Source organism: Thunnus thynnus, chromosome 8, assembly GCF_963924715.1.
Source record: "Thunnus thynnus chromosome 8, fThuThy2.1, whole genome shotgun sequence".
Classification (NCBI taxonomy): Eukaryota; Metazoa; Chordata; class Actinopteri; order Scombriformes; family Scombridae; genus Thunnus; species Thunnus thynnus.
This window is the reverse complement of record NC_089524.1, coordinates 29,202,120-29,324,015: the sequence shown is the minus strand read 5'-3', so window position 1 is coordinate 29,324,015 and position 121,896 is coordinate 29,202,120. Positions and strand designations below refer to the sequence as shown.

Below are 121,896 nucleotides of genomic sequence, written 5' to 3'. Positions count from 1 at the left end.
TAATTACTCAAGACAATGTGATTGGATAGAGGATGACTACAAGTTTATAGCCAAGTACTTGTTTTTCATTAAGTTGAAGGGACAGAGTTATTTCTGATTGCAGTTGGCAAGCATAACAGAGTAGTTTGAGAATGTGACAGCCTCTGAGATATTAAGGCTGAAGTCTAATTGCATTCCTTGATAATAAAAAAAAAAAAAATCTTGTCACCAGCACAACTCTTTTAGAGGAGAAATGGTTTACTACAACGTCTTTAAGCTTTCTGCTTGTATACTGATGTTGGCCCCTTGTACTCCATCAGATTAAATGATGTCTGCTCTTACTCATTTACTCAAAAGGTTCAGCGTCTGTTTACTACCAGGAGCATGCGGGAGACACAATAACAGATATCATGATTTGCAGATAAAGTCATTGTTGGTCTCCCGTGATGCACGGGGTAGAGAACATGTGAAACCTTCATGTCTGGCTTGTTTCTTTTGACCACAGCAGGGTATGAAATTGAATTGTAATTGAGTAATAGGCCTGTGTGTGCGGGTTGCTGGTGGGATAGGATGCTGCCCTTCCTCTCCATGACCCTGCAGTGTGGGATGGCCGGGGTGTGGGTCTATGTGAGCTGCTAGCAGCTGTGCGTCAGTCTGGACACAAACTGGGCCCATCCAGAAGCCAGGCCTAGATGACAGATGCAGAGGCTAAACCCAATAATGAAATAATACTGGGAGACATCATGTCCGTGGTTTCCATCATTGTTAAAAGATTTTGGTACTGAGTACCCCCACTTAGGTAATTTGTTTCCATGTATAATCCTATTGCTCACTATTAAATTAAACCAACTGGTCATTTCAGTTTGGAGCCTATAAATAAACTGGTTGCTATGTGCATGGGCAGTATGTGGGACATCTCATCTGATTAGAGGGGAAGCACTTAATAATTTGAACAGAAAAAGGTGACCTTCAGTGCCAGGTGACCTCAGTGGTCTACCACACATATGGCCCAGCAATATTACTAATGTCTGTGCCTAATGTATTTTAACAATCCTGATCCAGGACCACTCTCCAAAAATTGTTTTGGACAAATGTTGATGTGTGGTGATATGGCAAAGTGAAGCTGGTAACGGTGGTCAAGAGGAGTAACATTCTGGACAACGGACGCTCTCATAAGTGTGAGGCTGGTTAGTCAACAGTGTGTGTGTGGGCTCAGGTTTTCGGCCAGCGCCAAAGCGGAGGAGCCCCCAGCCTTCTCATAGTTGCACTGTAACCTAGAATGCAATCTGAGAGTGGAATTAGTCACCACGTCGCCACCAGGCATTTGCCCACTTTAGTAATGTTTCTGTCACCACCTGCGTGCTGTAAATGGCCCTGTCTCTCACTGCAGCTGCCCACCTGATCTGATCAAACTGAGTTACTCACCTCACTTCTGGACCTTTGGTTGATGAAAATCCATCAATCCGTCAATCAATAATTTATATTCAAGAATCTTGCTCTACAGTAACTCCCACGTAGTAGATTTTTTAAAGCAGAATGTGAAAGATTTTGTTCAGGAGTTTTGAATAGAAATTGACAAACCTGATCATTTCCAGTGCTTCTACATTAAAGTTACATGAATTGTAATTGTAAACTAAAAACAATTGATCATCATCGATCATAAGCAATGACTCCTACTATTTAGCCTCTTACTTACTCTCAAGTAGATACTTAAGTCACCTTAAGAAGAAATGGTTGCTAATTTTGTGTTTGTCTAAATTAGGCTAAAATGGCAGCATAATATTAGCATCGTTAGCATTCAAGGCCTCTGCCAGCTGGGAAGTTAACCTGCTAGCTTGTGGTTAGTAATATAATGGTGCCTTTTTGTCAGTTGACATGTCAATACAGATCATTTACCTCTTGCACTATGATTTTACTTTCATTGTTAAGCATTTATAACTTTGCTTTTACATAAATTATACTTGAGCTGGTGTGTAGCTGTACGGTTGAATCTAACCTCAGGTGTTGTTGAAGGAAGTTTTTAGTAGCTAGTTCATATATCACTATGGGTTGTGTCATGTTTTGCTTACCAGCTTATTACTGAGTCAGAAATTAAACAACATCCCTACACAGCTTCACAATAAAAAAACAAAAGGCACTGTATGAGCAACTAGGCAGGTATGCCAAATTCTGGAAGCATTCACATATTATCCTAAGGTTACCCTTAGCCACATCATGTAATTAGTGTAAATTTGCAGTTTATTGTGTTAACGAGTGAAGCTAGAAACAAAAAAATGCTATAAAGCTTGTTTTTAATTGGCTTAATGGCTAATGGAAAATTTTATTTCGATGTAACTGCCGCTGATAGCGGCTTTGCTGCTATTTTGCTAATAGTTTGATGACTTCTTTTTGTTAAGTAGGAGGTATAGCAGTTGTCAGAAATTCCTGTTATCTCAGGCCCACACTACGACTAGCAGGCTAATAAATGGTTTTTCCCATTTGACCACTTGTTTAACCATATATAGCACTTGATAGCACTGTGCCTGAAATCACTCATTCACACATTTAGTATTCTCTACATAATAAATAGCTACTGTACATGAATAGCACATAAATAGTTAATTCTAGAAAGCAATAAATTAATATTTTTTGACACTTATGTGTCATCATTTTGGTGTAGTGTCACATAACTTTTCACATCAAAGGCGAGGGAAGTGCACATGCTGTGAATCCAAATTTTTCATTCCTTTGAGGGAATTTTTTAGGGCACTATTTAATTTATACTTGGACACTCAGTTAAAATGGCAAAAATCAAATGCCACATTTATGTCATTTATGTCAGAGTTACTGTAGTTTCCAACTTGTAAATAGCGTTCACGTCAATGTACTAGTTGTAATTATGACTAGGAAACCCAGAGCTCCCATATATCAGACTCGGTACTTAAGCATTATTATTTTTATTATTAAGTGCTTGAAAACAAAACACATGGATGGATGCCTCATGTCAACTAAAGTCTGTTATTCAAGGTAATTAAGTCCAAATTTAATGGATATGATTCTATATTGCCAGTGCACAGTATTTTTAATCCTCACATGACCAATTCAGTTATACTATATATAATGATGTAAGTGTTCAGAAGTCGTAAACATGGGAATCTTTCCCATTTCTACCATCCCCCCTAAATGATGTGATCTTAATCATCAGAATTGTATCACTGTCTGCACACTCAATATGGCAGATCAAAAATTGAACCCAAGACTTTAAAATCTCTTTTAACAGACAGATTAGGTAATTATTTTATTGTTCACCTTTGTTTTCATTTCTGCAACTACAAACATATATTACCAATTTTACCAAAGTGTCATTTTCCCCCCCTTTTTTTTTAGCTTAATTTCTTTGTTCTCACCTAATTGTCTTAGAAAACAGATTGCTGTTTGGCCCTCTGTCTGATAGAAGCCCCAGCACTGGCCAAGCAGAGCTCGGTGAGAAGCAGCTTAATAGATTTAGATGAAAGGAGGGAGTCATGGTAGCCTCAACCAGCAGAGAGTGAGGAGAGCATCTGCTCAAAGGCCACCTCCCCACGCCCGGATCACCATCTCCAGAAGAACTCGGGCATGAAGCCTCCATCTCCACAGCTCCATGCTAATTCCAGTGCTCCCGCCACACGCAGGCTAATTAAGGCCATGCATTTATTTATGACTGAGCTCATTAAACAGGGAAAAAGATGGTCGCCGCTCTGAAAACACATTAGTCCCCGAGGAAACTGCCTGTGAAGTCGCTCTCCTCAGGCTGTTTCAGGTCACAGATTCTGAATCTTTGTGACATATGAAGAAACAGCGAGTTGTAATGCCTGAAAAAAAAAAAAAAAACATCAGTTCTGAGGCGATGAAGTGATGGTGCAGGACATTCTTCAGGGTATATTTGAAGCTGCTTGAACTGGTCCCATAATTATATGTATAGGTCATTGACCGGGGGATGAATAGAAATCTCACTTTCAGGTCTTGTGATTTGCACTTTTGTCTTCGGGTATTTATGAAATCTGTTGTTCTTTACATCCGTGAAGTACTTCCTTTAATATATGATGACAACTGCAGCAAAATGAAATGATACTTTGGGCAAAAAAGCAATGATTAATGGACATAACTCAACTTAGATGAACACAAAATGCCCCCACCCTCAAACCACCCCACCACCCCCACTGTCTTTTTTATATTACTGTGGTATTTAAGTTAATTTAGGACTTAGGCAGTGCACAGCTATGAAATCAAAGACAGAGGATATCCCTCAGGTGTATTTTCTTTCCCTAGAGTGCTTGTCTTTCGCACTCACTCACTGTGTGTGTGTGTGTGTGTGTGTGTGTGTGTGTGTGTGCGCGTAAAGGGCAGAGACAGAGAGATCTTACGCAGATCCTCCTCCCTTCCTTGTAATTGCAAAGATAATGCCAAATCACACAGACCTTTGCTGAGACAACTGGCAACTTGATTTAGTGCTCTTTAATGGCTCCAACTTTGACGACTCTGAGAAATTCCTCGTTCCTGCTCATAGTGTCAAGCAGCTCATCTGGACTGGAACCATAACTGAAAAATAATGTGTTTTATGTTTTCATTTAGAAAAGATTTAGATGCAAGCAGATTTTCCCATCACTTCTTTTTATGGATGCCAGTGATTGATGTGTGACTCCTGTAACAAAAAGCAACACTGTGAATCCTACTGAGTTGGTATCTGGTGGCTGTCTGGTTTACCTAGCTATTCAAAGGCTTATGCTAATGCCAAAATACCAGCTTCAACAGAACCAATCACCTCAGGCCTCTGTGCGTCAGACAGCGGAGAGCACCGCTGCCGTTGCGGTAATTTACAACAATGCCCATGAACTTTTTAAGAAACATTCCCCTTTTGTGGGTGTAAATCCAGTTTACTGGTGGAAGTGAAGTGTTGAAAGGTTCCCCGGTTTGGTGAAGTTGAACAGAAGTATTTGTGCATATGTGGGACATGTGTTCCACCTGAGCAGGTGTTTTCATCAGCTGGACTAGCTACAGTGAACAAACAACGCTCATGTAGCTAAAGTATGTTTGTTTTCTTATATAAAGCCAGTAAGACCAGACCAGTGTAACATATTTTATGTTTACTTGGTAACAGCTATTTGCTGTTGGCCCTTTTTGTTGATACAAGAAAAATTTGGTTAGACTATCTATTACAGCTGTAACTAATTTATACTAATTGTTAAATGATTATTTTCTTTATCAATTAATTTACAGATTATTTTCTTGATTAATCAAATAATCGTTTGGTCTCTAAAATGTCAGAAGACTGAAAAATGCTCAATCTGAGAGCCTAAAGTGACATCATCAAATGTCTTGTTTTGACCCAGTGGGTAGCTCCCGGTCTGAAAAGTGAAGCCAATGTAGAAGTGCCTTAAACCTGCATTCTCTCTAATGGCCAGCAGAGGGTGACTCCACTGGCTCCAAAAAGAAGTCTGATCGTATAGAAGTCTATCAGAAAATTATCCAACTTCTCACTTGATTTATTATCTCAGTAAACAGTTTCCCAATGAGTTCATGGCCTTAATCGCTATTTCAAGTCTTCTTCAACACAGCATTATATTCATTTTGTAAATTATGGTCCCATTTAATTTAAATTTGACCATAAAGCAGGGTATTCTTTTAGGGTGTGGCTACATTGTGATTGACAAGTCACTACGATGGCGACAATGTTGGTTGGGTAACGTAAACATTGGGTAACCCCAGATTCACAGAGTATAGGCGTAGCTGTAGCCGTCGCTCTTTCAGTGTGTTTTCAGTTCATGAAAGTTAATCGTAACATTTTGGTCGCCTAAGAAAGTCTTGTTGTTGTACTAAAAGTCCCTCTAAGGAGTCGGATGTTCAGTTTTTCTGGTAAGCACATTTTGTTTTAAGGGTTTTAAGCCCATTTTCTGTTAGTGAAAATTAGCATTATCACAGTTAAACATAGACTGTAAATGCACCGTGCTAACCAAGCTAGCAGCTAGCGTTAGGGTCAGCTCCACCCTCTCATCCAAGTACGGTCACTTCTCATTCTGGCTCCAACAATCCAAGATGGCGACAGTCAAAATGCCAGACTTGAGGCTTTAAAATGGGAGTTCATAAACCAATGGATGAAATCACGGTGACCGATTAATTTTTACAGTCTGTGGTTTTGACCAGTCAACAAGGAAAGGAAGCAAAAATTCTCACATCTGAAAAGCTGGAACTATCAAATGTTTGATATTTTTGCTTGAAATTTTACTTTAACGGTTTAATGTCAATCATTAAAATAGTTGCTGACTGATTTTCTTTCAATCAATTAATCGACTAATCTCTGCAGTTCTATTTTCATCACTGATTAATCTGCTGATTATTTTTCCATCTCTAAAATGTCATAAAATATTGAAAAACGTCCATCACATTCACACACATATCACATTTTCCTATGGCGTAGGTGATGTCATCAAAAGTCTTGTTTTGTCTGATCAACTGTCCAAAAACCCCCCAAAATATTCAAGTTTATACTGATATAAAACTAGCAAATAAAAGTAGCAAAGCTTTACTTTAGAGGAGCTGGAACCAGAGACAGTTTGACCTTTTTGCTTCAAAAATTATCGATCAAAATAGTTGCTGATTAATTTTCTGTTGACAATCAATTAATTGACTGATTGTTGTAGCTCTATATTAAGTGCCAAATCTGTCCAGCATATCTTATATTTAATATTTTTAACTTTCTGGGCCATTTGTTGAATAGTGACACAAGAGAGTTAGAGCACTTCACTTTTAAGTGAAGGTATTGTTTTGCTATTATAATTTAAAGTATGTTTATTTCATTTATTGCTCAAATACCAAATTTACTTGGATTTCGTGGCAATTATGTACCATGCCAGTAGTTAAAAAGGCTGTTATTATGGAAAAATATTCACGTTATGTTTCAGATTGAAACCAATCAACCAGATTGATTGCTAAGTCCAATAGCCAATTAAAGAATTTCCTTGAAATTTGAACCTGTATTTATTACACAGTATTTGTGTAAAAAGGCATATCGGGAGGATCATTGTGGTTTGTTTAGAAGGCTGCAGGCACAGAGGGGCTATAATCAATCCACAGGATACCTGCTCAGCGCTTCATTTTAGGATGGCTGATAAACAACAGCATTTGGTGACCTTTTGGTGTTCTTACGGGGGATTTAACCCCCTGCTCAGAGCTGCACCATGCTGGTGGCTCCAGCAGACAGGAGCATGATGTGCGCTGGAACTCAGATGGGACTTTTTCTGCAGGAATCACAGGACGCCTGCGCAAATACTCTATTACATGTTGAGGTCCTCTGATTCACCGGACAATGCGAGACCCAGAATCTGACAGCGATTGTGCTTTCGTTTCATCATTCAGAGTCACAGACAGTGTGTAGGAGTTTAGTGTGTGTGTGTGTGTGTGTGAGAGAGAGAGAGAGACAGACAGAAAAAGAGAGGTGGGGGGTGTAGGGGTAAACTCTCCACTCTCTGTAGGACTCTGTGTAAGATGCTTTCAACAGCAGGCAAACTGGTTCTGCACTTACTGTGAGAGGAAGCTCTGAGTGTTTAGAGTACTCAGCCCACTTAATGCATTATTATTGTTACTACATTCTTGAGGAGAATGGGGGAAAATGGAACAAGGAATGCTTTTCAAGAGGCAAACCAGTAAAAGGGGAGAAGTGTGTGTGCGTATGTGTGTGTGTGTGTGTGTGTGTGCAGAGGGTAAACATAACATGAATGTTGACTATCTCATTCCTTTTGTATTTATCCTCATTTTTTTCAATAGCGTCCCATAAAAGCTGTGTGGGCCCAGATGTCATGTTTGTAATAATCTCTCGTGAAATAAACATTTATGTCAATGGAGAACAAGTGGCTCCCATTCCTTTTTTGTATTTATTTTCTCTGTGAAAAAGATGATGCAGTTACTTTTTTGTAAACCGATCAAGTATCCTAATCTTATAATAGTTGTTCCTTGTGTCGTTATGATTTGCAAGTTCTGGTAAAGAAATACAGAGACGGGACATTTTGTTTCACATACTTTTAGGAAATTTGAAAGAAGGTTTTCTATGTGAAATTGATTTATTCTTTTTTTTCAAGAAACAGCGCTGCTTGTAAACACCTCAGTAAACGTGGCCTTAAGAAGATAAAGAGTTCTGGGGCAGGAGGTGCTTTGTTTCTCTAGTTGCATTATGAGTGCATTTCCACTGTGAAGGACATCTGAGTGTAAAGTGAGCCTTTTTTTCGTCAGAAGGTAAGCCTTTTAACAGTAAAAAGCAGAGCTTTAACAGTTCTCCTTGCGCCGGAGTTCACAGCATACATAATGGAGAGGATAGAGTTACTGCATACTGCTACTTTAGGCCAAACATGACTGCTAATAATTGCCTTACCAATATTTGCATGTCCCTCTCTGTGTTATTGAACACCCTGCTAAGTAACTGGGCAGCCTGGCCCAGGCACTATTTTAAGTTGTTTGCTGATTCCACGGTGGGCTGAAACAAGACAATTATGAACCACATTTCACACCATTATGGTGATTTAAAGGGTTTCAAGTTTCACTGGAAGCTCGGATTCTGGCCGACTGAATACTATGTTTATGTACCAACACTGAGGACCTGCCTGATGTTAGTTTTTCAGGAAAGAGGATATTTCTAAAATACCTAAATTATTGTAATATGCGAAGGATTATTAGTATTATTAGTCATCCATTTAACTTACTGAACGAGGCAACAGTGAGGAGAAGGGTTACTCATTAGCCAAATACTCTCCTGGATCTGATCAATCAGGAGTAAATTCCTTGTATTACTGTGTTTTTACCTGTAAGTAGAGAACAAACTGTAGTGATGAGATGCATCACTTGCCCAAGTTTTGTCAAATTCTGATAAATGGTTTATGAGATACAAATGAACAAAGGAACAGACAAAGCCCCTTGGACCTAATCAGTGTAATTACAGAAATGCTGGAACACCATGGTGAGATGCATAATATTCATAGGTTTTGGCAAAATCTGATCAAGACTGGCCAAGAAAACAGATGGATGGCTGAGCTAATGAAGCAACAAATAAAGAAGTGAAAGTTGAATGATGGTATGGGGGAAGATGTATTGAAGAAATACAGGGAATGGCTAATACAGGAGGCTACACATTTATTTTAGATCAATTCTAAGGAAACATGAGATAACATGAAATAAAGCTGTAGCATAGTAATAATTTATGTTTTTGGCATGTCATTACAAGGGAAAGATGGCTGCGTTAGCTTTCTGCTTTAGCCATTCTATAGTTGTTGGCAAACAGTTTCACTGTTTTCTCTGACAATATTTTATTCCAGTTTATTTTTTATGGTTGAAATGACAAGTTGAACTTGAAACTATGTTTGTCACATTGGTTAAAGTTAACTACACGACTCACAAAGACAAACATGTTAACCAAACTCTAGCTGATTAATATTAAAGTGTCTATGCATTAATATTCAAGTTTCCATCTATAAGTCACATTCAGATCAAAGTCAGACTCTTTTTTCTTTCTATCAGCCTGTTTGGTCAGAATTTTTATTTTTGACCAGACAACAAGGATTTTTTAATACTAAAAGAATATTAATGCTTTTAAATCTTGTCTTCAAAACTTATGTGTTTACACAAAATGACATTTTGTCATTTCTTAAAAAACTGCCACGATACATCTTGTTGTTTGCATCGGCCATCATAACAAATTGTGTGCAACAATATTTTTTTCAAATAAAATATTTGGCAGTTGAGTGGATGGTAGAGGTACCTGTGGTGCCAAGCTGTTCCACTTAAAGATTCGCTTCTGGGTGTAAATAGTTTTTTAAATGGACTGAGCTCACGACACAAGGCTGGATGAATATTACTTTTAAATAGAGGTCTTTTAAGTTTAATTCATGAATTCAGAAGCACTGAGGCCTGTGTTACATAACTAAGCAAAGAAGCATTTTAGACAAAAAAAATATCCTTCACATTATACAACAAATAAATCTAAACTTCTACTATTTCTGAGACAGCAAAGTAGTTTGGCAGAAATTGAGATTTCTAAATAGAATTCCTTGCTCAGCGCAGCCGATGGTGCAGAACACAACATGTACTCTGCCATAAAAATCTACCAATCATACTGAGATAAACGATAATCAAAAACATACAGCAGAATGAGGACATAAACTAATTATAAATAAATACAAGGTGACTAATCATAAGTAATCCAGTTGTGGTGCATCAGCAGACTCCCCAGCGAGAGCAGGAAGGAGCTGGAGTTGAAGCAAAGTGATTTCCCTCAGGCAGACATGCCATTTAAGTGTGCTCCATTGTTGTGGGTGAGACCCATTAGCCCTCACTCTGGTTCGCCACATCAAAGTAAATTCTCACATATGGATTATGTGTAAATAGTGTTTTTTTAAAAAAAAAATAATTTCTGTGAGTCTGGAACTGAGCAATTTGACTTGTTCAATAAATTGATTTGGAAAAGGAAGACGTATGAATGTGTGTGTGTGCGCACGTGCATGTGTACAGCTTATGTATATTTATGTGTATATGCGTGTGTGTGTGTGTGTGTGTGAGTAAACAGCTTAATGGAACCAAGCGGATTTCATAATGGAAAAGGCCAACGTGGTGTAGCACGAAATAGTGTTGTTATGATGTGGATTACTGAGGTCACTTCAAATCAAACCCAAAATCAACTTAAAGGATAATTCATTTTTTTAAAACCTGATACTCAGAGGCTTCTTTGGCCTGAGAGGCGTTTAATAAGCAGGTGAAAGTGGAATGCACGCTCACATGACACCCACATGACAACGGTAGCATGTTTCATAATTCATACTCAAATCATCCTAAAAGACCTTAAATCAAATGCAACAGTTAAGCTAAATGAGGATGATGGTTTTGAAACATTTTGCAGTCATCCAAGTATTAATGCTGACTACATTTTGATGATGTTTACATAGCTGTTCCACAAAATTCCAGTTCTAAGTGCTTCATAGAACCTCCAGCCAAAACTACATTTCCATGTCATGTGATTTATCCTTCGAGATTGTTTTATTTTTTGTTAGTCTGACCTTATTGCTTTTGCAGCTCTAAGAGCAGGTTGAAAAGTTCACTTTGATACCTCTAATGTTTCCCCACCACATGTAGGAGTGTGTGTGGGGTTAGATGACAGAACAATACTTTTTTTTACTTGTTAATTATCATTTTTCAACCAAAAACTCTTCTCAAATGTGAGGACTTTGCTGCTTTTCTTTGTTTCTTATACTAGTAACTACATATCTCTAAGTTTTGGGCTGTTAGTAGCACAACACAAAACATTTGAAGAGGCAACTAGGACTTTGGGAAATTATTATAAACATTTTACTCTTTTTTCTGACATTTAAAAGATGAAATGATTGATCAGGACAATAATCAGTAGATGCAGCCCAGATTTTTTTAAGCTTAAAATGTGCATTTATCCTCCAAACTTCTATCTTAAGTCTGCACCATTGTTGTTTTGTTATGTTGGTACCAGTGTTTGCTACTGTAAGGTGCATGTTATCATTGATCTGCTTTACACTCATCAGAGATAAACCGTGATCTACTGTATAAAGGATCATATGTGGATGAAAGATTAAATAGTTGATCTTTTGCCCAGCTATATTTAGCTTTCATGAGCTGTAGACAGATCCACAGTCATTCAAACACAGGCTCAGAATGCTCCATCATCGACAAACTCTACGACAGTGATTTAGCATTGGACTGATGAAGAGAATAGTCATGATGCTTTGGATCAAACTCCAAAAAAACACTGGATCCTATCATTTGTACCACACTTATCACTCATAATGAAACTCAAAGTTCATCTCAAGTCTAAACTGTGTGATAACTGATCATCTGGGTTATTATTTCACAATTCAGAAAGCTCCCATCAGAGCCACAGAGGACATTATTCAACTGTTTTACAGGCTCTTTATGATGAGTAAACTGACCTTCATGTGTAAAATTGGTGGAATTCTCCTTTAAACATGAGGCATCACCTTGTTTAGTATTGTACTTCCTGACATTGGACTGAATACATTTAGAAAAGATTAGTTTATCCAGCTATGCAAGACTTTTGAAGCATTAAAAGTCCATTTTAGAATATAAAACTCTGGGGCGACCTGATAGCAGAGTAGTTAGTGTGTGTGTACCACATGGGTGCAGATGCTCTGAGCTGCAAGTCCCTGGTTTGATTCCCTGCTGGCTGAAACGTTTGCTGAATGTCATTCCCCTACTCTCTTTCCAAACATTTCCTGCCTCTCTGCACTATCACTGTCAAATAAAGGTATAAAATGATCTAAAAAATAAAAGAATATAAAAATCTGTTTACTCTTTCCTCTTCTGCTGGAGCAGATTTTTGCATGAGGTCTTGTATGTATGAGCAGCATTGTTTCAGTGGCAGCGGCGGGCTCATGAGGGGCCCAGACTCCACAGATAAGCACATCTGCCATTACTGGGTTCCTCCTTCAGACCTATTAGGTCTTGCAAGGACTTCAAACACCAATTTGTTCTGCAAATAGCCCATTCAATTTGTGCCTGCCAAAGAGAGACACCTCTCTCCCTCTCTGCAGTAATTGAATCTTCAAAGGGACATTTTCCTCTATTTCTGTCAGGTATTAGAGTGATGAATAGCAAACGGTCATTTGAACAGAAAGAGAGGATACATGTTTATCCATTTTCTGTTAGAGGCTCATCATGCGCCTTGATGATTGCTAGGCTGGAAATTGAATGGCAGCGCTGCAGTATCTTCAATGGACTATTTTCAATGGTGAAGCAGACAAGTCATGCACTGATATCAGACCTTTGCGTGAAAGATAAATTCTTGGACACTTGGCAAATGGGATCTTGTAGTAATTATGTAATTCAGACATAAAGGCGACCCTGAAATGCTTCATTGGTAAAAACAAGTGACATTCTCACAGCGCTGTGCTGTAAAGATGCACTTCTGAGTGTGTTAACTAGACTTCTCATTAGTCATGATTACAGAATCTATAAAGCAAGTTCAGTAACTTTGAGTGAAGATTGTGAAGCTTACAATGAATTTAAGGAGGCTTTTAAATCTTCAATATTTTTATTAATTAAATACACCATACTGGAGCAAATGTCTCGGAAAATATCACAAATAAATTTCTCTTTCATTCAGCATTTATATGTTGGTGATGATCTCTACATTACTGACTATGAGCAAATTTCTTCAGTTTGCCATGGGTTCAGGTTTGAAAGGGGGGGGGGAGGGAGGACTGGAGCTGAGTGCGGAGGGTTGAATGTACTGTAGCCACGCCTGGACAACGACATTTACATGCATACTGTACATACATGGTAGTTTTACAAATACACCAAGAGTGTGTTCATGATTTGTTTTCCACAAAAAGCCACAGATTTTTTTTTTAAAACCCCATTTTTTTAATATATACCACCAAAGAAAGAAAAAAAAAAAAAAAAAAAACACATTCCCCTTTGACAACACCTAAAATATATAAAGTGGAAACACCATGTTGTTGGGAAATGAGGATAGAAAAGGAAGAGAGGAAAAATGAAAAAGGTCCTGGTTTTTCCCCAAAATGTCTTTAAACAAATATGCAGCGTTGAAAAGCCTGCATCTCTTAAACCTCATTAGTCTTTTTTTTTTCTCTCTTTCCCTCACTTCAGTCACAACATCCTCTGTGTGTTATTTAATTTTCTCTTCCTGAAGAGTCCCTTGGATTCTGATCGGTCTCCTTTGTTATTCCAAGGTCATGGAGTCCTCAGCTTCCCGATTCAGGTGCATTAAGTGCAAGTATCCACCCATATTTGGGGAAAAGCCAAGGTTGAAGGCTGAGCGTTGGGTATGGGTTGCAGAAATAAATGTCAGGTTACTGGTAAGATGGGTGGAGGATTCCTTTAGGGCAAAAGGGCCTGGGAGCACAGCTAAAAGGCCGGGGTGCTGCTGATCCACGCTGTCTCGGGTGACAATGAGTAAGGGCTAAAATGAAGGCACACATCCTGCTTCCTGCACGTCGTCCGTCTAACACACCTGAATAGTGGAAAATTCAAACAAAACAAAACAAAAAAAATTAAAAAATGTCATTGAGAGAGCATCGGTTCACAAAATGTTTCATCCTGATAAATCAACCTTCCAGCAGCTCCAGTGTAAGGCCCTCGTTTAATTTATTGATCAGCCAGGCTTTGAAAACCATCTGGTGTCCCATTTACTTTGCATTAACTTAAAAGTGCATTCATGAAGCGATTCTCTTTGGTATAATTATAACCATGCTCCAACATAACTGCGGGAGGTGTTCAGTCCTGTGAAACAGAAAAATGCAGGGGAGTAAAGACAATTATCTGTCTGGGCTCCACCAGCATTCAACTTTTTTTCATCTTTCCTGCTTCTTTTTTCATGATTCTAAGGGGCGATTTACTTTTCCCTTCATCCCTCAAATCACTAGGAGGGCTTCAGTCTATTAGTAATTGCAAACTCCTACTTGGGGGCTAATTAAAGTGACTGACGCTGGGAGGGTCTCACTCCCCTGGGTCAAAGCAGCTCTGTATGAGAGAGGTAATTTGTCTGTTCTGAACAAAGAGATTAGGAAGAAGCTGGGAAGAAAGCTTAATAAATGAGCATCAAATGTCCTGTGCCATGAACGCCGGCAACACCAATTATGTCACGGCAAAATCGCGCATCATCAAAACAATGGTCAGTAGATAACCCTGCCTTTCTATGTGAGCAGTGACTACTTCATTTTCTCCTTCGTTTAACCAGCCTGTGTGCCTCAATTTACGTTGTGCTGCTCAGGATACATGAGGTATATTGATTTTGAGAACCTCTCACCACGAGCTGTTATCCTACTGTAAGTCTGTGTTATTTGAGGTCGTGCAAATTATGTTTTAGCAAAAGAAATGTGAATGTCTGCGTGATAAAGTGCTTCAGCGGCGGGATAATTCTCCTTATTTCACTCAGGGAGATAACAAAAGCATCCTGAGACTGTTCCCACTCAGCGATGTGTCTCTGTTTATTTAATAATTCTCTCTCTGCTATAATTAAAGCACCAGGGCCAATATTCAGATTGCATTTTAGCATCAATAATTCAGCAGTTTTCACTACAATTGATGTTAGCACATAAATAAACAATGAGGCCTCATATTTACTACACCAGCCGTGGTACCAGAGACATGGGGGTGGGAGTAAGGACTTAAACAGACATTTAAAATTAAGCTAGATAATGCAACGGCTTTCAATTTAAATGTGAGGAGCTCTAAGAGCTCTAAGAGCTGATTTGTAAAAGTGACAAGCCCTTAAAAGGCCTGTGACGTGGAGGCAGGGAGGGAGGAGGAGGAGGAGGGGAGGGGGGGGCTTAATGGAGTTCTACCTCTCCTCTACTCACAAAACCACTCAAGGTGAAATGCATGCTCCCAACAATATAATTCCTCTTTCAGTCAGACTCTGACACACTCCAAACACCTCCCATATCTCTCAGTGCTGTGTGTGCAGACAAGGTATCAATAAAGCTCCTTGTTGTGAGGCAAAAATGATTACATCTCCTGCAGGCAGAATGAAGTTATCCTTCCTATATGATTAGGCCTTCTGTTTTGCTTTCACTGGAGGCATCAAGATCAAATCAGGGAAAGCCATGATGACAGCTTTCATGATATACTAGCTGCTGCAGCTTGCTGTCTGTGTTCAACCTCGGGCCCTGGATACATATTTTTGGCCTTGGAGTGATAACTTAGCCCAGGTGATCCCAGTCTTGTTGATAGAGTAGTCAAATGCTGTTTTAAACACTCGGTATTAATGGCAACGTGTCGTTTTTCAGCACAATTTGAAGTCTAGCTCGGGACAGCAAATAAATTCAAGATGAGTCAAATATGTATCTGCTCATAACAAACCGAGTGTGAGGACAGCGGTACAAAAAAATCATTTTCACATGTTTTGTGCTGACGTTTAATACAGATTTTCTGAGTGCATGTCCTCCAACAAGAATGATGGAAAAATCCATTGGCTGCCTGAAAATAAAATTCATCTCTGCTCTGAAAGATTTAATATCTGCTGCATGCCTTGCAGTAAAGTTGAATCAACTACATCAATATAAACAGAGTGAAAAATGTTGGCATGAAAATTACAGATGTTTTTCTCCTCCTGCTAATGACTCCAACTGACTGATGACAAGCTTTTACTGACTGTCCTTTACTTTGAAGTTAGCAGCCGCCCCCTTTTAATACTTTGAAATGACACCACAAAGAACTGTGGAGCGCTCTCCACCACCAGAGAGCCCCCCGACATATTTCACTGGTGCACAGGGAGGAGGGGGGAGTCTTACCTTCTGGTCGGGCAGTAGTGGGTTCGTCTGCAGTGAACTCAAATGGCCGTTGATGAGTGCTGTGGGTCTGTCGTGTTCGCAGAACAGGCTGCCGTTGATGTAGTGGAACCGGTCCCCGGGGACGAGCCGGTTCCGGCAGGTGGAACATGTGAAACACTGCAGGGGGGGACGGAGAGAGAACCCATCACAACCAGGCCCACGGACCACGAGACAACACTAAACTCTATTATGTAATATGTCTACCACACAACTGTATGTGTAGGTGTGGGTTAAAGGTGAAAAACACAGGCACAACAAATTAACAGCAATTAAAATATCTTCCGACTCCGTTTTAGATGCTAATTAGAATGATTTAAAGAACTGCAAAAACAAAAATATTGTTTCCTTCATTTGATCATCCTTTTAATCAAAGTTTTTCATACTTTCGAGTAGAATTTTTATGCCACTTGGAAACATTTTGTCAATCTTCATTTTCCAAGAGAACAAAGATTTTGGCTATTTAACCGGAGCTGAAATAATTAGTCGATTGACAGAAAATGAATCTGGAACTATTTTGAAAATTGATTCATTTTTCCAACAAAAATGCCAAACATTTGCTACTGCCAGCATCTCATTTGTGAAGTTTTGCTATATTTGGATTTTGGACTGTGGATTGGACAAAAAGATGTCACCTTAAGCTACGGAAAACTGTGAGGGACATTTTTCATGATTTTCTGACGTTTTGTAGACAAAAGAATCGATGAATCTAAAAGCTTATTCCATAATGAAAATAATCATTAGTTTCAGCCCTATTTTCAACTTTTACTGGCCTTATAAAAAAAATCATAATCCAAACCCTCACCCTGTCATCTGTGTGTAACATTCTTTAGTTCATCAAACTTGAAGTTTACCTTGAGATGGTACACGTTGCCCTGTGCCCTCATCACCAGTTCACTGGCTGGAATGGACTGACCACAAGCACTGCAAGCTCCGCTGTTTCCAAATAATCTGGAAAAAAAAAAAAAAAAAAAAAAAGAAGGGAGGTGAAGTGTTACTATGGAGCCACTGTATGTGTCTGCATAGATTTAGTCTTGTGAAATGGAGTGTGGCATCCACACTTTAGGCTGCTGAGTATGAGGCTGAATGAAAACTATATTCAGTGCCAAGTTCACTACTATTCCTCGGCTCCATTTCGAACTTTAAGGGAAAACATACGAGAGAGAGAGAGAGAAAAAAAAAAGAAATCCGACTTCATGAAGAAATAGAAAATCATCACAATATCAACTAAAAAATTAATCCTCCAGTACTCTGCTCTCCACCAGCATCTAGCACTGAAACTGCATATTACTTTTGCTGCACATTTTTTGCAACCTAATAATAACCTGGAACATAAGCAATCACGACCTAAGAGGATTTGATTGTACATCCAGGCGGAGACATAGTGCTTTTGCCATTAGGACTCCTGTGAATGCTCTGTCAGTGCCGTGTTTCCATTAGAAACCCGTAGCTACTCGGGTTGATATATAATGTGCATGGGTTAACCTTTTCAATCATGGTGTCAACACTTTAGATTTGCTTCTGCTCATCTCTTTCGTCCCTAACCTTCTCTCTCTCTCCTTCTCTCCCTCTGCCTCTTGATAATGAAATGCTTGCTCCAGCTTCCCTTCTATCTTCCTTCTGAGTTCACAATTTAGATTACTTCATCTCGGTGAGCAGCAAACTGAATGAAATTTCGATTTGAGCAGAAAGTAATTTACTGGGATCTGGACCCATTTGTCATCATATCTCACCGGGTGTTTGCTCTATCACTGCACTTTTCCTAAGCAATCAAATAAGACCACGGCATCTGACATGCTCCGGAGAGAAGGGGGAGAGAGGTAGAGAGGGATGGAAAAAGAAAGGGATAGGGGGGAGTGGTTAACAGTGGTGTGCGTGGATCAGATGAAGTTATTTGGCTAAAAAAAAAAAAAAAAAACAAGAAAAGGAAACAAAGTGTTGTAAGGAGGACAATTTTATGTTAAGTATTTAACAAGTTCATACTGAGACAGAGCGAGGGAATAAACGCTTCTACCATCCCAACCATAACCCAAGCAGTTGTTGGATATATTGACAAACAAACAGGCGAGAGCTCTTTGCAAAGGGACACAGAAATGGCTTTCAATAAGACAGCCTAGGCAGAAGCAAATTTTGTCTTGGCATCATTTGGAAAGGCTCCATCAAAACTCAATTTCGGAAACTAATTAACTGGAGACTCGTCACAACACTGCCAATTCTCAGCTCTCACTGGGACAAACATGATAGTGGAAATGAACATATAGGCCTTTGCTTTAAGACTCTCGTGCTCGTGCGACGCGCGTAGGAAAAGCAAACTACACTTCACCTTGCAAAGACGTTTCCTGATTTCAAAGCTGCCTCCTTCTCTCGTTCGAACTTTTGCTCAAATCGTTGAAATTATTCCTAGAGGAGTTTCCTCTGTGTGAATGCTGTTGAAACTGCGGGACGTTTTCACCACAGCTCTTTCTATTTCATACCAGGTTAATTATTTTACCATGGGATAGCTCTTGATAGTGTTTGATTTAAGGAGCCAAAGCCTTTAGGTGCTCAATTAAGTTGCTATATCGGTTTGAACTTGGGCTCTAATGGCCTCTTCTGCCAGTGAACTACAGCACCGAGGTGAAGTAGACACCGCAGGTCACTATAATTAAGGCCAAGGGACTCTTTAATTGCAATGACACATCTGGTTTCAGCTTTCCCCCCCCCCAAAAAATATCAGTGCTTCTTCCTATATTTCTCATGCTGTACAGACACTGGAGGATGGCTTTATCTTGATTTATCTGTTTTCTTCCCTTCGTGAATCTGACTCGCTACGAACAACATCTTTGATTGAATAAAATAACAAACAAAAAACACATTTGGAGCTGTCCGTTGTCTATATAGGCAATGACTTGGATTTCATTTCAGCACTGACTGCCAGGTGAAATATAGTGAGGCTTGCTGCTAGGCTGTCTGGCAAATGCAGACCTCATTCACCAAGGCCTTTGAGTAGGGTAAAATTACCCCACAACAATGATTTCTGCAACACAGTCCATTAAAAATGCCTCTCTACATCAGCAGCCAAAGCACCTTAAAAGCACTAGGCCATATTGATACTGAAGCGGGGCTTTGCATAATGGCAAGAGCTGCATTAGAGAGAAGGGTGGAGGGGCCGGGTGTGGGGATGGGGACGGGGATGGGTGGGGAGATTGCGGGGATGAGGGAGGGTGCGCGTGGATCTGTGTTGTGTATGTGCATGTGTTTTGGGAGGAGGGGGGATGGGGAGGTGTGTGTGTGTGTGTAGGGTGGGTGGGTGGGTGGTGGTGGTGGTGGTGGCAGCGGTGGGGGGGATCAGCCAAATTACACTTGGTTAATTCAGAGTAACAGATCTGGCCCCAAGTGAATTGAAGGCCTTGAATTAATTCTGTTATGACAAATCAAGATAAACGTTTCCCCTAAATTGCATGCGATTTAATTAATTTCTGAGATCCCAGTTTTTCCTGGCCTAATAGTTCACATTCTCTTGTGCTGTCATAGTGCTCGAGTGGGCAGACTTCAAAGTGATATTAAATAACCAACTATTAGATTTACCTCACACGTTCTATTGGAAAAGTGCCATTTAATTACCTAGGCTTATTCAATTAAGGGGACAGCATTCTCCCTGAATCCAGCAGCCACAAGTAAATTAATTCTCCCTCTACTACAGTAGCAGCCCACAGAAATAATATCACCTCCAGCTAAAAACAACACGATCCCCCACAGCAAATGCAACTTTGCCATTAAGTTTGACATTAAAGCTTTTGATGGCTGCACTGCATGAAAAACACAGACTGGCTGCTTGTCCTGTGATGTCTGTGGCGTGTAAATATTCCTACTTGATTGATGGGAGATGGATATCATCCCGGACCAGGCGTACATCCCATTATAGGCGTGATGTGATGCGTTCCGAATCAATCTGATGAGCATTTTCTATATCAGCTGTATTAATAGAAGTTGGGAGCTACAGCTTAAAATGTATGTGGTATGAGCAGTTTAGCAATCTATTACAAAAGAGAGTCTGGCCCTTTAAGATGAGGGGGGGGAGAAAAACAGCGGCAAATGGCCTTCGCAATAATCCCTCTTCTCTATCTGTCTTTCTCTCTTGCTCTCTCTCAAAAGCCAATTTGCTTAATTAAATGTTTTGTTTGCAGTGTGGCTCTCATTCATTTCGGACACGTCATTGGGAGCGGATACAAGCCAGGGACCAGATCTCATTAGATAAAACCCATCAGGACTAAAGGAAATGGAGGGGGACTATAATTAAAGCATTTAATTGTGTAGACTCACTGTCAGATGTTTTTTTCCCCGCTCCTATCTTTATCTCTACAGAGATCTCATGGTTCCATAATATGCGTTTTAGCTCTTCCACCAAGCATGCTCTCATTACAAGTGGAAAGGTGTATCCACCCCCCCCCCCCCCCCCCCCGCCCCCCCTTCAATTTTAATTACGTTATAGTCCCATTATGAATGAAGTACCCCATTGACTTCCTCATCCTTTTTATGAGGTGGGTGTGAGAGCGCACAGGCACACTTTAGATTTTGAATTATCCCTGCAGATTTAATGGCAGTGTTGCATGTTCATGTTGAGTGTAGTACAGTTCCATATTCTAGATTATTAACGCAAAAGAGATGAAGTCAGATACATGTGTTTATATGTGTTTCAAACAATTATACTCTAAAACATGTCTTGTATAAATATAAAAGTGAAGTGAAGTGTTTAAGAATTAAACGTTTGGTTAAAAGGGTTAAAATCAATACCATTCTCGCACCTCAGAGTGATTCAAGAAAGTGTTTGAACTTTCAGTAAACTGTGACTCGTCCCGACACATCAGACTGCTCCACATTACCAGAATGAGAGTGTCATCAATAAGCTCTGGTTGGGTAGTCTGGCACACCTACTAGAATATTTAAAAAGGCTCTCTTTGCTAATTAAATGGTCCTTTTCTGTTATATACAAAAAAAAAAGACCACAACACAATTAAAAAATAAATAATAATGTGTGCCCAACCCAAACACTGTGCAAATGTTTTGCAGAGCAAACATAAATCCTACAAGACCAATTTTTCTGTCCTTCAGTTGACCATGAACAGCAAACAGGACAGATGCAGAACTCTTTTGCTTTGTGTTCCGTGCCAGCGTGTTTGACCTCTTTCAGGGTAGACCAGGGAGACTTCAACCACAACACTTTAATGAGCACTGATGATGTTAGTACAATTTGAGACACATGTTCCACAGAAATATACCCAACCTTTGCCGATCACTGCGTAACCAGCAAAAATCCATGTTAATTCAGCCCTGTTTTCTTCTGTTTTTAACTTTAATAATTTAATACCATTTCTTCATATATTCCAGGACTTTTTAAAGTAAAGTTATATACTTTCTGAGTAATACAATTCTTATAAAAATAACGCAAGATGTGAGATACATTTTCTAACTTACGCTGAAATATTACATCCGTGGTAATAACAATCAAAGTTAGTACTATTCTAAATAACGCATGCTCGCATTGCAAGTTCTTTTTCTCACCTGATATAGTCATTTCTACAGAGGATCATGCCGCTTTTCGTGTAGCACGACGTGCCGATTTCACCCAGCTGGGCCTGGCAGCAGGAGCACTTGAGACATCGGCTGTGCCAGTAGCTGTCCATGGTGTAAAGGAGGAAACGGTCTGCGATTTTACCCCCACACCCTGCACACCGCTTCCAGGACAGAGAGCCTGTGCCCACCGGTGGTGGCTGGCTGCTTCCTCCGGGATTCACCATTGTCCCTAAAAAAACACACACAGACACAGAAAAGATGATATTGACAGTCTGGCGGTTGTTCATATCACATCCAGAAGGTTGCAGTTTGATACTTTTAGCAGGAAACTATTATTTTATACACAATGGGGTCAGGACCTGAGAAGGATGTGTTGGTTACATATAGAACAGGGTAATATGATCACGTCAACCACAAACAACCACAAGTGAATTTATCAATTATCAGATTAAAATTCCAGCCCCTTGAACATCTTGTTGCACCAGCGTGGTCTTTGAGCGGCTGCAGACTGCAATTCGTACCAAAGCACAATAGCTGATCTCATTAAGGGAACAGTTCCGCGTCCTGTTCTGCTACAAGAGAGCTCCGAGTCATTTAGTGAACTAATCTGCCCTTGATCTCAGTCTCATCCCCGTGCTGTTGCTTCATTGGACCTCTCATGATGAATGTCTGTTAACTGATAACACCGGGGGCCAGAGGAACAATTATGCAGCATGGGCTTTTGTTAAAATTCTAAATAGCACAATACTTCACCACACAATTCTTCACTCGATTGCACTCTGAATAGCTGGGAGTTGATGGTTATTGCAAAACACAAAGGAATACAGTATGAATAGGCTGAGACAGGACTGGCTTCAAACTGACATGTGAAACAGTTTGGCTCTGTGTTTACCAACACTTGACGCCCGGTAGGCCTTTGACCTAAGCGATGGATATGATTCGTCTTGCAACTAGAAACCAATATTTGAACAGCATTAGAAAAGGACAGATATCCCTGATATACCACAGATCTACTGTAATGATGCCAAGTGTTCTAATCTAATGCATCTAATGCAATGCAGGCATTTGTTTCACCCACAAAATGAATGTGGGATCTTTCAAATGTAATCCTCTCCAATTTGGTCAGGCAGACTACATGCCTGGATAAAGCCAAATCTTTGTTGAAAGGCAGGTAGGCTAATTAGAGTTGTGGGGGGGAAGGGGAGGGAGTGCACAGAGAAAAGCATTCAGTAAGCCCATTAGCGATGGCTCTTAGGGACAAACCACAGCGTACCTTAGTGCTGATTAAATCTAAAAGGAGATGAATCAAAAAGCCGACCTGAAAGTGACTCCCTGGATAAACAAGACGGACCATCGTCAAGTTTCATTCAGAGTTTCTTTTTTTTTCCGCTGAGGGATGGAGGGGACAGGAGGGGAAGGGGAGGAGGAGGGGGGTGGCTTTTAACTTAAATGGGCTAACTCAAGTAATTACACGGGCAGGCAATTTGGGCGCAGAGAGTAAGTCATGGAAATAGAAGACAGAGAAAACATATCAGGCAGCCATGTGCTAAAAGGTCCTGTCCACTGGCTGCTGCTTTTTTAATGGAAAAGAAAAGAAATGTAGCATCACATTGGTGTTATTACGGGCTAAATGCGTGAGTAAGTGATAAGGAGGAAGATAATGTCGCAAGAATAACACAGGCTATCAAATATCACGACAAGCATTCTTAAAAGAAAAACACACCGGAAAAAGATACAAGTAGAATATACTGGGCTTGTTTCCTGTGTAAACTAGCTGTAATTAGCTCGAAAAAAACACTTAATTTTTTTTTACCGTGTCACCATGCAGCACAGCTGTAATACCAACAAATACTCACCTCGTTCGCCTCTTTTAAGAGTAATGGCTGTGAAGTTAATGACTTGAAGGTAGGCAGGTAAACAGGTACAACAGTCTCCCCCCAAAAAAGTACAGGTAAAAAAAAAAAAAAAAAAAGCGGACACACTATCGCGCGTGGTCGGCCTCCAGCTCCGCGCGGACAGCCAACCTGAGCGAGGACCTGAGCTCACCGGCCACAAGCGGAGAGAGAGAGCCGAGCAAATGGAGTTATCAGATAGTATTTCCACTGGATGCTTCCCGCTTTGCTGTTGCTGCTTCAGAGCTCTTTTTTTCCCCGCTGGAACAAAAGGAGTCCATTGCGAGACGTAATTACAGGTCTGCGCATGCCGTAATGTCCTCAAACCGTGACAAGTGCGTGTTTTGGCAGACAGAAAGAAAGGAAGGAAGAATATAACGAGGCTGGCAGAGAGGCTGTAATTGACTGTCCTCTGCTCTGGTCTGCGGGTCCCGTTAGCTGGTTGTTCTACATGTGTCGCTGACAGGATGAAACCTCCAGTAAAAACCCCTTTTAGCCGCGTGACGAAGGGGCGGCCGCAGCCAATCGGCGAGCAGCCCATTTAAGAGGAATAACAAATCCAGCCAATCAGAGAGGGATGGAGACGGAGGTGAACGGCAGAGATGGACCGGAGAGGTGCGAAAGAAACGGAGAAGAGACGAGTGTCAAACGTACACACTCAAAAACATTGACAGGGATACTTATGAGAGAAACACACCGACTGACAAGACGCTAAAGAAAACCTTTATAATAAGCCAGTTTGAATGTGAATTATCACGTGTCCAGTTCGATACGTTTGAATTAATAAACTGTAATTTATTATCTTCTTTAATCGTCTACACTATTCATAAAGGGTGTAATTGGCTGTGATAGCAGAATATCATCCCAATAAAACTGATGGATTTGGCTCTCTCTCCTTTTTGACTGGTTTCCTATCAGATCACACAGAGCATTTTTCTAAATACTAGCTGCATGGCAACATCCAGTGAGCTGCATTCGTCTCACGTCTGAGTTTAATTAGTTGACATTCAATAACTACTTAGTTTACCGGGGGTGACTCCAACCTCTGGGAGATATCAAGGCCTAATAGCTGCGTAGTGGCGCCATCGTCTGTCACTGAAAATAATCGCAGCAAGGCCTGCTGTCGTTTACAACCTCATTAAACCTCAGGTCATTGGTTTCAACACCTATTAAGGCTAATCTGCAAGACCTCGATTTGGCTGAGATCCTTAAATTCATTCAGTCTCACAGTTTTGGTTTTTCACCATCATGTGAGACATCAAAGGGAAGACAAATGGGAAGCAATTGCAGCACCTTTTAATAAAACTAATGTGGTGCTGACATGTTTTCTAACATGATGTTGAAAGACAAGTGAATTCCTCCTTTTTTTAATAGGTCTACTTGGCTTTTTAACAAAAGAAGAGCTGAAGAGCTGCAGTGTACCAGCCTAAAATTGTTCTGTAAAAAACAAGTGACGTCAACTAAAAAGAGTTGCTATTGGACAAAAGTTGCTCAAGAGAAAAGTTGTTTGAGATTCACCAGGTTTAGTGGTTTTACATGACAAAACAGCTTTATTATAAAGATGCCCCCGGCTTCATTAGAAAGACATCAGATGTATAAAGATGATCTTTTTCTTGACTTTAATTGTTTAATTATTCCTGCAGCTCCAAGGAGATTGTGTTGCATCAAGCTGATTTCCCTTTGGCAAAGCCAATGCTACTCCACCTTGGTTTGAGCCACATTCTCTTGACATTCTCATCAAGCCTCTCACTCACTAGAACAAAAACCACAGAAGATGGCGAAGAATATCTTTTCCACCAAGGAATGATTAATTGATATAAATGATTAAAACAGAAGGAAATTATGAAATGAATTTGAAAAGGGGCCTCACAGGAAATGCTTTGTTTGTTCCAGGCCTATTTTAATGAGCTTTTCATAACTGGGCAAGAGAAATTACTTTGCGTGTTCTTTTTCTGGAGCTCTTTTGCAAAATAATTATGGCTATTTGAAGTGAGGGGGAGGAGGAGGTGGAGGGTTCAGGGAGCTGTGTGGGGGGGCTTTGGGGGGAGGAGTGGGGTGGGGCGTTCCCTCAGAAATTGATCATCTCCTTTCTCCGTTGAGATCTTTCAGTCCTGTGGCAGTTTCCAAGCAGCTGCATTATGAAGCAGACCAGATAAAAAAAAAAAAAAAAAAATAGCGGCACACAACAATATGGCAGAACACTATTTCAATGTTTAAACAGGGACAAGAGAGTGTCAGATGTGGCTCGCAGTGTTGATACTCCCCACAGGGGTGATCTCACCAAGATGAAAAGGAGACCACGGTGCTTCATAATGAAGCTGCTTGTCCTGTGGGAAAAAGCAAGAGAGCCACATTCAGAATGCCGGTTAACTTCAGATTTGGATTCGCTCAACGTTATATTCTATTAACATGACATTGTGCCACACAGAGGCCTGTTTCAATCTGTACGTTTACACACCACAGGCAATCTTCTATCCAAACAACACACAGGTCACCATAACTTTCTCTCACGCTCATTTTAAATGATCACGTTGGACTGTTTACCACAGCAAAGTGTGGCTTTGTGCGTGATATAGCATCACATTCGCTTTCTCGCATGTGTGCGTTTGTGTGTGTGTGTGTGTGTGGGCTGTCTTTTAGAGAGAATGATATTCAGTTAGCTGAGCCAACTGATGAAGGAAGATTAGAGTTCAGATTATCTACAGATAGAGAGGACCCACTCACTCCATGACCGCACAGAGGATGGCAGACTCCACAGAAAGATCTCCAAATGAAATCTACTGAATGATTAACTGGCTACTTACCTAAAAATGCATTAAAGGACTAGTTGGACATTTGGGGAATTATGCTTATTTGCTTGATTTTGCTGAGAGTTAGATGGGAAGATCTGTACCACTCTCTCCTTGTTCCTACATTTGGATGTTTGAGCTTCACTGTGCAGAATGATGTATGTGCAGAGAATGACACTAGAAGGTTGTTTTCACATTCATTTGCTGAAAGTGGAAAGTTTCTCTGTGCTCATTGAAAATCCAATTTTAGGGGGTGGGTCTACGAGCATGATTTGTGACATCATAACTATTTTGGAAGCCAATTCTGGTCTAAAATTCAATTTACATAAGTGTGATGTGGAAACTTGAAACCTCCAGTGCACAAACACTGAGAACGGACTTTACAGTGAAGTAGGAGACATCTTGTGTCCAGCAGTTAAATGTTTGAAATTAAAAATATTTGCACTTATCTACAATATTTTATAGATTCCAGAATTTTTAATGAGGGAGGAGTAAATGCCATTTTAACAATTTTAATGTCTAATTATACTGCAAAAATGATGTCACACATTATTATATTTTTGTATGTCTTAATACATGTGTGTGGGGGATCTTTAAACATTTAACAACTGTGACAGTTCTCATATGAAAGCCTGGTGAAATGTTTGATACAAAAAAGAAAAAAATAACTCTGGTGCATTTGTGAAAAATAATGAATAAAACCATGTTCAGTTCAACACATTGTAAATCAATACACTTCAGTGAGTTCATGGTTATGGTAGACTACAGTCATGCAATGTGTAGTTGAAATGGCATGAAAATAAGCACATTCAGAATGACTAAATTTGTGTAATCAAACCCTTCAATCTGAGCTCAAGGCTGCGTTGCTTTGTCTTGTGGTATGTTCTCTGTACTCCTTCCACTTTCCCATGTGGTTCCAGCTCGACTTGGGTCACGAAACAATGAAACAGCGAGAAGTGTTTTGCTCGATTTTCTCCGCTCAAAATATGACTCACCTCATTTATTCGGTGTTATTGATCTTGTTCATTTATCGTTTGTAATTAAAAAGAGAACAAGTGAACAACTCAATAAATAGCCCCTGTACAGTATGTCAGTTGATTTTTCTAAAGCCCTCTCTGTCAGAGCCAATACAATATTCTGAAGATCAAGAGATGAAAAAAAACCTTAAGAAATATTGTAGTTAAAGTGATCTGTGAATCTAGCCCAGCTCATTTTGTCCTCTATGTGACACATACTATAAGATTTTATAATCCAAACTGCTATAGTAGCATTATTTCCTAGTGTTAAAGGTATAGTTAAACATTTTAGGAATTGTATCACCCATAATGATGCCCCCACAGATAATTATCACCTGACACAGTCAGTTCTATGGAACATTTATGCGCCTTTCAACTTATTGTTTTGGTTTGGCAGCCTGCAACTTTACAGGTTTGGTTCACTCTCACCAGTCTCATCAGAGCTGTTTACCACAGCAGACGGCAATTTGAAGCAATTTAGCCAAGTTAGCGATAGTGGAATGTTTAGCAGATAAAAACAAACAGATATTTCTCTCCCTATTTGACCCAAACAGGGTGTTTACAGCTTGTTTCCGCTGCCAAAAATCTGTTAATGCAGGTGTAAGAATGCTGCCCACAATAACTACACCTTGCTGTTTATGCTAAGCTAGGCTAAACATGCCTTGACCCCAGCTCTGTACTTCATGCACCAACACAAGATTGATATCCATTCCTGCAATTCACTCTTGTAAAGAAAGAAGAAGAAGAGAATAAATTACCTTTATGTACATCTTTTACCCATATGTCTTTAGTAAGTCATCGTAGTGTGGAACAAGATGTGCTGCTTTTGTTGAATTTTGGAAGTGTCCATTGTTGCAAATGGACTGACCTGAAGGGCTTCAGTCTGACTAGCCAGACATAAGTATCTATAGTGAAGCAAATGACAAGATTTTAGTCAAAAAGCAACACAAAAAAAAGGGTCCAATGGGTGCTTTACACTTTAATCGACAGTAATCCTCATTCTAACCCTTTCATGAGGTGATCAAAGTGTATAAGAATTTCTGCTCTTTTGTTTCATGTTTGTTGTCTGCATATTTGGCTGAATTATTTGCCATTTTTACAGCTTTACAGTATACTGAAAAATGTATCCTCATTCCCACAAAGCTTTTCTCATTTGATACCTTTCTAAACAAGAAGGGACTTTTGTTCCCCAAAATTTGCAGTCTGTACAGGATTTTGTGCCTCAGAATGCAGACTTTTCCTGTGAAGCTACAGTATATAATGAAACCATCAAGTCTGTCATGACATTTTCATATAAATGTAATGGATTTTGTAGGTTTTTGATGGATCAGGGTGCACATTTTCAAACACACCAGAAGCCCTTGACAGTAATGAATGTGCATAACAGAGCCAGAAAACATCTCAGCGATGGGGGGGGGAAAAAGTGGAATGATGGAATTCAGAAACTAAATGACAGAGAACCAAAACAGCCCTTCCTTTAAGTGCTTTAATCATTGGATAATTACTTCTACACACTATTTCAGACTCTCTGCAAGTGCACACGTACAAACACAAACAGAACACCATGTGCTGCCTCTAACAACATTGCTTTAATGAAATGTCGTGAATCCTTAATGAGTCTCAATGTCTTGTGATAAATTTCATAATTATTCAACCCCACACAACTGGGGTGGGAAATTCATCAGTCGAAGCAAATTAGTTGGGATCCATTAGGGTTCAGTGTCTTGTAGGGACATTCACTTTATTAGCTCCTTACAACCATTGCCATAATTGGGAGCATATTTCATTTGGCTCTAACCCCACTTTATTGAATGACTGCTCTTTCCCTTTTTTATTTACAGCGAGGTGCTCTGCACTGCACAGTGTGCATACAGTCTCTGTTATACAATACAACAGTGTGGGAGATGATGTGGTTCTTTTGTTTATTTCAGGAATGGCATTTCTTCAACTTCGCCTCCTCCTCTGAATTTGCTCATTTTTCTTTCAGTGAGGCATTGAGCCAAATCTACCCGGTCCATCTTTATTGATTCATCTAGAACTTCAAATGAAAGAAGTGGTAAGAAGCAGTGATATCTTCTCCCTTTAATGTAGATTAAACAAGCCTATAATGAAAGAGGGTTTTGTCTTTTTGCAAGGAGGCCATGGTCTGAGCACGCAGCTCCTTGTTGATCAGTGGCACACGGCAGAGAGGATAATTTCTTTAGGATGACTGATGATGGCTTCCACTCACAGATGCCTCTCTTGTTTGTCTTGGGGCTGCCTCGGGGTTCGCCTTACCCTCACTCCTCTCCCTCTTGCTCTGACAACCTGCAGACATCTCAGATGAGCAGCATTCTTCCCACAGAGACACCAAGTCTCAGACATGGAAGAATGAACAGGAAAGCCTCTCTGTTTAGTGTTGCTGTTTCTGCGAGGCCATGAGAAACTGATGGTGGAGAGAAGCTCTTGGTGGCGGTTCAGGAGTTGGTTGAGCTACAGGATTTGTGAAGATTATGGGCCTAGAACAAATGCGAGTCAAACTTAAATTTGAAAGACAGCGACTTGCATTCATTTGCAAGAAATTACGTCTGACTTTACTGCATGCGTCAGCATTTCAAACCAATTTCAGCTGTGTGGTGCTCCTATTTGAAAAAAAATGTTTTCGATATCTCTTGAGAAATCTTGGTTTGTGAGCAATAATGGACCCAATTTGGAGAAAAATTACAGCGTTGGTTGTTTGTTCAAATTCCTAAAACAATGCGTACCTAACAAGGACCGTTATGGTTGTGAATAATAACTGTCATGTCTGTCAGGAGTTACGAGATGTCACTAAACCTCTTAGGGAGGAGGATAGGTGGATGTTAGGGTCAATAAAGTGTGTGATTTCAGGATGGGAGAGTCAATTCCTACTGACTGTCAACAAAAGTTTCTCATATCCATGAATGACAACAACCTTCCCCTAACCTGTGTCCAAACCTAACCAAACTTTAAACCTACATTCAGTGTTTTTTGGCCACACAGGGGCAGCAAAAACAAGCTGTAAACATAATATTGACATTTTATCACCTTATAAAGTTGATATAGCAAACCTGTTAGCAAACAGTTGCCTACAAATACAGACATGGAGCAACATTAGCATCCATTTTGAGTCTTGTTTCTGTCCACCAGACAAATGTGAATTCAATATTCACTCTTCTTTTAGCTCTATTTTGTTCTCCAACAATTCCTCAGTGTCTGTCTGCTGTTTGGTGCTGGGCAGGTAGTGTACAATAGGTTTATCAGAGCTTGTTCAGTAAAAACAGTAAAACCAGTCATGTTGCAGGCCATAAAACCAAAACAATGAGCTGAAGGACACTAAAAAGCTCTGTATAGCTTAGGAGAACTACACAGTTAGATGATAATTATCGGAGGGTTTATTAATACAAGCGACACCTTTCACATTACACATAGTCATTGATTAGAAGAACTTTAAAGGGGCACTCCACCCTTTTGACACATCAAGTTCAATGTGCAGTAGTTGTCATGACTAACTCACGAAAGCTAGCGCTAGCGCAAACACAGTAGTCTATGTTTTTACATTTGCGTTTGTTTGGTATTTTCATGGACCTGTTTGTGCCAAGGTGGGCGGAGTATGTTTGATTATAGAAACCAGACCACTTAGTGCCATTGTTGTGCTTTCTTCTACACTGACACCCAGTTTCAATACAGTTTCCTGTGAGTCTTACTTCCTATTATCTCTGTAACATTTAAAGGTTGTACCAAGGACTAACTATGATAAATAAAATATTGTATTGAATAGTCAAATACACATCTTTTCATTAGTTTCATAATGAGATTCAATAGATTCTCATTGACCAAGTATTTTTGGACATTTATTTATTCTGTCTTTGTAGAACAGTAATGTTTACAGGTCCAGACTGACATCACATTGATATATTTTGTATTGTATATTTTTTATTTTATTATAAATGTATTGTAGAATGAGACAGGCGTTCAAGGTTTAAGGGCAAACTCACTTTCATACATAATGCCATTCCTTTCCTCGGAGGACACTGAGTTTTCCACAACAACAGAAGGCCCTTCACTGAGGCCTTGCTGTAGTGTCTTAATCTCATTCTGCCCACATCATGGCCATGTTTGTCCAAAAAGCCTCTGCTGTGGAGCTGACCTGATTGGAAGGTAATAAAAATCTAAGTCGAACAAAGGAAAGAAATAAGCTACATTCAAGCACGCACGCACACACACACGCACACACAGAAAATAGCACCCTTATCATCCCTGTTTCATTTAGAGTTGATTGCTGTCGGATTATAATGCAATCACCACGCTGTGTGAGCCGTAACTATGGGAACTGGTTTTAACTGTTTATCTTGCCAGAGATCTTAATTTAAGTTTGAACACTCTGGATCACTTAGATGTGAGAGACATGGGAAATTGACAAAAAGGGGACAACAAAGAGAAGGGAGGGAATGGGAGCTGTGGAAGAAAATGGAGAAACAGACACTTTCTTGTTCTTTCTGTTGTATTTCATATGCAATTTAATTTGTCTTTCAGAGAGAAAATCAATTTATGATGACAATCCGCAGGGCAGTAATGAAAGCAGCGGAGTTCCTTTGCCATGGGAAAGTTTCTGCCTGAGAATGCCACTAATCTTGGCAAAATGAATCATTCACACTTTATTTGGACATCTGTGTTAAACCCCCCTGCCTCCTCCTCCTCCTCCTCCTCCTCCTCCTCCTCCTCCCGACTTTCATTCATTTGTGACAGTTTTATTACAAGTTGTGCAGGTGGCTGGAGGCTCAGGAGCCAAAAAGAACGCTGTATGGAGATGGTCCAAAATGTTGAGGAGTTGTTGAGTTTATAATTATGTTTCCTCTGTGCAGTATTGCAGTATGACTGTCACTATACTTAGGACACTCTCTGCTGACATACTGTCAAAACTTGAAGAAGCACACTGGACAAAACAAGCAGAAATATTGTCCTTCAGTGTACCTCCCACTATGCTGCAATCTACCCAACTAAGATGTTTGACTTTGACGTGTGAACAAACCCAGATTAAAGGCTCTATGTAAGCCTCCTCCTTTGACACAGTCCTTTAAACTAACTCCATCCTAAATACAGGAAATTGCACACGCTGCTATGGTATCCATGGTGTACTTTGCACAGCAAGCAGGTCTATCACCTTTTTGGCATTCCAGGAATTTCTACAAAACATTGACGGGCCACCCCCTTTCTTTGAAACTAGCTAGAGAAGTGATACTAGCATTTTATTGATTTGTCTTTTTCATTTGAGGTAGATTTGAGACTCAGCTACTCTTAAAGTTATAATCCTTAAAGCTGTATAAACATTTTCATATAAACGGTGGATCAAATATATAATTATAAAGGGGGGAATACAACCGTCTCTGTAGTCTTCCTTAGCGCTATGGAGCTTTTCAGCATTTTTCAGCTGATTGTTTTGGTTTTATGGCCTGCAACGTCACTGTTTGGTTCAGTCTCAGTGCTTTCATCAATCTTATTTCCAGCTGCAGCAGGTAGCTGATTTCAATGAAAAAGCTCTAATAAACCACCTGTACACCTCCTGCTCAGCACCAAACAGCAGACAGATGAAAATAGCAATGAGCCAGTATTTTACTGAAATTGAAACCTTATTGTGAGATTTCTGCATACACTATCCATACAGCATTACATAAAAATCTAGGTATTTCTGCATTTTTTGCTTTACTTGAACTTTACTCTTAAGCGTGAAAAATGAGCTCTGACCATATGTGAAAAGCACAGACAATGTAAGACCCAGAAAGAATTCATAAAACCCTCCAGCCCTGAGAGCCTGCTGTTGGGTGGGTCCTTGACTGTAAGTCTAAAGCCTGCATTTAAATTTCTGAAAAATCCATCATCAACAAGATGAACTTATTGACTGACAAAAGAAAAAATGGAGCTTACATTATTCTGAACATGCTAACATTTAATTCACTTCCACTTGCCCTCATCACTTCCTCTTACTCCTTTGCACTGAATTCTCCCAAAACACAAGTTGACTGAATTGTAAGCTGATGTGTGAAATGGAAATAAGTTGAAGTGGTGAGGTCAGCGATCAATAGGAAGTTAATTAATGAAGAGTATGCAATGCTGTGAAGTATGGATTTCTGAACGCCTATGATCGTGTTCCAATCATTGAAATGTCACCAGTATTACATCTGAAAAATGTACTACCTTTTATACCTTGATGTAATAAAGGACACATCGTATTTAGCTTTGCCTGTGACCAACAACTCACACTGCAATATACATTTTCTGAACTACACCATTGACTTAGTAGGGGCTAAGTGGACTATTTTAAAGGACTGATAACATTAGTGAGTCCAAGAGCATCATTTTCAGCCTGTCAATGTTGACTTCTTTTTTAGGCCTTCAAACATGTTTGTACAAAATTCTACTAAATCAAGTTATGATCCAACTGCTGGCTTTGAATAAAGATGGTATCTACTTTATTTAGCATTCATTTTCATTTCCCGACATTTAAGCAGCTTTGATCCAGATGATGAAGGGGCCAGGCAGAGGTTCAATTCTTTGATAAATGCTTCAGAATGCAAAATGAAGTGAGAATGGGCAGGAACACGTACAGTATATATGGTTAAAGCAATAGGTTTAAACAGCCGAGGAAGCTATTGAATCCATTATGTGCCATGTTTAAGACAGCTTTGCACACACTGAAGATAATGAGTATCCATTCTCATTGACCCATATAGATGCAAAATAAGTCTCAGTGAAAGATCATTTTGAAGAGGGATGACTGCATTTTCATTACTGTATGTAGAACATAGCTGCAGTATTGTTCAAGCTTGAAAAGTTTGCGTGAGAAAAGTTGTGCTGTGAAAGAGAACAAGGATAAAAAATTAAGTTCTGATTACAATTACGGGACGTGACACTTAGCTGATTTCAAATCAGCGAGGCCAAATTTCACAAAGCCTGTCAATGGTGGCAGCAAGCTCGCCAGATCCCTCCCCAATCAAAAGTTTGCTCTATATAATTTTACGCAATCAGATTTCTCCACAGTCATCCAGTGCAATCAGGTAATCAGAGGGGAGCATTAACAAGACAAATGGGGTTTAAAAAGTGGGTGCACTCTGTTTGCAGGAACTTCCTATGGAGAAGCCCCCTCCCCTCCTTGATTACTCCTATCACCCTCATACAGCGCAACATCCCCGCTAAATAGCTCTGTACTACAGTACAGGCAGTATGTGCAGTAGGAACGAATGTGATTGACTTTACATGTAAAATTCGACAGGTAAATTGTTACTCTTAAAGCTATTTATGTCAAGTGATTAACTGCTCCAACAGTTTCACCGAATGAGTCATATTGTGTACAGTAATTGCACAGCAGCCTCTTTCACACCTTTCGTTAAATGTAAAATTCTGTGATCCAGATTGCACAGTCAGGTATTATTTATGCCAGTGTGTATTTTCAGTCCGTATATGCAGAAGTTACATGTACAGTATGTGAAGTGAATTTGTGCTGACTGCTGTTTGTCTTCTAAGTTTGTAGTAATGTCTAGCTAGCTAGATTCAAACTAGTGATTTACTAAATTGAATTGCACCTAAATTGAATTTAGTAATTTAATTACTATTTCTTTTCACTAGCTAAGAAATATCTTAGCTGTTAAAAAAATGTAGTAATGTTTTAAATTCATAGCTAGGAAACATCTGCAGCACTGTCTAATCAAAAGCAATTAACTAAAAACAGGAAGTCACTGTAGCATCACAAAATGTAACATAACTGCTAGAAATAACAGTTTTAGAAGGCCATGCAAGCATTAAACTTGAATGCCAAAGCCTGTATTACTGTTTTATATACATACAATGTGAAATATGTGTTTCAGACTCAGCTATAGAACGAGTGGGAAACATCTGATTATGCTAACCTAACCCACTCTATTTAGTCATTCAGTCTGACGCTATTAGCATAATGTTTTTGTAATTTGGGGTATATAGTGCTAAATGTAATTCAAAATCTTCCCAGTTTCCATTTTTATTAAGCAGGATGTTTTCGTGCCGACTGTATTCCATATTATCTATTTTATTCTAAACGGGTCATACATTAGCTAGCTAATGATACTTTGTCAGTTTTCCGTTAGCTGCATAACACTTACACTGAGCAGTTACTGGGTGTAAATATTAAGTAACAACTAATCTCTACTGTGTGTAACTGTGTGTACTAGTTTGTGTGGTCCAACCTGTTTTAATTTAGTGATGAGGAAATCTCCAGTTCTGTTACAACAAGGCTAAGTTTGAACTTACAAAGAACCAGTGCAACTGGTCTTTGCTATAAAAGGCATTGTGTTTGCACAAAAAATATATTTGTAAGCCTGAATGGTGTAATGATGGCCTGATTCACAAGAATCTTCTATATAATTGGCTATAAACTCTATTGGTTGAATTATGAAGTACATAAGCCAAGCCCTACACATATTGTAGGGCACATTATGCATGCATGATATTTGTCCTATACAGAACCTTATTTGAATTAGTCTCATCTCTCCCAAACTTTAATTCTCTCGCGGTTTTAATGATACATTTCTAGATAATCTAAGAGACTGACCTCTTCAGGCACTTACCCAATCCTTCGAGCAGATTTCTTTGGCTGTGAAATAATTAGGGAAGACGATGTGAGTATGACAAAAGACAACAGGAAAATGAAGTAGGCCCTCTCTCTGGCCCTCGGGGTCTTTGCAGCAATTCTAATTAAGCCCATCCAGAAACAGAGGAGCTGGATTGAGGCAGTTTCTCATCAGGGTCCCTCCATGAGCCTCTTTTGTCATGAACACACAGCCAATTACAAAGCTCAACAATAGAGTGGGGAAGTCTTATACCCTCCACAAAGACAAGAGACTACAGAGAGCTCAAAATATCCATAAGCGTGGAGTGACTTTGCAGAAAAGACTCACCTTCCTGAGAAGTGAAATCAAATATGCATTTTTGTGTGTGTGTGTGTGTGTGTGCATGCGGCCCAAATTGGTGGACACGAGGTTTAAAACAAGCTTGCGGGTTCAATTCCCTGTGGTGTACAAAAGTAATTTTACTGTGTTTCCAAGGAAACACTACAGATCTGGTAATAGAGTGGTTTTCCAAATATGTGTTACAGTAATTAAAATTAAATATATTTCAGTGTAAAATAAATCTGAACAGCCTCTACTCTATATCAAGACAAGCCAAAGATAACCTCACTTGTTTATCATCTTTGCATATTAGTCTCGGCGAATAATATAAGTGGCTGTGTAATCTCTGAGTTTGCCAGACCTTAGATTATGGAGCTGTCTCTCATTTTATTCATTGTGCACATAGGGTAATTACGCAGAGATAAGTGTTCCTCTATCAGGGTCCAGTCACAGCACTCCAAAAGCAATCTCCTCAGACACGGGTCCTGTCCCTGGCTATTTGGGCGACACAGAGTGGGAAGTGGGTGCCGGGGGGCAACGGCCGAGCTTTGTGGTTGCCTGCATTCGGATCAGGCCTCCTGACAGTCACGGCCAGGTGGGCCAATCTTTCAATCAGACACCCTATTTACCATTGCAAAGCTCTACTGCCCTGCCTCATTTACAGCCGCTTAGGTTGCTTGTGATGAAAAGCAGATAACAGTGTACATTCATCCCTCCACCTCTTTCCTCAGATGGAGGGAAGACATCCTCTGGCAACTTTGGACTATTATTTAGCTCTTTTTTTAAATTTTTTGTCACATCAAAAATATCACATCAAAAATGAATGCTTCATTAGACTTGTAGGAAAATCAGACGACGAAAGTGCAATCAGTCACTTAAAAAGTCTTTTATTTTCTGTGTGAATCCTGATGGTGATAACTGAGGGAAGATTAATGCTTCTAAGAAAAATCAATGAGTGGAAGAAAAACATACTGTTTTTGTGTTGTGAATGTGTACCCAAGATGTTTGAGCTGGACACACATACAGTCACAGAGAAACAGATGTAAAGCAAGAAAACAATAACCATCCCTATACATGGAGGAACAGACTTGTATAGATTTGAAGTACCAAAAATAATGTCTGAATTTCAAGTAAGAAGGCAAAAAAAAAACCCTTAAAATACCATTGCTCAACCTTCCCCCAAAATATAAGGACATCAGATATGAATACATTTCTGATAATATCTAAGCATGAAATGATTATGCTTGGCTTAAGGCCCCAGGCAGTAATATTTGTGGTCATGTTGATTACAGGTAATTAACTGGATGATAAGAAATAATTATTTTGTTTGTTTCTCATCTGGTAATAATTGAGAATAGGAGCCTAAAATGTAAACAAACATTTTGCAGCATCAGAAAACATTGTATTAGTTGTCTAGTGTTCAAAGACTGAATTGGATTTTATACTTTCAAAGTGTGCCACACAACTTTGTGTGAAGGCCAGAACATGCACATAAGCAAATGCAGGAGTACCTTAGAGATGTTTGTGTGGCTGTCTCTTTTACACTTGTATGTCTTTTGGGTATAATTTTTCATTACGAGCCATAGACTGTATATAAAGATGTACGTAAGAAGGTGTGACATCACCCACTGGTTTGCACTGGAGCTGGTTTGAAGCCCAGAGTTGCAGATTCTGGTCGGCACCATCTTTTTTGTTTGGAGCCAGGACCTTCCAAATAAGCAGTGTGGGGTGTTGCCTTTCACGCTCTGGAAACACGCCACGCTACCTTGGACAGAACCCTAGCTTACTGGGAACACAGAGCTAATACTTGGGCTAACGTTAGCTGCTGTAGCTAACTGCTAATTGTGCTCACAGGGCAGGCATCATAATCATGTGACATTAAACTTACTGAAAAATTGTGACAGTTGTCCGACTCAAGACAGGGATTAGCAATTGAGACCATGACAAGTTGAAAAAACTGATTGACTAAGTATTTCTAAAGAGATGTTTATGTTTTTTTAATGGAAATCAGTTGGAGCCAGGGCTTTTTTGGAGCGAGCATCTAGTGGATGTTGGAGGCATTCCACTTCTCTCCACGCTTTCGGCCTCAACCTGGTAGTTGCAGCTTATTTCGAACCTGCCTCATTTTAAGGTTCTTGCTGGTCGATGTGGCGCTAACTTTAACTAAATCATATCCTGTTGTTGGGTAGTTTAATTCCAAGTCTGTCTGTGATACATGTACAGGGTTACCCATACCACCTTCCTCTGTGGTGATCCATAGAGATGTTTAGGTTTGTCTTTGCAGAGCTGTAATTCCAGCCTCCTTCTGTACTCATGATTATTTAAAACACAGCCCTGTAAGCCAGTCTGTGGCATGTCTAGTAGTTTTTTCTCTCTAAAGCTTAGTTACCTCACACGATGGGCGCTTATGTCTGCTACGACAGAGTCACAAAAAGACTATGAGACTTTTAATGAATAGCACTGAGTAAAAGCTTTTGCTTATAGGAAACAGACATCTTACCTCCACAGTGATACACATCAGATGGATCTAGCCAACAGGTCAGCCTGCTCCCATAGAACACCTTAAAACATTCAGATTTACATTTTTACTTTTAACTCTCTACAGTGCAGAAATTACTTTGGTGAGTACAGTCTTGTAATCCATAGAACCAATGGCCAGGGCTACATAGTAAAACCCAAGCTGTAACAAGTTGTAGTTTTTCTTTCAAGTATGTTAATTAGCCCTTTTTTGGCAAAAGTCAGTGTGAAAACTGAGTTGCTATTTCTGTGTTTTCCTGTTGAAGCAGCTAAACTTTATTTTTAAATCAGTTGTGTGCATACTATAGGATCTACCTCACTACCACAAAAAACATTGTATTATGATAATGAAAGCAATGACTCTAGAGCTCTGTCAGACAGGTAAAAGTACTCTCAACAGTTAAGTGCCAAAGAAAATCCTCTTAGCAGTGTCAACACATAGATGCTCCCCTACTGTAAGACTACCTCAGTTGTCCCCAAATATGAACTTTATAGCAAATAAGGACATTCCCTTTAGACCAACCATTTCATTTCCTCTACACCCTCAGGCTTTTGCCTCAGATGAGTCCTGTGTCACTCGGGCACTCAGAGCAAACACAGGCGGGGCACCGGTCCCTGTGGCTGTTGATGCTTCACCTTTATTTATCATGGGAGAGATTTTGCTAGGTGTGCATGTTCTTTCCTTGCTCTTGCAACCGCAGACGTCTAGTTTTGGCCTTTGAGCAGCATTAGCGGAACAAATGGGAGCAAAGTGGTTGTTTTTGGAGGCGAAAACATTACTCATTCCTTTTCAGCACCAAGATTTTCCCAGCTGGTGTGGAGAGTCCAACAGATACAAACCTACTTCTCTCACTGTTTGGCTACTGCTGCCTCAGTAAAAGTGGCATTACTCATGCAAAATACACTTTTTGTGTGTTTTAAAATTTTAGTGAATGAGGGCAAAGGGACAATTCTTTTTCTTATTTGTGTAAAATAAGAGCATTTACATTGCATCTTTAGTAAGTTCTCAAAACAGCAGGTTACTTTTCTTCCATGCTGTCCAACCAGTTTCTGAACAGCATCATCACTTCTCCCTTTTGCCAAAAATACACACTCCTCCTCTCAGACAAGAGAGTAACAGCACCAAACCATTTCCTGGTGTCACATGTTTCAACTCTGTGGGGCTGAGACAATTCTTTCTTTCATTATAATGAAACATGAGATGCCAGATAATCTCATAAATATGTGTTGTATTTCTTTTTCTGCACTCACGCTGGTCAGGAGAAAGAGGCAGGCCTTTGTTTGGGGCTTCCTGGCTCACAGGAAGTGATTGCAGTGGGACAGTGAGGGACACTCATCTCTTGGAGAGGGGGAATGCTCGAAGACGTATCCCTTTTTGATCAAGGCTTGCTGACGGATCGCCCGGAGAAAGGCAAATGGGGATCATACCGGGGCCTGATGACAAGAGGCCAATTTTGATGTCCTTTTTCTCTCATTGCGGCGCTTCTCTTTCAAGCCCAAATCTGGTTGAGCAGCCTGGGAAAATAGCCTTTTACCCACCTTCATAGCCACAGAGTTGACAGGACAACTAAGAGCTAAATGGAATTTGTATGAGTGTTAAGACTAAATAAACTGCTGGTGTTTTAATTCTAGTTGCAATGAATAGCCCACTGACTGCTTTACTGATATATTTTTTCATCTTGTTTTGCAAGATAAAACATTCAACAAGAGTCTTTTAGCTGTGGTCATTGTTTTGTCTTTATCACTGGCTTTGATTAATGCTCTATTCATTCACAGAAAGTCAGAACCTGCCACAAAAAGCACAAAGAGAAAGAGTCCATGTTCCGAAATGCCAAGAAAATAGTGGACAAAGTGAGACTAAAGCACTGAAATAAAAGCTGTGTGAGCAAAACAAGGGCACCGCTTTGTTTCATCCCAGATTGTTTAATTCAAAAATGTTGACTCATGTGAGACACATTATATCTGAGCAACATCAAGCTCCATATTCAGTGTAACCATAACCTCAAAGACCACATGTTCTCGCAGTGTTTATAATGCATTAGTGGAACAAACTCTACACTGTACTCTCTTTACAAATCCCACCTGGCCATGTATTAGTTGCAGATGTGGCTCTCTAATTCATAATGAACTAATAATGGTTTTGTTAGTGCAAGATTGTTTTCCTTTCCTCCCTCGCACACACGTAGCCGGAGCTAATCTGTCCTGGAGGTGTGGTGGCGCAGGAGAAGATATTGCACCCTGCACATGAAACATAGACTTTGGAATGTGTTGTTGCAAGATAGCAGGCTTTGAGTTGTCTTAATATGACTCACTCATCATGAATGGATCTGTATCATTAAATAACAGCTTCTTTCTTTGTGGAGTCACCTCTCCGTATCCGCCAAGATTATAATGACTTATTGTAAAGGGGGGGAAAAAATCCAAGTACGAGCTCTCCAACATACACAAGAGAAACCGCATAAGTTCAGCACCTTGTTTTATTGAAAGTCTTTGACTGTATTTGCGGCAAATGAAACCACATGACACGGAACAGCAAATTAATGACTCCATATTTTGATGGTGCACTGATATAAAGGAGAGCTCAAGGACTAGACATATGAGATAAAGAAGAACAAAAGACGGAGATCTAAAGGCATCAATTAACAGCCTGATCCAGCTTTCATGTCAAAGAGACTACAGTGTAAAAAAAAAACTTCTCTGAGGCATTTTTCAGCTGTATTGAGTTCTGTATCTCCCGATATGTGAATTTTATCTCAAAAAATGTGTCTAATGAAAGTTATGAATGCATAGATAATTGCATAACAACATATTAATGAACATGTCCTCTTGCTGTTTAGTATTATCATGTACATTGCAGCTTATTTTCACCAAGTTACACTGGAAACTACAGTATGTTGGACAGTAAAAGTAACAAAAATGAACTCCATCAGTAATTGAGCATTTAGTTTCTGTTGCTATGCCTGTTAAGCTTTACATTCTCATACAGCAATTTTTAAAACAGTGGGTCATTGATTTCAGACAGAGGTAGACAAAAGCAGGTTTCGCAATTCAATCTGAACACCGGCTAATCACGTACATTTTTCTAGCATATATTATCCTAGCTAGTAGGCTAGTTGGCTAACCAGCCATCATTACCTTGATTTGAAATGAAAAACTTGTAAAAGGGGTCTTAAATATCTACTTGCTGGCCACACACACATAATAAAATGCTAAAAGACTGAGGCTAAGGCTGTAAGACCTGGATGTTTCTCCCACACAGCTCTACAAACATGTGCACACACCCGCAAACCTTCACCCGCAAATCACTAAATCGTGCCCCATGCATCCCTCTTGAAATTTGAAACATCATGGTCTTTGGCCTTGTCGACCATGTATTAATTGCTTCGTTGGTCTGTGGTACCTCTGACCCAATCCTTTCCTCTTTGACCTCCTTCAAAAACATATCGGTGGTCAGACAAACAATGTAAAGACGAGGACAAAAAAGCAAGTAGAAAACAACCATAGAGGCCTTACAGTGTCTTACTTGCAGACAGTGCACACCTACCGGGAAAGGAAAGGGCGTGTCAGCCCTAGAATAATAATAATAAAGTGGTTATGAGAGTGGACGAGTGGTTATGAGTTCATATTTTCAAACTGTTTGCTTTACTTTTAACGTTACAGGAAAAATTGCTTGAGGATGACAACTAACAAAATATCTCCTTTCCAGGAGCTGCCATCTTGCTCGTGTGACATCATTTGGAGGCAGAGTCTGTGCAGCTGGATGATGGCCCGTGGGACACACCCCCTCAGCCATCCCGCCACCTGACAGAGGTTTGAAAGTGGCTGTCACAGCTGTCAATCATGATGTCACACACACAAATAACTAATTTAAAAAAAAAACTTATCAGAAAAATGAGCACTCAGAAAAACATCAGCATGATAAGAATGACCTAAAATGACAGAAACCATCTTTGGGAAAAATGTATTTGATGTGTACTTTGATTTTTTAGTTTGGCTCATGACCTATACTGCAACCAGCCACCAGGGATCAATCCAGATGTTTTGACTTCACTGTTGGGGAGCTGTCATGATATCCATCTTTGATAAAGTCAATGGTTAGGATGAAGCCAATCACAACAAAGTTGTTAATGTTATACTGAACTCTGATGTAGCAGCATCCTCAACTGGCTCCACGTTTGGCTTTTTCTAACTTGATCTGTAACCCCCAAAAATAATGTCGTTAGCTAATGCTTTCCGTAGTAAGCTAGCTAGCCAGACATGCTGATGCTGCCGGTTCATGTTAGAGCAGAGAAACACACTTTTTAATTGACTCCATGCACTTTAACTTGTGTTTTTGGTTTTGGAGAGGCAGAAAAAGACACCATCCAACAAACTCTTACAACAGCCCCATGCACATCACTTCAGCATGTGGAGAAACCCTAAGCTTGACAGACCTGCTAGTCACGTATGCAAAGCTATCTAGCAAATGGTCAATTTTATGTCAATTTCAGGTCAGGATGAACTACCAAAATGGAAATCCCTCCTACTGCACACAGCCTAATGTAAGATCAGCCTATAACTCCTTACAAAAAAAAAATCAGCTTATGATTTGTAACACCAATACCATCACCATACTACCATACCCCCCCATATGCATTATGTGTTGAGCAGCTTATTTTTGTGATTTATCTGTATGGATTTGGTCAATCGCCTGTGCTCAAATCAAGCTCTGAGGAAAATGGAGGAAAGGAGACATTTGAAAGCAAAAGGTCGGAGCATGGATCATGTTTTAAATTTATATCTAATGTTTCTACACAGAGTGCTGTGCTAGATTCAGAAATAGAGCCCAACACTCCAAGCACTGGAAATCACATCTACTGTAGTCAAGTCAAGTCAAGTCAATTTTATTTATATAACGCCAAATCGCAACAGAAGTTATCTGCAGGGCACTTTTCACATAGAGCAGGTCTAGACCGTACTCTTTAATTTTTAGAAGTAATACTTAGTGCCAGATCCTCAGAAGCCTCTCAAATTTCCATTATTTTGCTCTGTAGACTGTTCCTGCAAGCATGCGGTTCACAGAGTACATGCACTTCGACAAAGGGAGACCATATTGTACTGGGGAGTGTGTCATCCAGCTTTCAGTTCAGTCATCAAAGGTTGGAAAGCATGTTGATGACGTGCAGAGAACAAAGCCATAACAAGTGCGGTGTGAAGTATTAAATTAAAACGTCTTCCTGTTACTTCCCTCATAGATTTCACCTCGCCACTTTGATGTCTGACCTGTGAGGAAGAAGTGAATGAAACCGTGTTATTGCAGCATGTGTGTGTGTGTGTATATAGTATAGTCTCATTAGGGAATTTCACCCCTGCGAAAGATTTCGCAATAAAGAAAGCAAGGATGATAAAGAAATTGAAAGAGGGACAGAAAGCGGGAGGAAATCCAGAGGAAAGAAGGACTGGGGATATTGTAATTAGTTGCACCTGTTTCCTTTAACCCAGCTCCAGTTTCCCTCTACAAACGCATGCAGATTACCCATCAAAGCCCCTCGTCGCTGCCTCTGCTCAATGGATCCTTTGTTGCCAGTTGTCAGGGAGGCGGCCCACAAAAGTATGTAACACAAGCAGGCCACATTGCTTACAGTACATGCAAGCCTTCACCGGCCACAACAAGAATAATAGAGAGTGTTTGTAGACATGGAGTCTGCATCACTCCAGTCTGCATGTGAGACACTGGTGGCACTTTTTGGGGGGCGGGGATGTGACCACAACAGTTGCATCATCTGTCAACACTCTAAAACGGGCATGCATGAGCTGTTAGAGAAGAGGAACGAGCTCTGTCACACAGGCCTGATATCAACAGTGGAAAGATGATTTCTGCTTGTTTGCATGAGACACATGCATATATGCAAATGCATATCCAAGTCAAGACTGCACTACTACTTGTGATGCTACTACTAATGATAGTAAAACATATTCTCCCACATTTAAACAAAGACATGATTTATCTTAACTAAAACACATTTCCAGACTGTTCGGCTTTAAATCTGATGAAACTGTCATGTTTTATAAATGAACAGTCTCACCATCTCTCCTGGTTCTCTTTCAAGTCTTTCTGGCTCTCACATATTTTGCTTCATGCAGAGATTTTTCATAAATAATTAGAAACTTTTTGTAGATATATTATAGCGAATATAAACATATCTTCAAGGATATGTCTGGTGGAATTCTATATTTGTCATGTTGTAAACAAATCCCATGAAAAGACCAAAACCAACAATGAATCAATCCTACGAACAAATATAGTCTGTGTATCCAAAACCTGATAGATCATGTTCTTCTGCTATACACCATCCTGCTGATGAAAATACTCACTATTACTAAATTTGTATCTATAAATTAGACTAAAAATAGTCCTCAACAAATGCATTATTTACAGATGTTTGAATATCATTTCCTACAAACTACAGTGCCCAGCTCTATCCGGAATAGCCTTTTTTTTTAATTAACCTGTTTTTCAAAAGATTTACGTGAATAGGAACCAATGGCCTTGGGCCTTTGTGCCACAGACAGGGGAAGGAGGGTGAAGTTGGAACTTTCTGAGAATGCATTGTTGATTTGGTCTTTTTGTGGGATTTCTTGAAAATAACAAATATATATATATTGCCAGCCTTATCCTTTAAGGCAAATGTTACCAAAAAAGGTAAGCATTTAATCATTACTACACATTTTAGTTAAAGGATTAAAAATCGAAAACTGCTTAATTCTGTGGACCTCACTGACCCGCTGGTGAGCCAGTAATTAAAAACTAACGCTATGCATCCAAACGTTGTTCAAACCCAAAGAACTTTGTTTTGAAGGTTCCATGCCAAATATGCTTAGGTGGAAATTGAGGGGAAAGTGTCCAAAATGATGCACAAGACATGTAGAATATTTCCATCGGATGGAATGGTGCGGGCATAAAAAACATGGAGTCTATGTCAGTGTAAACATCATAAAGCTTCAATGAGGGGTTGGACTAAACTGATACAGATTATATACTGGTTATGTGATTCTGTACTGTCAGTCAGTGTGGAATAACAACATTAAAGCTGCTTGAGGGGAAATAACTGGATGGTAAGGGGTTAGTTGGAATTAAAGAAAAAATCCAGTTTAGTTATATAGATTAGGGGAAATAAGTACTCATAGAAAACAGTGTATCAGGGCAAGCTGCATGAGTCTCCTATAGCATTTCTAGCTATTCTAGCATTAACTTACTTCTTCCTCTTTGCTGCTGGGACATGAAGTTTATCTTACCTAGAACCTGAAACGGTGAGTAGCATGTTTTGCAGTAGTTGAACTTCTAATGCTGCTGTTGAAACATGAATGCAGTGTATCAAAGTTTTCACTCATATATTGAGCTCCTGGCTGCCTCAATCATCAATATCATGTATGGATTATCCATGTTTCAGTTTGTAGATGATCTGGGTCCTGAATCTGCAATGTGCAACTTACCTATTTCCCACATGTGGTCACCACATAATGGAAAACACTGAGAGTGAGTGGCATTTTGGTTAGTGTCCCTGATCCCAGAGTCTGTGGTCTAATAGCATTTCATTTGAAGAAACTGTCCTTGATTAGGTTATTATCAAGATCATTTAGTGTTTCAATAAGAGAAGTACAGTGGAGGAGTGATGAGGATGTGGTGGTACAGTAGTATTCTCTGTCATTGAATTAGACGCTGATAGGTTCACATGCTCACCTCATGGAATGTATCTGACAATGAGCGCTGCAGCGGAGGCAGGGGGTAAAGGGGGAGAGACCATTCTACATTCAAGCGCTAATTAGAAAAATTAGATCTATGAAAGGCAGCGAGTGATCTAGGCCTTCAACCTACGTCTGTGTACCGCTGTAGCAGCACAAAGAGGAGGCAACAATGAGCACTGAGGAGGAGGGGGGGGGTGGATAAATAATTTAATCCATTATCTACTCTGCAAAGCTCATCAGCACTGCTACACAATGGCCACGATTGAATTGCTGATTGCATTTCTCTCCTACCCTCCAGGAGAAAATGCCCATGCTCCACTATGTGCTCTCAGCACTGCCAGCACAACCAAGAGCAAGAGAAAGATAGAGAGGGAGGGAGAGACAGAGTAGTGTAGAGTGTCTTCCACCAAGGTCAAACTACAATACAGCAATCTAATTAAGAGTATCAGAGAGTTTCCTGTACGGGGGTCAACCTCCCTGTTGTGCTCACAGGCTCATATTGTCCCTTCTGTATTATATCATGTACTCCTACATGTAAATGATGGATGTGACGCTAATTATATCTTTTTTCTTCATCTTTCCTACCATATTCTTTTTAATTGATAAGTGTATCAATAAAAATGGTTGTAGGACTGTGTTAGTTTGATCATCAATGCATGGATTACTGCTGGGGTAATGTGTTGTCTGTGGTCTGTATTTTTAGCGGTGTGGCTCTTCGGATGGCAATGCTGTAAACAACTTTGATCTAGTATGGAATATCTCAACAACTATTGGATGGATTGCCATTAAATTTTGTAAAGACATTCATGGTCCTTAGAGGATGAATCTTACTGACTTAGGCAATCCTTGACTTTTCCTTTTATGCCACCAGCTCACAGTTGTCACCGAAATATCTCAACATCTTCTGGGACAAAATATTGTACAAACATTCATGGTCCCCAGATGACATATCCTAATGATCTTGGAGATCCCCTGAATTTTCCTGTAGTGCCACCATGAGGTTCACATTTCTGGTTTTGAGTGAAATGTCTCAACAAATGTCAGATGAATTGCCATGAAATTTTTGTTGCACACATTCATGTTCCCCCCAGGATAAATTTAAATCACTTAGGTGATCCCTTAGCTCTTCATCTATCACCATCATCAGCTCAAATTTCAATTTATGTGGTACTTTGATTTATGACCAAATACCTGCCAAACTAATGACATGACCCATCAGCCTCAGGTGTACTTTGTGTTTAGGGTTAATTAGCAAATGTTAGCATGCCAGCACGCTAAACTAGGGAACATAGTAATAAATTATACCTGCTAAACAGGTATGTTAGCATTTTCACTGTGGGCATGCTAGCTTACTGACATTAGCATTTAGCTCAGCCTCACAGAATCCTTAGTATGACTATCCTTTAATCCTATAACTATCATTTTCACATCGTCAAATGTCAATGTGTTACAGGCTAGAAGGCAAGGAACCATTAATGGATGAATCTGGCAATGCTTTATGATGGTGATGGCTTCCATCGTTTTCTCCCCCCATCAACTGCAATCTATCATCTGCACCAGGCTCCAGTAAAATAGGAATATCAGGAACACTTGAGGTTTTCTTGGCCCAGTGCCTCTGACATGCTGGCTTAATTTTACCTTCCATTTCAGCGCGGTGCATTTACATAAAACACAGCGAAAAGTAGTACACATAATGGTCCCCTTTGGCCAAGCGCTTGAAGGTCCTGTCCACAGTCCCAGTGAGGGGCAGTCAAGCTGCCTCTGCTCTGCTCTGTTTGTTTTATAGAGCAGTAGTGAAACCACTTTGAGGTCAGCTAACTGCAAAAACTCTGCTGGGTCTCCTATGGTCCACTGAAAAAAAACCCCGTCCAAAACCAATCCAGAGGGCCATTTGGAGTAGTGCAGCCAACTTTCATTGACAAAAAGAGGTCATTACTTTGTGCACAGCTTCAGCAGTAACAGGATCAAATGCTCTGGATGGGTTGTAATGGAGACATGTTAGGGCTTCTGACTCCACTAGTTAACTCCTCTTGCAAAGGTGATGCTGCAGGAAGGGGCACATCATTAAAAAAGCCCAAAATGTCCCCTTTCACAACATGCAGCAGTACGGGTGCTCCATTTGCACACCCTGAATTAATTTGAGTGTTGTCATTATGCAAGTACAGCACAAATTGTCCAAGACCAAGTGAACTATTTATAACTATCACAAGGCCTGAGAGCCAAGTGTGCCTAATGGTGTAATTTGTATTGTTAATGGTAATGCACTATTAGTTTGTTCCATTTGGCTTTGCACAGGTGCATTAATGGGGCTTGGTGAACCGTTTCAGTCAGTCCAAACACCCGTGCTGCTCTGTGGAGGCTTTCAGCAGGACCGCGGCGCCCTCTAGTGGCTCAGAGCAGAATATTGAGACAGCAAACAGTGCCAAACACTTCAAACACAAGGTTGGGAGAGAAGCAGGTTATTTTGCTGAAACAAAAAACAAAACTTTTGTCGAGTAAGTGAAATCAAGTAGACGTATGTGACTGGAAGACCTGCAAAGTCGCAAAACAAAAAAGTCACCAACAAACAGCTCCCACAACTGTCAAACAACAACAAAGCAGGATAGACTTTTGAAATATTGTGTTCCTAATTAACCTTCAAGCTCATCAGCCACAATCAATATAGAGTGTAGCCTTTTTTTTCTAATTGAGATGAAGTAATTATCAGACTGTATTCATCTCGTTAATGAAACAATGTTCCAATATGCCTGCAGCAAAACTGTTAATTGAGTTCTATTTTCTGAGACGGGCAGGCTCTCCTTGTGTCCATGGTCACAAAGCGTCAAATATGGGTTGGGGCCTTTGTGCTGTCTCTGTGTAGACACAAGAACAGGCTGTGGACTGGTGGAGCGTGCTACTGCTCTCTCCCTGCAGACACTGTCCCTCCCTCCTGTCTATTCTCCCATCAGAGAGGAGGCAAGAGATGGTAATAACGCTGACTTCAGCAGATCATCCCGTCCCAGTCTGTTATTTCACGGTTTCAGTGGTTAAGTACTCCCTGTTGAGTAAGATATAGCGAGGCAATTATTCTGTAATTATGGAGCCAAAAGACGAAAAATGAATTCAAGAGTTAGTGGGCTCAAGTAAATCACTGGAAGAGACCTGAAAAGGGTAAAAACAAGCTGGATTGTCCACATATGGGAGTAGCTGTTCCCCTATGTATATTATGTAATGTTAATGGACTGCCATGAAATTTGGCACACACATTCATATCCCCATGTATTATATTTATACCTGCTGCTGCACACTGTCTTGTTAGAGAGACTGCATTACAAACTGGGTGTGTGGAGTTGAAAGATGTGGGGATTTACCAAGCCAATGAAAGATGCTTTTGAGTTGCATTATGGGAGATGTAGGATACAGGGTGACTGGAGCTTATCCCATTAAAAAGTCAGGAAGTTAGTAACTCATTTGCATTGACTTTGATTGTTTTTAGCCACACGTGGCATAGCTAGGGATGGCAATGTCTGTCATTACGCCACTTTGGTCCAGACTGAAATGTCTCAAGAGCTATTGGATTGATTGTCCTGGAATTTGGTACAGACATTCACGGTCCCCTCAGGATAATCTGAAATAACTTTGGTAAACGTTTTATCCCACATTCCCTCTATCACCATCATCAGATTGACATTTTAATTTGTCCAGCACTTTGGTTTATGACCAAATACCTGCAAAAGAAATGGGCAAATGTTAATGTCACCATAGTAACACGATATGGTAAACATGGTTAACATCATACCTTACCGAAATATCAGCATGTTAGCATTGTCATTGTGAGCCTGTTTGCATTCAGCTCACTGCTGTGCTGAACTATAGCCTCACAGAGCTGTTAGCATGGCTGCAGATTCTCAGTCTTGTTATCATAAATTCCGCATTACAAACTGGCAGCTTTGAGTTTTTAAACTCATCAAGGAGATTTTCTATATTAAGTGAACTGAGGAGGTTCTGCCATAATAAAGCCTTTTCACAGGAGACCTTTTGACTTGTCAAAGCAGGGAAAGCACAGGTGTAATTAATTAATTAATTAATAATTGGCATCATTGTTTTTAGTGTTCAAGTAGGCCATGTCAGTCAGAGAGCATGCACCAGAGCAGACAGACCCATGGGCATTTACCCGGGCAGGGAGGGTCTAACTAAAGACACTATGGTCTTGCACTATGGGAAATGTAGTAACCAGCGATTCTGGAGCTTGACCCATATTAAGGACTAAAGGTCAGGATGTCTAGACTTTTGCTGCCTGAATTTTTTTTTCTTTTTTAAAAACTGTCCCTTACAAGTCCATCAACTTTATGGATATGCAATGCTAACTGAGTGGAGGGCTCCTTTAAAAAACAAAACTAAATCAAGATTCAACAGAAGTGTAATTAAAAGTGCCTTATAGTGTTAAGTAATGCAAGACATCAATGTTTCAAGCCACCTCTTGCCTATTAGTGCCATCATGAGCCATATGAGATAAACACAAATTACATACAATCAACAACTCTTAGTTGTGAATACAGTAAGAATAACATGAGTCAAGACATTTGCAATTAAGCACTTATGTTTAGGCTGTTAATGTGTTAAGTATGAAAGAACAGAAACAGGAACTGCAGCTCATAAGAATACACAAAACAACATGATTGTGGGATCACTGGAAATTGAATACAAAAAAAAAAAAGTGGTAATAAAGGCACTACAAGTTCTACCTCTCACATGTTTCTCTTTCTGTTGTAAATTGCCTTGTGCATCTTCTCTGTTTAACCCTGTACTCAGACATTCAGTTAATTTTTGATTAATACCTTTACCCTGCTCCAGTTGTGGTCCTTTCATAAGCTAAAAACAGCACATCACTATCTCTGTGATAAAATACTGATTTGATGTGTTAAACATGTCTACAAATTGAGAACATCTCAGTGGGATAAAAAAGTACTAGTCACGCACCAAAAGGATGCAATGGTCCGTTCCATTTTCTTTTGCTACCATTTGGTCCAAAAACATAGCATGTTCACTGCATGTTAATACAGAATGTACAAATGCAGCATTGATTTTTTTACTTGTTTTTTAACAGTTATATCATCTGTATTTGTAAACGTACTGACACACCTAAAATGTTGTGTGCAAAAAATAATAGTAGAAATAGGAGCTCATCAGTTTTCTGAATCAGATGAGATTCTTTTCTAATCTGTCTGTGGACAGAAAAACTCAGAAAAACTTTAAACTAGTTGAGGTTTGCGGTTTTTATCTCAAGGTTCCACCCAAAAACCAAACACATAACTTGTTATACAAGATAAACGAAAGGCTGCTAATGTTTGGGTTTTGAGATGCTCCACATTCACCAACTATTTCACTCTGCTCTGGGAAGGAATCCTTTCTCACAGTTCAGACTGATGGTTTATCCGTGTTAAGTTTTCTCAACAGCTGCACCAGCAATAAAAAAAACAGACACATTCCCTGTAGAAATACCACTGTACAGTCTGAAAGGGCTTTTCTGTACCATAACAAGGTTGGTTAACATTTAAATCCCAACAATTTATCCAGCATTCACCAGAATGAACATCACTAGGTGTCTCTCTTCCTCTCAGTGTATTTGACTTCTTAGAGTCCTTGCAAAGTCTGTGTGCAGCCCTTGTCACTGTTCTGGCTACACTTTTAGTTCACTTTGGGGTAGATCTTCTCATAGAAGAAGCTCTGGGCCAGGACAAAAAGTTCTCCATCCTTTTCCCTGACAGCGTGGGCACGCACAAACTGAAACTGTTCGAGGGCAAACTCGTAAAACTCGTTTTCGATTTTCCAGATGTCGGACTGCTGCAGTTTGGCTATTGTCTCTTTGGTGGGGGGCTTCTTCTCGGTGGTCTTTCGCAGATGAGATTTCTTTCCTGAAATAACAAAAGTAGGTCTAATTAGTCTGCCAGTCTGGGCAACACAGGGTTACTACTCATTGGTAGAGGAGAACTACAGGACACCACAGTTAGAAACAAAACATTCATCAAACATTTTGGGGTAATAAACTGAAGGCTGTGAGGCGATGTGGCTTTTGTTTGTACCTGTTCTGTAGAGGTCTGTGGCTCCTTTGAAAAAGCGAGGGAGTGCTGCCTCCAGGATCATGACGAAGTCTTCCAGCTCCTCAGTTACTCCAACTAGCAGGTACTCGTTTACCAGGTTGTACTTGGCCTGTTCCAGCGCCCATCTACTGCCAACATTCCTGCACATAAAACAGCACATAAAATATTTTCAATAAATCTAGGATCATTCAATCAGTCAACTGTGTCATGAAGCAAGTTCAACTTAGAGATTGGACTCAGGTTGGTCTTTCACCTTGGTGCGATTCGTTGAGTCAGAACTGAACCCAGCAATCATACTCTGGTGTGGAAACAACCGTACCTAGACCCTTTGAGGATGTGGTCTGGCCCCACAGAATCTCTGAACCTTGCTGTGTTTATGTTCTTACTCCCGCCCCTGACACATCTGACCAATGAGCGGAGTGAACGTTCTCACTTGACTTGTAAAAATTCAACAAGTTTACCAGCTCATCCAGTGATTTGGACCAGGGCAAACCAACTATAGGTTTGAAAAAGCCCTTAGTCTGGCTCTCTTTAGGTAACCTCACCGAGCCTAACACTGGTGATCCTTGATATCTGCTATCATGAAGCTGGTTATCAACTCAGCTCAGTTAACTCTGGGTTTTCAAATCCAGCTCAGAGTGTGTTCAAATGCACATGCAAAATCATTAGAACCAGAGTACTTAATATGACAACACTTGTAGAAAAGTTAGATCACTGAGGCAGTGAAAAGTGATACTGAGTGGGATGAAATATACATGTATAATGTATATTGATGATAATTACATTATATACTGTATAATGTAATCACAAAACTAGAATACGATAAGAAGCTGGTTACTACATTTCCCATTTTTCATATCCCTAATGTTGCAGGTAAGGCTATAAAAAATTGGGAATTATTATAGGCCTTTTAAAATATGGTTGTCATGCTTAACATATTTAGTAATCTAGAGTGAGTATGGAAAATATACTGATTGCTCACGGATTATCAATTTATTTTCAAAAGTGACATTTTGGTGTTTCTTGTCACATGATGAACAAACTATTAAAAAGTAAGATAAGGCTTTTTCTATTGACAAAGCAAAGAGGAAAAACCATAGAAAATAGACTTTTCTGTCTAATAAAAAGGCAACACAGCATATATGTATAACAGAATATGTGTTCTTTGCAATTATGAGCTCACTGAGTCTCAAGACTTAATACTCAAATGTGCCAGTGACTGAACAGATGGTTGTGCAAAAGGTGTTTTTTCTATTTCTGAAATAATTAACATGGCACACACAGTGTTCCCACAGAAATGTCTGTATTATATTTGATTACTAGTCACTTTATCGTAAACTCTGATGGGTCAGTAGGCAGGCTGTTGACACATACGAGGCGGGTGCAGCCCACTCACCAGCACTCTGAATGGTGGCCGCAGAAAAAGGGGATCTGCAGCCAGAGCTTCTCAGGAGCACAGTCAGAGCCTCCGGATGAGACACACTCATCAAAGGTCTGAAAGACAAACAGAAACACTTGATATTATAGATTAATGTGCTGACAAGAAACAGTCCTTGAAACAAAATATGAAATTATAAGTAAGAATAATGAGCTCTGAATGAAGACCTTTTTATCCCCTTGTTTTCTTCGTCGAAGGCCAGGCCTGTAGTCATCTCCAAATCGTAAGAAGTAGTAGTATGACACTAGGCGCTCTATGGGGTCCCGTACCACGTTTATGTACATTGGCTTACCCTTTACTCCGTATCTAAACAAAAAGAAAAGGGTTGTTTAAAAAAAAAAGAAGATTTTATTTGCAGTGAACAGACACCGGTTAAAAGTCCAAATGACATGAGACCATGACACTGCTGCCTTTATGCACCTGGTTCATGGTGTGTTTATTGCACTTAAGTATCAGCTTTTCAATCAGGATAAACAGTGGCAGCATCAAGGAGAGACTGAGACTGCAAGTTAACAGAATCTCCCTCACTGAAGAACACTTACACCATTAGTATAATTACCTGTGATCACTGAAATGATAGTGTCAGGGGAGATAAGGACAACAATGCTATTAATCAACGCTAAAGCACACATTAGCAATCAATACATGACCTCCCTTTATCTGCTTTGCTAACTGTTTGTAACTAATCTGGATATTAATGGTATTACAGGAAATGAAGGGCCTTACTTTGAGAAGTCCAGATAAGCTACATGGCCGTGGTAGAAGCCGGGCTTCATCTCTCTCCAGGAGGTGACGTTTCTGACAAAGCGCACCTGTAGTCAAAGATAATGGAAACTCATTATGGAGCAGCAGGGAAACTCCATTAAATGGAAAAACACAGCAACAACAGAAAACACTGGGATATGGAAGTTAAAGAAGACTGATACAGTTGTCCTTTTGCTCCAAAGACATTGGGGCTCAGGCAAAAACCCTTTGTGCAAACAGTTTTGTTGTTAAGTGGCAAGTACATATAGTTTAAGGGGCCTTCTTGCATTCACCATTTTTTTCATATTTAGAATTTTCTCTTGAGTGCAAATGAAATTCGCAAGTGTTTATGGCCTGTCGTACGAGGTACCTTAACGTTCTGACCACTAGTAGTGCTATAGAGCAATGTTTTTACAAGTGGATCCCAAGTGGGAAAAGAACACTCCAAGTTAGATAACTTGGATGTAAACAACGCCTAATTTCATATTTTCTTTTTTACAAATGGCTTTACTAACATTTTATGGAGAAACATTTAACATGTTTGTTTAGAAGATAATTCCATGAGGTACCTTTAAGAATTATAATGACATCATCTGAATGAGTTTCAATATGTTAACGAAATCGACTACAACTAAACTACAATTCACAGAGGTGTTTAACAACTTCTTTTTGTTTAAGGTTTTAATGGCCTGACAACTTCTACAATTCAGCAGTTAAGAACATTCTCACACTTAAAACAGTTACGTCAATATCTTAATGCGGGTCATTGTCCAGGTGAACGTCCTCCATTACAACACCTGACATGTAACATCACCTGTAACAGAATTCTCTCGTCCATCTCTGACGTCGACTTAACTGCCTTCCATCTAAATCATGGACTGCTCTAAACTACTTCTGGCTTCTCACTTCAAGTCAGTCTATTCCTTCTTTATTTCCGTCATGATACTGTGATGAAATACCATGAAAGTTGTATTAACTTTGTCATTTTTTCATGTCTCCTAATACGACTACTGACACTGCTAAATTTGTTGTGTTTTTGTCTACTGATTTCCGACAGCAGGACTTTAAGATCTGTGGTGTGAAACTATTTTTTACTCTTCGGTAACAAGGAGTGTCAGTTTTAATGATTGCTTCCTCCTCATGAGCAGATGGTATTCATCAGGTTGAAATGTGCAATTTACAAGTTTGTTCAGTCAAGAGAGTTTGAGGAAATCCAACTTGGAACGCCTGTACCAGCAAACCTCACAGAAATAAATGAGAGAAGTTTTGGATTAGAATATGAAAATGTTCCTTGAATGGATTCCATTGACTCTTCCCATTTTCAAGCACATTAAAAAGGCTGCAGTCACTCTCTGCAGATTGGTGGACATGGTAAAATACTTTTAGTGAGAATTCCTTGTACGGAAATTCACATAGGTGTGCAAAAAGAAGCTGTTAGGATTACTATGTAATCTCAAAAATTGACTGAATGGCTCCTAGACTTCATGTGTCATTAGCATAAAACCAGAATCACAACACTTTAATTTACGTCTGTTTTTATGCTACAAGTGTTCGATCCAATGAAGTGTTTCAACAGCTGCATGATGTGTCACATACATGTGCCCAGAAGTACAAATTTCATCAAACAGAACCAATTTCCATCCAATACATTCTGGCTTTGAATAGCCTTTCAACAGGCCAGCACACCACCAACATTTATTACTGTTATCTTTGACACACACTCTGCGCTTTGACAGAGTAAAAACATGACAAATTCAAACATATTCACCAACTTTGGCTAAGCTAGACGCTATTACTGGATACAAATTTGAAATTTACTGTTATAACATGAGCTGGGCTCTGATGTGGCGGCAGACTGACTCTTTCCCCTCGTCTCTGTTTCATCGTGTGCAATGGAAACACTGTTAGTGAGATGGAGGGGGCAGCCTGTTGTGAGATGGCAGACAGGATATTACCTTGGCGGTAGCAGACAAAAATAACACTAGCATAGCTTTGGGGCATTTACACTATGTGTCCTGAGCTGCACTGACAGCAATATAAATGCACCCGGAGTAACAGGCTGATGTCATGAACATTCTCAGGAGCTACACACAGGGTCTATACGCAGAAAAAAGATGCTAACTACTAACTAACAACAACTCAAACTAAATTTTACTGTTATAGTTCCCTAAACCTTCACCAAGAGAGTTGAAATGCTTCAACCCATTCATCAAAAAGCAAAAATGATCGTATTCCACACCCAGCCAACACTGACTCTTGGTAAACATTTCTATAACTATAATATCATCGTTTTCCATTATGTTAATTGTGGCAGCAAATATGCTGAACAGATGAAAACATACTAAGGACACAGACAGTGCCAAAAAACTTTAAACAACTTCATTTTTCTCTGTCTCTCTTCCTATCTATAGTACAGTCATAAAGTATTAAGACAGTGATGTATTTTTCATCATGTTGTCTTTCTACTCAAGCACTCTGAATTGGAAATGAAAAAATACCTATGAGGTTAAAGTCCCCCTCTACTCAAAAATGTCTGTTTCTTCTTGTTACTTCAGTTGGATGCTTCACTGTGCAGAATGATGGATGTGCAGAGTTTGACACTAGAAGGCTGTTTTCTAGATTTGGGTACTGTTGGAGTTTTTAACCATACCTGTGCTAAAACGATACTGAAGCACAAAAATGACGGCTGACGACTTTAAAGAATGGCTGTTTTATTGCAAAGGTAAATTTGGACTTGAAATTGAACAATATATTATAACTGTGTTTAAGGTAGCTACTAGCTAAGTAGGCTACCTACTGCCAACAGAACAAGTATAACGTTAGCTAGCAAAGACATGTGTGCTGATGCTTCTCTTGCGGAGCACTGTAGGGCGAATGTTTCAGCTCAGGCATTCAAGTGGCACTGAAATGAGGCACGGAAATCTGCGTTGCGATTTGGTCTGGTAGGTACCGGTCGTATAGGAACTGGTGCCAACATGGTTTCAGTAACCAACCCCACTGTTTTCACATTCAGCTGCTGAAAGAGGAAAGTTTCTCTGTGCTCACCCTAAATCTGAGTTGAAGACATTTACCTATATGAGCATGATTTATGACATCATAACTAGTTAGGAGCCAATCATGGTCCAATATGCAACTTACACAAGTGTGATGTGGACACTAGACACCAGCGAACATACACTGAGAATGGACTTTTTAGTGAAGTAGGAGTCGTGTTGTGTCCAGCAGTGATAATATTTACATATTCATAGATTCTGGATTTTGGTTCAAATAATCGACTAATCGTTGCAGCTTTACAGAACTCTAATGTCATAGTTATTGTTTAATTTCAAATCCAATGTGCTTCACTACAGAACCAAGAAAATACAACAAAAATGTGTCACTGTCCACCATCCATCTAATGCACTTGAAATCTACAACTGAACCCTGAACATCTAACCTTCAACACATAATAGAATAATAGTCTCCTGGAATTGGGATAAGGGTAAAAAAAAAGTTGGCACTCCAATAGCATCAACAGGAGTCAGCTATGTTGTGACCATTTGTGAAGTCCTCTTATCCCGCATGTTCTTCCACGTAACATTGGCAGATACTATTCCAGATGGTTACAGAAATAGAACAGTCACAGACTCAACTAACAAACCCTGCTGGTGAAGTATTACTTTACACAGATGTGAGGTAAGACAGGGCTCAAAGCTTTTATTTCTTTCCAAGTATTAAAGCCACATTCATGTGAAAACCTTTCATGTAACAACCAGGGCAACTCTGGCCACAACAATGGCCTATTTTTAATTCCAGATCTTCAGTTGTGATGATCAAAGTGCCCACAAGCCTGTCATAAGCTGAGCATTTGTTATACCAACAAAGGACTGTTCTATCTTTGCTTCTTTGTTGTATCAAGCACAGTATTATTAGTATTATGACAGAGATGTGCTCCCATTTTAAAGTTTTTGGTGGAGTCAAGTTTCTGTCTAACTGAAACTTGAAAAACTAACTGTATGAAGAGTAAGGTATTTGCAGTACATAGTAAAATTGTTCAAATGCTGGAATAAAATTGGAACTTTCGTGTTTTGTATGGAATTTTAAACAACTTTATGATCTAGTTGGCATAACTGCATTTACACATAATAATGCTGTGTGGTCTTACCTGGTCCTGTAAAGACATGACGGGGTTGTTTTTGGTTGTATTGATGTGCAGGACATGGAAACGATTCTTCCCACACAGGTCATAGGCGATGTTAGTGAAGGAGGTGCTGGCTGTCTTGGGCACTCTGTTGTAGATGATGACCATGTCATCTTTTTCTGCCAGTGGTGATATTTCCACCGCAGTGTCTTCATTGTGACGATGCTCTACTTCAGCCACCTCGTGTCTGGCTATGGTACGTTCTGAACGGAGAGTGAACATATTTAACATTACTGACCAGACATACATACACCTTTTGACAAATATACCAAACTTTTGGTTGTTTTCTAAGTTTTTCTAAGCTGAATCAATTAAATTGTCCATTTTCTTGCTTATGGTCATCATAAAACTTAGCTTTTTAAATACTTTTGTCTTGTACACTGGCTTGCTTTCTCTGCTGCCTGGATTTATTGAGCCAAAAGTTAGTTGATGCTTATGTTATTCTCATTTGTCGGCACACACACAGACACACAGTAGGTGTGAATCCACCAACACAACAACAAAGAAAGACCAGGATACATCCATTGTATAAATGAACAAGTGGTTTTAAAATGAAGGCCAGCGAGGCTTGTTAACATGCTTTAATTAAGGAAAACAACATAGTCCTTCAAAACACAATAACATTGAAACAAGTAATTAAGCTTTTGATGAGAATATTGACAGGAAGCATAATTAAAAGTGTTTTTCCCACTGCAATGTTAATTAAAGCCAATTACAGAGATGGCCTTGTGAGTGTCATTTCAACAGGCTGTGTGTTGTTCAGCGTGATGCAGGCAGGTGTCTGACATCATGAGGGGAGAGAGGCCACGTGACTGCAGCATGTTTGCTGCTCTGCATCTGAAGGCAGATGGGTGGTCTCTTGGCCCTTATAATTACCCTCATCTTAAAGACATCATGCAGTAAATGTGCATATGGCTCGTTACTGCTCACCATTGCGAGATTAAACACAAATAATCTTCCTCTTTAAGTACAATTTGTATAATGTGAACTCCTTTGTCTTACCAGACAATATATATATATATATATTTTTAGAAGTTCAGCAATGCAAGCAAGCAAAACACTCTTTGTCAATGACCGTCATCTCAGTAGTGACAGGCAGGCAGGACTTGTCAGGTCTTGTACTTATGTTCCCATCAGACTCCCCGTACTTGATTTATTCTTCATTCTTAAGGCATATCTGATGTGTGTGAGTTTTATTAAGTGACATATGCATTGATACACCTTAATTCACTCATCATTCTGCCTCATTCAATTGCTATATGGGAAGAGTTACGATACAAAATTATTGTTTTTTGTACTACTGTACAGGTGGATGTTGAGGCGTCCTGGTGGCCTCGTGACTAAGATGCACACTATATCACTGCAATGTCCCCGGTTTGTTTCCGGCTGGGGATCTTTACTGCTTATCTCTCTCTCTCTCTTTCCCCATGTTTCCTGTCTGTATCAATGCTGAGATGAAACAACAACATTATCATGTGCACATCCACAAAACTTCAGTGGGATAGGTGCTGGATACAGAAAAACAACTGAACTAGATACAAGAATCACAGCTCCCTTTACTTTATTTGCCACATTTCAACCGACTACAGATCTTTCTCAGGCAAATACCCACAAGAAGGAAATGAGGCATATAGTCAAATAACCAGTGACATCACATTCACGTGTCAAGAGACCAAAATACAAAAAAGCTCATACAAATATGATAGAAGGTCTTGTGCAAATTTTCAATCAATAAGTCATAAAAATACAGTGAAAATAGAAATATCAAACACAGAGAAATTTGGGTGGATGCTCTGCTGATGTTTACTATGTTGAATCAGTCAATACAGGGTTCAGGTCCAGTGCTCTTATTTCTAGACTTATCTTGGTTTTAACAGGCATCCGCCACAATCTATAAAACCTGCTTGAGTCACAGAGTTGGAGAAGAATAGCTGGCAGTCTCATAAGTGACATACCAGCCGGTGCACTTACCCACAAGATGAATTTAAATAGAGAAGCCATATTCACTGTAAGTAAATTAAATCATTCCTTGCCAACTAGTCCACTTTAATCTATTTGTGACATTCAGTACTTCTTAAACACTTCAGGTCTGTTCCATCCATTTACAGGTGTTTTGGTTTGGAGTCATGTATCTATATGGACTTGCTGCATTTGAATGTGAAACATTTGAAGTGTGATGTTGAGCTGACAGACAGTTTTTGCATTGATCAATGATAAATATAGAGGAATGTAGTGTACAGCCCAGACAATCAGGTATTCTTCAATCTATACATTTATTTACATGTCTGCTAATATATGCAGAACTCAAACCTGCAGGCAGAAACTCTCAAAGACTTGCTATATGGCTCAGTATGCATTGTGTTAAAATGTGACAGCTCAGCCAAACAAGGATGGAGCAAGTAAATCCAGACTGAGTGGTCTGATTGTAAATCATCAGATGATTAATAAGTGAATGACATTCATTCTTTTGAGTGCTTTCATTTCGTTAAAAGACAGATCTTTATCTGCCTTACAGGACATGTTAAGCTTCAGACTGTTAATGAGGGTGTATTATAAAGAAAACTGATGAGGTTTGACATATATGTAGGGTAGTCATTTTGTACAGAAACTTATAAATGATAAGCAAGCAGGGCTGCAACTAATGTTTATTTTCATTATCGATTAATCTGTCAATTATTTTCCTTAGTTGATTTTTGTCTAAAAAATGTCAGAAAATGGTGAAAAATGTTCCTAATGCCCAAGAGGACGTCCTCAAATGTTTTGTCCACAACCCAAAGCTATTCAGTTTAGTCTGAATATCAGTAGAAGATTAAAGAAACCAGAAGCTGGAATAAGAGAATTTGAACTTTTTTTCTTAAAAAAATGACTCAGTGATTAATCAGTTATCAAAAAAGTTGTTAGTTGGCAACTAATCAATTAATCAAACAATCTTCACAGCTCTATAAACAAGTGTAATAAAAGTAAATCAAACTTTAGGAAGACCCCTCTACAAAAAAAGAAAACTTTATCTGTATTTTCAAGCTATTGGTTAAATTGCCATAAGTCTGTCAGCTGGGCCTATTCTGTAATGTGCTCCATGGCACTATCAAAGCACCAGTGTGTAGGATTTAGTGGCTTCTAGCGGTGAAGTTGCAGATTACAGATGTCAAACAAAATCTCAGAATGTGTGGTATGAAAAGATAAAGTATATCACTTTGTCCCTAAGGTCGCTTGACTTGTAGCAAACCCACAAATGCCTGTATGCATGCATAACCTACATAACAATACATTAAAATAGTCAAATTTACCTCATATCTCATTCCTATGGTTTTAGATGTTATGTGTTCACAGGTGGAAAAGACAAGGCAGCTCATAAGGCTGTGAATGGAAAATCAACACCTTTTCACCAATAAGAGAAATGCTGCCAGGCAGGAAAGGGAGTAAGAAGTTTACCTTTCCTCATTAACTGATGAAGTTGATCTGTCACTTTGTAAACCTTGTTTTTCAAAAATATGAATATATGTATATGAAACAGCATAACAACCATGCATGCACTGTGTCTATCCGTTGCCATGGTGACAGCTGCTTCCTTGTTCTGTTAGAGTGGCATCGCCATGATTTGGCTATCCATTTATCCCTCCCCCGTCATTAGAAGTGCCCTCCACAGCTACGGGGTCTAACTTGATTTGGAGTGACACTTGGTGGTGAAGTGGTAGTGGGTAGGGACTGGTTTGGGATTGGGCCTGGTTCCTAGGTCTAAGCTCCTCCAGGCACCCTACTCTCTCCTGGAGGTGCATCTAAGGGATTGGAAGATCCTCTATGGTGGCGGAGGGAGACTGGTTTCCGGGTCACGGGAGTAAAGAGGACGCGAGGAAGAAAAAATCAGCCTAATGAAAAGCACCCCGCTCCCTATGTTAATATAAGAAAGGGTTAATTCTAAGGTAACGAAAACACAACGATTCTTAGTTTCAGGTGATTATACACGATGTACTTATGGCATGAGTATTATATTCAATTTCTGCTAATAGAGCCCCCTAAATCTTACACACTGGTCCTTTAATTTCACTCTTTTTGCTAACAGTATATTTGTATAGAATATAAAACATTAAACCCCACATTACGATACCAAAATTATCAAGCAATAATCTATGTTTACAACGTCCAGCACCCTTGTTTTGGTCTTACCGAGTCTGGCTCTTGACTCCTCCAGTTTCTGGATCTGGTTCTCAATAAACAGCACGGCCACTCCAAATGCCAACACAGACACAAGCTGAATCTTGGGCGGCATCATGATCCTTAAAAGCCCCATCAAACAGTCAGAAGAGTCATACCGCGGATACCACTCAACAGTGAAGGTCTCAGGTCCACTGCTAATGGCTAACCCAGCAAAGGAGCTTTCTGCTAGCTTTCTGCTTATTTAAGCTGATTCACAAATTCGATTCGCTTTCAGCAAATGAAAATAAACGTCGCTAACGTTAGCTGTTAGCGCCATGAGATGATACGGGGTTAACTTAACGTTATCCAAACATTAGCTTATCTGCTAACTAACATTATAAACCCACGTAAAGCTCATGCTAGCGTCGTCTGGGAAAACCAAGACGCATTTTTAATTATCTATGTAAACGAAACGGGAGACCACAGGGTAGAAGAACCCGTTTAAAGCGAGTCCAAACAGAGTTGAGCTATGTGCAGTAGCTTGTTGCAGCACGTAGCATCATAAAAGTGGTGCTGCAGCTTCTTTGTTTACATATAGGAGGATTACAACCCAATGTTAATGGTGCAGGCCGCCACCTACTGGACTGGAGTGTCTATCATGACAATAAAAAAATGGGGAAACATACAAATAAAAAAGCATATGCCTAAACCTTTTATTCCCTTTTTAATACCTTTTATCCTCTTTAGAGGTACTGACGCCTTTTAGCTCTGTTTTAATCTTTTAATTTCCTCTGATCTATCACCTGCTCTCAGCAGTCGTTTCAAGCTCTGTTCCTGCCCTGCCTCATTAATCTTATCTCACATCTCCATCTTTGTATTTATTAAAATGCAGAACATGTTCTCAGTCTTCCAGTACATTACACCACTGACACAGATTTGAAGGTCTCTTTCCAATTAAATACAGAGGGGAATGAAACACGTCCTACAATTGTGTCATTCAGGTTCAAAGCACAATCTCTGGTGGTCAGAAGGAAATAGAACAAGTTAACCGTGGTTCTTTGACTTCCACACAAATGCTTCTAATATATATATTAATATATGAATTTTTGTGTTAAGATTCTGTGAAGATTTTGTGTGGCTGCAATATTTGTCTGTATTTTTTGAATCTTTGACTAGCTTGAGTCATATCACTTTAATCATACATTTTGACAACGCTGCTTTTCTGAGTATTTTTATGATAACAGAATTTAATAGTAAGTAACATTTGAAGCCAATCATATATTACCAGTTGGTAATTCATGGGAAAACAAGACATACCCATAGTGAGAGTTTACATGCATTTAATTCAGAATCTGTTACATCCCTAATAAATATTGCAGTGTATTAAAATGAATCATCTACCTTGTGTGACCTTTGAAGTACAGGACAGCTGTCAGTTATTTAAACAGTTTTATAGTGTGAAGCTTGTGTAGAAGTACACCATTCATGCTGCTGCTGAATGAACAAACAGTACTTATGGACATTACAACAAGTCTCAACAAAAGTGGTGATGATAAACAAAATCAGACACGGGTAATATGAAAGGAACTTGTAATTATTAAGATCAAGTAATGTGAAAGTAGGTGTAGCAAATATTTTACAGAAATTGTATTGATAATAATGTCAGAGGAACCTGCAGTTATTGACATAACTCTGAATCTCTGGCAACATGGTGAGGTGTTTCATGTTACAATAGAGTCTCAAAGGTCAGAAGCCCTTACTATCTACACCACTGACTGCAGGTATGGAACTCTTAAATATGTTTGCTTCCCCATCCACTGTTTGGATGGAAGTGCATTGAGATAATGAACTATGTTATCAGAGAATTGGGGATGTGTCTGGTAACCATAAGTTCTCCTCTTAATCTTTTTTATGTATCTCAGATCCCAACAGTTTCTGCTTTATGATCACAACTAGGTCATGCAATACAAGAAGTCATTTGATGTGAGTCTCATGTCTGCTGGCCCAGTGGAAGCTCTTTATTTTCACATATACGATGGGGGAATGCCCTGTGTGAGCTTTAGTTGGTCCCATTGGGGTAACATTCATTATAATTAATTCCTATTTCACCAACTGTTTTACATTTAAATGATGACTCACCGGTTGCTCTCATAATACTCTTTTCCACTGAGTATTTATTTCTATGTCTGACAGCTGCTAGGAGAATGTTGTGAGAGGGTCCCCCAACCAAAAGCTGTGGAAGTTTCTTTTCACACAGACAAATGGTGCAAGGACAAGTAAAACTGAAGCCTTGTCCAAGACAACAGAGGATGTCAAGTGGAAATGGGAGGGTGGGATTGGGACAGGAATGTTGGCAGGTTGGAAATGAATTGGATTTTTGGAGGGGCAGATGTATGAAGACATATTGATCATACACCACCTGTAGTAATGTAGTAATGTAGTAAAGTACGCTGAGTCCCCACCGAGTTTCACTGCACAGTCAACAAAGTTTTAATAGCTCTAATGTGGATTGTCTGAGCTTGCTATGTGGCCTTTCAGCAAGTCTGCAAACCTTGTACACTTTTCAAAAGGAAATGTCACTTAGCATCAGTGAAGGAGAAATTAAACATGAACAAAATGTGGTTTTATTTTTTACAGAACATGCGTACGCAGCTTCAGTTTTAATGTTTATTTTCATGTTGCTGGAACTATAATCAAGTGAGTACCTTTAATTTTCCCCCATGAAGAAAAGTGTATCTTTAGCAGCATGTGATGTTGTCAGGCCTGTCTCATTCCCCCCTTTTGAGACTTCTTCAAGGCCTGAAAATCAGAAATCCAAATTTTCCTTAGTCCCAGGATTTGGCTTGACTGAAAAAATGTGGTAGCAGGCCATGCTCTCAAAAACACCTGCAGGTTTAAACCTGGGGTAAAATATACTTAAGCTGTTTAAACAAGCCAAGTCTGATACTACACAGCCCAGATCTCTTATCTGCTGACTTTAAAGTTTGGAGGCGTGATAGTGAAGTATTTCTTTCTCCACCAAAGTGTATATTGTTACTGACAAGATTAATGTGGCTAATGCTTGATGCAGCATGTCCTCCACCCACAGCTGGCCAGCTCCATTGTTTCACTTCTTACCTTCAGGGTATGTGCTGCCTCGGCTAAATCACAGCTGTTGTCTGTGCTGGAGCCATATTCCACCTGATACTGCACAGCTACTGTAAGAAAGCTGCAACAATCTTAGGGCATCTTTCTCCTTTTCCTTGAGAGAATATCTGTTGTGAAGCAATTATGTTTTTGATTTAAAAGTTTTGTGTCTGTTTAAGTTTTGTGTCTGTTTAAGAAAATGTATCTAACTCTGCTGGGATCAGAGATACATACATAATTTTATAGCAATCAACCAGTAATAAAGAAATGACACCATAACTATGTTTTTACTGCTCAAATTTAGAGCTAATTGCCGACCATTCTTTTATGAGCTTACCAATATTTTTCATGTAAAGTTTAAAAACATGAATTTGTCTTAATCTCATAACAGGTTGCCTCAACTCCGTGTTCTATATATGAGCAATTTGCCTCTAATTAATTAGGACTAATGGAGTAAGTGGTGATGATTTTCAGGTTCTCAAGTTTTGGCAAGTAAATTACACAAAAAATTGAACCTCAATGTATTTTATTTAAATAACAAGTGTGTTATTAATGTCCTCAAATCTCAAGGAGGTGGTCTCATCAGGTCTCTGAGAGATAAGTGGGTGGTCTTGAAAAAGGAGGTCAGTGAAAAGATGGATAAGGACCCTGGAGAGCTGCTGCATCTCTTCTTATACGTGTTAAACATAAAATGCTTCACAAACATTGAATCAGTGAGTCACGTTCCACTTCATTAACAGAGCAGTGATGTGTTTCTTAGCCACTAGGTGGTGCCACAGTTCCAAGGATGAGGCTGCACTGATCTGAAATTCAGCAGTAAACTCAGTTGACCTCAAGACTCACCAACAAAAAAACCCATATGCTATCCTCCACGTGCATGTTAATGCATTTTATCTTGAACTGAATCTTAAACTTTGACTGTTATTGTACAACTCACAATTTACACAACCCACGCTGTTGAAAAACAGGTTTTCTCACATTCTTTCTAAAGCATAATTATAAAAACACACTTAATAGAAACTAGGAATATTTTAACTCTTTTAACGGGGGATTGATCAGTACATCCACTTCCTTCTTGAACTAGAAGAAGTGGAAAGCCATGTGACACATATAGAGGCCACTATTTTTCATCAGAAAGAAAACTGCTTATGTTTTTGAAATAAGAACGTCAAATTCAGGGCAACATTTTGTATTTTTGGTTGCACTCTGTCACATAAGATTTTAGGGGTTAAAACCAGAAGAATTGTGTGACATAAGAGACATTGAAATTTCCACAATATAAAGTAATATTATTTACAGTCATATATATATCTTCTACAGAAGTGTTAAAACAATCCTAGTCTGCCCTCTTGAACTTTCAACTGAATGAATCAGGCAGGCGACACTTAAGTATGTTCACTATAAGCTGAGCCTGGTATCCTTCAACATGGAAGAGACTCTGTCACACAATGCAGAGCCCATTACTTTGCTACAATATAATTAAAACAATTAATGGTTCTCTTTCAATGTGATTAAATGTTACTACCCGCTTATTACTTTTATTAATTGTATTATCAGAAAATGTGATTTAATGGAAATCATCTACACCACTTTTCTGTCTGTTCCCTGGGAAATAAAAGACATATCCCAGAGGAGTAACAGAAACAGTGTCGCCATGTTATCAAAGACCAGTCCAGACACATACAGAGCACAGTGAACAAAGCTTACATTAAAGCTGCAGTGTCTGTTTTAGGAGAATCATGTGCTTTAATCAATTACCCAAAAACAAAGTGACAATTATTTTATTTATCATATGGTGCTAGGGGGCTGAAGATAACAGGTAACTACCATGGATAAACTGATGACCACTGCATTTACTATTGATAACAGTAACAGGATAAACAACAACACAATAATTGTTATGGTTGTTTGTTTCAGATGTTTTGATCATCATTTGTGTGTCAGGATATGCACAAATTAAATGAGTTAATTTTGGTGAACAATAGACAAAATTTAATTTTCCCCTACAGTACATTTCAAGTACAAAACTTTACCGCATATTTAAATTGTTTGTTAAATCACATTACATTTTTGGATTACATTTTGAAACAGCCAGTGTTCCTAAAAAAACATAACTACAATGCAATCTATTGCGAATAAAAGCTGTCAATTCGATTAAAAATATAATGTTTTCACATAGCCATATGTACAGTATATATAAAGCAGACAACGAATTGTACATTGGATTGAGTTGCACTAGCTATTCTAAAATCCATTACTATTGTGTGTTAAGTCCTTCCTTAAGTTCCCTGTAACCACTATCGCTAGTTACTGAATCGGGTTGCACCATTAAAACCTCAGTAATGTGCTAGCTAGTAAAGACTAAAGTGTAAATCGGTTGCGCAAAAACATCTGTACTTGAATCAAAAGCAATATAGGAATTTAGCATCACAAACTGTAGCATATTTGGTCATTTAAGCTAATGTTATTGGCATAATGTTTTGTAATTTGGTATATTGTGATATTTTTGTGAATTTTAAAGTCATTAAATGTTACATTATTTAAAAGTATTTTGATCAAGCATCAGGTCAAATATATCAACAATATATTATCTTTTAAGCTTTAGTCTAAATGGGTCATATAAGTGCAACGTTAACTTTGTCTGTTGGTTCAGTTAGCTACACAACAATAACACCGGGCAATTACTTGATAGAAATATTTAGTAACAAATAATCTTTATGTAAGTTGGTGTGGTGCAAGCCGTTTTAATTTAGTGATATGTACATCTCCAAATGTTATAATTGGACAAAGTCTGAACAAAAGAATAGCTGGTGCAAGCGGCTCCATGTTCTCAGTTCTCTGTCATTATCCTTATTTCATGTTAAATGTTGTGGTGGTGAATTTCTTATCAGACAAAATAAGCATTCCATTTTTTTTAATTTGACACAATAAGACAAAATAATACAACGTGAATCATAAAACAGCATTTGATGATTATGATTATATGATGCTACTGAAAAATATATTTGAAAAATACGCCTTAAATGTTTAGCATTTCTGCCAATTTTAAGTACAGAGAAATAAAAAATAACCACACTTCCCATGAATTCAGGAAAAAACAAGAGCAAAACTCATGCACCATCACAGAGCTGTAGAATATAAAAGAGAGGTATTTGTGAGAGTGAAATTATTCTACACATAGTCAAATCTCTGATTCGACTGCCTTCCGTCCATACTCTGAGCCTTGTAGGAATCATTGTAAGCTGGCCGAGGTCTGTTGTCAGTCCTGTAGATGGTGTGTTGAGAGGCGGCTTTATAGGCCATCCCATCATACCTGAGAAATATCAGAAAATAATCAACTATAAATTAAAGACAGAGACGAACAATGATAAAGAGTCTAGTTTAAAAAATATAACATCCATTACGTCATCCAATTGTGACAAGGAGAAGAATAAAAATGTAATATTGTATTGTTTTGAAAGCAGCATCGTAAACTTTTGCAACTCTTCATTACGGAAAGCATACACATACCAAAAAGACATTGCATTTACAGTTTTGCTGAGTATGTGTATTTTAAGTTTTAAAGGGACTAGTCTTCACTAGTATTTTGCATGCTTAGTAGACATTTCTGTTGGATCTCTGCTGTATTTAGCAGCTTTCTTATTTTGTTTCCTTTACGGTACAGGAGGAGGGAAGTTCTGTCAAAGTTGCTGCACTCCAATTGGTCCCATTAATGGTCAGAAAAGATCAAGAATTAGTTATTGCTTCTTTCATTGATGGAACGTACCGTTGATTTTTCTCTGGAGTCATTCCACGGCATGCCAAACACATCATGATGCCTCCAATGAATAGGATAGCTCCACCGATCCAACCCACGAAGAGTGCGGGACCAAACGTGTACCTGAAAGTGGATGATAATGACAGGAATATTATTGAAATTGTTTTAGCATTTAAAACGTCACAGTATGCATTCTTAATTTGAATGTTTACCTTGGAGTCAGACCTCCTGAGAGTCCACCAATGCCCCCTCCTCCAAACGAATTGAATCCGCCTTCGGTAAAAGTCGTGAACCGAAAACTTTGCACGATCAAATTAGCAAAGGCCGATACACCAGCAATGCCACAGACACCTGAAAATTGAAAATACAGATTAAAACGTTGCAAGGTGATTTTGTTGTGAGAGGCACACATTATCAATAAAGCATTACTGCACCTGCAAGAAGAGCCATGATCCCAGCTGTCAGAGTCATTGTGGCTTTGACGTTGTCCTCCATGTTCCCCATTTTCAAGCACTTCAGTGCAAATATGGCGATCAGACAGCCGATGGCTCCAAGAATAATACCAACAATCATCAAGGCCCGGACAGCTTGGAGCAGGGCTGAAAGTCAAAGTTATACAATTTAGATTAAAATTAAAATTTATAATTATATTATCTTCTCATCAAATTGATTTGCAACCTGTCAATGTACAGTGGTAGAAAGTAGCTAAATACATTTACTCAAGCATGGTTATTGTTAAACTGTGTTATACTTCTGTTCTACTACATTTCAGAAGGAAATATTGTACCACTATTTGACAGCTTTAGTAACTAAAGCTGTTACTTTACTAGTTAAGACTTTACATGTAAAATATATGAATATATGATCAACAAATAAAACATGATGCATTTTGCTAACAGGATATAAAGTAGTTGACAGTAGCACCACCTCAACTGGCAGCAACATAAAACGTTGTTTATGCATTAATTCCCTAATAGTGGTAATCCCATAACATAACATAACATAACATTATACATACATATATATATATATATATATATATACATACACACACACACACACACACACACACACACACATATATATATATATATATATATGACAATATAACCCTTTTAAAGGGGTGATTCTGCATCACGGATACTTTTGATATTCAACAATATCATACAGGACTTACTCCTACTTTTACTAAAATAAAGGATCTGAGTACTTCTTTAACCCCTTCCAATGTACTTTAAATCACATGACACTAGAAACAATTTTTAATCACCAATATCTTCATCAACCTAAAGCAACAAAAAGATTTTAGAAGCCACTATCGTCAGACACAACAGCAGCCTAAAAGGAAAAAAGAGACAAGAGATATCCTCATTTCAAAATGTTGAACTTGCTTTTTTAACAGATGATCCTTGATAATGACAGCAAAACTCCTTACTGAGTTCTCAACAATGTGAAGCACTTGGTGCTGGGTCTTTTGCTGTAAAGCATTTTGAGCTGTATTTTTTGTATGAAAGGTGCTATACCAATAAAGTTATCATAATAATTAGTATTGTTATTGTTATCTAAACTTGTGGAAACTGCTGCTGTCAAATCTCCAAAAAGGAGGGTATTTCACCAATAAAAAAAAAACAGTTTAAATGATGCCCACGTATATCAACAATGAACAATATGCTTTTTAAAAGACAAAAACTCAAACACCTGCAGCATTGACTTTCAATTAAATAGGAAAAGGTGAATTAAGACAAAACTGCAGTGGCATTATTTTCCAGCAGTAGCACATACAATAACTCATAAATCAAGTCAGCATGTGGTAAAACATATTGACCTAAATACCATTGGCCTTAGATATTGTACCTGTATTATATTAGACTTAAGCCTTTAAAACCTTTCATACAATATGCTCAACACTACATTCAGCTGTTAAGTAGAGTGTGGAAATGTGCTTTACATTGTGTAACACTCTGGTAAAGCTTATGCTTGCTCAGCTAAGCTTTGGATGTTTCATCAAATTTCCATTTGATTCCAGAGAGACACCATCTTTTCTGCCGTCGACTGCATTTTCATGGAGGGGGAAAAGGAGAAAATCTGCTCTAAAACCTTCCAAATATTCTAAAGTACCTTCCAGGTAATTTGGGAAATGTTCTCCTAATCCAACCTGAGGAGAAATATTTGATATGTCTAACTGTAATTCTCTTACCTGGCAGTCCTAGGATGGTAAAATAAGGCCTGCACTGTGTTGTACCGTATGCTGTCCCTACACACGAGTTCCATAAACCAGAATAGGTGAAAACATTTGTTACGACCGTAAAAGACCGGTCTTGTAAGCTCCACATGTCCATTGCTGTTGCAGCTGATATTAAGAATTGCCCCAATGCGGACAACATGAATCCTATTAGCTGAATCATTGAGGCAGCCATTTTAGATGTCTCGCTCAAAGAAAGCTACCACCAATGTCATGGAGTCATGAAATGGCAGAGTGTGCTGCTGCTTATCATTATGTATGCTTCAACAAGGAACAAGAGCCTTATCAGATGTTTACCTAAAATTTTCATGAGTCTTTGTCCCAGTTTCGGGAAATGGTTGCAATGAGAATTTCCAACCCTTCGTAATAGAGGGTGTGGTCTGACCTTTCATCATTATGTTCCGATCAACAACCGAAATTGTTTGATATCAATGCCAATTTAATGATATGACTGTTTATTTTACTTTTTCCCCAATATTTAACCCACATTCCAGTATAACACAAAAAAGAAACAGCATAAAAATTCGGCCATATTGATCTGCTTGCTTTAGATTCTGTAGATTTGGAAATATTACAATATGGCAATATTGTATTGTTACATTTTGTCACTTTTTGCATTCAACCAATTATACCAATTATATTATTATAAATGACAAAGGAAAACATACTTGGCAGTCCCAGAATGGTGAAATAAGGGCGGCACTCTGTGAAGCCGGAGCTCTGCCGGACACAGGACCTCCACAGGCCTGAATACGAGTACACAGCCGTCACAGGGTTGTCAAAAAGGTCTTCTGTTGCCCACTGGTCCATTCCTGTTGCAGCGATTATTCCCGCCAACCCTAACAAACCCAGGAAGAAGCCCATCACCTGACAGAGAGTGGCTGCCATGATGCTGTCTTTTATCTGTTGGTGGAAAATCTTGTTTCAAAAACTCTGGATTAAAAAGCTAACGGCCTCTCGTCAGCGCTGCCGCTGTGTGTTTGAATATGATACGAGCAGGTGTGAAGTCAAGAAGGACTTCACCAATGACCCTGACTGTTTGCACACAGCTCAGTCATGAACAGAAGAAGTTGGGTGGAGCATATTCTATCAGATAAATATGATTAATGTTGCTTACTGATCCCGTTGAGTAAAGGGTGAACATGATGTGGTACTCTTTTTCAATGCAAATAGTGTTTGTCACAAACCTCAAATGAGAGGAAATGCAGTTGGCCACCACCATAATCATACTTCAGCCATTGGTCTGTCTAACAAAGTCAATGTGGACAGAGTTTTGCTATTATAATTGTACAGCTGCTGCTATGTGTACTGTTGGTAGATTTATTAAAAATTCCCCATATTAGGACTGAAGGTTCAAACTGTTATTGGCTGTTTTGAATTCAATAAAGGCCCTGAAAATGAATCCCTCTCAATCTCAATCAATCAGTTTCCTACTCTGAACAGTTGGGTTCTACATGAACACACCATTTTCTTTAAGTTAGAACAGTTTTGGTTATTTCACAAGAGAGATTTCCTTTTTTTTTCTTGTCGGGGCTATTTTCATTGTTTTGAATCCATTGGAAAAAGGTGTCATATACCTCAGCAATCAGGATTTCACAATATTTGAATTAAAGACTTCATTTACACATCTCAGATGGACTGGATAACCATTCGATTTCAAGATACAGTAAGTGGCATCCAAGAAACAATCAAGATTTTTTGAAATCTTGTTGCATCACATGCTAAGGTGGTTTGAGAAGTATTCTAGCCAGATGTTGAAAAAGTGTAAATGCATCATCTGTTCATATGTAATCTATACTCCTCCCAAGTGTAAATACGTAAATAGCTGCTAGATAGCTAAGCTGTTATTGTGGCAAGTCAATTAAACTGCTAAATTTACAAACTTTTCTTCCAGGTGTTTTAGGCAGTTGTCAAACTGCTTCAGGTGCATTACAGTCCCACCATGCTGTGGACAGGAGTAGGGCCGACACTAATTTACACGCAGCCAGAGAAAACAAGACAGATTACAATCAGATTTGTGATCTGACCAGCGGAGGTGCATATATGTGGCTAAATGTAAACAAAAGTGTATTAACTTGCATCTAGATTTAATCCGGATACAAGACACGTGACTTCAAATGACGACTGTAAATGAGGTCAAAATCTGATGGTGATCGTGAGGTTGTTTGTCCATGCTGCTGTACTGCTGTCAATCAAATCTGATCAAACCACACCCACACAGGTCTGCAGCAGATTAGCCTAGTTTTTGAGTATTAAAACCTTAGTCAATAATACCTGAGGATGTTTGTTTCTCCAGATATAAATAAATAAATACCCAAAGTTTGAATCTTTAGGGGCTTTTAAAAAAGCTGAATAACTTCAGCTGCCATTCATGTTTCTTTAATTCCTGACATTATTATTATTTTGTAATGGTTGACAAAATCATGTAACCTGTTTACAACATCTTGGTTGAGTCATAACCTTATGATGGGAAATCTGAACACAATGGCATCGGGCATTACCAGCCAAGATACAATATGTAAATATGATCTTTGCTAATATTATTTTTGCTGTCTGTCTAAATTGCAAAAGTCCAACTCGCAAAAAAAGTTAACATTAACAGATTGAATACTGTTCTATTTCTCAGCCAGGCTGTGTTAAGCGATACTAGATGACACTGTTGTTTGGGTTTGTGCTCTGTATCGTTAAGGCACCAGCAGCCAGTCAGGCAAAAGTAAATACTGATATGATTGTTGTGAACTGAAACCAATTTGCCTGTGGCTGATACGTCAAGGAGAATATGTGAGACACCAGTGCTGAATCGAAACTGGGTTGGGGCCACACAGACTGTGCTGCTACACTATAATAAACACACATATGCTGTGTCTTTGCTAAACTCAAAGATCAATGTCAAGTGTCTGAAGACATCTATAAAAGTTGTACTGTAGGTTTGGATATTTTCCCCACTTCATTTAGTGCTCTTGCTTTTAAAACATGAACAATAACGATTATTTAAAATGTTCATGCCACACTAATTTCATCAATTAATGCCGATGGTCAAAGACACATTGCAAGACACAAATATTCACTTTTGAACGTTCTCATTGGACCTTAATTTTTACATTATTATTTAGTAATTTGAGATTTAAATGGGAAAGATATGTGTACCTGAAAAGTAACCACAGCTCATTTCTATTAATTTCACAAATTGTTACCATAAAAATAATTGTGTTTAAAGAAGGACTATTCAAGCCACTCTTTGCACAGTAAATCACTGATGAAAGTATTGTGAAAGTTGTTGAAATGACCCACCCAGTAAGGCACATACTCTCTCTCTCTCTCACACACACACACACATACGCTCAGCAACCTGATTAACAGCAACTTGTAACACTGCGCTAATGATTTTTGCTGTCTGCTGTGCAAAGCCATTTGTCCCCCAGGCTGATCCTTCAGCAAACACCTTGTCTAGCATCTGCAGGAGCCGCTGTTTACTTACTGTGAGCTGCCCACGAAAATATACATGAAAAGAGAAACTACCTCACACAAATGTGTTTGCCAAGTAGCTAAAATCATAAGATTTATTCATTGTAAAGATGTTTGTTTTGCCTTGAATAAGACTGCTTCCTTAAGTACTGTAAGAAGCAGTAAATCAATGTTTAACCCGTTAACAAGTGGCTGCCTACCAGAAGGCAAGTCAGTACAAACTCATGCTGTGTAGCCAAACATTATTCAAACCCAGCAAAAATTATTTTAAACTCTAGTGGGGATCTAAATGTTTTCATGGATATCAAATATGTCAGACTGAATTTTGGAGAAATGTATAAAAATGAATAAAATGAAGCACAAGACATCTGCAATATTTCCTCTGATGGACTGGTGAACTGAAATGGAGTCTTAGGTTTGAATATTTCCCTCAGTAACGTTACGTTATAGGTCTAACACAAGCTTTAACACAAGCTGAAAAAGAATATAATATGGTACTCACACAATGTGGAATAAAATCATTTTAATCCTAAATTTAGCATTTTTTGGGCACCACAAGAAGCTGAAAACACACCATCACCTTATAAAATTGATATGGCAAAGTGTCAGCATGTGTTAGCTAACAGTTGCCTATTAACATGTGGAGATGACCAAAAGCAACGTTATCTTTCATTTGGAGTTGTATTTGTGTCCACTTGGTGAATGTACATCCAATATTCACTCACCTTTTAGCGCTGTTTTAGTCTACAGCAACTCCTGAGGAGAATGTCTGGGAAACTCAATGGACAACTATGAACAGCAAGGCGAGGGTCGGGTCGTGGGATAGCCCAGCTAGCATGACTGCTAGCGAGCTAATCTGCTAGCATGTTTACTGCCAACTGTCCAGCTATTACTAGAATGTTACTCTACAGACCACACCGGGTGTGGGTTTGACAATAAAGTATTTATTAAAAAAGGTTCAAATTAATATATTTCAGTAGGAATTCATGACTGAAAATGATTAATAATTACTATCTGAAGAAGCTTTTTGCTGGGCAACAGACCCACACATCTAAGAATTTGAAAGAACATTATGCTATACTAGAAATGTAAAACAGAAACTGTAAAATAACTTATATTGAAGAGATCGTTTAGTTCTTTAGACCCGAAGTCTTTCGTTTGATTCTCTCATAATCATAATTTTTATATTAGAACATTTTAGTATTGTCTAAATCACAAAACTAAATAGAAGTGAAAGCACAAAGAAACACAGCAGGTTGATTATCAAACTGTACTGCGTTTTTTCCTTAAGTGCTGTACTGGTGCTTGTAGTCTGAGTATCTAAATTGCATGCTGCTCTGTGTGTCTGCTTCATTACATCTCAGAGAAAAGTGTTTTTACTTCACTTCATTAATTTGACAATTAAAACTACTAGTTAGATTGCAGATTAAGATTTTGAAAACCTACTGTATAAAAACAATAATAAAATTTAATGCATTGTTATAAAGTACATTTAAGTACCTGAAAATATATTTGTTGAGTTAGCTCCACATCAACCAATCAATAATAGTAATACTATAATATAATATATAATAATATAACACTGATAGTCTGTCTGCATAATGAGTCCTTTTACTTTTGATACCTTAAGTACATTTTGCTGATAATACATATGTACTTGTTGTAATTGAGTCTGTCACTGTTATATTACTTCTTAAGCATCTGCATGTGCTACTTAACATTGATCTGAACACTGACTACCAACATTGCTACATTTTTGCATATGTGTTGACTGAATGACCCCCACTGACTCCATGTTGTGACCTTCACATATTCTCCTTTTCCTCTCAGCTTCCAGCATCTCTGTCACCAGTTGCAGAGGAAATTGGAACACTTTGAGTATGATATATTGTGCAGCAACACAAGTTGCTACCTCATTCTGTGCTTCAACAGCGAAAGATGCTTCAACAGAGTTGCCAAATGTCTGAATTTGACCACAGAGCAAAACATGGCCCTCAAGATTCTTAACCCTGATTGCTAAAACAGAGGTATATCATTGAAGTTTTTTAGACTTTTTGACCTGCTTAGATTTTGTTTCGTTGTTTATTAAATGAATTGCTGTTACCATGCTGTGTCACTTGTATGTAATTTTTTTCCATTTTCTCTACAGATCGACATGCTCGAAGTTGCATGTATTCTTGACCCCATCAAAAAGAATGTGGTGCATTTTTTTTTAAAAAAGTTCGAGCATTGAGGACAAACCTGTCTAGCTTTTGAAATGCTAGACAGGAGTCTTTATCAGCTATTTGTGGACAGATGCTGGAAGCCACTGTCTCTCAGTGAGATATGGCCTATAGCACATCAGGTAAAGATGTGCCTTTCATCAGTCTATTAATAAGTAATGGAAACATGCTCAGCCAGTTGAGTAATGTGTTAAAATATTTAAAACAGAAGCCTGAAGCCAGATAATATAATGCTGATGAACCATCAGGGCAGGCCCTTCAGATTTAAATGAAGAGACTTTGGGGTGTCCCTTACTGCCTCTGGCATGAAAATTCAGCCTCTTTTTCATTCAGGTAGGTTCAATCTGCAAAACTCATCTTTGAACATGTTTGTAGTTTTGTGTTTCAGCTGTAAAGGATCCAGCAGAGTTTGTGTAAATTTTCCATACATGTGCTTAATTTGCGAATGTACATAATAGCTCTTCTAGTTCTTACATACGCTCCAAACAGGGCACCAGAAGTCACATTCTTGTGTCTTGCCAATCAGCTGTTTGCGGTAAACTGCAAGTACCGGATGGTAAGTAACCAAATATATCTAGATTTGATTTCGCAGATTGTGACAAACCGTCTGAGACAGATGTCTGAACCTGTTCAGAGACTTGACCTAGAATGTTGTACATTTTCTCTCCAGATAAGGAGCATCGTTGAGATTCTGGGCCAGCCAGCTGACCACCCTCTCTTTGCTGGAAAGCAGTTCTTCAAGGTGAACCGGCACTGGGACTACCTTAAATAGTGGCAGAAGGTATTTCAACCTTGTTCTACCTTTGCTGAGTGGTTCACATTATTTTATCTCCTCATTGGAAAACAACTCATTAACACATCTTTCAAAAGTCTGAATTACTTGATAACAGTAAGTGGTCCATTTCATGAGTGAAGAATGAATTCATACTGATTTTCTCTGTCTGCTGGGGACAGGAGGAAAATAAACTGAACTGAGATGTATTTTGTTTTAAATCTATCCTCACGTAGGAGCTGACTCAGTTAGAGGATTGGAGAGCATTTGTGGGCTTCCTGAAATGTCTTCTGCACTCTGACCCTGAGCAGAGGATCACTCCTGAGAAGGCTCTCAAGGACCCATTCGTCTCAGTGGCTCATCTGGTTAATGAGATGGACACCAGCTTGTATTGAGTGACTGTGTGTCTGGTATCAGTATGCATGATTGGATGAAAGGACAGATTTGTTTACTGATTCAACTGACTAATTTATTAATTGAGTGGCATGTTTTATTCAGTATGGACAACTCATTTGATAAAATGCTGGTCTGCCCTACGGACAACTTCAAAGAGGAACTGACAGTGAGGCTGAGGAAGAGCCCAAAGTTTAAGGTGCTCCACCCATCCTTTATTAAATGGCACAGGCTCAGCTGCTCTTAACTGATGAAGCAGCACCTGTTGGAGTTTAAGTACAACCCGCCCAGATGAAGAGGAAACCTAGAACTGGTTCAACTGAGGAGACATCAGCCACTGATGGGTCACCTACTGAACCTGTCAAAGTTAGTAGCGCCAACTGAAAAAGATCAGCAAATTCTGTGGCAGGCCAAAGGAACTTGTTTGGGAGGAAAAGAAAATATGAATAAAAGAATGCTAAATGAGGATATTACCTTCATTGTTTTGCCTGGTTACAATCATCACAATACAACCTTTAGTTTTTTGAGCTGTTATCAACAAATGGCTACTTCACTTTAATTCTTCCCTGTGTGTGCTTTAGAGGGAACATCATGATTGTTTCATTATTTCAATAATAATGCACAGATTCTAAAACAGTTAAAAGATAGAACAGTTCCCAATTTCCAAATATAAAACATTGTGCACCTACTTGTGCATACAGTACCTTCCATTTACTCTTGCTGAACTTGTGTTGAACATGTATATGTTCAGCAACACAGAAATATTTGATGTAATCTGCATTGCATTTGTGCCCATGTGAAGCATTTAGACATAAGTATAAAATGTATTTAAAACATTACATTATCAACAACAAATGAGACCCACACTGGAGAAGCTGGAAATAGAGAATAGACATTTTTACAATTAATCACTGATCAAATAGTTAATTAATTTTATGTTGATTGACTGATCATTATATTGATTGTGTCAGGTTAATCTCACCCATGGTCTGATTTGTTTACAGTATTTACAGCAATTTATCACAACTACACAATATTTGGATGTTTTGAGATGGTGTTTAAGCTGGTGTCAGATGTGGTTGTGTGTTTTGTAAGGATAAGATACCTCAAAGATTGTGAAGTCTGTTTATAACCATGTTAGCTGCTGAGTAAGGCTGAGCTAAATATTATCATTGGCATGCTAACAGGATGTGAAGCAAATGTAATGTTTATCCTGTTCATCGTAGTTTAGCATGTTAGCATGCTAACATTTGCTAATTAGCACAAAACACAAAGTACAACTCAGGCTGATGGGAATGTCAATTTTGCAGGTATTTGGTTATAAACAAAATTATTAGACAAACTGAAATCTTACCTGATGATGGCACGAGATGAAAAGTCGGGGGATCGTTAAAGTTATCACTATTCATTTTGAGGGGGACATGAAAGTGAGTAGCTAATTTCATGGCAATCCATCCAACTGTTGTGAAGACATTTCACTAAAAAACATAAATGTTAACCACATGGTGGCACTAGAAGAAAAGTCAGGGGATCACCAAAGTCAGAAGGATAAATCATCTGGGAACCATGAAATATCTGTACAAATTGTGTGCCAATCCATCCAGCAGATGTTGAGATAAGTGAAAATGCTGAACTGCTGGTGGTGCTACATATAGGAAAGAGTCAAAGGATCACCATGGTTATAAGGATTCATTCTCCCACATGAATGTCTACAAATTTTTATGCCAATCCATCAAATAGTTGTAGAGATATTTCAGGCTGCACTAAAGTGGTGGACTGACCAGCCAACATACAGACTGACTGACATTGCCACCCCTGAGAGCCATGCTGCTAACATGGCTAATTGCTAAAAATATTGATTAGAGCAGCTTTAAGGCTTCTTCACTGGAAGCAAAATGAGAAAATATATTATATCAAGGGGTTAAAATTTGAAAGTGAGTCCTCCTTGCTGCAGTCCCACAAACAGTAAATGCTTCATGTAGCATAATCTGCTGTCATTTTCTCTGATTTTGTTAAAAAAGTTTGGGTGACAGACCTTGAAAGAAATTTCCACACCAACTTCTATTTTGAACTCCAGTCAAGAGCTCCATTACCACTCAGGCTACAATAAGAAAACACTAGAAAGAGATGTGCTGAAATGATGAAAGGCTGTCTCTGAAAATGGTAGAAAAATGGGCAATTTACTTTCTTCCACCTTTTGGGTGTCTAAATGGATTTTTATTCAGTAATCAGTGCACTGCTGCCTGACGGACACTAGAGGGCAGAGTGAGTGCAGAGAACACAGACGGCTGTCACGGCAGGGAGCAAACTTGCTGGGAGTGTGATAAGAAGGCCTTTCATGGAACAAGGCCTAGAGTCAATGTGTTATTTCTCTGAGGGCATCAGGAACTTTTGCAAAATATGAGCAGGTCAGGAGGAGGACAATCAGGATTTCAGGACATAGTTATTCTGTGTATCCTGTAAGTAGTGACCTCAAAGGGTGCATGTGACAGAAATCTGTATGAATTAACAGTGTTATAACATTTAGTTGAGAACAAGTTTAATGCAAGCCAGAAAGCAGACCGAGTGGCAAATGAGTCACAGGAGTTCCCACTTTCACCCACTTCAAACATCCAAACAATGAGTACTACCTGGGCAGCCAGGGAGATGAATGCAGCCCCCGCAAATCTGTTACATTTGAAGAATGAGAGAAAACTTCAAAAATCCCTGAGCAATTAACCAATCACAGTCCAGCAGGACAGTGTGACAGAGTGCACACATCATTGGTCGACAGGCTCGCATCCGTTATGCTTTCAGTGGGGCGAGATCTAAATTAGAGAGCCAATTAACTCTGCTAATAGCCCTCTCCTATTTAATCTGGAAGACAATGGGGATTGAAGGAGAAGCTTTTACAATATCCTCTTTCTGCCACGATTCTGAGGGTCTGCGTTTGCCTCCTTGTTTTCACTTCAATTAGCCCAGTGCTTTCTATGATTAAGTACCTATAATTATTTTTCAATTAAGGCTTTGATCTGGTGTGTACTGTATACAGCTCCTTAGCGTGCCTGGAAGAATGAGGATGAAACAGTAAATTTGTTCCCTTCTGTGTTGTGTTGATGAGGGTGCAAGTGAGATTAAGCTTGCAGAGCTGCTGGGAGAGCTGCTGCAGCCACAGAGCTTGATCCAACCATGACGAGATTTTTGCTTTCGCAGTGTTAAACTTTTTTATTTTCGATGATTCGTCCACAATAGTAGAGCTGTTTGTGTTTAATATGTCAGTGATTTTGATGAGAGAATGAAACTCTTGTGACCTGACCTCCTGTTTTTACGGCAGTCTACCAGCATGCTCACCTTTCTCCCAAAATTTGCAGATCCATAAAGCATTTAAAAATCAAATTTAACGGACCAGTCCGTAGTGTCCCAATTTCCGGACTACATACTAACTTTAAGGGGTCCTGCCTGTGTACTGTGAGATAGAGAACTAAGTACACTCAAAAGTCATTATTCATACTAAACACTCAATATTTGAATATGCTGTTGATGGACACTATCATCCCACAATGCAACACACAAAGGAAATGGAAGAGATACTCTCAAAAGCAAAAGAAAGATGCAGATTGTGGTGAGACTGCTCCAAGAAGACATTTTGCTTTTTCTTCATAAGATTTCATAGACAGAGGCATTCTACATATGCACTTTGATCAAAATGAAAGTAAAAAATGTGGATTATTTTTTTAATACTAACTGCAAAAATAGTTTGAAACTTAGTATAAATTAATTTGTATACAATTATTATGAACTATGGAATTGGGACAAAGTATGGTGTTTTATGTGTTTGGCAAATAGGTAAAGTTGCCAGATTGACAGAAAATTTGTCTGCAACTATTTTGATATAATAATTCCATATTCCATATTTTAGGCAAAAAATGCCAAACATATGCTAGTTTCAGCTTCTCAGGTGTGAGGATTTGATGCTTTTCTTTGTCATATATGACAGTAAACTGAAAATCTTCAGGTTTTGGACTGTTGGTTGATAAAACATGAAATTCAAAAACAGCACATAGGGCTCTCGGAACATAAAAATGTCTGACATTTTATTGACAAGACAATTAATCCAGAAAAGAATTAATAAAGAAAATATTGTTATTTTCATACCTAGTTTGTTTCACTTTATTAACACAAGAAACAACTTCTCAATTCAACCTGGTGACCCAAGAAGTTGCTTAAATTCAAAGAAAAGGTGTTAGAGGAGGAGGTGATGATGCCCCCAATAGCTACACATGTATCAAAGAAGCAGACTTTGCCTTTTAGTTTTAAAGCTACACTGACAAAAGTAATAAAACTAACACGTTTGAGCGGGATCATTTTTGGTCAGATATCTGATTTGTGATTATTGTTTATTCTTTTTAGGAATCATGTAGTAATTAGGGCAGCAATGTAGCAATACTATAAATACTCAAATAAATCAATACATTTTAAGTATCAAATATTTATCAAAAAATCTAATTTAGAAACTATTATTTGCTTTAATTTATCAGTATGAAGTAAATGTTGATTGCACAATGTAATAGTTATAGAATAATGTCACCATCTGCATTTAGATTGGTTCCCTATATGCCTCACTTTCCCTGTGCACTTCTGTCTGCCACCAGGTACGATCTCCCGGGAAAATGAAGCCTCGATTTACAGCACAAAGGAAGTACGTCAACCACTGCGCAACCAAAAAAGGAAGAGGATAGTGCTTTTGTTTTCCCCAGCAACTATTGGTAGCTATATCTCGTAATAATTTAAGTGGCCAACCTCTTTTTGTTGTCTTGTTGCTACATGATAAATGTGGAATATTGCACAGTCAAATCTGATGACACACTACTTATATCTGCATACGCTACATTTTAGTTGCACTGAGTATACTAACTGAATAAACTTGTCTTTTGATTTCTAGAGGGTTTTCTTCCCGTTAGCTACAGTAGCTAAGAGAGAGAGAGAGTTGAAAAGTTTCCACTTTAAGACAAGCTGTAGTTTTCTCATATTGAAACTCTAACGTTGACTTTATAATTTCTTTAAACATATAATTGCACTCTTGGGTGGAGCTCCAATGGCAGCAGTAACAATCAATCAGCAAAACAGACAAAACAAGCAAAAGTGCCTGATCCTCACATGCACAACAAGGTACTTAATAACATTTACAGGCTATTATAATTCCTCTGCATAGCTACCTGACCTGGAAGGTAGATCAAAAGCACGGTGACGTGCAGTCTAAAATGACAGTCTGGGTTAATGATCTGTAAAGCTGCAGGGATTAGAGGAATTCACAATAAAATGCAACCCTGAGGGTGGTGGAGAGGTAAAACAAGCTTTCTGGAGGGAAGGCCTACAGTACAGATCTACCATTAGCAAAAACTCCCAAAGAGAGGAGCTGTGCTAAAAGTCAACCTAAAATCTGAATGGGTCTTTTTTATTTTTTTTTACTTTTGTAGAAACCAAAGGAATCATAGTAAATTTACTGTTATTTTACAAATAAAACAGTCTTTTACATATCTGTCATGGCTAATATATGTACATTAATGTGTTATCACAATGTTTTCCAATGCAACATTTTCCTCAAAATGGTCCATAAGAATAACAATCAAGTGAAAGCACTATAGATTCGAACCCATCCCACATGCAAATCCTATTAAAAGTTTGCAACAATAAGTACATTCCATGCATTTATGAACATGTCAGTCATTATATTTAGGTCTACTTCCTGTATTTGAAACTTGGACTCTCCTAGCTACAGTAGCACAGGGTGAGAAACAGAAATCCATTGAGAGGCCAGTAATTAACTCCTTTACTGTAATTAAAACACTAGAGTCTCTTAAGGGTGTCAAGCTCCTAATGAGTTGTGACATTTTAGAGGCTTCGCGTACCCAAAACTGTACTGTCACTGTGCCCTACCTATATGCAGACAATTCTGCATAGTGCAATGAGAGTGTTCACAGCTGGGCTGGGGAGAAAAAATAAATAAAAGGAGAGGGGAAGAAAGAGGAAGATCGGACGCTTTCATTGCCCGAGAAGGGTGGAGAGAGGAGGAAATAATGAAATATCAGGGCTTTGTGAAAAATAGAAAAATAAAAATGGGAGGTGCAGGTAGCGGTGCGGTTGGGAGGAGGAGGGGGGGTAAGGAATTGTGTCTGAAACATTTTGTATGACCTCCTCCCTCGCCCATCCATCAGGCAGGCTGGCTCATTATTCTAACTAGCCAGTTCTTTTCTTCTGTTGCGGGACGCCATCAGCTGCAATCTGCATGCCAATTATCGGCCAGACCCCCTGATACCCCTGCATGGAAAATGATCTGTCAAGGAAAAAAAAAAAAAAAAAAAAAAGAAAACGAAAAAGCGAGAAGGCTTGTGCACTGTAGCCCCAATCTCTCCAACCCCGCCCCCCCTCCCCCTTTTTACACTCTATTCCTCACCCTCCGCTTTCCTGTACAGCAGTGACAGGGCTTCCTAGAAAATTAATCTATGGAAAGAGAAGAAAAAAAATTATAAATGTAGCTATTCTCCCACTCCGGCCGCTCAGTTCTCTGGGCTCCGGAGGGCAGGGGAAGTGGAGTTTGTGATAATTGCCAGGGAGAGGGGGGGCGATAACAAAGGGACACTCTTCCCCTGAATGTTACACTAAGGGCAAGAGGAGCGGTCATGAAGCAACCGTCATGCTTTTTTACGCTCCCAGGTATGCTCTCTTTTTTTCCCTTTCATTCCCATCTATTTCATCATCAAATTACAGATGAGATGAGCTGCCATTTCTGATCACTCTCTTGATCTCTTAACTGTGCTGGATAGGCAGAACCGGGAATAAAGAAATTTGATGTCAGTGGGCCATGTGATAATCACTAAAACCCCATGAACTGTGCCCGATGATCATAAACAACGCCTTAATACACGGAAAAGTCACAGATGACTGTTCACTAAGCCTTGCCCTCTTAGTTACTGGTGCTACGCTTGTCAGCACATATGCACTTTACAGTGATAACGGTGGTAGGTTTAACAGTCAAAATTCATAGTCAGTTTTGAAACATTGGGTCCTTGATTTCAGACAGACAAAGAAAAAAACAGACTCAATATATAACGTAGTTATACGCATTCACTGCTGAGACTGTTCCAAATTCATATACTAGACTCGACTCTGCTCGGCTGCTGCTGATACTGATACCAGCTCTCGTACATACTCGCTGCCCTCGACACCTCCCATATATTGCGAACTGCTGCCCATATGCCGAAGAATACCGAAGTGACTGCTTGAAGGCTTTCAGCGTACAGACTTCGTAGAGACTCTGCTGCAGTTTAGTTGATAGTTAGACTACTTTAGTGCCTGTTAGTGTTCATAATTATTTTGCACTTTGATTTAAATACCTTTATTGTCTCAAGGTCATTTCTTATTTCTGCTAATGTCACGATACAACTCACATACGAGCGGGTAGATTTTTCTTTATTTACTGTTAAAAAAATAACACGTAGCATCAACACATTTATCACAGTTAAGTAAAAAACTTTATGCAGCGTACAGCCCAATATTTTGGGAGGGTAATGAATCATAATTGCTTTTCTTCTACTTGATACCTGCATATTCTGTTAGAGTGTTCTGAACTCTAGTGGCCTGAGAGGTGCACAACACCCAGTACTGGAAAACTCAAAATACTCTATACATTTAGTAGTCCAGACCCGGGTATACTGAGATAACACAAACACTCAGACTTCACAGCACTAACTGTTATGTCATTCTAACGTAACTCTGTGTGGCTGCTTAGCTTGTAACCCTACTTGTTCGTATTTTTTGAACAGCATGTTTTCACTTTTAACATCACAAGAGAAGTTAGCTTTAGGATGAGGACTTATCATGTTTGGCAAATGTAATGGTATCTTGAGTAACACTGCGCACAGAGTGTAAATTCTCCCAAATCTGATAAAGAGTAGGACAGAGCTGCTAACGTTAGCCTAACTTGTGATAGCATTCAGGACCAGCTTCCACACAGAGAAAGAAAACACTGAGAATGTACAAGTAATGAACAGGGCTTTTCATAAAGAAACAATTCCTCATTGAGTCTTGATATATCAAAATGGTTTGCAAGCAAACAGTTTCTTTTACCTATTTTGGACAACGATGAGCCAGACTGGTGCAGATCGGCTCGGGGTCCTGCGTTTAAAGATGATGTCACACATTATGATTGGCTGTATGTTGGAAAATGTATGGATGCTGTGTGTTCGCGCCGCAGACTACCATTTAAATGAGCAAATGGAGCAAATAAGAAAGAGATCATTTAATAAAATGATAATGTCAAACGTCACATGTAATTATTTCATATCACAATGTATATATATATGTGTGTGTGTGTGTGTGTGTGTGTGTGTGTGTATGTGTTAATAAATGTCTTGCTGCAGTCTATGACTAATATTTGTTAGAACAAATATTAATTCCAATATTTACATCTAAAAAATACACCTTTCTATAGATATTTTACTCATACAATATCAGATCGATATTTTTAATGTAGATTTTTGATATGTTTAATATATTTAATGTAGACAGTGACCCATCTGTACACAAGATTTTTTTAATTTTTTTAAATTCTTTACTTAATTCTGTACTGGGCATAAATGTACTGCTGCAGTCTTGGACATGGGATGCTCCATTATATATTAGAAAAATTGCAACAAATTCCATGTACAACCCATAAGTGGATTTCAGTAAGGCAAAAATGCTGCAAAACTGTGACAAATCAGTAGAATGCTGTCGTGACAGAGGAAACCTCAGTTGTGTCTCCAAAATTCAAATCTTCTACCAACTGTCTCTTAATATAATATCCTGATAAAAAGTCTCTCCTAGAACCATGTATTCATCCTGAACCGTCACAGTATGGACATTACAATTCGATGCATGCAATCGTACGAGGAATACGCTACCACCCAAACAATTACTGTTTAAATAGTTAAAAAATCCACTTACTCAAGACGGGCAAAACAATCATTCGAGAGCGTGAGTTCCACCTGGAACGCTTTGGCAGCACACCACTTAGCTGTAGCATGGATGTATACTAAAACCTGAAAAACGGATAAATTCTCCATACCAAGACAGCTTGTGGCATTTTGTAAAGGACAATATTCTTAAGTTAGATTAGTTAGTTAGTTAATGTTAGCTAACATAGCTAACATTAGCTAACAAACAGAACACAAGGAAGTACGTCATCATTACTCTGCAGAACACACAGCTAGGACCCTGGACTGATCTGGCAGGCCGAGCCGATTTGGTACCAACACCAGATTGTGGTCAAAGCTGAATGCAGCTGCCTGCAAGTTATAGGTAACACACAGTCACTGTTGTTCTGTATTCAGAGTTGGCAAAGTTTGATATAATATTCTGTCAGAAAACAAAGTCAGGTTTACCAAAACACAGTGAAGTTTGTTGCAGCACAGAGTTTTCTGTTTCCGTTCCCATTCTCTCTGACCATCATCACAAGGCAGGCACGATTTTCAAAAAAGTGGCTAGCGACATATCTAGTGACTTTTTGGATGGACCTTAACTCCTCTCCTTGAAGGGAGTCAACAGTATTTCTCAATGAATGAGCACTGATATGGCTCTCTGGATTGACTGTTCAGTGGGTGGGACAGAGCAGCAGCACATTCAATGGACCAATCATCAGCCAGACAGACATGAATGAGCTGTGAATGTGTGTACCTAATGACTAATCATCGATCCTCATTGTTTTTATTCTAAATGATTGAACTTTACTAAGTTTATTTTGTCAAAATTATATTATATTGTATTACATTATATTATAGTGTAGTGCTGGTTGAAAATCGGCAGTTTCTCTTTAATATAACCCCACCATAATGAAGTTAATGATACTCTTTCCCTTGGAAGTAACACCACATTACTACTGTAGCGTAGGTAGTAAGCTAATAAGCCAGACATGCTAATGGTTGCAGCTGATGTAAGAGCAGACACAGTTTAATCTATTCCTTACACTTTTGCTGTTGTTTTCTGATGTTGAGAAAAGCAGAGCAGATGTCAAGAAATCCAAAGCTTGACAGGCCTGCCGTGTCTAGTTAGTTGCTAAGCTAAGTAATCTCTGTTAGGAGAAGGGGCTGAGCAACAGTCAGTTTAGTTTTGATTATGACTGCATTTCCATTTAACTCCAGCTAGTTTTGGGGACATGAGGAATATGTGGAAAAGGTTGCTGGCAACTCATGACTTCTGAGTGGATTGAGAGATCACACAATGGAATACAATCACGACAACACAAATACAAAGTTACACTTTGCTGTCTGCTCTTAAAGCCAAATCCCTGTTGTCCCTTTCTTAGCAGATGAGGCAATGAATCTGTGGGAATGACAGTTGAGAAAAAAACCCCACAAAGCCAACCTGATCCTGATTTTCAGCACAGAGAAGAGAAGCACTGCAGCCAGGAGAGGAACAGTCACTCGGCAGAAGCAGCGGAGAATTGGGTTTGCTCTGTCTGCCTTTGTGGTGCATGTGTGTGAGCTTTGATTAAAGACAGAAGATTCTTTAAGCACATTAGGGCCATTTTGTCCAATTGTTTCACGCCCTCTTCCATATCCACCCGCACAAAAGATACAGACTGCAGCACAAAGCAATGCTCACCCTCTTTACTCTGCTCTATCACATTGAGCAGGCCCAGTGCAGGCACAAACAGGCAAGGACCAGAGGAATTATGCTCTTGTGTAGTACTAGTAGCAACAGAAGCGTCAGTGTAATGTCTTATCACTGTAAGGGCAGATGAAGTATTGACACACAAAGGCAAAGGAAACAAAAGGTGCCATGTTGTTGTATTTGGGAGGGATGTTTGAGACTAAAAATGATATATTTCTAAGTAATAGTCCCTAATCAAACATGTATATCAGCTAAGAATTCCAACAAAGGACAGCTATAATATCTTGTTAATACACTAGGTTGTAGTGGGACTGATATGGTCAGTAATTGATATGGTTGTAGTGCCAGAGACCCACTTCTACAGCCCGCAGTGCTCTTGTGTAAAATCTGTGCAGCATTACACTAACAGCACATGCATTTCATTTGCAATCATCCTGTAAATTCAAAGTCTCGGGGTCTGATGCGGAATTGCGCCGAACAAAACTGCATTTCAATATTCACAGAGAAGAGGAAAATGACTCTGTTAGCATACTCAGTAAGTGAGCTGAACCCAGGCCAGCCAGCCACCATACCCTAGAGTAATAATTAAGAATCCTGTCGCTGAGTTGTCAGTAGTCAATTACACCTCCTGTTCACTCGGGCGCACGATCTGACTGCAAGCAATGCGAAGACACTGGAGCTGTCATCAGAGATGGAGAAAGAAGGAAAATGACTGAAATGAAGATTACTGTGGAGTGGGGATTTTGAGCAGGGTTTAACAGTCTCTGTCAGGAGGTGAGTGCTGAATGCGAGTGACCAAACGCCCTCCCAAACATGAAACCATTATTGCCGATTACACAGAACGGGGACTTTGGTGGTGCATTAATTGAAGCTTTGGCTCGCATCACTTTCCAATTACTTTTATGCTAGCCTACGGTTAATGCGGGGACAATGGATGGTAGGAACACGCTCCACAGACGGAGGACTGGGTATGAAATGAGGGAGGTTCTTGTTGTCATTGAGTGTGACTAGAGTCAGATGTGGGAGGCAAAAAGGCTGCAGTGCTGCTCATCTGAGCAAGGCTGTGAAAATATTCAATATTCAGAACTGGTTTAGGCCAAACACCAGCAGCTAAATACATGAAGCTGAAGAACTTAAAAAAATAGAGCTGAAAAAACATCTTTAGAAAATATATGATAAACATAAATACTGACTGTTGTCAGTCATGTGCCACCATGAGAATCAAGTATAATAGCATATAGAGCCAATGCATTTGGAAAACAACCCTCTCATTAAATTATTTGTCAAAATAGTCAAGTTCCCTTCCTCATTAAAAAAAATATAAAGATTGAACATAGTTTTTAAATTGTATTTTTTTAAGTACCCCTCCACTCAAAAATGTGTTTTGCTTCTTGTTCCTACAGTCGGATGTTTGAGCTTCACTTTGCAGAATAATGTATGTGCAGTTTGACACTGGAAGGCTGTTTTCACATCCATCTGCTGAAAGTGGAAAGTTTCTCTGTGTTCATTGAAAATCCAGTTTTAAGGGGTGGGCCTACGAGCATGATTTCTGACAAATCACAAGCAGTAGTAGAAGCCAATTCTGGCCCAACATTCAACTTACACAAGTGTGATGAGGAAACCAAAGTGCACATACCAGTCTGTCCTCACAAGAAAAACAACAGTATAGGTCTAAAATTCAGGTTGGCCAAAACCTATAGTTATGTTTATGTCATCTAGTGGCCGTAGTAATTATGACCCGGGGAAGTGACACAGTTCAGATGACGTCAATGTAAGGTGACTTGATGAAATGATTTTGCCTCATTAGGAGGAGGTGGGTTGGGTGGATGGCTGGATGGTTAGATGGCAAAAAGTGGACTCTGCTGGAGGAGACCACTGTTCTTTTCTATTCAGTTTGTTCTGTTCACTATTCAGTTTTTTAAAACTGTAATGTTGCGGTGTTTACTGTTGCCAAGACAACAAAGGTTGCATAACTTTAAGGAAGTATAAACCATGTTTCATCATTTAGATCAAACCATGATCTATCCCTAATCCTAACCAAGTGGTTTTTGTGCCTAAAACTAACCAGACCTTAACCACAATGTTGTCACACCATAAAACCTTTTTTTTTTTCAACAGTGATTTGTAATGATTTTGAAGCGTCATATTACGTTCCTATGGGTCGTTCTGAAAATGCTCCTATGGGTCATTCTGGAGTGCAGGTACAATCAACCTATGTGGTCCTGACCAATTATAGAGGGTGATGAAAACACTCATATATGTTGTTTTGGGAGTCATTGCAAACAGACCTATTCTGCTGTTTTGATATGAGGACGTGTTACACAAATACTGAGAATGGACTTTACAGTGAGGTAGGAGACATCTTGTGTCCAGCTGTTAAACTTTTGAGATGATATATGTTATTTGCACATTTCTAGATTCTGGAAGTTTTAATGAGGGAGAAGGACCAGATGTCATTTTTAAGGATTTTAACAAGATAATTTAACTTTTGTTTGGTGGAAACACTATATTAGACACAAATTATTATTCAAAGTATTATTTTACATACATCTTAAAATATGTCTGGAGAGGATCTTTAAAAACTCAATTTTGATGAACAATCTAAATATTAATGTTCAATTTGTTGTATTAAGTAATCATTCAGACAATACACAACATCTCTTCCTTTTCTGCTGTACACCACTGATTTAATTATTTGATTACACTTGAACCAGGAGCCTGTACTGAACTTCTGCTGCAAAACCAAATTTTATGTATTTAAAATCCTTCTCCCCACCTACAAAGTCCTTAATGGTCTGGCACCATCATATCTTAAAGAGCTCATAGTACCCTTTTATCCCACTAGAACACTGCGCTCCCAGAATGCAGGCTTACATGAGGTTCCTAGAGTCTCCAAAAGTAGAATGGGAGGCAGAGCCGTCAGCTACCAGGCTCCTCTCCTGTGGGAGAGACACCCTCTCTACCATCTCTCTTTAAGAGTAGGCTTAAAACTTTCCTTTTTGATAAAACTTATAGTTAGGGCTGGCCCAGGCTTGCCTGCCCAGGCTTGCCTGCTGTCCCCTTGGTCCAGCTTGACGCCCACTGCCACTACTATTATTATTAGTCATATTTCTATTATCATTATTGTTGTTATTATTGTTGTTGCTGTGCTTCTCTGTGTCTCTCTCTCCCCTGCCTCTTTCTCTCTCAACTCAAGCGGTCAAGATAGAAGACTCTGCTTGAGATTTCTTCCTGTTAAAAGGGATTTTTTCCTTGCCACTGTTGCCAAGTACTTGCTCATGGGGGAATGTTGGGTCTCTGTAAATTAAAGAGTGCGGTCTAGACCTGCTCTATGTGAAAAGTACCCTGAGATAACGTCTGTTGTGATGTGGCACTATAAATAAAATTGACTTGACTTGACTTGACTACGTCTATGTATCTTTGATTTGAGCTTCATAGACATTACCAAACCACTTACATGCTGCATCATCCTACTTGACATTTACAGTAAATAGTTACATCCCTAGAAGTAAAAGCAGACTTCTGCTTGTCAAGTCAAGTCAGTTGTATTTATAGCCCAAATCACAACCTCTGTGACTCAAATGCACGAGAGGCAGAGACTGGGGCTAGAATACTATTATTGACTGCAATGAAATAGTAGTATTCTAAAAAGAGACTTATTTAGGGTGCCTTGCTCAAAGGTACATTTAAATTGACAGAATTAGAAGCAGCTCTCATTTACTTTCCTCTGCTAGCAAAACTCCACCAAACACCAGAAAGGCCGTGACCTGAAAGAGAAGTTATGTTTAAGCAGAGTTTTCACACTGACCTAGTTTTGTTCATTCTTTTCCCATAGAAAACTGAGGCAGCTGTAATTATTACCTCTATAGAGGGCCACTTTTAATACTCTAATGTATTATTAGCTGGATTTGCTACAAACAGATTAAACAGGAGCAAGAAAGGCTTAGGTAATTTGATAATTGCTTTTGGCACCTGTGTTTTGTTCTCCTCTCCCTGTAGCCGAGCAGAAAGAATCCCTCAGCAGAGTTTTTTGCTTTAGTGAAGGCAGAGAGGGCTGAGGAGCAGCTCAGCACCCTGCTGTGTGACGGTTTGAAAAGGCTACACTCTCACGTCTGCTCCACATTGCCCCTGCTCAGCATGTCTTAGATTCAACCACATCCTGATTTTTATCACAATATGAATTAAACCTTGATTTTCTGTCCACTCAGCAAGAGAGCTCCACCAGTGATATTGGGGCTAAATCGTTTCACACTCTGGACAGGCAATCCGCAAAGGAACATAAACTGACTTCCCTTATTTTTTTTGGTGATGGCCTCAAAATTGCAATAAAGGTTCTTGACACTGATTTGTATTTATTTATTTCATTATTCACCTACCCTCATATTCAAACCCTTTCTGTTTCGACCCGGTCTCTGTGGATTCTGGCTTGCAGGAGGAAAAAAAAAAAAAAGAAAATTAAAATCCATCAGCTAATGTGTCGCCTGGTAATGAAATAAGAATCTGACACTCTCTCGCATTGAAATGCAAAAGAGGTGTCCTGGCGTTACCCTGGCAATTTATCATAAAAGCCAGTGAATTTCTACTTAATATACATGAGGTACAGTGAATTATTACAGGGCTTGCCATTATAACAAACTTCTCAAAGTGCACAGACAAAAGGGTCAAGTATATTATTTTCCCTTACGTCACTCGGATGGATGATCTAAATGGCTTTCTGAAGTTGGGGAATTTCATACTTTCTTTGAATATGTTTTATACTTTGTCCCATTTTGCACAATGCAACCCTTTTTACCCTCTGTTCCCTTTTTGGTGGAGAGAAAATGGAAGAGAGAGAGAACACAGAGGCAGGGCGAAAAAATGTCACCTGCTAGTATCTGAGTGCTTTTCCACAGCTCTAATTCATCTCTGCCAGCAGCATGTCTCCACTTTCCTTTTCTTCCTGCACTACTTCACCAAAATGAGGCCTAAGTCCACTGAATCACCCATGCAGTCATCAGCCTCTTGGCTTTTTTTATGCAAAAGCAACATTAACCACAACAAGAAAAAAATCTGCATCATACTAATGAGAAAACAGCAACTAGAAAATGTCTATTGGTATACTGTGAAGTGATAAATGATTAATCATTCCTTCTTAATCTTGTGTTTCCGCCTGGCAAAAATAATCAATAGTTAACAATGCATGTGATTGATATATGGGCCTATTACATTTAAAAAGTGTAGTCACTGAGGGACAATGGTGAATAATGCCCAATAATATCAAGTGTGGTGTACTGTATCATTTGACTGATGAATTTTGTCAGGCGACAGCCTAAAACAGTTTATGTAACTGTCCAATGAATGATTAATGAAAAGGAAGTTAATATCACCTCAAACAGCATTCATGTTACCAACAGTCGTTGTCAATATGTCCACCATATAATAGTAAAATGATAGTAATGAAAAAGAAATCCTGTATACTGCTTGATGAAGTCCAACTGTCATTGACATTCTTAAAATGTATTATTTCATGTTTTTTTTGCATTGTCATTTGACTACAGAGAGTCTTCTATGAATAAATATTAACTGTTTATATGATTTATAATCAAAGACCCCACTTGAGCTTTGATAGGCGACCCAACTGGAACCTAGGGATCTTGGAAATGCATTATAAGTGACACATCCAAGCGTTTTGCCGTAGACTGAGAACTGTCATATCAACATATGACGCATGTAGTCACTGATAATGTATAATTTATATGACACATTTTCACTGAGGTGGGCATAATGCCATTATCATATTGGAGAATGTCTTTAGTTCTCCCAGGGGACATCTCAACAAATCACCATGTCTCAAGCAAACCAGGGCCAAAGATTAATGATAAACATGACAAGGACAAATTAGAATATGTAGAAGTTAGCATGTGCGGGCCACACCAAATATCCCGCAGCTAAATAAATAGACATGCATTCTGATCTGCTCCCTATTGTCCAATTTTACAAATATCCTTAATGGCCTATTTATGAACTACTAGAGTATATGTTTTTATATGGAAAAAGGTTTCAGCTGTCATGTGTAATATTATTGCAGACATACAGTGAATGATAAGCTTTTACATACTCAGTAGTCAGCACCACTATACCAAAAGTGAGGTAGCAACAGTGCAGGAAAAGGTACTCAAATCCCATCCATGAGTAATACTACAATTTAGTTATACTCCAAATCCTGCTTTTAAAACCTTACTTAACAAAATTGTTTGACATTTTTGTAAAAATCGTTTTTTTGTCAAGTTAAGATGAGTAGATTGATACCACTCTCATATTTGTTCAGTAAAGTTACAGCCAGGAGACGGTTAGCTTAGCTTAGCATAAAAACTGGAAACAGGGGGAAAGAGCTAGCGGTTGGCTTTGTCGAAGGTATAAAATCTGCCTATTAGCATCTCTGAAGGTTATTAATTAACATGTTAGGTCTTGTTTGTCTGTACAAAAATTGATAGTAAAATTAGCTAAGGTTTTTAGGGTATTGTGTGCCTAGTGTCTGGCTGGGGGCAGTGACTTCAGTGACAACTTAAACCTTGTTGTTTTTACACTTTGGTTCTATTACGAATTAAAGAAGCAAAATATAACATGTTAATTAGTAAGCTTTATAAGTGCTTTAGACAGAGCCAGGCTAGCTGTTTCCCCTAGCTTCCAGTCTTTATGCTAAGCTAAGCTAATTATATCATATAACTCTCCAGAGAGCTATTAAGAGTATTTCCCAAAAGTAAAAGTACAAAATGTACTTGAAGTATCAAAATTAAAATGACTTATTATGCACCCTTTAAGAGTTATATTTTTATATATTATATTATAGGATGATTATTAGTGATTGATTAATGTGTATCATTTCAGTATTGTAGCTATATTTTATATGAGCTCATTATAATTACTAAATATACTGTTGAGTAGTTTCATTGAAAACAATGATATTTTTTTAAACTGATGATATTTTGTGTGTAAAATCTCAATCTGTACAATAGGCTAACTATAGCTGTTATATGTAGTGGGGTAAAAAGTACAATATTTTCCTCTTAAATGAGGTGGAGTACAACTATAAAAGAAGAAGAAGAAAAGGAAATACTTAAATGCAAAAGCACAACCTCAAAAGTGTAGATAAGTGCAGAACTTGTAAATATTGTTAACATTATACCAGTGAGTGGCAATAATACAACAAGAGCCTCTTGTGTCTTGCAGCAAGGATCTCTGAGTGCTCCTTGTGCTGAATCAGAGAGGTAACTTTATTGTTTTTGATTGGAAGCATAAATCCCAATAACCATCAGTAGTGAGTGCTGAGCCATTAGACCCCCTGAGTGACTGTCACATCCAATGGAGAAGCCACTCCTCCATCTCCACCTGAGGCTCTGGAGATGGATGGCCTGCTGCTCCATGGTGCGCTGGCTCATTTCTGCCCCGATACAGAAGTCAGTGCTGATTAAAATATCCACACTGGGTCCTTATTTCTATTACCAATTCACTCAGCCAGCCCAGACCCTCTCAATTAAAGCGCTTGAGCCCAGATGAATGGAGATGAGGGGGTGAATGGTAGCTGACAGAATTACAAACGCTCACAGTCACAATTTATCCTCCTGACAATTAGGAGCAATTTGTTTCATGCTAAGTCATCCTTAAGGTTTCAGAAGGTCTTACTTGATATCAACAGGAGTGGCTGCAGCTGTCACAATCCCCCAAGTACCACTCTCTGTTTTGATTATACACAGTTGACTGCATTATACAGTACAAGTAAATGTTCAATCCTGCTTTTATACCTAAAAGACGTTTATACGGGCAATGTTAAAATAGATGAAGTGAAGTTATGACTCTCTAAAAAACAACTCGGCCTCCAAGGCTCTGATTTAGCCTTGTGCAGAACTTACTTGAAATCTGTGCTTCTTTGCTTCCTCTTTATATACCAGATCTTATTCTGCTGCACAGTAATGCCCAACACAATTAGATTCACAACGGTAATTATTATGAAAGGTTATAAGGCAACACAGAAATATGTAAGCTTTTTTAACAACCTTTTAACTCCTGCTGCAGCTATGAAAACTGAAAAATGATGGCGACTTTTCAGTGACAATGTCTTAGGCTGTGGCACAATGGAGTACAGCTCTCAATGACTGAGCCACTTTCTTTAGCGGAACCACTAAACTTCTATGCCGATATTCTATTGTGCTTTGAAAAAGGGCTTTTGAAATGCATTAGCACTACACACTTTCTGAAGAAAGACCAAGCACGGATTTGAAACATAGTGACGGAACAAAAAAGAGAAAAAAAAAATAAAAGCGGGATGCAATCATTTTTTAAGGGTTCGCCCAGCCCCCTTGAGATCTCTCCTTTATTGTTTGCTGACGACTTGATACTGCAAAGTTCTATCTATTTTTTTTCCTTCTTCTTCTTCTTCTTTTTTCTTCTGCCATAGCAAATTTGTTTTCAGGCTCCATAAAATAGCCTTTTCTTATTTCAAGCAGCAGTGTATGCAGTGGAAAATCTTTCACATAATATATCCTTAAAAGCACATTACTCTGTCCCATACACCGTTAAGAGTTAAGAACACAGTTAATATTTACAGTTGAAAAAAATGGGAGAAAGGGAAAGGATTTTGCCAGGGAATAAAACACCCCCACCCACGTATACACACTCACTCTCAGTGCAGCAGTTGAACAATTGCTATTCACAATCCTATCCTTAATGCCTAAGACCAACATAAAAGAGGGGAGTTTAAGAATATAGGGATAAGCCCTTTCAGCTTTTCTAAGTCTTAAGGCTGGTTTATGCTCCATGAATACTGAGCATCGGCAGCCAGTGCTGTTGCCACTCTAAATAGATATTACAATGATTTGGGAACAATGCGTTCGACTGATTCCCTCAGACACAAAAATACATATATGTGTATATATAGTGAATAGGAGGCAAACATTAGCGCTCCCTGACAATACAAGCATTTTTGATGTAGAAGGGTAGAGCAAGATTAATGTCTGAGCGAGAGAAAAGGCGAGATACCACTTTGGGTGTTTGCTGGGAAAGCTGCAGCGGGAAGATGCTTTGAGAGTCTAAATCCCCCCCTGAGTACAATGCAGGGCTGCTGATACAACCAACAGACACGGGGTCACCTCCCCTCAGGGAGACAATGGAACCACAACAACAAACTGGAGTGAGGAAGCACCAGGGACTGTGCAGGCACAAAGGCATCGAGAGGAAAGCAAAGGGGGCGAAATGAAGTAGGAGAAATGCATTTTGCCAGCGTTTTCCATCATGATTATTATTGCTAATAAGCATCAAGGGCTGCTGAATGTCAGCAGTAGCATAAAAACGACTTAAAAGAAAGTGACCATTCTCCAAAATCTCATCCTTTCCTTTGCATTAGCACAACATTAAAAGCAAGAAAATAGTTCACGTCCGCATCTATCACTTACATACTTATGCTGAGTGACAACATATGGAAGCATTTAATATGTTAAAAGATGGTACTGCATTTGCGTGATTTTGAAGAGGGCCGTTTTGCAGCACAAGAGAGGTATGGATAAGCAGTCCCTTTTTTTGCCACTTAAGCTTTCCAAACGGCCTCAGGGCTCCAGAACAACTCCGACCCTTGTGTCTCCTCTCCCAATCCAAGATTAGCCTGTCTTCTTGTCTTAATCCAGCAGAAACGCTGCATCCTGACTCCAACACCTCTCCACAATTACTGCACTCCATAATCCCCTGCCTGCCTCCATTTTCCCTACTGCTTTAAGAGGGGTAAAGATCAGGGGTGAGCACTCATCCCCGAGCCCTCCCCTGCCTCTCACCATGGCAGTTAAGTGTCTGTGGAAATCATAGAATGAGTAAGCCTTGTGACAGCTTATTAATACTTCTCTCTTCTCTAGGGTTTACCAATGGTCAGTCCTTAAGTATACTGTACTGGATTAAAAGGATTTGCTTGTAGCTCAGGTTGGCTTCTGCAAAGAGGTATTTCAGGGCAATTCTCCCACTCTGTTCGTACTAAGATGTCACTTGAAGGGTCTTGAGTTGCATTGTGTGCCAGGCTGATGGTCTATAAGATATAATGTGGAACATGAGGCTAAGGTCTTTTTCATGGTCAGTACCTCCTATGATTTCAAGAGGCACTTGATCCTCTCTGGGAGCAAAAGCACTCAAGCCTAGGTCTGAAATACAGTAACCAGATGAACTGAGCCAGCACCTCTTTATTCAGCAAACTTTGATAGTTTTTACTGTTGTTCCAAAGAATGACCACCACAGTTCTCTTCCACTTAAAGCTGCTGTTCATTGCAGAGTACACAGTTGAACAACAATGACTGTGGCGCTTACAGAGACGAGAGATGTGCTTAAATGAAACATCCTGCTGGCTTAGCATAGCTTGGCTGCCTCTGTGCTCTGGATGTCTTTAATGCGTTTGTTTGCCTGCAGGCCCTCCGATTCTTTCTCCCTGCTTTCTCTGCTTTCTAGCCCGGATAGATTATACGTTTTTTTTAATTTTTATATTTATTTCAAAACCTAAATGGACTTGAATCGATCAATACCTCATTGTGTGTGTGACGAAAGCTGCACGGGAGGGGGGCACCCAATATGACAGATGTTACAATTCAGATTTTCTTTTCATTCTTTTTCAAGTAAACACAATGGCATATCGAAAGGAATTTCAAAAGCTGTTTTAAATTGATTTAAGTTAGCTTCTTGTCATAAAGCTGTGTGTTCACAAGTATCACAAAGATGGCTGGGAATGGAGAAAGAGAGTAAAAGAAAGCTGCCTCCTCCGAGGAGTCTAAGCCATTGTAGGCTTCTACCCAAGCCTTAGATTTAAAAAGGACCAAGCCTGGACAGATTTGCTCAGAAGTCTTTTCAGAAGATATTTTTGAGCCGGAGATAGTCATCATGGAGAATAAACAACTTACTTTCAGAGAAGGGAGGGACATGAAAGAATATGGAGGCAAAAATGTCCCACTGGTAACGAAATCAAGGAAAATAGAAGGGCATCAGAATCCTCTGAGCTTCCATATCAAATGTCCCACCCGATCTAGAATTCACAATAAAAAAGACAGCACTTGTGCATAATATAACGATTGACATGACATATCAGTACAGCAGAGGAAATAAAATGGGGAAAGGAAGAGAGCCTTTTATGTTCAGAAAATACGATATGATTAGGGCTTTTGATGCTGGAAGCTACTCATATTTTTTTCGGCATCAAAAGGTGAGATCTTAAGTTTTTCATATTTCTAGTGCTCCATCATATCGTTCAATATCTTCAAAAATTATTACTGCTGCATAACTGAATTAATCGACAGAAGTACAATTGAGTTGGAACCTCTGTTGCCCTAGCTACAGGGACAATCGCTGTACCAGGGTTTTTCATCCAGTCTCATCTGTTCCATTTAGTCTACATGATTTCCAAGCCGACTCTTCTAATCTGCCATGCCTCATTCAGACAGAACGGTGACCACAAATATACTGCGTCCTCAACTGTGATAGATGGCTGAGGCAGAGGAAGAGAAAAGACAGTAAGTTGGAGAGCGATAGCACAGTTCTTGGAAGGGAATGAGAGAGATGTCTTCCACTCTGCAGCGCCGAGCCTCAGAGAGAACAAAACATGCAATTAGAGCAGCAATACACTGTGAAGTGGTCATTACTAGAGCTAATGAGCGCGCTATCTGTCCTCACATTAAAGTGCTCGCTAACGAGGGCTTGTTCATCATCGGCGAACACAAGTCATCGCATAATCCTATCTCCTGTCCTCTCATCCCCATAGCAGGGAGAGAGGCTCATTTGAGCAGACGCTGGACAAAAGCTCAGAATCCAAACACGTGGCCCAGAGAGAGAGCAACTTCAATACTTTAAACTTAACCAGAACACCTGTCTCTTGATAGTTCAGCTGCTTCTGCTTGCTTTGCACCATGGTGAATCTCTCTAACTATTTTCCAAAAAGATTCCCTCTTCAAAAACATGTTTTTGTGTCTTAGAAGAAGAAGAAAAGAAGAAATAATGACATTTTTATTAGTCTTCTGGTTGAACACTTCAGGCATGACTACACTCCTTGGAGGAGCTACTGTTTGAGTTCTCCCAAGTTTCCACAACTCAAATGTCCCCAGCCACCACAAGAGGGCACTGCAGCCAAGCATTTTCCTTCCAACATGTGCTCCTGCTGCTCCTGCTGCTGCTGCTGCTGCTGCTGTGTGGCATCCCATACTGTAAGATGATAAAGAAAAAGACAACCGATAGTTGCATCAGATAAAGGGAAGGAACGCACTCCATAGGGTTCACAGATTCTTAAACACTTATTATCTATTTGATTCATTCCTGATTGCAAAATATTTTCATAGGCAAATCCTCCCACAGGGCGAGCAACCTCTCGCTTCCCCCCTCACTTTGTGTCCTTGTGTTTCTATTTACTGAGAAAAGGAGGAGTTGGGGGGGGAGAAGAAAGTTTCATCCGCCACTGTCTCTGAGCAGCGGGAAATTTGTCACAATATGAGGAAATCTTTGGCATTCAGCATCCTTCTACCACCCTCCCCAACCAACCAAAAAAAGAAAATAGAGCTTTACTGTAAAAAGTCAAGACGAGCATTTTTTTAAAGAGCGACTGACACAGGAATGAAAACATATGTATTCAAATAAAAGAATGCAAGAATGAAAGAATAAGGAGATGAATTTGGATTTATTCTCTTCTTCCATGTGTGTGTGTGTGTGTGTGTGTGTGTGTGTGTTTGTTTCCCTCCTGTCTCCATGGGGCAATGTTCTGGCAGTCACAATCGGATGAACAAGTTTTTCCTCAACCATTGTTGAGTCTCTAACACTCTGCTCATGACTCATTTCATACCCTGTAATTATGTTTGGGAGAAAACAGACTTTAATTCTCTTTAATTGTGTAAAGCTAAGCAAACTGCTGCCTGAATTCAGACATAATGTGTTTAACCTTGGGCACCAATATCCCCACATAAACCACAACTGTGTGAGACCTTAAGATAAAAGACTGAAAAATAGAAAACAGCAATTTGCCGAGTGAAAATAGTTTCTTTCGACATTGTTTCCAGTGTAACGTACCACCACGCAACGCACATGTAGATTCAACTAGATTTAAATGTGATTTTTAAGAAAAATTTGAATTAATAAGAAGGTCAAGATGAGATCTTTTTCTCTTGAAAGGATGCATTTTAATGGGAATAGTACTATTAATAAAATCATCCAGCCCTTTAATTGTTATATGGCGTTGTAGCAGGCCCTGTGGAGAGAGTGTAGGCTATCTGTGGTGCATCTCAAGAGTGCTTCTGATTACTTCCTCTCTATTCATCATTTTGTCGTCTGGCCCCAAGGCATCAATAAACAACTGTCATGGATCCAAGTGATGGCAAATCAGTCAGCTTTCACAGCACAAAGCCACTAATGCAATTTTATTGTTCATTACTTTATCATAATATTATAGCCTATCTATTATATCTAACAGCGAGATTAAGAAGTGTCGTGTTTGATAATCAGCAGCTCACGAGTTTCAGGTAAACTGAGTTTCCACGAAGGAGATTAGCATCATACAAACCAGGTGCTATCTCAATCTTTTTTTTTTGTGGCATAATAGGGTGTGATATAGTTTATCAACTGTACCTTCACTGTGTGTGTGTGTGTGTGTGTGTGTGTGTGTGTGTGCAGTTGTATGCATAGATAGATAAACACACACACATACACACAGAGTGATGTGCGATCAGAAGCATCAGAGGGTTTAGCTGCAGTAGCATTGCCCCCAAGGGACTGCTGCTGTGCCTGTGCAAACATGTGGACCTTGCTCTGCCACCTGGGAGCGAAAAGAGGAAGACAATCAAGATCAGCTGCCCAGATAATCTCTGTTTAGGACACTACATGCATTTAGGCTGAAACGTGAGACTACATGGGAGTTGTTTTTGATCTGTATGTGTTTGTTCAGCGTCTGTATCAGGCAGCGACCGGTTCCCGGGATGAAGTAGTGAACACGGTGGCTAGAGAGAACAGGAAAAAAAAAAAAAAGAGCGAGAAAGGGGGAAACTGAAACTTGCAAGCATGCTGAAGACGAGGATTTTAGCGCGGAGCATGCACACTTGGTAGATTGAGCTCAAATAAATTCACAATTTAATAGGGCTCCAGACAAAATCTGTGCGCAGAACCAATTTCAAAGCACCCATCTCGGGTCAGTCTCATCTCAGCTGGGCTGGGCAGCAATCATGCTGCGTGCACACAAATGATGCTTAACCACAATTAACCTGGAGGGTGTGCAGTGTACTCTAGGACCATTCAATCTCACTTTCATATCACCAAGAAGTTAGAAGTTAAGAGATTGTCTTGGCTCCTCTCTCATCAAGCATCAATAATTGATTGAGGCTTCTGGGACACATTGTGCATTGTGTCTTCAGGGGTGATCAGCAAACGGACCCCCTCGCATGGGAGGAGAAGGAACCCACTGGTGCTTTGCTTGACCCAACCAATCCTCTATTATTTATTACCGCCAAAAGGATCCTGGTGGATGGGTTAAGGAGGTCAGTCCACATTTAGTGCTTCCACGACGGACGCCCTGTGGTTTAGATTGAGCATTTCGCGGTACACTGCTTCTCCCACACATGCCCTGATTTGATATTAATATCAATCTTCTTTTTACCCTTTTCTTCATTGAGATTAGCACCTCTCTTTTTTCGCCCCATTCTGACATTCATTTTGGTCTAAGAAGGACAGTGTGAAACATACTTTGCTCTGGAAGAATAAGATCCTAAATTGGTATTTTTGTGAGCACGCACACGTCTAAGTTAAGCTTGCATAAGTTTATGCCATGCAAATCATGTGTTCATGCACACATGCACACACACACAAACATCTAAAACTGGCTCATGTCCAATGTTTCTTATTGTAGCAGTCAGCTGAAACAGAGAGCTAAGTTTATTATGTTGGGAAATAATGCATGACTGTTTGGGCAAAACTGATGTTATTCAGAATGGATAACAACTGGAACACATTCAATTATCTCCCACACTGGCAAGATTAAATGAAAAACGGAAGCAAGGGTTGACTTACTTTCCAACATCAAGCTGTGCTGACAGCACTGTGGGCCAAAGGTTAGACCAAAGGCCTGTGGCAACAGTTTCAGCCACACCATATCAGTCCGTCCTGTCACCCTGCATTGTTAAGTGCTGACACCAGCATCCCACTCAGACATAAGTAGGGTCAAAGTTCAGACCTCCAACACTTATGCAGACGCTAACAAATGGCATCTAAACATGACCTTGGGCCCCGAGGCTAAAACAATGAGGTAAAAGAACATGGCCTCTGCCAGGTTTCTTACACATATTTTGTTTGAGTGTGACAATAATTCTGTATGAAAAGTTAGCCTTTGAAATAATGTCATCCATCAAAGGCTAACAAAGCTGAGACCAAAGCAGTGCAAGGAGGATGGTGAGAACAAACCTTTAAATCCCTTATCAGCTGATGAAGGAAATTACACGGCTGCAACCCTGAAACATTTAATTAGCAGTTTATGTACTATCGTGCTATATCACATCTCCACCATTTCTCTACAATTGCCCTAAACGCCTCCAGCAGTTTGCAGTAGGTTTGATACCGAACACTCATTCAAGGCCTTTTGTTTCTCTCGATGTCTGGGTTCTGCCACCTTCACATTGTCTAGTATCTGTCTCACTTAAAGTTGATTCTTGTCTGGGGTATCCTTATTTCAGAATACATGAGAACTCATAACTACTACAACAACTGAGGGGACACAACAAATTAAATTCACCTTCAACAATGTAACAGATTTGGTACATTTTCAGAAAAGAAGATCCCTTCTTTACAGCACAGCTTTTGCCAGAGATTGAAATCAAAGTGTGTCCTTTGTGTGTGTGTGTGCATGTGTGAGTGTGTGGTTGGTAAATTTGTGTTGCCGGGTCACCTTGAGTGTTTGGTGCACATGGCATGAGGGTCCCGTTGCTGTCTCTGGCGCGCTTCGCTGAGTACTTCCTCAAGCGCGACACTCCCACTCCAGCAGGGATTTCCACACACCAACGGTTGAGTCTTCCTCTGGGCCTCCATTGCTAACCATTAGCGGCGGATTAGGAGAGTGGGTAAACGGAAGAGGAAGGGCTCCGGGGGCTAGCTATCAGGTGGCTTTCATAACTGACAACAAGCTCAGACCTCAGATGACCATCCAGGGTTAGAAACCTGTTCAGCTGGAGGTTTAAACTCCCTAATCAATTGGTATTAAGATGTGCAGTCAAAATCTAGGCTGAAAGTCCAGAAAACAACAGAAAGTAGAGGGTGGTCAGCAAAACCTTGAACTTCTCAAGTTCAGTGTCAAGACAGAAGGTGGCTGTCTTTCCCCTCTGCCTTAACTTCTATTATATCAGTCATGACAGCGCAAAGCAGCATAAAGGCAAAGTGGGTGGCTGAATTGATGATCAGGGCATCGCCCCATTTAACAAGTTAAGACTCTTCACTGGCTTTCTGGCATCTGCACTGGCACCTAACACCCCTGGCTTCCTCTTAATAAAAGAGCAGTTGGGGCAGTGCCAGGAGATTCTATCACTACCAGATGGTAAACAAGCCAATATTACTCAAATATTTCTCTATATTTGACTTTTAATCAGGGGATTGAATAAATTGAGATACTGCAGCTTTATGAAAGAACTCATTTGGGATACAGAAAATGAAAGAGTTTGTCATTATTTGGGGAACTGACAAAAAAGTAAGCACAGGGAAGAAGTGAGTGCAATGACAGCCTTAAAGTCCCAGTGAAATGGCAGTTATGGCTTCTGTAATGTAATGTATTTCTGAGTGAAACTGCATTGTTAGATCAGGAGGAGGAAGCCAAGGGAAAACATGAATGAATTAGACCTCAACCACATTCTTTGGAAATGTTAACTTTTTTGCCAACTGATTTCCAAACACACACTTATGACACATGATACTGCTTTGCTAGCTAGTACATCCCACAAGCTAATCAGTGTGTTGTTGTTTTTTATGACAAGAGGAGTTAGCTAATTGCCCAAATTATATTTGATTGGATAGATTCATGTGTAAACCCCCAGGTTCAAGCTAAGCCATCACATTAAAAAAATGTATCTTTTTTTTTTTTTTTTACACACATTTGACATATACCAAGAAATAACTTCAAAATGTCTTTAAAACTGTATTAACTGATTTTTGGCTGCTGTAAACACAACATTGACATATCAAAACCTTATACTGAAATATTATATCACCATGAAATGGCGGACAGTTTGCAACAGCTGCTTATTTATATATCCAGCAGACACAGAGCAACATTAGCAATCATTTTGATTCATGTTTCTGAATACCTAATGAACATAAGTCCAATACTCACTTTCCTTTTTGCTCTGTTTTTGGTCCCCACTGACTCCTGAGGGAAATATCTGGCTCTTTAGCTAAATGCTCCAATATGTCCACCAGCTAGTCGCTAACATTTGGTTCTGGGCAGGCAGTATACAGTGGCCTTATCAGAGCTTTTTCACAAAAATTTGCTGCCTGCTGCATCTGAACATAACACTGATGAGAGCGGCGAGAGTGAACCAAAACATTCAAGTTACAGGCCATAAAACCAAAACAATGAGTCAAAGGGTGCTAAACAGCTCTGCAGAGCTGAGAAAAACTAGAACTGGGTGATAATTATCTGTTTCTATTTCACTATGAGCATCACCTTTCACACATAGCACACAGTCAATTGATCCATTGTTAATATAAAAATATCGACTGCTGCAGCTTTAATGTCAGTAAAAAATATTCCCTCAGACTCCAATAATTGGGTTGAAAAAAGTATATGTGCAGTAGACTGTAATATTTGACTTTACAGTACATTTAAAGAGGTCTCCAAGTTAATAAATGCATACAAGGGTTTATGGATATGCTGCTAGGACTTGTAACTCTGATTAAAAAATCCAGGTCCAAGAGCAAAGCTGTTGCTGGAATATTTTCAGCAGAGGGTAACATTGTGACCACATAAGGAGCCCACAGGCCTTGCAGTTAGGGGCCACTGAGGTGTAACCAAGCGAATCTGAACGTTGAGCCTCTATTTGTCAAGGAGACAAAGGTCTGGTTTTCACACTGAGGTCACAGTTGCATGGAGAAGAAAGGAGGACCCCGCCAGGTAAATAGGATGTCATTGTCCCACAACAAAAGCATAGTCTTAACCCTGTGACCTCATCAGCTTTGGGGAATGCTTCTCTATTCTCAGTCAGTCATCAGAAGAGGGAGCCTGGCTCTTTTCAAGACACTACCCAGACACCACAGGTATTAGTTCCCTCAGGGCCCGCTGGTGCACTTGCAGAACAGGATACAAGCACTGCAACTTGTGGCAACATGGGTGTTTGCTTTAATGGCGTTTAACAGCTTCATAAAGGAAGCAGTTATGATTCATAGAAATACCCAACCCTTTGCGATGAATATGCACATACTGGAGGGTATACTACCACAAGTATTGCATGATGTTGGTCTAAACAGGTCATAAGTCATGTGTAAAATGTCCCACTGATATGATTTATATGTCTTATATTACTCTTGAAATAACTTTTTAAAAAAACACATTTTGAAAAACTGCACTGAGAAAACTTTCAGCTGCCCGTCTGCTCTCCTGTTCATTTACTGCCCCATATTTCCTTCAAAAGCCATCAAAATGACTTTCTGAAAAATGCAGTATCACTTGTTCTGTGATCACGCTAATCTGAACGCTTTAGCAGATTGAGAGCTTGGAGTGCTGAAAGCAAAGGCAACTCAATCTTAGAATTTAAAAGGCTTTTTTTGCCTCATACAGCCTGCAGCCAAATGGCACTTGTGTTCTGACACGGCACATAAACACACACAAAAGAAGTTATTAGCGTAGATGCAAATCAAATTACTAGCAGTGTAAACTGCTATTCCTCCCTGCACTTGGGCCTGTAATTACTCTGGCTTATAGGACTATAATGAATGCTAATGACACACTACTGCAAGGCCATCAGCCTCACACTTGTGTGAGGTTGGGTGATTTTCACTTAAGTTATGAAAGCCCATTTTGGTCCATGTAGTTTTCCCTTCATTCCACACTGCACAAGATTAAAGAGCACAAGAATTTTTAGTGAACAACGCTTGCCTGGAATATGTTTCAACAGCAAATCATTTAAAAATTAAAGGCTGTAATTGGATGCATTCAACCACATCATATATAAAGCATATTTTTGCATTTCAAAAGGGATTACAAATTCAACTACACAATGAGTCCTCATGGAGATGACAACAGTTGCACATGCCTCAGAACAAGTATCTGTCAGTGTTCCTCAATGCTTCTAATTTCATTGAGCTGATATCCATTTTTTGCTGCTGGAAAATCAATAAACAAACCAATTACAATATTTTAACTACGCAATATAGATCGGCCTCCTGAATGCTAACTAAAAGAAATACGGTCAGTTGTTCCGATTTCCATTTTTTTCTGACCTGTTTAAGGATTTCTCGTCCATGATCGCTTGAAGGTTGAGCTTCAAATTTCAGAAAACAATCGAACTTCAAGGTCCATTTAGTAGTTCGAGCTTTCAGTCATATCACATGATCTTCATCAGCGAATGTGATTGTGCTTTATGTGCTTGTTTTCTCTACTCCCTTAATCCTTGTCATAGATGTAGAAATGAGTACAGGCCAAGGTTTGGAAGCCTTGAGAGACCTGGAGACTAATACCGACTAGTAAATTCCTGTCCAGCCTGTTACTCATCACCAGCCATACAATAATAAAACATGTTTCTCATTTTCTAAGGCTTCCCTTAGCCTTGAAATAGAAATATTTTGTTCTCAAAACTCTTTTAGAATATCATATAAAAACAATGCACTTAAAATAAAATAATGGAATATAATTCCAAGCATCACATTTCCAGTTTCAAGCCACACAATGGAGACATAAATAGTTTTGAAACATACAGGAGTTGACCTATGACCTCTAACAAAGCAATATCTTCTTGCAACCCCTTATCATAGGTTGCGTATGTCTGCCACTTGTGAGCTGTGATTGTGATCTGAGTTAACATTCAAAGAAGTTCACAAGTAAAGAGCAAATATTACAACATATTCTGGTAAAATAAAGATGATTTTGTGTAGCAGAAATGTCTTTTTATGTCATTCTCATCATCTCATGGCCTATTTATCTTGTGACCCATTTGAGGGTTTCCCAACCTACTGAGCTAACACCCCCCATTGTGCCATTCATTCCCAAAAGAAAAGAAATTTTAAAATATACTTATTTTACTTTCTCCAGCTGACTGTTTCTTGCTGCCATGGAGAAAGTTTGAACAGTGTTGAGAAAAATGAAGCTTGAGCTCAAGATGATTGGGCATGACCTCGTCAAGACTGCTTTAATTGTGCCCAATCATAATTGCCAACTGAGTAACAATAACATCTTTGCAACTCTATTAAATTCTTAGCAATAATTGGAATATAAAAATACATTTGACATCTAGTAAAAGCAAGAAAATTGAATAATATTTGTAACATATTCAAGGTCTGAGAACAAACCATGTCAGTATTCTTATTCAGCATGTCTTCATCCCTAAGCAACATATTGGTTTATCAGATTTAAAAGCACACATGCCTTCACCTTGGTCTGTTGAGAATATGCCACACTAGCTTGTAAATTTCTTTCCACAAACAGAAGAGCAAACTAAAGCTCCCCAACAACTGCCTGAATAAGGAATTTCTTATGACCTGAGCTAAAGGTCGTTGGTGCCAAAGAAATGCTGCAGTAGAAGGAATCCAGGGCAGCTACAGAAGAGTCTGTGTGGATGACCAAGAGATAAGGACTGGGAGGAAGTGGAGAGGACAGTATCACGGTTTGTTAGTGGCACAAGCATCTGGACAGGTAAGGAGCTGGGAGCTTTCCAGTAACCTACTATGACGTTAGTAGGGTTGAAGATAGCACAAGCTGGACAAGGGAAGGGTTGAGCATCAGAGGGACAAAGAGTCTCAATCATGTTTTCTTGGCCAAGCGCAAGAACTCTATGTCACACTCTGAACTGTTTCCCTAAAGTTTCAGAAAATACATTGTCCCCAGAGTCAAAGTCATAGGCTTTGAACTTTACATGTATCCCCAAACCTACGTCATACTTAACCATCTAGAACAGTGATCAAACTAAGGTTTCCTGCATTGTTTTTCCTGAACAATTGACAGTATTTTCTTTTTTTTAGAGTCTGAGATGGTACTCAGTAGGCTACAACGATGCAAATTAGTTTGTTCTTGTATATCTCTCAGATATACTACCATTTGTTGTTCTTTGTTTTTCATTTGTCACATTCTGCGTTCTTATATTTCATCCCTGAAATCCTATGAGATATACTTGTGAAGCTTATATAAATAAATGAACTTGAAATTGATCTTGACAGACCTGCACCTTCAGTCACAGCAGACCAGAAGCTACAGCCTGATAAGTGTCTGTTAAGAGAGCACCAACAACCAACAAGCGACCTTAAAGTTATCCTCACACTTCCTTCTTAGACCTTAGGTTCAACATCTTGTGATATATGTACACTGTGTATAACATAAGATGTTCAGTACAAGTTCAACCCCCGTTTGACCATTCAGCCTTGTTCATGGGTAAATGCTGCGTTGTTGCCATTGAACCCTGTCCAGCATTTACAAAAGAAGCCAACTATAGCTCTGTACAGAACAGGGCTGCTGCAGTGTTGATTTCACAGTGGAGATTCAACATGGTGGAAAGTGCCAACAATCTACTGAAAATTATAGGATTTCTTTTCCTTAGTCAATGAACCTTTAAATGCAGAACCTACAGTTTTTGTGATCATGTTCAGTTACACTTACATCAAAGTTGGATCTAGATCTGGTATATTAGGGCTACTATAAAGTTACTGTTAGTGTTTAAAAACTTTCTAACTCTCTAACCTTATAAACAACTACAGTGAGTTTGGTGGATCTTATAGAAGACATTTGACAACATCAAGACAGATGCATTGTTTTTCAGTTTGAAAACTGATTGACGGTCCAATGAGTCTCAAGCAAAATTCATCCATGGCCCAACCCGGTGTTGTGGTGTTGCTTCCAGGCTATGGATTCAGTAGATAAATGCTACAGACATGGCTAAAGTAAAACAAGATGTATACTTTATGTGTTACAACACTCAACAACTAAAACACAGTATCAGGCTCATGTCTACCCAAAAGTTTTAAAGCAGGTGAATATGGAATTGCAATGTACATCGTTCTTGGTAGCATTGTGATATGAACATTTTGTTGTATATATGAACCTTTTCTTCATACATAATTAGATCTAATAATTTTGGTTAGTTCATACATGTTGCAACACTCTCTAGCAGTTTTTTGCAAAGACGTTTGAGTTGTTTTGGAAGGGTAATATTGTTGTTTATTTGAGTCTTTGCAATACCGGAATGGGAAGTGTGATACTATGGGACTCACCAAGGACAACATGTGCAGTAAATACAGTTTCCAATTCTAGTTCTTTGGCAGGTGGTTATAAAGGCAGACACAGACTTAACCAGAACAATTCATTACCACAAACAATAAAGAAAGACAGAGTAGACAATAAGAACATGTTTAACAGGACAATGAAGGAAAAATTACCCTGAAAGTAGTAGGTATTGTGCCTGCAACAAAATACTGAGAGCGAGAGTGGTTCTATTAATTATTATGAACACAAAACTTAATTTAATCCCATTTTAGCTTTGTGCTGCACGATAATACAACATTCACCACCTTTACCCAGATGAGCTGGCATCCAAGGACAGTAGCAGCATATCTCCTCTGTCACTGCTGAGGAGCAGGATGATTTTTCAGACCTCAGTGGACAAAAGCATCTGGAGCAAATCTCAGATCAAACAACATGCTGAAAAGTTGGGTCTCAAAATAAATAGCCATCGTCAAAGAGCCTGCGGGTAGGAAAAGGAAGAGAAGATTGTCTCAAATGAAAGACACCCCATTGAAATCCTATTGAGCTATTTTCAGTGAGGCCCAAAAAGAAGAGAGAGAAAAGAGTGCACTGGTAAAGGTCAGCGTGAACCCAGATCATAGAACCTGAAACATGGCACAAAGATAAAGGGCCCAGTGAGAAATATCAATTACGCCTTGACATTTTCCAGAGAGACAAAAGAGGCCTGTATAATACCCCGCGATGGTGTGGTGCTGTGGCCACTGCAGCCTCTTCAGATGTCACCACCACTGGGCTGGGTTGTTGGTTTACATCCCTGCACTATATATAAAATGTACATGAACAGAGTAAGAATTTCAAAAAATAAATATGACATTGAATATGAGCAGCAAAGAGTTTTACACACCTCAAACACCTCACTTCATAAATGTAGTGATCTTTATCTCCAACATAACTCAACAATCAATTATTTAAATTTCCAATATGTGTAAAAAATCTAAGTACTGAAGCATGAATATATACAGAAACCTAAATCTTTGTATCTAACTTGGCTGTGAATTCAGATGATTTGGCCTATTTCATTTCAAAAAGGAAGTTTGAGCCTTGGCTTTATGCACAGAGAATTTCAAACGTTTGCTTCATTCATTACATTCTCATGGCAGCCATGCAAGGTGCTCATCCTCGACCCCTGAAGCCTGAGTCACAGCAAGTTCAACTCCAGCAGTTCAGACTAAGTGCTTGTCATATGGTCGGGAAGCTGCGTACGTTAGGCAGAAGCAGAAAGACAGGAGAGATCACGCTCTACACTTCTGTCCTTCAAAAACTTTCCAAGAACACTTCACTGTATAAAATAATCACATAGTAAGTGTTTTATTGTTTCCTCTTACATGGTGCATAAGTGTTTACATGACAAACTGACAATGACATTGTTACAAGAATAATGTTGATATTCATTCAGGATTGAATCAACTACCTTGCTACTGTAACCCAGGTAGCACTACTTCAACCACTTTGAGTAGTAAAAGTATGAAGCAATCAAAAATGTTGATCTGACAGTACACATTTCAATCCCAGTCATAAGCATTTAAAACAGCAACATTTTGTGGAAATATAATTTTATCATTAATTAGTAACATTAGGCCTGCTAGTAGCTTTTGGCAACTATACCTGCTTGTTGGTGGACTGCTTCAGACAACACAACCCTGATCACTCTTAAGAAATCAAATGTGCTTGATCACAAAAGAGGACAATTAGTGTTTCAGACCCCTCTTCCAGTTTCAAGTTGGGCTTTTCATCAGTGATAAAATTGCAGTGTTTGATCCAATCTTAAGAACAGAACAAAGAACCAGTCCTCCACCTACCTTGAATCATCAGTTCACATCACACAGCACACAAATACATACCCTAAAAAGGCAGTCGTTGATGTTGCTTCTTTTATTATAAGACCGCTGATACAAGCTACATTTGTACTTTCTCTTAATGTTGTACCCATTTTTGTTCTGTTGCACAATGCACTATCTGGGACCATGGGGTTGTTTCCCTTATCGCTTGTTGTTGAGAGGAAAATATCTCATTATACTGGTCACTCGCTCTTAACGACCATTCTGCAAAAATAAACTTGATGTGATCTACTGAAGAAGAAAAAAAATGGCTCTCTACATTCATGTTACTGGTCTTTTTACCTGGTTTCCATTCTGAGTTGAGTTATTTTTCCAGTGCCTTGAAGCTCTCTTTTTTTGAGGGCCACTTAAACTCTGAGGTTGACTCCAAAAATTAGGGAACGAGAGTTATCTGTTTTGGGGAAAAGGCACCCTTGTTCTTCAGAACACTGTGATACTACTATTAATAACTCTTGAGTCTATATATCACATTAGTTGTGATGTCCACCTTTCCTGCAGCTTTCATTTGGATTCATGTTTTGTTTAAATGTATTCAATCTCCAGTTGATTTGTTTGTTCTACCAGTATGTCCACACCACGCGTGGTACAGGTACATGGAGATACTAATGTTGCATCTCATCACATCACATCCATTTGACATGCACATTTGTGACACTACTGATCTTATTTTGACAGAACATGTTGCAATTATGTTTCTCACCAATACAAGTGACATGCTGGATTTCACCATCAAGTTATTTGAAAGAGGTAACATGTTTACTATCATCAGCAACACCTTCAAGGATAAAAAACGGTTTCATCTTTTCAAAAGAGTGCTGTATTCTTGATAATATAATAGACTATATTGACTAAGGTAAGGGAATACAGGGACAGAGGGATGAGTGACCACTTTGTTGAGGCTAACTGGGATCTAAATAAAGAATATGGCAGAAAGCATCTTACCTGACTAAATTAAATAAGAACATAAGATATGAGTGTGCTCTAGTGGCTACAGGGCTGTAAACTAGCTGCTACAAAGATAATGATGTGTTTATTCCAGCCTTCCTCAGTCACGCACAGTACGAAATGACATTTGTTATAGATTTATTATGCACAAGCTGCTCAGACCTCAGAAGGTTGTGCTATGATGATTTGGCCTCATGTTCTTTTCATTTCCTCTCTAAAAACAATGTAACAATTGAAACAATGTGAAATTAAACAAGCCTCTGACGCTCCCCTTTCTCACTATCATGTCAGGTACTGGGAGGAACCTGAATCTTACATTATTCAACACTACAGCAAATCAAGCCTCTCTACAAGGCTGATATCTTATTCATCTGCAGCTCTGCGCTTCCTCAAGTATTTGCTGGCATAATTAGTTGGCATAATCAACACTGTACTGCTTTGTGGTGATAACAATGTTGTACAGTGCACCTCATTTTGTGTAGCTAAAGACTGAAAGGAGAGTAAAGGGGGCATCTCACATTCAGACACTTGTTCTCGAGCCAAGGTAAATCAATACAACGAACCAAAAGATTACCGTACTGTTCATATACAAGGTTTCCTGCAAATGATCTAAATGGAATGCAAATGACATCCTAATATATTTATGAATTTTAAAACAATCAATATGAATGCAAACCATGGCTGTAAGGCACACAAGGCCGTCCTTTTGGTTTCGTCAGATAGCTACTCAGTACAGGGTGTGTCAGGCCATGACAACTTGTATTCATTGGGACTTACAGCATAAATAGGCAAGGACAAACTCAAGCTGCCACATCAGTACATCTACTTTGGCATCGCCAGTGCAATTGATAACAATTTGAATGCTTTTCCATTTATTTGTTGATTATAATGTTTAATATTCTGCTGCAGCGTCATGCAACTCATGGATTGGCAAACGTTAAAAACAGAAAAAAGGATTGATTCACAGTGGAAACTAATAGAGTTGTTAATACCAAAATCAGCAATAAATGGTAACTAATTATGGTTAAACATTCCAATTCATGGTTTGCTTACATAAACTGTTTAGAAGTTAAAAGTGAGACCATGTAACTCAAGTTACCATGTAACTTGCTGAACAGCGGCCACTGTGGCCACAAATGGTAATTACAAGATACTAAATGCTAACATATGCAACACACAGTGCATTGTGTATAGCTTAAGTAGAGAAGAGTCATAAATTGAATGAACTGACTCAGTATAGTTACACAGCAGTATCTGCATAAAATTTGTTAACATTAGCCGCCATAAGCTACTGGTCAGACCAGACCAAGTAAGGCTGTAGCAGTACAGGCCCTGAGTGTATAGAATTAATGAATTCAGCTTTTCATTTGTAAGAGAAAATAATGTGCTTTGTTTTGTTTTTTTCAAAAGTTACATAGTCACGCTTTAAAATACAGAAGTTTGGAACAGTGAGAAGCTTCACTCCTTTAATTAACAAACTATACAGTCATAACTGACACACTGAAGGAATCACTTCGATTATGGTTTTGGATGTTGTAAAACTTAAGACTTTCATTACTCTGATAATCTTTTTCACAGTATTTTTCCCTTTTCTACATGTGCTCCCATTAAAATCTACAATTGTTTTTGGATTATTTTGTCAAACAAGTAACTGAAACTTGTATTAAATAACTTTTTTTTAATCGAGAAATGAAAGATAGACTAGTCAACTATCCCACATCCCTTGAAGAAATGGAGATTAATTTGAAGGTAATCATAAGTGTGAAAATTGCTGTTATCTTCTCACTATTCCTTTAACTGCTAACGGCCTGTCTGGCTCTGAAGTCGTCCTGGTAATAAATATTCATATACCTTTCAGGGTCTTTGTTATGTTGACTACCTTCCATCAGTGTGATCTGTTGTGGCACGACAAACACAAATGGTGAAAATAAATTAAGAAAAAAAATCTAAGTAAATATATAAATAATAATGACAATGAGTGAACGGGGGGGAAATTTGGAACATCAAAGGCTCCTCTATCTTTGTACCATGTAAACAGTGCGTGCCTTCAGTGAGTGGAAGAGCCCTTTTTAATGATTCCATGGAAGATTGCCACATCGACAAGCATCCTGTAATAAATAAAATTAACAAACATTTCTGTAGGGTCTTTTCAAAGGGAAAGAGAGCCCAATGTTTTTTTTTCAGATAAGTGGTCTATACATCCCCTGCTCCTTCCTGATTAGTCTAATCCAGTGAGAAGTGCGTGCAGGGTTTTGATTGAGTCAGCCGTCGAGGACCCCGAGGGGAACCCTCCTGATAAGTGCCTTTACCTTTCACCTCCAGAACCCCACGCACGTCGCTTCGCCATATCCCACTCCCTCTAATCTCATTTGGCCCAGGAAGACATGCTCAGGCACAAGAAGCTACGATTAGCATCCTCTTTACCAAGGGATTCCATTGGCTTGGACTGCCAGTGCTGCCCTCAACCTGAGTCGCTGAAGGCACTAAATCAGGCAGGTATTTCTGTGTGTGGCTTGTGTGTGTGTGTGTGTGTGTGTGTGTGTGTGTGCTTCTGCGTCCACCCTTCATATGTGTGTGTGTGTGTGTGTGTGTTTGACAACTTGATATCAGAAGGTTTGCTTCCTCTGTACCTTCTTTGTAGTATATCAGCTCAAATATTCTTGTTTGGCAGTTTTCCAAACATGTACCCATTTATTTTATGATATGACAATGACAGGGCCAGAGCCAGGAGGTCAAGAGTCCAAAACCACCAGCAGAACCCCAGCCACCCAAGAACATTTTGACTAACTACCAACCAAACCTCTATAAAGTTTTGTGAGTATTTTTTTAAATCACAAAATTGTACATTTTATTTTTTTCATTTCACCTTAGTTAGGTAGTGAAATCTTAATCCTTTATAATCTGTTTTAATTTGAATGTATTTGGTCAGTCACATTTCAAGATATTTTGTCTAAAAAAATACCAGAATGAGCCTTTAAATACTCCAGCATGTGTGATATGTGTGCAATCACAGAATGTAAACTACTGTTAATGTCATTAACTCTCCAAATTCACAGAAATATTATAGGGGCTGCAACCTCAATGACCTCAATGGTAGCTACAGACCTGCCGTAATCAGTAACACCACAGTGGAAATGAGTGCAGGTACACTGTGATCAGCTGCTACGCCTATAAATGGAGGACTTCACTCACAAGTTTGAATCTTAGATCTGATTATATTCATCTTTCTATTGAGTATTCAGTTTTTGTCCTCTATGAAACATCTTTTGTGTGCTGCTCCAAGGGGAACTTTGCAAGAAATTTGTTGAAGAGGTTGTTCAGTTAAAGAAGTAGCCAGATTTTTTTAAAGGAGTCTTTATGCACATAGGCTCATACAGAAGCTCAGTAAAGCTCAAAAGCTGGATTTGCAGTGATTGTTGAGCTGTTCGTGTAATGTGAGAATAACTCTCCACAGATCAAGCCATTACAGAAATAAATCAAATACTGCACACAGCGCTGATCAGACAATCACACAAATATTATAAAATTCAAAATATATATTTTAAAAAGCAAAGAAATCAATGCAGAGAATCTTCTGAGAAAAACAACTTTATTTATTTGGATGGATAAATGTCATCAGATGAATTTTTTTGTATCACACATTTTTATGTGTGGAGCATATCCGCAGCCTTAAATTTAAACTCAGACTGTCAGTAACTTTCTCCAATGACTGAGCTCCTCTACAGTGTGTTTCCTTTAATGAACACTGTGTATCTTCATTTGCATCCTGCAGGGTCAACTTTTCATAATAAGCTTGATGGCTTTCTATTGTAAAAATGAAGAGAAATATGGAAATCAGGTGATTTCTTTGAATGCACCAGAATTGGTGTTTGTATCTAATATCACAAAACAAATACTGTACACACTGACAAGAAGGTTATTAGAATTATAGAATTAATTTGTCCCAAAAGACAACAAACAATTTTAAAGCACCACTGATTACAGTGATTTCTATAACACCTCATAATCAGGCTGAGCATTTTGCAATTGAATATTTTTGCAATGCACCATAAGTCTTATGCATGTAAAACAACAACAACAAACCAAAAAAAAAAAAAAAAACCTTGATGGTTTGAAAGGCATTTGGATTATTAATGAGCAAACACAGCAACAACGAAAGAAAAAAAAAAACTCTTTCACCTGCATGATTTGATGTATGGAAAGTTTATGCTGCATGAAAATTCAGAGAGTGCATAGAGTGCAACAAAGACAGCACAATAACTCAAAAGTATCCGCTGTATGAAATGAAGCACACGTACATAAACACAAACACACGTGCGTGACGTCTCGCACACGCACACGTAAATCATGACACACGGTCTAATGTATGGAGGGTGTGTGAGATGGAAAGTGAGCATGCAGGACATGCATAATAATAAATATGCATGAGAAAATCATGCAGACTGATAAGTGGCCTCTGAGTGTTGGTCACTTGTGGAGGAGTGTGTGATCACAAGCTTAGCAGCTCTGAATCAGCAGCTTCTGGGACTGAAATGTTGTTTATTATTTTTGTGAATTAAAAAAAAAAAACAATAACAAGGAAATGCATAATGAGGCAGGCAAGTTGTGGAAAAAATGTGAATTTGGGCTAAATGTATAAGATATTTAGGATATCCGGTTAGTTTAGAATAGTGCTTCCCAACCTGGGGGTCGGGACCCCTTCAAGGGGTCACAAAAAAATCTGAAGGGTCACAAGATAATTAGTAGGATGAAACAAGAAAATACAGTGCTCTGCTACACAGACCTTTATCTAATCTGCTTTTTTGTGAATTACTGGATAATTTGATCTTTTCGTGGCTCTAAAATAGTTTTTTTTTTTCAAATAAAACAATCTGAGAACTGTATATAACTGACATTTGCAGATAGGAGGATGCATGTGCACATTGTTTCATTTTAAAGGATCATATGATAAAAAGGGTAGTGCTGCTGTGTTGCTGTGTTGGGGTCACGTGGCTTCTAATTTAACCTAAAACTTTCAATAAGTTGATGTTAAACTGACATAATTAATCACTTGCTTTGATGGAAGAATTTCCTCATAATTTTGTGGCAATATGATGAAAAGTGACCAAATTAAAATCGAAGTGACAAACACCTCTTTATCTCTCCTGGAGATGGAAAAGTTGAACTTATTTGTGATATCTGGCTAAAACGACACTGCTCCCTGTATGTTTAAATAAATACATCATATAAAAATTGTTTCGGTGCAATTTTATTCAAAATGTTACTTCAAATATTTAGTAAATGAAATGATTTACATATTTAGCTGGTTAAGACTTGTGATCAGTTTATGCACTTCTAAAGCTTGTGAAAATCGTATTTATCAGTCGCCAAATGAACAGATTTTGGCATCTGTTCTTTCACAGCGGCCCGAGGAAATAACGCGAGTGACCAGGCAGCACCAAACAGCAGGCTGCGGGTTTGAAGGCCTAAAAAGCTGCAGGGAAGTTGGCGCGTGATTATTGTTAGCAAATAAAAAAAAAGTGAGAGCATTGTTCAAAGTCTTCAAACAAGTAGTGAGTTCACTTCTGTGCGCGCTGTATGGAGCAGAAAATGAACCTGATGGATGCAGGATGCGGCTGCAGGTTTGCTTCTAAGTGAAGCATGTAATATTTTGTCTGTATCCCATCGATGCTTTCCATATGTGTATCCGATGAACTCCTGAGAATTGACCAATATATTCTATGGCCACGTGTGTATGTGTGTGTGTGTGTGTGTGTGTGTGTGTGTGCCCGATAAATAAAAAAAGACATGCGCTGTCTTTATATCTGTCGGGGGGAATAAAGTCTTGGTGTAAATCACTTTTCCGACTGGCACAGCACATTAAACAACCGTGGCATGATTCCCTTTCTCTCAGCTCATCCGTTCCCTTTTTTCTTTATCAGCTCGTTCACGATTTCATTTCTTTCAAATGAGAATTCAGGGACCCCCAAATTCAAGCCCCGCGTCTTCAAACAACACAACTGTACGGTTTTACTTTTTCTCCCGTCAAAATGGTATCCCAGATTCAATTTTAGATAGACGAGGATTTAGCTAGTGATGATTTTTTTTTTTTTTTTTTTTTTTTTTTTGGTCTTTCGGAGACAATATTTAATATGCTGAAATGAGATCAGTTTTTATCCTCCCCCCAAAACAATTTCTCAATATAGTGTCAAATCTCGCACAAGCCAAAAAATGAATGCATCTTTGATAAGAGAGCTGTATGTATGTGAAATATAATCGCTCCTTAAAAAAAAAAAAAATCATCAGGAGAAGCAACAATAAAGACACTCTCATCATCATCATCATCATCATCATCATCATCAGAAGGGATTTTTTTTTTCTTCCACCTTTCCTCCAGGGGACTTTTCCCCGCTTTTGATTTAGGAAATTAGTACGCCTAAATACAAAACCACATTCTCAACAGCTACTTATCAAACTTCATTTACTGAAGATGATTTCAGGGTAACATTAAAAGACAATAATGTAAATGACCCATGGCTTTTAATTAAAAATGTCTGCCCCCCCCCCCCCCCCCCCCCCCCCCTCCTCCCCCCCCTCCCTCCTTTATATATTTTTTTTGTTTCATCTGTTTTACATTTTTGGACTTGGAGTGTTGTGGAGGAAAAGTAAAGCGCCTGCTTCACTCGGTGTACCCCCTCCTCGTTGACTTTTATCACTATGAAGCATATAAATGACCTGAAAGCGCTGGCTGTCGCGTTAAATTAAATAAAATAAAGAACAATTAT

General features: G+C 39.1%; 3 protein-coding genes across 6 annotated transcripts; all 3 read right to left on the bottom strand.

The window, feature by feature from the left end:
* Positions 1 to 13,032: 13,032 nt before the first annotated feature.
* On the bottom strand, positions 13,033 to 24,267 carry lmo4b (LIM domain only 4b). Its single transcript, XM_067597861.1, has 5 exons — positions 23,720 to 24,267; positions 21,852 to 22,092; positions 17,165 to 17,261; positions 16,275 to 16,430; positions 13,033 to 13,993 (listed from the first exon to the last, which is right to left on the bottom strand). Exons 2-5 carry the CDS (start codon positions 22,085 to 22,087, stop codon positions 13,985 to 13,987), a joined length of 498 nt encoding a protein of 165 aa, XP_067453962.1. The 5' UTR covers positions 22,088 to 22,092; positions 23,720 to 24,267; the 3' UTR covers positions 13,033 to 13,984.
* A 26,831-nt stretch (positions 24,268 to 51,098) lies between these two features.
* On the bottom strand, positions 51,099 to 63,874 carry hs2st1b (heparan sulfate 2-O-sulfotransferase 1b). Its single transcript, XM_067597860.1, has 7 exons — positions 63,324 to 63,874; positions 59,124 to 59,362; positions 54,962 to 55,047; positions 54,403 to 54,541; positions 54,194 to 54,291; positions 52,780 to 52,937; positions 51,099 to 52,611 (listed from the first exon to the last, which is right to left on the bottom strand). The coding sequence occupies exons 1-7, from the start codon at positions 63,445 to 63,447 to the stop codon at positions 52,385 to 52,387; spliced, it is 1,071 nt and encodes a 356-aa protein (XP_067453961.1). The 5' UTR covers positions 63,448 to 63,874; the 3' UTR covers positions 51,099 to 52,384.
* A 5,444-nt stretch (positions 63,875 to 69,318) lies between these two features.
* On the bottom strand, positions 69,319 to 81,061 carry LOC137188271 (claudin-18-like). 4 transcript variants are annotated; one of them, XM_067597854.1, is made up of 6 exons: positions 76,609 to 77,053; positions 73,087 to 73,321; positions 70,611 to 70,775; positions 70,389 to 70,527; positions 70,186 to 70,299; positions 69,319 to 69,732 (listed from the first exon to the last, which is right to left on the bottom strand). In XM_067597854.1, the coding sequence occupies exons 2-6, from the start codon at positions 73,304 to 73,306 to the stop codon at positions 69,591 to 69,593; spliced, it is 780 nt and encodes a 259-aa protein (XP_067453955.1). In that variant the 5' UTR covers positions 73,307 to 73,321; positions 76,609 to 77,053; the 3' UTR covers positions 69,319 to 69,590. The 4 variants fall into 4 exon arrangements, with proteins under 4 accessions (XP_067453955.1, XP_067453957.1, XP_067453958.1 ...); XM_067597856.1 differs by having other exon boundaries at positions 73,087 to 73,257; positions 76,609 to 77,051; XM_067597857.1 differs by lacking the exons at positions 73,087 to 73,321; positions 76,609 to 77,053 and adding an exon at positions 80,625 to 81,061.
* Positions 81,062 to 121,896: the final 40,835 nt, after the last annotated feature.

Bases quoted from the DNA above. Each gene is read 5' to 3' on its own strand.
- lmo4b (XM_067597861.1), bottom strand. From the start codon at position 22,087: ATGGTGAATCCCGGAGGAAGCAGCCAGCCACCACCGGTGGGCACAGGC. The intron at 17,262-21,851 runs GTGAGAAAAAGA...TTTTTTTTCCAG, and splicing joins TGTAGAAATGACTATATCAG to ATTATTTGGAAACAGCGGAG. The intron at 16,431-17,164 runs GTAAACTTCAAG...CCCCCCCTGCAG, and splicing joins GCAACGTGTACCATCTCAAG to TGTTTCACATGTTCCACCTG.
- hs2st1b (XM_067597860.1), bottom strand. From the start codon at position 63,447: ATGGGGCTTTTAAGGATCATGATGCCGCCCAAGATTCAGCTTGTGTCT. The intron at 54,292-54,402 runs GTCTTCATTCAG...TTTGTCTTTCAG, and splicing joins GAAAACAAGGGGATAAAAAG to ACCTTTGATGAGTGTGTCTC. The intron at 52,612-52,779 runs GTACAAACAAAA...TTGTTATTTCAG, and splicing joins CACAGACCTCTACAGAACAG to GAAAGAAATCTCATCTGCGA.
- LOC137188271 (XM_067597854.1), bottom strand. From the start codon at position 73,306: ATGGCAGCCACTCTCTGTCAGGTGATGGGCTTCTTCCTGGGTTTGTTA. The intron at 70,528-70,610 runs GTGCAGTAATGC...TTCAATTTTCAG, and splicing joins GATCATGGCTCTTCTTGCAG to GTGTCTGTGGCATTGCTGGT. The intron at 69,733-70,185 runs GTACGTTCCATC...GATATTTCTCAG, and splicing joins ACTCCAGAGAAAAATCAACG to GTATGATGGGATGGCCTATA.